Source organism: Manis pentadactyla, chromosome 13, assembly GCF_030020395.1.
Source record: "Manis pentadactyla isolate mManPen7 chromosome 13, mManPen7.hap1, whole genome shotgun sequence".
NCBI lineage: Eukaryota > Metazoa > Chordata > Mammalia > Pholidota > Manidae > Manis > Manis pentadactyla.
Window position 1 is genome coordinate 32,816,159 of NC_080031.1, and position 137,711 is coordinate 32,953,869.

General features: G+C 39.4%; 3 protein-coding genes and 1 long non-coding RNA gene across 5 annotated transcripts; 1 reads left to right on the forward strand and 3 right to left on the reverse strand.

Annotated features, from left to right (window-relative positions):
• Positions 1 to 1,162: 1,162 nt before the first annotated feature.
• KBTBD3 (kelch repeat and BTB domain containing 3) lies at positions 1,163 to 42,184 on the reverse strand. Of its 2 annotated transcripts, XM_036902734.2 has the most exons (4): positions 42,034 to 42,166; positions 33,735 to 33,808; positions 12,217 to 12,461; positions 1,163 to 8,901 (listed from the first exon to the last, which is right to left on the reverse strand). In XM_036902734.2, exons 3-4 carry the CDS (start codon positions 12,447 to 12,449, stop codon positions 7,299 to 7,301), a joined length of 1,836 nt encoding a protein of 611 aa, XP_036758629.1. In that variant the 5' UTR covers positions 12,450 to 12,461; positions 33,735 to 33,808; positions 42,034 to 42,166; the 3' UTR covers positions 1,163 to 7,298. The 2 variants fall into 2 exon arrangements, with proteins under 2 accessions (XP_036758629.1, XP_036758628.1); XM_036902733.2 differs by lacking the exon at positions 33,735 to 33,808 and having other exon boundaries at positions 42,034 to 42,184.
• A 102-nt stretch (positions 42,185 to 42,286) lies between these two features.
• Positions 42,287 to 69,997, forward strand: AASDHPPT (aminoadipate-semialdehyde dehydrogenase-phosphopantetheinyl transferase). The gene is made up of 6 exons (XM_036902735.2): positions 42,287 to 42,600; positions 44,227 to 44,452; positions 58,075 to 58,196; positions 58,824 to 58,985; positions 66,255 to 66,326; positions 68,071 to 69,997. Exons 1-6 carry the CDS (start codon positions 42,292 to 42,294, stop codon positions 68,233 to 68,235), a joined length of 1,056 nt encoding a protein of 351 aa, XP_036758630.2. The 5' UTR covers positions 42,287 to 42,291; the 3' UTR covers positions 68,236 to 69,997.
• Positions 69,998 to 78,928: 8,931 nt separating this feature from the next.
• On the reverse strand, positions 78,929 to 121,176 carry LOC130680174 (uncharacterized). The gene is made up of 5 exons (XM_057490437.1): positions 120,976 to 121,176; positions 120,552 to 120,794; positions 119,347 to 119,452; positions 115,411 to 115,615; positions 78,929 to 81,233 (listed from the first exon to the last, which is right to left on the reverse strand). Exons 1-4 carry the CDS (start codon positions 121,174 to 121,176, stop codon positions 115,476 to 115,478), a joined length of 690 nt encoding a protein of 229 aa, XP_057346420.1. The 3' UTR covers positions 78,929 to 81,233; positions 115,411 to 115,475.
• Positions 121,177 to 123,361: 2,185 nt separating this feature from the next.
• LOC130680418 (uncharacterized) lies at positions 123,362 to 135,116 on the reverse strand. Its single transcript, XR_008993418.1, has 3 exons — positions 133,613 to 135,116; positions 131,687 to 131,829; positions 123,362 to 123,593 (listed from the first exon to the last, which is right to left on the reverse strand). It is a non-coding gene; the product is annotated as an uncharacterized LOC130680418 (long non-coding RNA).
• Between the last annotated feature and the right edge of the window lie 2,595 nt (positions 135,117 to 137,711).

The following is a 137,711-nucleotide window of genomic DNA, read 5'->3' on the forward strand; positions in this document are numbered from 1 at the left end:
TAGGAGAGCCAGGGAGACTTTCATTGAGCAATACAGTGAGAGGACAGACAGAGCTCCTGGCTCACGCCAGGAAGGGACAAGAGAGCCCAGGGTGGTGTGTTGTCTAGGGGATTTATAGGCAGTTGAGGATTTGGGGGAACCTGATAAAAGGCTTAGGGGTGTGGACTTGTTAAGTGGTCCCTGAATACTAAAAATTAACACAGGAAATTTACTGCTCTGATTTCTCCCTGGGTTACTGACGTCTTAGTCTAGGAACATATCAAAAGGTTGCCTGCCCAGCCCCCAAGGTGGGCTGAGGTATTATCTGTTTGCTAAAGAGTAAGTTAAGATTCTTACTTCTAAAACTTCCTGGGTGTCCCCCTAAGGTGGTGGAATCCTTCCTCCTTTTATTATGTTGTTTACAGCTGGGTCTGCATGCTCAATTAGTTGCCCAGTTTGCAAACTCACCTCATCAGATCTGAAGGAGGAAAGACAGCACACAGGCCTGGGCCTTCAGCATGCTAAGGTGAATCTTACACAGGATTACAAATGATTAGTGTAATAAAAACATGTGCTACTTTTCTTTATCTGGGGAATATTAACTGATCTCACTGAAGAATGACTCTAGAGCTTAATGTTCAACACAATTTTGGTAGGGGGTTTCCTTGCATGTAGTTACATTGCTCTGACTGTAATTATCCTGCCTTGCTTTTTCCAGAGGCCCTCATCCTATTCTAAGCTTATGGTCCCTGACTCAGCTGGTCTTGTGTGCCTGGTGTCCAGTGAAGCTGGGTTGGCCACTGCCTTGCCCTGTACATTCAACTGGCTTCTGCTGCTGTCACTTGTGGCTCATGGACATTTGTTCTGTTCTTTCTTAGTCAGGGCCCAGTGGTCTCTTGCCACCTGTGACTCACCTGAAGTTTAGCTGGTATTCTATTCTTTCAGACCAGGGATCTCCACCTTGAAGTCTATATTATAGGACATGTCATCACAGCTACAAAAGCTTCTGACAGCCCCCCACTTTCACTATCACACTTGCAGAAATGCTGAGATTCATCAGAGCCACTCAGGGCATCTGGGGAATGGGGTGGCAAGAAAATGAGAGGCTTAGCATCCACATTTATCTACTTCCTTTACTTTTAATGACAATAAATACAAACAGAATATGTATTGTTTGCTGAGATACATTTTAATAAATTAATAATTTTATTGAAGTTTTACTACATGTTAATATAGTTAACATGAACCTGCAAAAATGCTGATTTTATTTTTCATAGCATATGGCAGAAGCCCACATTCCACTAATAAGGATATGAAGTAATTTGCTTGTATACGCAGTGTAAGTGGCTTTGAGCACTTTCCCCCCAAGTGGGGTGAAAGTCATGAAAGCTTTTATGCTCCTGTAGAAGTTGGAGGTTGCATATCTACTGATGAAAATTGCCGTTATTGTCTTATCTATTATTGCCTTTGAAAGGAAAAACAGAATTAATTAAAATTCACTGAGAAAAAATAATCCCTAAAGCATTAAAAAAATAGGTAGATAAATGACTTTGAATCTGTTATTTCACTTTTAAGAACCAGCTATACATATACTATACAACAATCAACTATACATGTTCTCCAAAGGTGGGCAGTGCACCATATAATACAATTCAAAAAAAATTGCTTCATTATTTTCTATATACTAAAAAGACTGAAGTTGTATAAACGACCTAACCAAAATTTTCTCAGTGACTTTGAACATGAAATGATACCAATTACAGAAAATTAATACATACATCAATAAACCTAAGAACAATGAGAGCATTCCAAAATGTAAAATCCTAACATAAATCAAAATTTCCTTTGTACATGAAAATAAGTTGCAAAATATACAGTTATATGGAACACATTCAGTAGCAATATAACTATAATAAATATATTTTGCTTCACATATTGGCTCAATAGAATATCAGTTTATTACATGCCTTATTATATGTAGGCACTGTGCTAATTGCTAGACCCAGAAATGATGAACATATGTCCCTATTCCTAAGAACTTCCAATTAAATGAGAAACCATGTAAAGAAATATTTACACCATTTACATCACAAATATTTGTCACACACAGAGGTCTGTACTCTTGAGTTATTCTATCCTCCTCCTTACCCTCCAAACCAAAAGCATAATTTGTTTAGCTAGTTAAGAGTTATGATTAGCAATGCTGTTAAATTTAATGAAATACATGAAGCTACCTGATTATAGTTATTTAGTAATGGCATTGTTTTATGGAAATAATCATGCCCTATCCAACTGGACTAATACGTGCAGATGAATCTCCACATTTAGATCTTGATTACCATAAGGCTGGTCTTTACTGATTTGTGAGATTACCCTCTCATTAAACACCAAGGATGGAACTGTTTTGGTTTCTATTTTTTGAATACTTCTTAGGGTCTTTTTAAGGAGTACTTCTAAAATTCTGAAAACCATATCCAAAGACAAATTATTGAAAGATTTACTAGAATTTGGCTTTAGAATTCCTCTCCCAGAAAATGTGTGTTTGGGGTTATGTTGATTGTGGGGGGTGGGACAGAAGGAGAGAAACACAGCAAGTCTCTAGCCCAAACTGCATTTCTAAGAGCTAGAGAACTGGTTAAGGGAATAAAATACCTGAATTTTCAAGATTCTCCAATACTGGTCTGGCTTAACTCACCAAAAGGCAAAAGAGCTAGGGACACATTTTCTGAGGCAACTGTACAAGAGAGGGAATATAACCCTGGCCATTGTGGCAGGTTTTAATGTGCTAATAAGCATTTGAACAAGAAGGAAGATTAGGCCTTGATTTTAGAGGAATGAAAGACTGTATCACTGTTTCAAATCCTGGTGGAGACAGCAACCTCAGACCAAGGACTGGACGTCACTATAGATGGAGGCAGAGCTGCTTTCAATATTAGGAAGAACTTTCTAATAGAACTGTTAAAAAATGGAGGTAGTATATTCTTTTCCCCTGTAAGAACTGAATTAGAAATTGAGAAGAATCATGGCAAGGTGTTCTAGAATTTAAAGGGGCTTTTTAGACTAGGTTAGAAGCTGTATTAGATTCTGAGGTTATTTTCAAGTTTGAATATAAGACTATGATTGAGAAGAGTTATCTTTTGATAACTGTGAGGTGGTATCCTGTGATTATATTCCCTATTTAGACATTAAATCTGATTAAGCATCACAGTGTCATCAAATATAATTTATTTATAAACACACCTAGATTTTTAAGATATATTCTTTTAAGTTACATAATCTATAGAATCACAACAGCTGGCTATATAGCTACATTTACAGTGAAATAAGAAAAATAACTCAGGAGAAAATTTTACGAACTGGTTTTTCAGTTTTTATTTATTATAAAACAATGTATGCCTGTGGTAGACAGAAGGAAAAATCCCTATTAGCAGCTCACTATAAATGTCAGCACCATTTACAGACTTTTTCCTGAGTAATAAGAAAGAAAGAGAGAGGGAAAGGGGGAGAGGAAGAAGGAAGGAAAAGGAAGGGAGGGAGGGAAAGAGCAAAGGGAAGAGGGAAGTGGAGGAAAAAGGAAAGCAAAGGAAGGAAAAGCAGGCAGGCAAAAAACAAATGCCTTTCAATAATGATGATCTTAAAATGATGTAGTTTTAAGACTCCACTCCTACTGAAATCTTGAGTATGCACAACCACTGAAATCAAGTTACTCAGGATGCCTAAAATGCTACATTGGATGAGGAAGCAATAAGTCATGTCAGAAAACTGTTAAGATCAAAGTGTGTAAGTCGAATGTAGAAATCTTTGGTTGTGCGCTCCTGTGTAGGAATCTATTGGGCTAATCATCCGCCACATGCACAGTCTTTGATAACTAGTCTTATCCTAAATATGGCTTTATGAAGTGGAGTAAAATTGTTTCTTATGTTGAAAGAAATCTACTTCCCTGCATATTCCTGCTTTTGTTTTTAGGTTGCCATCCAGAGTTGCCCTTTGTAAGATATTTTTGAGTGTGTACATTTTGAATGTGTGCACTCAGTTCTAAATGTAAGTTTCCAACCAGTGGACCCAGTTAAAATTGAGAATGATTTAAAAGTAACACTGTATGTTTAACAATGTATTTAATCACTGTATTTATTGCTCCCAAATCTCAAAATGTACAGGTGCTTCCCCTGTACTTGACTCTAATTTTCAAGTTGTTTAGTTTGAGCTAGGAACGCTGAACACATATTCAGTTGCTTTTCTTCCTATCTGGGAAAAATGAAGTCATGTTGCAGGATGTGGTCATTCTCAAATAACAACCTAGCTTTCAAGGACAGCATGTAATGGATACTGCTGTGATGAAGACCTCTTCCCCTCCCCAAACCAGAGCTGTTATAGGAATGTAGTTCATTTTGAATATGCAGACATTCTTCATACTACTCCATCTCACAGGCAATAGATGAAAAGGTACTCTACATTTTAAATCAAATTTGAAGATAGTTCTAGGAATGTCCATTAACTTTGAATTAATCTCATATAAATGTTGCATTTAACCTTTTTTATTTCAATAATGCCATATACCCACTTTCACTTTTAAAATACAGTATCAGAATCTTGTGTGCCTAATCGAAATGTAGTGGCACAAGACAAATGATAAGGGATTTAGAAATGTTAAACAGGATTTTTCCACAAGAATGAAAGCAATATGGATAATGAGCACAATTATTTTGTCTCACACTGTAGCACTGGCTGAAGGATGATAATGAAAGGAAAGCAGACGAATGGAGCAGGTTATAGATAAAAGGGATATTAGTTCCTCTCACCTAAGCTTACAAGCAGAAAAAACAGCTTCTTCTGGGGTTACTGGAAATAGACTTGAGAAATCACTGTCAGACATCCAGAATGGAGGGTGAAGCCAGGTGATATATATGGTTCTTTGACAGTGAAACCAGTGACTGGCAAGATCAGAACGAGAGAACCAGTTCAGTTATTGATCATGTGTGTACGTGTTTGGGCTCCTTGAGGATTTTAAACTTAGAGAACCATTTCTCAGTAGAGTAAATAGATCAAATGAAAGTGCTCTAAGATGCAAAATTAGAACATGAGTTATTAACAGAGTCAAGCTCAGCATAGATTGCTGTGCAAAGGAAAAATAACGGTGAACAGGAAGAATTTGGGGTTTTATGACTAGACAGTAATTTAGTGCAATTATAAGTGATGAAGAGCACTCGGGCAGATAAAAGGGGTGGCAATAAGTGAAAATGATTAAAGGCAGACTGTCTTATATATTAGAAAGTGTATTAAATCAAACACAGAGGGAGCCTCCTAGTCTTGATAGCAAGGGTATTTCTAGAGACATTACCATAAATCAGCTGCCAGTGAGAAGAATGGTGGGAGTCAAGATGATGTAATAGTGAAACAAGATCAAGAAGAGATTCTATTTTACTTTACTTCTTCTTTCTGGAAGAGATGAACAATTCCTAGAGTCAGTGATCAAAGCAATATTTATTTTAAACATTTTGATTAGTTATATAATGCTAAAATTAACAGTTCAGTAAATCCACATATAGGTCACTCACTATTAATGGTCTTTCTCAAATGTTTTCCAAGCCACACATACACACACAAAAGCCTTCATGAATTTTTTTTCTTACACACACACACACACACATACACAAATGCAAAGGCAAAGGACAATCAACTAAGATAGGTAGAAAGGAAGGCTACCAATTCTACAGAATACTTTTTATGCAACTGTCTAGGGGCAGTCCCTGATTTTGGAATTGCATGGTACTATCATCCAATATCCTATTCAGTTTTGAAAAATATACTCAAACCTTATGTTTACATAAATGTATATGGTAAAATAAAAGGACCTTTTATTTAGACATATTTCCACTTAAGAATGCATCTCTAAAGAATATGTACATTTATTACAGTATGTGGGAAACTACAGTTAATTTCAGAGAAATCCAATCTGTCCATTACCTGAGATATAAACCAAGGGTCTTAAAACCTAAAATGCTTGTATCTTAACTGATAAAAGAAACATGTCTTCTTGCCAGGCAGAATCATCCTAGCTGAGAACAAGGATGATGAAAATCCTTTCATTGTTTGGGCTAAAGATGATTAAACATCTAAACAGATGCAGATTCAAACTCCATTAATACCGAAAGCCCAGTCGTTTTTTAAATTTAGAATATAATTCACTATATAATTTACTGAAGTAGTAAACCAACACAGTGCTTTACAGTTGGTATATATCATCACAGAAAACTGATATGGTACTAATTTAAACACTGAAATTTCTTATTGTAACTCAAATTTGGACATCTAAAGGCTTAAGAACTGCACAGTAATGATTTACTTATCTGGAGGTCAGATTTTCTACATCCTCAATTATGCTGGAATCTGACAGTGACACAGAAAAAGTATGTTAAGGACTACCAACCCAGAATCCAAGAACTTCACCCAGTGGGTTACATGTTAAGATAAACTCAAGTCAAGTATAACTTAAAACCAGTAATTAAATCAAGAATGTTAATTTAGTGTGCTTGAGCCAGAAAACAAGAGGAGAGAAATGACACTGCTAGAAGTTGAAACCAGCCTACACTGAAAAGTAATAGAATCAGCAATTTTAAAAAGATTTCAGTAACTGCTGATAGCATTTTGACACTATAACATGGTACATTATGTTCTTAATGAAGACTTGAATCATAAAAAAAAAAGTTAAGCCATGTTTAGCATATAGTTTAGAAGGCCAAGGAAATACATTGCATTTTAGAAAAATTTTTGCCAAAAAAAAAAATGGAGAAAGAAAAGGGCTTGAAAGGAGCCAATCAATGATCAGAAAGGATAGGAATTCAACAACTCTTACACTTGTAATAACAAGGTGGGATTCTCATTTCTTTTTAAAAATGTGTTTTTCACTCCATATACTATGATGTGTAAATAATAATTCATTTTTACTATTTTGAGATTTTTCCCATCTAAATAGTACAAATCTGTGAATTTTGTTTTTACTAGTCTTTTGTGGATAAAGCACTTTAAAAATCAAAACATCAAAACTCATCACCATTTACATATGAAAATACTATGTATTTTGGATTCTCGAAGATTAACTTATACTTGATATAATTTTTGGTAAAATGTATTTTGTACTTTATGTTTCTGGCAATTGCTAATTCATATATAGTATACATTCAGAGTAATCTCTAACAGAAGGTACATTTTATTTTATTAAGATGAATAGACCTTTTTAACCAACTATTAAGGTTAACAAATTTACTGTAGATTTCTAGAACTGGAATAGCTTTAGAATGTCTAAGCACAGTCTATTACTTTTAGAAATGACTAGAAAACCATGGATCCCTGTATTTATTAAACTGAATCACTTGGCAGTAAAATTCAGTTAAGGCTTTTGGCATTGGTGAAACTTCTTCCCACTCAGACCTGCTGCTGTGGTAGACCTGCACTTCATCTGTGATTTCATCTGGGGCATAATCACCACCTAATATATAAATTTTATCCTCAATTCCAACCGCACCTGCATTAAAGCCTGCACATTCAAAAGATCCTTCACCCTTCCATACACAAGTATCTGGACAAAAACTATAAACCTTATAGGTGGAGAGGTCACATATATACAGTGTGCAATTTACTGGGACAGCTTTAATTAGTGTTGCATGAAAAAACTGCCCAAACTCTGCTACCAGTTCAGACCACTGGTCAGTTGTAGCATTGTACTTAAAAAAGCAATCAAGGGATGGATTAAAGGCATCCGTAATCTCTACCTCTGACCCAAGAACATAAATGACATTTTGACATGCACTTGCTTCAGGATAATATATGCCCCTGGGTAATGGACTAACAGAAAACCATTCTTTGGAAAGAGGGTTGTATGATTCAACATCTAAGAGACTTCTAATGTCCTGAGACCCTCTAGTCTTTCCACCTATAACAAATAATCTATTGAGAGCCATAATCGATGTATGCATGGTTCTTGGTGTTTTCATAGGTGATACCAGGAAAAAATCATTTTTGAATGGACAGTAGCACCAGGTTTGATCAGTGGCATCATGATATGACTCTGCAATATGCAGCCGAACTGTTCTACAACATGACCCTTTGCAGCCACCTGTCAAGAATATTTTCTCTCCATAACTAGATAGACTAGATCCTGGCAAATCAAGCAGGTGTGATTGTGGCAGTATTTTCCACGAATCAGTTTTAATATTATAGCAAAATGTATATTGATTTTCCCCATTTTCCTCAGTTTTGTGAACAAATATGTATTTTTCGGTTGTGGATGGTCGAGCATCAGGGAAAAGTCCACCAGAACCTTGCACACACGTAATTGCATCCACGATTATGTCAAAACAGTTTGTGTTTTTGAGTAAACACTCTTCATTGAGCAGACAGTCTTGAAGTGTCTCCTCAGGTAACTGATGTAATCTTACTTTTTTAATCAAATAAGGCAGATGTTTTTGCCTTGATTCTAAATTATGTTTAGTCCAACTAAGGACAACTTTCAGGACAGTTTCTTCTTCAGGAACATTTAATTCATCTGATTCCAGACATTTTTGCAGTACTCCAAAATTCATCTCTAAGAAATCACTGGACTTAAATAATAAAAAAAAGTGATGTTGTACAAAGTATAATGCATGATCAAACAAACGGGTAGAGCCATAGCTATCTGATATAGATAATAACTGTAAACAATTGACAAGATTAATACTTTTTATTAAAAAGTCACTGCAAGCTTTGGATAGGAAGGAAACTTGAAGAAATGATGACAACTGGAAGAACATTTCCACATTATCATCTGTTATCTTTGTTTTTCCAGTATAGGCATAATCAAGAAAGGCTTTTACTGCTTTGGAGGACAAATTAGTAATGGTGACACTTCCACCATCTCTTTCTTTCATGTTTACTTCAAACATAGCCCTGTAAAAATAAAGAACACAGAGGAACAAGTAAACAGGAATATTCTATTCCATGATAATTTTCAACATTACCTTAAAGAAGTTTCCTTTAACCTTAGGTTGATTTAAAATAAATTTCTAAAATATATTTTAAAAGCATTCTAATATGTTATTTTAATATCTAGAATACTTATATACCATATTATTTGTAAACGATATGTATTACATAATACACCATATTATAAAATATGTTATAGCTGAGTTATAGCAACTAATCCAAAGAAGGCTATAAAAAGATTCAAACTTTGTATACTGATTTGGTGTTCTGACATATTATTCATAAAATTAGTCTAAAACCTCCCTAATGGCTGAATTTCTTTTTTTATAGGTTATTTAGTATCAACTCTGCACGTCTTAACTCAAATTACCTAAAGTATGTAATGCTTTTGGGTATAGGATTTAAACGTCTCTTTCAAATTAATTTTCAATTTGGCAATAGTGAAGCATGTGAAAGGTGGAATACAGTGAGACATTAGATGTCTCCAGTAAATCTGTGTGGAGATACCCACCAACTAAGACAAACTTAAATACATATCTAAAAAGACACATTTGATACAGCACTTTAGGAAAAAGGGAATGTAATCTTATAAAACTAAACAATAACAGTGTACCATATCAAGCCAAGAAAAGTAAAAATAAGTTTTCATAGAATAGCAACTGAGAAATGGAGCTGGATTGCCAGACTTGAACAGTTAGACCAGTTTGAAAGTTCTTCATCATAAATTCTAATTTATTCCCACATGGTAAAGTTGATAGAATCTAAGGAACTGGGAATTTTTTTGGTTTAAGCAAAAATATCAATTATTTGGAAGTGTTTGGGCAGGACCCTAAGATGTATTTCACTATTGGTTTTGGTAAGAAAACTACTGCAGTCTATAACTTATATCCAGTTATTCATTTTTACACTTTAAACCCCTTATGGTGGTTGTCAGTGGAGCAGCAAATGGAGATTAAAGTGGAAAGAACTCTAACAAAGAACTAGGGACTACCAGCTGTTCATTACAACTGAGGATTTACTTGGTTTTGGTTCTGGTTTATTACTGGTTTGTATTTGTGCCAGTACTGTCCAGGATCTCTTTGCAAGAAGTGCCCCTAGGGGGCACTATTCTCGGGGAAAACCCATTTAATTATTAGAATCGACTCAAAAGGGTAACTCAGGTTACTAAAACAGCACTAACAACTGGCTTAAAAATACGAGGGGCCTTCCAGATACGGAATACTCTTTAGGAAAAGGTAGGATAACAAAGTGCCTTCCCAACAGGCCATTCAGTACTTCTAATAAGAAAACAAGTATAATTGCAAAAATAATATACGTTATATAGGCAAAATATTTCAACAATACATATCAACTTAGAAATACTAACCTGCAATAATTAGATCATTACGACATTGATAGTCACTTTTGGGTAATATTAAGAGCATGGCCTCTAGAACTGGGCTGCTTGGGTAGGTACCTAGCCTGTCACTTATTAGCTGTGTGACACTGGTGAGGTGACATAACGTCATTGTGCTGCAAATTCTTCATCTGAAAATGGGGATACTCATAGTACCTATTTCACTGAGTTATAAAAGGAATAAATGAGTTAATCAATGCAAAGTATTAGCTGTTATTAACATGACTGTAAGAAAATGTTTTGTATCAGATCCTAAGTATTTTTAACTGACCATAAGCTTCTACATTTTGAGAAGACAAGTGTAAGATTATGTTACTATATTTCATCCTACTCATCTTTGAAGTATGCAATTAACATCCATCTCAGATTTACCATGTTATTACAAAGTGGTTATACAAAATGTGTGATTCCTTTTCGATCTTGTCTCCAAAATCATTATAAAGGGCATTTATCACGCTATTTTACATATATTTTCCCTCCCAGTACTCCAGTGTTTTACTGTAACACAAATATTATGAATTGATGGACTTATCATACAAGAGTGTAAATTACAGAATTTCCATTCTATATTTGTACAATTTTTACATAAACTGTATAGTCATTTAGTAAAATACTATGTATAATGAAGGACCTAGGTCTTTATAAAACTCATTTTTGCACTTCAAAACAGGTAGAAAATATAAAAATATATTGTTTTAATAGTAATTAAAAAAACTTAAAGCAGATCTATAAAAAGCTAGGAGTAGGCAGAGCAAAGTAATATGGAAAAAAATTATGTGTTGATATATTTAATTAATAAATAACTTCAACATGAAGAATAGAGGACTATTAATTCAAATACTAACATGAGTATTTTATTTTGTTAATATAAAACCACTATAAGGAAATCAAGCTATTATGTTCACACCAGATATTTCCATTTTTTTGCTAGGTTTGGAAATAGCAGCAGCAGCTAACAGTAACTGCAGCTAACATTACATATACATAATTTAATTCTCATGATGACTCTGAATTAGATTTTATTTTTATTATCTTAATTTTTTACAAATAGGGAAACTGAGGCCTGAAGAAGTTAGAACTTGCCCAAGATCAGACGTCTTAATAATTGGTAGAGCTGGGATTTAGATTTAGGGCATTCTGATTAATGGTATTACCTTCATACATTTACCACAGTACTAAGGTCATAAGTCTGACCCTTAACCTTGCAGAATCAGAAATCTACTGTCCTCACAGTGGATTCTTACAGTGTCACGACTAGGATATTCCCTATAGGATGATCTATAGGGGGAACCAAATTATATTCAGAAGGCTTCCTAGAATCACAGCAAGTTTTGTGCCCCACAGAAATGCTTCTGGAAGTACTCTTCCCCATTATAGGAATATCTTTACAACAGAGAGGAGAAATCTTGAAATCCTCTGGGTTACAGTCCCTCTCCCATCTGTGGACATAAGACATGACTGAAATGTTAATCTTCTTCTCACACTCCTCACTTTCTTTGAATTTTGCTTCTATTTTTATCAATCTGTCCTTTCCTCTTTTTCTAAATGATACAGTGCAGGGATTCCCCCAAACAACACTGGTACCAGATCGAAACTATTTTTTTCCCCAGAATATTTCAGGGGGTTCATGGTCCACAAAACATTGGGAAGGTGTAAATGGCTTGGGAAGACATAGATGGCTGGGAAGACATGAGCTGTAAAAAAAGGTTGTCCTAAATTTTCATACTCAAAAATCATTAGTTAATTTGGTTCTAATTAGCTTTTTGTTAAGAATTAAAAATTACTGTTGTTTGCTCTTCTGGGGGAGAAACTGAGTATAGTTATAAAAATAACTTGATTATCCATCTCACAAAATCTGAGGCATAGATAGAAAAATAAAGTACCTGAAAAAGTCACTGCATGCTGCTAACACACAACGATGACATGGGATTATTTCATCTTTCATGATGATTTTGAAATCATAAAAGACATTTTGTTCTCTGAAATTCTGCAGTACACTTAAGATTTTCTGTCCATGATCTTCTGACACAAGGAAGTTATTTTTCTTCTCAGATGGAATTCCATTACATGAGCTTTGCTGGTTGAAATTATATGAGTTATCCATAGCCAATTCCATCTGTCCTTAAAACTAGAATGAAAAAAAAAACCACTGATGTAGTAGAGCCCTGGTGAAATTTTCAGATCCAAAATGTGCCCTAAAGGCACACAAAAATTCTAAGATCATAAGATAGTAAACCTTATTCTAAACATTTATTTTCATGATATTTAATAAACTTTTGAATTTTTGTAAATATTGAGCTCACTGGAATAGAAAGTACATTATTAAGGAATAAAGTTCAAGGCTTTATAAGTTGTATATATGCCTTATATAGAGCCTTACTAAATGACTTGACTTGTGTACATGTAGAGCTGTATTTACACAGCAGTTATCATTTGGATATGATACAGGTCCCTTTCCCCTCCCATGTATTTTCTTCTGGTAACAAAGCAGACATTACAATGTTGATCTCGAAGCATAAGTTTATGCCTTCTGGGGTTAGATTTTTAAAAGATGATTGAAAAACGCAAGGTGTTCAACTGTATTAATGAGTTATGGCCTTTAGTAATGAAGAGAATGGCAAACATTAATCCAAGCTGGCCTATTTGAAACTGGGAAGGAAAACAGTAGACAGCTTTATTTACAAAGGCCTTTTAAACATGAGGTCAGAAAACTAAGTCAATTCAAGGCCAGACAATTTGACTTTCCCCAAATGCAAATTCATTCTAAGCATAAAAGTTTAGACCACCAAAAGCAAGGAAGTGGGAAACAGAAATGAATAGAAGATGGGAATTAGGGGAGCCAGAGAAATAGGGGACCTTGATTCCTTAGGGCATTTCTAATCAGGTTTGCAAATCTATCTATCACTTTGCAAATCACCCCAAGTCAGTGGCTGAAGACAACAATCTAATCTCTCATGGTTCTGTGAGGTTAGCTGGAGCTTTCTGCTTGGGGTCCTTCATATGGTTGCAGTCAGACTGCAGCTCTGGCTGAAGTCATGTGAGGGCCTGGCTAGGTGAGAGGTCCACTGTGGTTTCTTCATTTCCATTTCTGATTCTTCAAATGGAATAGCTGAAGCAGATGGAGCTCCCTTCCCACTCTCTGTGTGCGATGTCTCTATGTAGTTAGTTTATACTTTCTCATAGCATGTCAGTCTCAGGTTAGCTGCCTTACATGGTGGCTTGGTTCTCCTAGAGGGGGTGTGTTAAGCCCTGGTGGAAACTAGACACTGTGAATGATCCTACAGCATCAATCAAAGCTTCTTCTAGGACTGAGTCAATCACTGCTGTGTTGTCCAATAGAGTAAACCATAAGACATGTATAGCTATTTAAACTTAAGTTACCTAAAATTAAATAAAGGCTGAGTAAGAAACTATCTTTCTCCTGCCTTACTCTTTGAGCTGGGACATTAGGCTTTAAGACTCGGACTGCAACTTTACTATCAGCTCTGCTGTGTCTCCAGCTTTGTCAACTGCAGACCTTGTGATTTCCATCTCCATAATCACAAAAGTCAACTCCTTAGAGTAAATCAATACCTCTCTCTTTCTCTAACTGGTACTGCTTCTCTGGAGAACCCCTACTAATACATGCAGCCAGTGGCTATTGCGTAGCAAAATAAAGAATATTTACATCATCACAGAGAGTTCCATTGGATATCTCATGTACTATAGAAGAGTAGTGTGCCTATATGAATGTGTGTTTGTGTGCATGCACATGTGGAGGGGAGTAATTTAATGCAATTGGCAGTATTATTGGAAAAATTAGTTACCAGCAGAAATTTTGTGAACAGTGCTCTAAATAGCTCCAAGTAGGGAGACATATTAAGAATGAGAGCAGGTATCATGGAGGGAGAGAGAGAAGAGAGGCTTGGAGACAGGTCTGAAGAAAAGGCAGAAAACAGTTGTATTAGAGTTCTCTAGAGAAACAGAACCAATGAACAGTAAGCTATATATACGGCTGTAAGACTACTGGTTTCATATATATACACCTATTGGTATATATGTCGTGTGTGTGTGTGTGTGTGTGTATAAAATAAGGAACTGGTTCACAAAATTATGGAGGTTCCAAGCTCTGTGGTTGGCAAGCTGGAAATCCAGGACCGACAATGGTGCAGTTCCAGTCCGAATCCAAACGCCTGAGAACTAAGACAGCTGGTGATGTAAATTCTAGTCCAAAAGTTGGCAGGCTGGAGACCTAGGTAAAACTTTTTTCAGTTTGATTCCAAAGGCAGGAAAGGATTAATGTCCTACCTCAGCAGTTAGGTAGGTGAAGTTTCTTCCTACCTAACCATTTTGTTCTTCAGGCCTTCACCTGATTGGATGAGGCCCACCCACAGTGGGAGGGCAATCTGCTTTACTCAGTCTCTGGATTCAAATGTTAATCTCTTCCAGAAACACCCTTACAGACACACCCTGAAAAATCTTTGAACAAATGTCTGGGTACCCTGTGGCCCAGTCAAGTTGATATGTTCAATCAATGATCATAGTACAAATTTTTATTTACTAGTGTTGATAACATCTGATCTAGGATGAAGAAAAATATCCCAAGTTAAAGTGGGGTATAAAGATAATTATGTATGGCTATTGTCACAAGAGTAATTCCTCACATCACAAGGCATTTTTCTTAGGTCACTTGTAAAACTCTGTTTTTTATTTGAATGTTTTTCCTCCTTTTCTAATAACTGTAACATCATATATCTTCTCAGGGTTACAATATAATGTGAAATAGAAGAAGGAGTGATGTTTTAGAATTATATAGATTTGAATTTCAATGCTCTTTCAGCAATTTACTTGTGACGTATTTGAGGTAAGTAACTTCTAATCTTTGATTCTCATTTTCTTTACCTGAAAAATAGGCATAAACTATAACTAGTTGTGTTGTTGAGATTAAAAATATATGCTAAATAATTGGAAGTTGGGGGGGCGGAAGATGGCGGCGTGAGTAGAGTAGCGGAAATCTCCTCCCAAAACCACATATATCTATGAAAATATAACAAAGACAACCCTTCCTAGAATAAAGACCAGAGGACACAGGACAATATCCAGACCACATCCGCACCTGAGAGAACCAGGCGTCTCGTGAAGGGGATAAGATACAAGCCCCAGCCATGCGGGGGCCGAGCGCCCATCCCCCCAGCTCCCAGCGGGAGAAGAAAAGGCAGAGCGGGAGGGAGATGGAGCCCAGGACTGCCGAACACCCAGCCCCAGCCATCCGGGCCAGAGCGCAGACACAATACGTGCCCAGGGGGCACTGGATGCTAGGGAAACAGGGCAGCAAGAACAGTGAGCGGGCACCGGACGCTGGGTGCCGGAAGACATAAGAAAAGCGTGCGACATTTTTTTTTTTTTTTTTTGCTGTTTTGTTCTGGCGAGCGCTTTTTGGAAGTCTTAAAGGGATAGGGCCCCCAATACTAGGGAAACAGGGCAGCAAGACCAGTGAGCAGATGCCTGAGGCTGGCGCCGGAGAATAAAGAAAAACGAGTGGCCACTTTTTTTTTTTTAATTTAAATTCTTCTTTTTTTTTTTTGTGGTCGTTGTTTTGTTTTGGCGGGTGCTTTTTGGAAGTCTTAAAGGGGCAGGGCGGGACACTTAATCAAGAGATAAGGAATCTGGGGATCTCTGGGCACCCTAACCCCTGGGCTGGAGGGAGCAGGGAGGCCCCTTACTGAGATAAATAACCTCCAGGCCGCTCCCCCTCCAATGACTCCACCACTTTGGAGCAGAGGCCTGAACCAGGCCACACCCACAGCAACAGCGGAGATAAACTCCATAGCAACTGGACAGGAAGCAGAAACCCTGTCTGCGCGCAGCTGCCCAGCACAAGCCACTAGAGGTCGCTGTTCTCCCAGGAGAGGAGGGCCACAAACCAACAAGAAGGGAAGTTCTTCCAGCCGTCACTCGTCCCAGCTCTGCAAACTATTCCTAGCACCATGAAAAGGCAAAGCTATAGGCAGAAAAAGATCACAGAGACAACACCAGAGAAGGAGACAGACCTAACCAATCTTCCTGACAAAGAATTCAAAATAAGAATCATAAACATGCTGACAGAGATGCAGAGAAATACGCAAGAGAAATGGGATGAAGTGCGGAGGGAGATCACAGACGCCAGAAAGGAGATTACAGAAATGAAACAAACTCTGGAAGGGTTTATAAGACGAATGGATACGATGCAAGAGGCCATTCATGGAATGGAAACCAGAGAACAGGAACGCATAGAAGTTGACATAGAGAGAGATAAAAGGATCTCCAGGAATGAAACAATATTAAGAGAACTGTGTGACCAATCCAAAAGGAACAATATCCGTATTATAGGGGTTCCAGAAGAAGAAGAGAGAGGAAAAGAGATGGAAAGTATCTTAGAAGAAATAATTGCTGAAAACTTCCACAAACTGCGGAAGGAAATAATCGAACAGACCACGGAAATACACATAACCCCCAACAGAAAGGATCCAAGGAGGACAACACCAAGACACATAATAATTAAAATGGCAAAGATCAAGGATAAGGAAAGAGTTTTAAAGGCAGCTAGAGAGAAACACGTCACCTATAAAGGGAACCCCATCAGGCTAACATCACACTTCTCGACAGAAACCCTACAGGCCAGAAGAGAATGGCATGATACATTTAATACAATGAAACAGAAGGGCCTTGAACCAAGGATACTGTATCCAGCACGACTATCATTCAAATATGACGGTGGGATTAAACAATTCCCAGACAAACAAAAGCTGAGGGAATTTGCTTCCCACAAACCACCTCTACAGAACATCTTACAGGGACTGCTCTAGATGGGAGCACTCCTAGAAAGAACACAGCACAAAACACCCAACATATGGAGAATCGAGGAGGAGAAATAAGAAGGGAGAGAAGAAAAGAATGTCCAGACAGTGTATATAACAGCCCAATAAGCGAGCTAAGGTAGGCAGTAAGATACTAAAGAGGCTAACCTTGTACCTTTGGTAACCACGAATTTAAAGCCTGCAATGGCAATAAGTACCTATCTTTCAATAGTCACCCTAAATGTTAATGGGCTGAATGCACCAATCAAAAGACATAGAGTAATAGAACGGATAAAAAAGCAAGACCCATCTATATGCTGCTTACAAGAAACTCACCTCAAACCCAAAGACATGTACAGACTAAAAGTCAAGGGATGGAAAAACATATTTCAAGCAAACAACAGCGAGAAGAAAGCAGGGGTTGCAGTACTAATATCAGACAAAATAGACTTCAAAACAAAGAAAGTAACAAGAGATAAAGCAGGACACTACATAATGATAAAGGGCTCAATCCAACAAGAGGATATAACCATTCTAAATATATATGCACCCAACACAGGAGCACCAGCATATTTGAAACAAATACTAACAGAACTAAAGGGGGAAATAGACTGCAATGCATTCATTCTAGGAGACTTCAACACACCACTCACTCCAAAGGATAGATCCACTGGGCAGAAAATAAGTAAGGACACGGAAACACTGAACAACACAGTAGAGCAGATGGACCTAATAGACATCTATAGAACTCTACATCCAAAAGCAACAGGATATACATTCTTCTCAAGTGCACATGGAACATTCTCCAGAATAGACCACATACTAGGCCACAAAAAGAGCCTCAGAAAATTCCAAAAGATTGAAATCCTACCAACCAACTTTTCAGACCACAAAGGCATAAAACTAGAAATAAACTGTACAAAGAAAGCAAAGAGGCTCACAAACACATGGAGGCTTAACAACATGCTCCTAAATAATCAATGGATCAATGACCAAATCAAAATGGAGATCCAGCAATATATGGAAACAAATGACAACAACAACACTAAGCCCCAACTTCTGTGGGACGCAGCAAAAGCAGTCTTAAGAGGAAAGTATATAGCAATCCAAGCATATTTAAAAAAGGAAGAACAATCCCAAATGAATGATCTAATGTCACAATGATCGAAATTGGAAAAAGAAGAACAAATGAGGCCTAAGGTTAGCATAAGGAGGGACATAATGAAGATCAGAGAAGAAATAAATAAAATTGAGAAGAATAAAACAAAAGCAAAAATCAATGAAACCAAGAGCCGGTTCTTCGAGAAAATAAACAAAATAGATAAGCCTCTAGCCAGACTTATTAAGAAGAAAAGAGAGTCAACACAATTCAACAGTATCAGAAACGAGAAAGGAAAAATCACGACGGACCCCACAGAAATACAAAGAATTATTAGAGAATACTATGAAAACCTATATGCTAACAAGCTGGGAAACCTAGGAGAAATGGACAACTTCCTAGAAAAATACAACCTTCCACGATTGACCCAAAAAGAAACAGAAAATCTAAACAGACCAATTACCAGCAACGAAATTGAAGCGGTAATCAAAAAACTACCAAAGAACAAAATCCCCGGGCCAAATGGATTTACCTCGGAATTTTCTCAGACATACAGGGAAGACATAATACCCATTCTCCTTAGAGTTTTCCAAAAAATAGAGGAGGAGGGGATACTCCCAAACTCATTCTATGAAGCTAACATCACCCTAATACCAAAACCAGGCAAAGACCCTACCAAAAAAGAAAACTACAGACCAATATCCCTGATGAACGTAGATGCAAAAATACTCAACAAAATATTAGCAAACCGAATTCAAAAATACATCAAAAGGATCATACACCATGACCAAGTGGGATTCATCCCAGGGATGCAAGGATGGCACAACATTCGAAAGTCCATCAACATCATCCACCACATCAACAAAAAGAAAGACAAAAACCACATGATCATCTCCATAGATGCTGAAAAAGCATTTGACAAAGTTCAACATCCATTCATGATAAAAACTCTCAGCAAAATGGGAATAGAGGGCAAGTACCTCAACATAATAAAGGCCATCTATGATAAACCCACAGCCAACATTATATTGAACAGCGAGAAGCTGAAAGCATTTCCTCAGAGATCGGGAACAAGACAGGGATGCCCACTCTCTCCACTCTTATTTAACATAGTACTGGAGGTCCTAGCCATGGCAATCAGACAAAACAAAGAAATACAAGGAATCCAGATTGGTAAAGAAGAAGTTAAACTGTCACTATTTGCAGATGACATAATACTGTACATAACAAACCCTAAAGACTCCACCCCAAAACTACTAGAACTGATATCGGAATACAGCAAAGTTGCAGGATACAAAATCAACACACAGAAATCTGTGGCTTTCCTATATACTAACAATGAACCAACAGAAAGAGAAATCAGGAAAACAACTCCATTCACAACTGCATCAAAAAAAATAAAATACCTAGGAATAAACCTAACCAAAGAAGTGAAAGACTTATACTCTGAAAACTACAAGTCACTCTTAAGAGAAATTAAAGGGGACACTAACAGATGGAAACTCATCCCATGATCGTGGCTAGGAAGAATTAATATCATCAAAATGGCCATCCTGCCCAAAGCAATATAGAGATTTGATGCAATCCCTATGAAACTACCAGCAACATTCTTCAATGAACTGGAACAAATAATTCAAAAATTCATATGGAACCACCAAAGACCCCGAATAGACAAAGCAATCCTGAGAAAGAAGAATAAAGTAGGGGGAATCTCACTCCCCACCTTCAAGCTCTACTATAAAGCCATAGTAATCAAGACAATTTGGTACTGGCACAAGAGCAGAGGCACAGACCAATGGAACAGACTAGACAATCCAGACCTTAACCCAGACATATATGGTCAATTAATATTTGATAAAGGAGCCATGGACATACAATGGCGAAATGACAGTCTCTTCAACAGATGGTGCTGGAAAAACTGGACAGCTGCATGTAGGAGAATGAAACTGGACCATTGTCTAACCCCATATACAAAAGTAAACTCAAAATGGATCAAAGACCTGAATGTAAGTCATGAAACCATTAAACTCTTGGAAGAAAACATAGGCTAAAACCTCTTAGACATAAACATGAGTGACCTCTTCTTGAACATATCTCCCCGGGCAAGGAAAACAACAGCAAAAATGAGTAAGTGGGACTATATTAAGCTGAAAAGCTTCTGTACAGCAAAAGACACCATCAATAGAACAAAAAGGATCCCTACAGTATGGGAGAATATATTTGAAAATGACACATCCGATAAAGGCTTGACGTCCAGAATATATAAAGAGCTCACACGCCTCAACAAACAAAAAACAAATAACCCAATTAAAAAATGGGCAGAGGAACTGAACAGACAGTTCTCCAAAACAGAAATACAGATGGCCAACAGACACATGAAAAGATGCTCCACATCGCTAATTATCAGAGAAATGCAAATTAAAACTACAATGAGGTATCACCTCACACCAGTAAGGATGGCTGCCATCCAAAAGACAAACAACAACAAATGTTGGCGAGGCTGTGGAGAAAGGGGAACCCTCCTACACTGCTGGTGGAAATGTAACTTAGTTCAACCATTGTGGAAAGCAGTATGGAGGTACATCAAAATGCTCAAAACAGACTTACCATTTGACCCAGGAATTGCACTCCTAGGAATTTACCCTAAGAATGCAGCAATCAAGTATGAGAAAGATCAGTGCACCCCTATGTTTATCGCAGCACTATTTACAATAGCCAAGAATTGGAAGCAACCTAAATGTCCATCGATAGATGAATGGATAAAGAAGATGTGGTACATATACACAATGGAATACTACTCAGCCATAAGAAAAGGGCAAATCCAATCATTTGCAGCAACATGGATGGAGCTGTAGGGTATTATGCTCAGTGAAACAAGCCAAGTGGAGAAAGAGAAATACCAAATGATTTCACTTACCTGTGGAATATAAGAACAAAGGAAAAACTGAAGGAACAAAACAGCACCAGAATCACAGAACTCAAGAATGGACTAACAAGTACCAAAGGGAAAGGGACTGGGGAGGATGGGGGGGTAGGGAGGGATAAGGGAGGGGGAGAAGTAGGGGGGTATTAAGATTAACATGCATGGGGGGGTAGGAGAAAAGGGAGGGCTGTACAACACAGAGAAGGCAAGTAGTGATTCTACAACATTTTGCTATGCTGATGGACAGTGACTGTAAAGGGGTTTATAGGGGAGACCTGGTATAGGGGAGAGCCTAGTAAACATAATATTCGTCATGTAAGTGTAGATTAGTGATACCAAAAAAAAAAAAAAAAAATGGCAGTTCCTGTGTGGTAACCTCCAATGAGTTCTACACTAGGGTATAAAGGGCATATAAAAGTGTAGGCACAGGGTCTGTTTGCGTCTATACAGAAGATCAAAGCCTAATTGGGCTACCCCGAAAATGAACTAAGATACGATATGAAAGAGAACTTCCAACATCGGCACTCTCTGGAAGACTCATGCCAGAAGATGATCATCAAAAAATCCCAACAAAGATCCACACACTGCTACAGCTGTAGATGCACTCATCCCACCAGTTCCTGGACTTGCCATGGGAATGAAGAAGGAGATATCTAAGCTGGCCTGTGCATACAGTAAAACAACAAATTTGACTGGATCTATACTGTTGGAACTCAATCAAGAATTAGGAGAAGTGCAAATTGTAGCGCTCCAAAATCTTACAACTACAGACTATTTACTGTTAAAAGAACATAAGGGATGTGAACATTCCCCAGGAATGGGTTGTTTTAATTTGTCTGATTTCTCTCAGACTGTTCAAGTTCAGTTGGACAATATCCACCATATCATAGATAAGTTTTCACAAATGCCTAAGGTGCCTAACTGGTTTTCTTGGTTTCACTGGAGATGGATGGTAATTACAGGTATGCTTTGGTTACGTAACTATAGTCCTATTATGTTACTGTGTGTGCACAATTTAAGTAGTAGCTTAAAACCTATACATGCTGAAGTTACTCTACAAGAAGATATGTCAAAGAAATAATCAATCTTCCCATGTTTTCTTCCGCCTGCTACTTCTATAGCTTTTCTTCTTCCTTCCTAATTACAACCCTTAAATAGAATTCGTGCCTCATATCAAATTTACCGAGTATCATAATTCTTCCAAGTGGTAAAGTTACCTCAAGACAAATGCTGGGCATTGAAGCTACAGGGCATAAATATGCAAAGAAATTAAAAGCTAACCATTTCAAACAATAAAGCTTCTCTCTCACTTACCAACTTTACATTTCCTTGTATGGCCCCGGAAGATGACTGGTTAGCCAGAGACGGGTAAGATTCCTCAAGGGAGGAACAACCTAAGACAGGCACAGTCACAGGGGGGTCATCAGGTGAGAAATTGCGGATCAACAGAGGTGAGGCTTCGAACCTCACCCCCCCATTCTGAGAGAAATCTTCTGCATATGTGGATGTTTTATTGCCCTTGTCTAGCTTGGATTAACACATAGTCTACAGGCACACACCTGATCATCTACATTTGCTCTCTTACAACACTAAACTATGTTTTCTACCTTTACCTTTTATCTACCTACCACCTCAGCATTTTATTAAAAATAATAATAATAAAGAGAGAAATGTGGTATTCACATATAAATCAAGTATCAAAATCAAATGAGTATTCATATTTGAACTGACTGTTTATAGTTCATAATGCATGAGCCAAACCGAAGGTTTCTGTGATGGCTGCCCTTGTACTGTTCACCATGTAAGAACTTATTCACTATGTAAGAATTTGTTCTCCATATAAGAACTTGTTTGTTATGCCTCAGAAGATTGCAGACTGATGAAAATTAGGCTTGGGGTGGATTAATGATTGTGCATTGAGCATTGACTCCCCTATACAGAATTTTATTGTTGTTAACAACCATTTGATCAATAAATATGAGAGATGCCCTCACAAAATAAAAAAAAATAAAATAAATAAAGTATATACTTCCAATGGTAAATAATAAGTAACTGGATGTAATGAATATAGTCAAGATATTGTAAGAGCTTGGTATGGTGATAGCTGGTACCTAGAATTGTCATGTATATAAATGTTGAATCACTATGTTGTACACCTGAAACTAATGTAATGTAATACTGTGTGTCAACTACCCTTCAATAAAAAAATAATTATCTATAAAAAATAATAATAATAATTGGAAGTTAGTACTTATTTTCTATAGAAAGAACATAAAAGCCAAGGAAATCACATATATGGCATTAATCAAGAGATTCACATTCACAAGGTGGGGGTGAGGGTGGGAGGGACAGGAGAAGCAGCTCTAGTAATTCCTAGGGTTTAAGAGAAAAGTTAAACATAAGAGTTATCACTATAAAATAGTTTTATTTGGAGTGTCAAGATCAATGGAAAGGAGACATAAAATTAGTGGAGACTTGAGCCAGTTTCTCTTACTGATTCCTTGATCATAGAAAGGGATATTTATTGCGACTAGCCAAGGAATATTTATACTACACAAAAGAGCACACAGATAGCCAAAGCAAACCTGAGACGGAAGAATAAAGTGGTGGGGATCTCGCTCCCCAACTTCAAGCTCTACTACAAAGCCACAGTAATCAAGATAATTTGGTACTGGCACAAGAACAGAGCCACAGACCAGTGGAACAGAATAGAAACTCCAGACATTAACCCAAACATATATGGTAAATTAATATACAATAAAGGAGCCATCAATATACGATATAGGGACATACAATGGGGAAATGACAGTCTCTTCAACAGATGGTGCTGGCAAAACTGAACAGCTACATGTAAGAGAATGAAACTGGATCACTGTCTAACCCCATACACAAAAGTAAACTCAAAATGGATCAAAGACCTGAATGCAAGTCATGAAACCATAAAGCTCTTAGGAAAAAACATAGGCAAAAATCTCTTGGACATAAACATGAGCAACTTCTTCAGAACATATCTCCCAGGCAAGGGAAACAAAAGCAAAAATGAACAAGTGGGACTATATCAAGCTGATAAGCTTCTGTACAGCAAAGGACACCATCAATAGAACAAAAAGCTATCCTACAGTATGGGAGAATATATTCATAAATGACAGATCCGATAAAGGCTTGACATCCAAAATATATAAAGAGCTCATGCACCTCAACAAACAAAAAGCAAATAAGCCAATTAAAAAAAGGGCAGAGGAGCTGAACAGACACTTCTCCAAAGAAGAAATTCAGATGGCCAACAGACACATGAAAAGATGCCCCACATCGCTAGTTATCAGAGAAATGCAAATTAAAACCACAATGAGATATCACCTCACACCAGTAAGGATTGCCACCATCCAAAAGACAAACAACAACAAATGTTGATGAGGTTGTGGAGAAAGGGGAACCCTCCTACACTGCTGGTGGGAATGTAAATTAGTTCAACCATTGTGGAAAGCAGTATGGAGGTTCCTCAAAAAGCTCAAAATAGAAATACCATTTGACCCAGGAATTCCACTGCTAGGAATTTACCCTAAGAATGCAGCAGCCCAGTTTGAAAAAGACAGATGCACCCCTATGTTTATCGCAGCACTATTTACAATAGCCAAGAAATGGAAGCAACCTAAGTCCATCAGCAGATGAATGGATAAAGAAGATGTGGTATATGTACACAATGGAATATTACTCAGCCATAAGAAGAAAACAAATCCTACCATTTGCAACAACATGGATGGAGCTAGAGGGTATTACGCTCAGTGAAATAAGCCAGGTGGAGAAAGACAAGTACCAAATAATTTCACTCATATGTGGAGTATAAGAACAAAGAAAAACTGAAGGAGAAAAACAGCAGCAGAATCACAGAACCCAAGAATGGACTAACAGTTACCAAAGGGAAAGGGACTGGGGAGGATGGGAGGGAAGGGAGGGATAAGGGTGGGGAAAATGAAAGGGGGCATTACGATTAGCATGTATAATGTGTGGGGGGGCATGGGGAGGGCTTTGCAACACAGAGAAGACAAGTAGTGATTCTACAGCATCTTACTATGCTGAAGGACAGTGACTGTAATGGGGTTTGTGGGGGGGGGACTTGGTGAAGGGGGGAGTCTAGTAAACATAATGTTCTTCATGTAATTGTAGATTAAATGATAACAAAATAAAAAATAAAATAAAAGTACACAGAACACGTAACCAGGCAAGATCTCTACTAGATAGACAGACAGGAGTGAATGCTGTGCAAAGGATCCAAGCATCTTCTCAATAACACAAGGAGACTGGAGTGTTACTCCTGGTCTGTTTTCCACTGAGTGATGTACTGCGGTATCAATACTGTGTGACAGCCATGTAGGGCCTCTCCATGGCCTCCTGCAGAGAACCACAGAACTGATGGGAGACTCAGTCCATTCACCTGGGCTCCCTTTGGAATTGCTCTAAAGTCTCATCCACTTAAAGATACACATTTAAATCCTTCTGCATATTAGAGGAAGATGCTGAGGAGTGAAAGATAAATTTATCTCCTATAACCTTAGATTCTTCTGGGTTTTTAGAAGTTCTCTCAAAGTTTAGGATTGTAGGTGTTGGCAAGGACATGACAATCTAAAGAATAAATTACTACCTTGACCTCCAAGCCAGCTAGTCAGGGAGACAGGGAGGAAAGGACATGAGTAGATACTCAATGTCTGTTTCACAGCACTTTCAGTCTGTATAATATGATTATGTATGTGTATGGAGACATACAATTTAATTTTAATTTTAAAATATACTTTTATTGGGCATTTAAGAATATCTCTGCTTTTCAATTCTTTAATGTGGCCATAATTACCCCTGGAAACTACCAAGGTTTAAGTAATATGCTGATTTGTGTCTCTTGTAACTCTACCATTTTTATTATTTCTCATCTAGATGAATGGCCTCTATATTTCCCAAGCCAGATACTTGGAGGTCACCCTTTACTAACCGTATCTATTTTATTTTATTTTATTTTTTTTTTGAGAGGGCATCTCATATTTATTGATCAAATGGTTGTTAACAGTTAACAACAATAAAATTCTGTACAGGGGACTCAAAGCACAATCATTAATCCACCCCAAGCCTAATTCTCATCAGTCTCCGATCTTCTGAAGCACAACGAACAAGTTCTTACATGGTGAACAAATTCTTACATAGTGATTAAGTTCTTACATGGTGAACAGTACAAGGGCAGTCATCACAGAAACTTTCGGTTTTGATCACGCATTATGAACTACAAACAATCAGGTCGGATATGAATATTCGTTTGATTTTTAAACTTGATTTATATGTGAATCCCACATTTCTCCCTTATTATTATTATTATTATTTTTTTTAATAAAATGCTGAAGTGGTAGGTAGATGCAAGATAAAGGTAGAAAACATAGTTTCGTGCTGTAAGAAAGCAAATGTAGATGATCAGGTGTGTGCCTATAGGCTAAGTATTAATCCAAGCTAGACAAGGGCAACAAAATATCCACAGATGCAGAAGATTTCTCTCAAAACAGGAAACCACATCTATTTTAAAGCCACTTCCTTCTCTCCATACTTACTGCCACTCCTTTAACTTAAACTGTCATTATTTTCCCTTGAATTGCTATAATAATCTCCACACTGAACTTACTTATTCTATATAGTTTTATTGAAAATATTCTGGGTTTCGAACTTGTGCATGCATTGGGAATACAAGTGGGCAAAGGATCCTTGCTATTACAGGCTTACAGGCTAGTGTGGAGAGAAATAAGTAAGACGTGTGCTAAGGGTAATAATAATAATAGAGTTATGAACAGTGCTATGGAAGAATACAGGAAGGACAAAACTCAGCCCTGCTTTCAGGGATGGGGAGGACAAAGCAGAAAGGGGAAGAGGATTGAGGAAGATATTCTGATGAAAATGGTTCTTGAGAACTTAAAGAAAAAATGAAAAATCGTTACCAAACATACAGATGCAGGAATTATCTCAGCCCCTTGAGAGAAATATAAAGTTGAAGACAGGATAGGGTAGATAAAGCTAAAGTGATAGGACTGGCTCATGAATGCACAGGGGCTTGCATTTCATTCTATAGGTAATGAGGATTAAAGAAGAATTTAAAGTATGAGAGGCATTATACCATTGAATTTACTTTCAAAAAGATCATTCTGCTGGGAATATACAGTGAGTAACAAAGGTGTGTCTCTTATTCTCATGGAGCCTACTGTCTAATGGGGCAGATATGCCTGTTCACTGCCATGGGTAATGAGAATACCAATTCTTTAAAAATTCAAACTTTTTTTTAATGAGAAACAAATCATTTTCTTGTTAAACCACTGAAAGGGATTTATTACACATAAGATCATCTTAATTAATGCATATTACCTTTAATCCAGCAACTCAATAAGCACATTTATTAATCTAAATATTTATCTGTTGATTCTTTAGTGTTTTCTCCATTAAAAATTACATCATTTGTAAAAAGTGCTTGTTTTCTTTCCTATTTTTTTTACAGATTTTCTTGAACTATAGTTGTAGCTAAGACCTTCTATACAGTGCTGAATGAAAGCAATAATGCTTTGCAAAACTTTTAAATTAATGTTACTGTATTTGTGCATGTATAATTTATACCTAATTATTATATTTAATACAGATATAAATAATTTGAAACTTGGATTAAGTCAATTATTGAGGTTTATAGTTCATGGATAAGAAGTGAACCTGATGATGTATATGTATACAGTAATTTTTATTTCTATGACTAGTAATATAAATAAAACTTTTTAAGACATTTTCAAGCATCAAACTAATAATAAATGTCAAACTAATATATGCACAGACATTCATTTTAGTAAAGTGGTTAAAAGTTAAATCCTTTCATGTTTGCTTTATATAGAATGGCCAAACAGAGAAGCTAAAATTTTCTACTTTCTTCGTTTGGTTTGAGTAAATTTCTATAAATACACTTCATTTAATCCTCACAAGTAAAAGTCAAAAAGGGTGCTGGAAAATGTATGAAAGGGAAATGAGGCTCAATCCACATGATGACTAAAGCATTGAAACTGATAAAAATCAATCAAGGAAAATAGGTAGAATTAGTAAAGAAGAGGGCCAAGGATGTAACACCAAGGATAACTAGCCTTACAGAACAGATAATTTAGGTGAAGTACATATATAGCACTTGGTATATACAAGGTGATTGTCTAGATGAACTGCAAATACAGTGGAAAATATTATGGAAGACACAGAATGAGGAAGTTTTATAGCTGAGGAAGAACAGGGAGAGAAATGGAGGAAAAATTGGAGAGGTGGTGAAACCACAGAAAATAATTTCAAGTAGGAAGTGTTACCTACACCATCAAAAGCCAAGGACAGGTTAGGTAAGGTAAGGACTGAAAAGAATTGACTGATGAGTTGTGGGTGGAGTGGAAGAGAGGCTAGATTACAACAGCTTTAAGAGGGAATAACAGACACAATCTGTATAAATTATTTTTCTAAAACATTCAGTGAAGTGAGGACTAGAGGACCTAGTAAATTCTAGGAAATTTTGTTTTAGATGGGAGAGATATGACATATTAATACACTAAAGAGAAAGGGGACACAGGGGAAAATTTGTTATTGGTTAAAACAACCTAAATCCCTTTCACCTACATCCACATCGCAGAGAATTTTTTTGGATCTTTAAACTAATACATGAGAGAACAATACTACATGGTAAAACTCCCATTTCTGTTAACAAGTAAACATTCATAGGCAAATAAATGGTTAGATACTCTTAACTTTTATAGTTATTAGTGAAATAACACACCTGAAGTACTAGAATTTATAATAAACAATCTGTATAGTTATTTCATTCAATGCTCACAATCCTTTAAGGCTGGTATTAATAATGATTTTTTCAAAATGGGAAATTGAAGTTCAGAGATTAAATATTGAGCCTAATAACACACAACTAGTAGAAATACACTTGTTTCCCTCAAAGCCCATGCTTTCAATACACTTCTGACTCTGAATTTTAATATCAATTGAGCCCAGAAAGTAATTTTAGTGCTCATAAGATCCAACCATGAATGTAAGGGTCAAAAGTTACCATGGCAATTTACTATTATTCTGAATAAAAAGACATATGATGATAATAATAATAATAGGTAACACTTACAGAGCCAGTACCATGTGTCAGGCACTGACCCAAAGGGATCACACAGTATTTAATTAAATTCCTGTAAGTATTACCCTTATGAAAATAGTAAGGCTTCTGCTTCCAGTAAGATGTAGTGGTCATAATTTTCCCTATTTCTCCTGCTCAGTACAACTAAATGCCCTGAAAAAATATAAAATATGTATCACAAATAGATGAAGAAAGCTGGTGAACTTAGGACTCAAGGGACCATACAGTGGTGAGCTCCTTGGGTTTTATTTTTGCCTAATATGTCTCAGATACTGACGAAGCTGACAACACTGAACACCAATGGACACACACATAAATAGTTCCAAAAAAACTAGTCTCATAAGCCAGAGGAACAGGAAAAGGAGCAACCTGGCAAGGCAGAAGAGTTCAGACACATACCACAAAAAACTGAGTCTCTACACCTGTCCATGTCAACAAAAGTGGAAAGGAGAGCCTAGAATTCCACCTCTGCTAGGCTGCGATGAGGTGCCTCCACTCTCCCCTTCCCATGCCCCACTGGACAGGTGTCAAGAGAAGGCTGAGTGGGAGCCAGGACGTTAATCTCTGCTAGAAGGTGACGAGTGTCCGCCACCTCCTGGCACACATCAGTGGAGATAACGTGGCTCATGGGGAGCCTGCACTTCTACCCCCAGCTGGCAATGACACTGCATCCCTCCCTCTCCTTGCCGGGGTGGATTGAGAGGCCTCTGTGAAGAGTTAGGAATTTCATCACCACTCAGTAGAGATAAGGTCGCCCCCACCTGTCAGCGGAGACCACACAAGGAGCAGCAACAAGGTGCCCGTCCTGCCCCAGTCAGAGTGGGATGAGAGAGTGCAGAGAGGGGAGCCTGAACTCCCAGCTCAGTCTACAGGGAAAAGGAGCCTCTCCTGCCCCAGGTGTCAGCACAGGTGAGGTGGGAGATCTGGACTTCCACCCTGACAGAGCTGTAATGAGGTGGTTACCTCCACAGAGCATGGTCAAAAACACCCACTCAAACACAAAATGTAAATAAGATTTAGAGTCTTATATATTGGATATATATCCAAGAGCCAGGAATATACCAAATTGAATGAGGAAAAACAACCAATAGACACCAACACTGAGATGATGCAGATGTCAGAATTATCTGCCAAGAACTTTAAAGCAACCATCATAGAAATGCTTCAATGAGCAGTAACACACATGCTTGAGGCAAATGAAAAAAACAGAAAGTTTCAGTAAAGGAGAGATATAAATAAGAAACAAATGGACATTTTATAACAAACACAATAACCAAATAAAATGGAGAAATAGGAAAGAATTAGCTTGAAGACACAACATTAGAAACTACACAATCTGAATATTGTGTAATACAATGAAAAAACAGGCTGAAAACAGAAGGAACAGACTTAGAAATAAATGAACAAGATCAGAAGAGATGTGAGATTGTGATGAAAAGCCTAATACTCTTGTCTGACAGCGGAGTAACAAAAGAAGAGGAAAAAGAGAGTCAGACTGTAAAACTACTTTAAGTACTAATTACTGAAAATGTCCCAAATTTGGCAAATGATATAAACCTATAGATTCAGGAAGCTGTGAAGCCCAAACAAGATAAATCTAAATAAATCTATGCCAATGCACACCATAGTCAAACTTCTGCAAACTAAAGACAAAATAAATTCTTGCAGGCAATGAGAAGCATCTTACCTTATAGGGGAAAACCAGTTTGAATGACAATGGCTTTATCATTAGGAATTATGGAGGACAGAAAGAATGACATAATATTTTTCAAGTGCTGAAGTACAAGAATTGTCAACCCAGAATTCTATGTTCATCAAAAATATCCATTCAGAATGAAGGAGAAATCAAGACATTATGAGGTGGAGGAAAAATAGATTTCTCCTGAGCAGACCTACTCTGAAAAGATGGATAAAGAAGTTCTCTAATCAAAAGGTTAATGATAAAAGAAAGAATCTTGGAATATCATGAAGGTGTCAAGACAGAATAGAGTAAAAGAAACAATATGGTTACATACAACAGACTTCTATCTCTTCTTGTTTTGTAAATTATGTTTGATTATTGAAGCAAAAATTTTAATACTGCATAATGTGTCTCTCAATGTATATAAAGGATTTAAATTTAAATAACTTGAAATTTAAGATATTTAAAACAACTATATAATGAGTATATGACAGAGGGTAAATGAAAGTAAAAGCATAAAGTTTCTATGTTTTACTCAAACTGGTAAAATATTTACACAAGTATTGTCATAAAATATATTTTTTCACACAATATGTAATATTGTAAAATACATACCTACTTAATATAAAATATACATGCTGTATTATAGTTAGCATATTTACTAAAGATATATATTATACATACTTATTATTTAATCTTACATATAGCTGAATCAAAATGGAATTCTAGAAAGGGTTCAAGTAAACCACAGAGAGACAAAAAACAGAGAACAATCAAAAAAGACTTAAGTATGAACACATCAATAATTGCACTAAATGTAAATGGTCTGTGTACACCAATTAGAAGACAGATACTAGCAGAGTAGATTTTTAAAAAAATTTAACCCAACTCTGCACTTCCTACAAGTAACTCACTTCAAATAGAATGATATAAGCAGGGTGAAAGTAAATGGATGGAGAAAGATATGCTATGCAAGCATTAATTACAAGTAATCAGGTGTGAATATTTTTATATTAGATAAAGTAGATTTCAGCAAAGAAAATTATAAGGGACAGTAAGGATTACATAATGTTATTCAACCAAGAAGCTATATCAAATGTAATTGTGTATGTATCAAACAATAGTGCTATAAAATATGTGAACCAAAAACTGAATGAACAGGGAAAATAACAGATGAATGTAGTATTATAACTGGCGATTTAAACAACCCTCTCTCTAAAATTAATAGGACAGGAAAACAGTAAGCCAGCAATGATATGTCAAAACTCAACATCATCAACAGAATCTTATCAATATTTATAGAGAACTCCACCTAACAACAGAATACACATTATTTTCAAGTGCCTATAGAACATGTACCATATCCTAACCCACAAAACATATTTCAAATGACTTAAAAGAATTGAAACCACACTGACTATGTTCTCTAACCACAATGTAATTAAACTAGAAATCAAAAAGAGAAAGATAACATGAAAATCTCCAGGCACTTGGAAAATAACATACTTCTAAATAATCCGTAATTCAGAGAAAGTCTCAAGAGAAATTTTTTTTAAAAAACCACTGAACTGAATAAAAACAGAATTACACTATATAGAAATATGTGATATTTTATTTGTAATACTGTATATCAAAATAATGCTGAGAAAAATTCATAGCAGTACATGCTTATGTTAGAAAAGAATAAAAGTCTCAAATCAATCATTTAAGCTCCTACTTCAAGAAACTAGAAAAAGGAAAGTGTAATAAACTCAATGTAGGCAGAAGAAAATAAATGATAAAGTGCAGAAATCTATATATATTCAATCTAGAATACAGAAAATTGTGGAGAAAATCAATGAAAAAGTTTATTTTTTGGCAAGTTCAATGAAATAGACAAACCTTGAACAACACTGACAAAAAATAAGAGAAGACAAATTACTAATATCAGGAATTAAACAGAGGAATCACTACAAACCTTGAAGACATCAAAAAGATATGAGAATACTATAAACTCCACATAACAATTTGATAGTGCAGATAAAATGGACCAATTCCTCAAAAAGTATGTATTACAATGCTCACCCAAGATGAAATATAAAATTTGAAAAGTCCTGTAACTACTAAGGAAATTAAATGTACCAAAATTTTAAAAAAAGAATTAACACCAAAATCTATACAGTTTCTTCCAGAATATAGAGAAGGATCCCAGATAATTTTACTAAGTCACTATTACTGTGGTACCCTAGATAACAAAAAAATTCCCAAAACTATAGCTTAATATCCCTCTTAAATACAGACACAAAAATTATTTTTAAAAATTAGCAAAAATTTCAGCTATGTATGAAAGGTATTATGCACTCTGACCAACTAGGCTGACCCAGGGATGTAAGGGTGGTTCAGTGTTTGAATATCAAGAATGTAATCCACCACTGAAGCACACTAAACAAGAAAAACCTTATCTAAACTGACACAGTGCAAGCATTCAAGGAGAAGTGCAACACCTATTCAGGAGAAAACCTCTCAGCAAACAGGGAATAGAGAAATTCCTCAATTTGACAAAAAACATCTACAAAAAAAATCTATAGCTAAAACTATACTAAGTAGTGAGAGAATGAATGTTTTCATTTTAAAATGAGGAAAATGGCAAGGATATACACTCTTACCCCACTATTCATCATAGTGCTAGAAGCTTATACAGCTAAGGCAATAAAATTCTACAAAAGGCACTTACATTGGAAAGGAAGAAACAAACTGCCTCTATTTTTACAGATGACAAGACTGTCTACATAGAAAATTCCATGTAACCTATAAAAACATTCATACAACTAATAACTGAACTAGCAATGTCACAGGATAAGATCAACATATGAAAATCAATTGTTTTTCTATAAACTAGCAGTGAACACATGGAAACCAAAATTTAAAATATAATACACCATATTAAGTAGCTCAAAAATAATAGAAATACTATTAAATTTTGGTATATTTTGGCATAAATCTACCAAAACATGCACAGGACTTGTGAACTGAAAATTACAAAATGCTGAAAAAAGAAACCAAAGAAAACTAATAAATGGAGAGATATGCCATGTCTATGAATTGGAAAAAAATCAGCATAGTAAAGTTGTCAATTCTCCCCATATTGATTATAGGTTTAACACAATTCCTATCAAATTGTAGCAAGATTTTTTTTTATTTAACAGATTTTATTTGAGTAATCTGATAGATAAGAATTTGTTAAGCATTATTCAATTATGCAAGATTTTTTTGTAGGTACAGGTAAGATTATTCTAAAACTTATATGGAAAAACAAGGAAACCAGAATAGCTAACAGAACTTTGAAACATAATAATAATAATGTGGGAACAATCAGTCTAGCTGATTTAAAGACATATTTTATAGTTTATAGTAGTCAAGATTATATGATATTAGTGAAAAGACTGACAGAAAGATCAGTAGAACAGAATATATCACTAAGAAATAGCCCCACTCAAGTAAAGCCAACTGGTTTTTAACTCAAGTTCAAACACAATTCAATGTGTAAAGATAATGTTTTAACAAATAGTGTTGAAGCAAATGGATATCCACAAGCAAAAAACTGAACCTCTATCTAAAAATCACACTTCAAACTCAAAATGGATCATAGATTTAAATATAAAATGTAAAAACTATCAAACTTTTAGTGGAAAATATAGAAGAAAATCTTTATGACCCAAGGTTAGTCAAACAGTTCTTAGATATGACATTAAAAGCACAATCCATGAAATACAGGAAAAAAGTGAATAGATAGATTTTTATCAAAATTAAAAACTTCTGTTAAAGACCCTGTGAGAAGATGAAGATAAGCTACAGGCTGAGAGAAAATACTTGCAAATGAAATCTGATAACAGATTTATATCTAGAATATGTAAAGAACACTTAAAACTCACCAGTAAAAAAAAAATCCAATTTAAAAATGGACAAAAGACATAAAGAAATTCTACAGCAAAGAGAACATATAGATGAACACATGAAAAGATGTTCAATATCATTAGCATTAAGGAAATACAAGATTAAGAACACAATGAAATATCACTACCCATCTATTAGGTTGGTTAATAAAAAAATAGTGATAACACCAAATGCTTGAGAGGGCACAAAAGCTTGTATCACTCACACATTGTTAGTGGAAATTATTTAGAAGTTTATTAAAAAACTAAATACAAGATGGTGACCCCATCTGGCTAGGAAACTTGGCACTTCTGCCTGATTCAATCCCCCAAACAGGAGCCTGTAGTCTGTTTTGCTGCACTGCCTGGGCAGGGAAGCTAATTTTTAACACTATTGCTCAGTGTAGCCCACCAGGAAAGCTGACCAGGACCAAAATAAGGTTGTACAGTTTCACCATTATTCAGTATAATAGTGGATGTTCTAGCCAGAGCAATCAGGAAAGACAAACAAAATGCATCAGAAACGGAAAGGAAAAAGTAAAACTGTCTTTGTTTAGATGACATTTTATTAAGAGAAAATCCTAAAATCTGCACTGAAGAAAATACCCAATTGTTATAAATTAATTCAGTAAAGTTGCAGGACACAAAATCAACATATAAAAATCAGTAGCATTTTTATACACTAACAACAAATTATCTAAATAAGAATAAAGAAAATCCCATTTTACAATAGCAGCAGAAACAATAAAATACTTAGGAATAAATTTAACCAAGATGAAAGATTTATACATTGGAAACTATAAGACACTGATGAAAGAAGACACAAAAAAATGGAAAGATGTCCTGTGTTCATGGATTGGAAGAATTAATATTACTAAATGTCTATACTATCTAAGCCAGCTTTAGAGTCAATGCAATCCCTACCAATATTCCTAAGTCATTTTTCACAGAAATAGAAAAAACAAAATTCATATGGAACTACTGTAGACTCCAATAGCCAAAGTCCTGAGACAGAACAAAGCTAGAAACTTCACACATCTTGGATTTAAACTATATCACAAAACTATAGTAATCAAAACAGTATGGTACTGGCATAAAAACAGACACATATACTAATGGGAAAGAATCAAGAGCCCAGAAGCAAACTTACACATATATGGTCAGCTAACATTTGACAAGGAAGCCATGAATACTCAATGGAAAAAGACAGTTTCTTCAATAAGTGGTGCTGGAAAAATTGAACATTCATATGTATAAGAATGAAACTAGATCCCAATCTCATACTACTCACAAAACCTAACTTGAAATCAATTAAATATTTTAATGAAAACCTGAAACTATAAAACTCATAGAGTTAAAATAGGAAATAAGCTCATTGACACTGGTAATACCAATAATTAATTTTTGTACATGATACCCAAAGCACAAGCAACAAAATAAAAAATAAGTGGGACTCCATCAATCTAAAAAGCTTCTGCACAGTAAAAGAAATGATCAACCAAATGAAAAGGCAATTCATGTATCTGATAAGGTGTTAGTATCTAAAATAGATCTAAGAAATTTACATAACTCAACTGCCAAGAAACTCCAAATAACCCAATTAAAGATGGGCAAAGCAACCTAAACAGATATCTTTCAAAAGATATTTGAATGACCAAGAGGTACATGACAAGGTACTCAATATCACTAATCATCAAATGAATGCTAATCAAAAACCCAATATATCAGCTCACAGTTGTCAGCATGGCTATTGTCAGAAAGACAGGCAATAGCAAATGCTGTTAGGGATAGAGAAAAGGGAACCCTTCTACACTTCCGTGTGACTGTAAATTGGCATAGTCAATGTAGAAAACAGTATAGAGGTTCCTCAAAATTTAAATACAGAACTACCATACCGTATGATCCAGCAATTCAACTTCTGGATATATACACAAAGGAAACTAAATCACTATCCCCAAGAGATCTCTGCACCTCCATGTACACTGCAGCATTATTTACAATAGCCAAGACCCTGAAACAACTTAAATGTCTATGGATGGATGAAGAAAATGTGATACACATGCACACAAATGTGTACACATAATGGAATATTAGTCATAAAAAAGGACTCTGGCCACTTGTGACAACATGGATGGACCTCAAGGGCATTATGCTAAGTGAAATAAGTCAGATAAAGATAAATACTATGTCACTTTTAGGTAGAATCTTAAAAAAACAAAACATAACTATGAAATTCATAGAAACAGAACAAATTGTTGTTTGCCGGGGATAGGGGACTGAATGAAGGTGGTCAAAATGTACAGATTTCCAGTTATATAATATAAATATAAAGATGTACAGAATGATGACTATATGTAACAATATTGCAATTGTATATTTGAAAGTTGCAGAGTAAATAAGTTCTCATGAGAAAAAATATTATAATTATGTGAGGGGATGAATGTTAACTAAAGTTTTTGTGGTTATCATTTCACAATATATATATATATATATATATATATATATATACACTAAATCATTATGTTGTATACCTACACACCTAAAAGTAACATAATGCTGTATGTCAATTATATCTCAATAAAACTGTTGGGGAGAGGAAGCTAAACACACACCACATTACCTGATAATCACAGACCTGAGCATTTATCCCAGAGAAATAAAAACCTGTGTGTGCACTAAAACATTTACATGATTTTTTCATAGCTTTATTTGTGTAGTCAAAAACTGTGAACAACCAAAATGTTGTTCAACAGATGACTGTACAAACTGTAGTGCATCCATATCATGAAATACTACTCACTATTAAAAAGCAACAAACTGGAAAACAATTCCATTCACAATAGCATCAAAAAAAAAATAAAATACCTAGGAATAAACCTAACCAAGGAAGTGAAAGACCTATACCCTGAAAACTATAAGACACTCTTAAGAGAAATTAAAGAGGACACTAACAAATGGAAACTCATCCCATGCTCCTGGCTAGGAAGAATTAATATCGTGAAAAAGGCCATCTTGCCCAAAGCAATATACAGATCCGATGCAATGCCTATCAAATTATCAACAGCATTCTTCAATGAACTGGAACAAATAGTTCAAAAATTCATATGGAAACACCAAAGACCCCAAATAGCCAAAGCAATCCTGAGAAGAAAGAATAAAGTTGGGGGGATCGCACTCCCCAACTTCAAGCTCTACTACAAATCCACAGTAATCAAGACAATTTGGTAGTGGCACAAGAACAGAGCCACAGACCAGTGGAACAGAATAGAGACTCCAGACATTAACCCAAACATATATGGTAAATTAATATACAATAAAGGAGCCATCAATATACGATATAGGGACATACAATGGGGAAATGACAGTCTCTTCAACAGATGGTGCTGGCAAAACTGAAAAGCTACATGTAAGAGAATGAAACTGGATCACTGTCTAACCCCATATACAAAAGTAAATTCAAAATGGATCAAAGACCTGAATGCAAGTCATGAAACAATAAAACTCTTAGAAAAAATCATAGGCAAAAATATCTTAGCCATAAACATGAGTGACTTCTTCATGAACATATCTCACCAGGCAAGGGAAACAAAAGCAAAAATGAACAAATGGGACTATATCAAGCTGAAAAGCTTCTGTACAGCAAACACCACCATCGATAGAACAAAAAGGTATCCTACAGTATGGGAGAATATATTCATAAATGACAGATCCGATAAAGGGCTGACATCCAAAATATATAAAGAGCTCATGTACTTCAACAAACAAAAAGCAAATAATCCAATTAAAAAATGGGCAGAGGAGCTGAACAGATACTTCTCCAAAGAAGAAATTCAGATGGCCAACAGACACATGAAAAGATACTCCACATCACTAGTTATCAGAGAAATGCAAATTAAAACCACAATGAGATATCACCTCACACCAGTAAGGATTGCCACCATCCAAAAGACAAACAACAAATGTTGATGAGGTTGTGGAGAAAGGGGAACCCTCCTACACTGCTGGTGGGAATGTAAATTAGTTCAACCATTGTGGAAAGCAGTATGGAGGTTCCTCAAAAAGCTCAAAATAGAAATACCATTTGACCCAGGAATTCCACTGCTAGGAATTTACCCTAAGAATGCAGCACTCCAGTTTGAAAAAGACAGATGCACCCCTATGTTTATCACAGCACTATTTACAATAGCCAAGAAATGGAAGCAACCTAAGTGTCCATCAGTTGATGAATGGATAAAGAACATGTGGTACATATACACAATGGAATATTATTCAGCCATAAGAAAACAAATCCTACCATTTGCAACAACATGGATGGAGCTAGAGGGTATTATGCTCAGTGAAATAAGCCAGGCGGAGAGAGAAAAGTACCAAATGATTTTACTCATATGTGGAGTATAAGAACAAAGAAAAACAGCAGCAGAATCACAGAACCCAAGAATGGACTAACAGTTACCAAAGGGAAAGGGACTGGGGAGGATGGGAGGGAAGGGAGGCATAAGGGTGGGGGAAAAAAAAAAGGGGGTATTACGATTAGCATGTATAATGTGGGGGGGCATGGGGAAGGCTGTGCAACACAGAGAAGACAAGTAATGATTCTACAACATCTTACTATGCTGATGGACAGTGACTGTAATGGGGTTTGTGGGGGGGGACTTCGTGAAGGGGGGACCCTAGTTAACATAATGTTCTTCATGCAATTGTAGATTAATGATAAAATAAAAAATAATAAAAAAAAGTAATTAAAAATAATTAAATAAATGACTGAACCTTAGAGATAATCTCACTTGATACCTTTCCTTTGAAATTGATACCTAGGAGAGGTTTTGTCATTTACTGGCAGAAGAACATGTCTTTCATAATCCTACGAAGAAGCCACAGAACAGGATCTGGCAAGGTGACTATTACTCGCAAATTTGTTATTCCTCTATCATTCTAGTCTTCTTTTCCCCCCTAACCAATGCAATAAAAAGTATCATAATGAAAGTTTGGGGTTTACTGATAGGCAAGTTATTTACTGCACACCTTATATTTGCTTAAGAAAAAAATGAGGGGAGTAAAGGTAGAATATAAGTAAGTATCAATATTAGCTTGTAAAAAGAGTAAAACCTATTCTAAAAGCTCATCAAAAACCTTTACTGATGTATACTATTTGGAAAAGGTAAGGTATACCTGAAATTCTCTCTTAAGTAGTTTACATCCTAATTTGCAAGATACCACACATAAATAATTCAGGACAAAAAGAGAGGTGTCATAAGGCAGTACTACAATAATTGCCTATATACACAATTTTAAAAAAGGTACTCTGGGTTAGTCCTTTAGAAAAGGTAAGGTTTGAGCTAAGATTTGAATGACAGTAAGAATTTAAAGGTAGGTAGGGAAGGCATTTCACTAAATCTATAAAGAGTGTCCAAGAGGAGGGTACTAGGCTAGGTCAGGGCCGGATAGGGTGTGGGGAGAACGAGCTTTTTAGATTTGTTGTGCAGAGACGTTTTCTTTTGGTATGACATTTGAGCCGAGACTTGAATGATACAGAGGAATGAAGAAAGTGATCATGCGGGAAGAGAATATGCTAGGAAGAGAGGACAAGTACAAATAACCATTACATTTCCCTGCCTGTATATTAGGTTATATCGATTGAATACACAGAGCTTTGTTCAATGAATGGTAAAAGAAAGAACTATGAATTTCTAAACCTTAATTTAAATAATTCCACAAATTCTTTCTGATCTCAGTTCTCCACCAGTAATAATAATTACTGCACAGAAGAAAATATCAGATAATGTAAGCATAAGTGTTTTAGAAACAAAATATATTGAAATTATAAAAATCAGTTCAACTAGACAACAGTGGAAAAGTTATGATGCTTAGATACATAAAAAGTAGAGAACTGAGTCATGACCATTGCTGATACGGGCGTTAGTAAGTACATCACATTTTTACATATCTTTTCATTTTCCTTATTGTAGCTTTTTGTACGTGCTTTATCCACCTTGCCAGATTGTAAGCTCTCTGCAAATGGTAAGCAGATCTTAAATACAGCACCTGATAGAGGCTTTTGGTAGTAAGTTGATACACCAAGACAGTAATTCATTTTATAGCCCTATGAGGATTTGTGTACCTGTGTGTTCAAAATCTCATCTACCTGCAAAGGATTAATAGTGATTCATGATATTACAAAATGCTAATGCAAGCAAACATAGATACCAACAGAATTAAACTCATCTTAAAGAAGATGGAAATAATCCTCAGGTAACTGTTAATTACTACTGCTGACCTTGGTGGACGTTCCCTGGCATCCAAAGATGGGGATTGGCTAAAATATCCACAGTATGGCATTTAATCTACCACCAAGTTTGGCGTTTACATTTATCTGCAGAGAACAACTTTTCGCTGGGTCAAAACCCGCAAGGGACTGTGATCATGAGATGTATCATGTCAGAGTCACCTACAGTCTACACGCAACTGCTGTGGGAACAAGCACATGAATATCACTTCATAAAGTCTTAATAACTGAGCAAAGGCACAGGGTAACTTTGAAAAGCTGCTTAAGTTATTTAACTTGGTTATCATGCATTTGAGGAAGAACCTCTGCTATGGTGGAACCACTGGTACATCAACAGAGTCTTTTCTCCCTAACGCCCTAGCCCAGGCTTCGCAGTCGCAAAACAGCACCGGGGTCACTGGACGGCCGCAATGAAGGCTCAGCAGCTCGCGGGCAGCCATGGATTCCGGCAGCGCCGGAGCCCCGCACTGGGGGTAGTCTTAGTCCGGCCTTCGAAGGCGGGTTTCAGGGTGGGCGGCTGTTAGCGGCAGGGAGCGTCCTGTGCTAGGCGGGGGCTTCGGCGGAACGGTGGGGCGGAAGGCAACTTCCTCCTCGAGGACGGCAACACATTGCCTCGAGGCAAAACTCCAGGGGCCACCCTGCAGTCCCCCCAACCCCACGCCGCGGAAACCTCTCCCGCCCCCAAACACGAAGGAGAGGCAGAAACAGCGGAAGCCACGGGAATCCTGTCCTCTGTGGGTCGTAGGGGACCAAACTCAGGGCCCAAGGAACAAGGCACCGACGTCCCACTCCTCCCTCAGACCCCAAAGCTCACCCACCTGCAATTGCAGTCTCCGAAGTCTCCACCCTAGTCTCGCTGCCTCCAGAGGACTGACTGCGATTGGCTTGCACCGCTGTCCCGCTAGCTCTCCTCCAAGTGTGAGTGGCGCGACTACCCAGCTCAAGGCCTCGGGTCCCTCCCCCGAAGCGTCGCTCCGCGTGACGTCACAGGCTGCCGCAGAGCGCAGAGGCGGGCCTCCGTCTCCGCCCCGCCGCTTCCTCCCGGTGTGGCCGGGAGGGGGAAGGGAGGGCTCCCGATGAGCGGGGCGTCCGTGGCGTGCGCGACGCCCCGCCCCCCGCGCAGGCGCCTGGAAGGAGGGGGTGGGGCACGCCAGTGTCCGCGCCATCAGACCCGAGGTGGCCGCGAGGCCCCTTCCTGGTGTATGGTTTTACCTGCCAAGCGGTTCTGCTCGGTGCCATCAATGGAGGGCGTGCGTTGGGCCTTTTCTTGCGGCACCTGGCTGCCGAGCCGAGCAGAGTGGCTGCTGGCGGTGCGGTCGATCCAGCCCGAGGAGAAGGAGCGCATTGGCCAGTTCGTCTTTGCCCGGGACGCTAAGGCAGCCATGGTACTGCAGGTCTTTGGTAGAGCCCAGGAGCCGAGGATGAGGCGGGGGGCTGGGCTGCGGGGAGTCTCCTTGCCGCTCTGTCTCCGAGCGAGCCTCGCGTTGCCGCGCCCTCGCGGCCGGCCAGGGCGAGTGGTGGGCGTGCTGGGGCTCCGGCGCGCACGGCCTGCGCTCAGCGGTCTTTGTAGTCGCCTCGGCAGCAGCCTCGATCCCTGTACAAATTAGTTAACCCCCGCACCCCCGTTGTAATTGAAAATAGAGACCCTGCTAAACCGTAAAATAGGTGTATGAAGTAGTTGTGTTTATTAGCAGTAGTGGATGTTTTTATATTTTAATCAAATTTGATTTTTTCTTTGCGTGGGCTCATACATAGCACATGCTTAGTCTGCCTATTAAATATCCCATCCCTAAAGGCGTCCTGCACAATGCAGTGGGCAGTAGGCCCTAGAAAATATTGACTGTGATTAGTTTATCCTTGCACACGCCGAAGCTGTGGTAGGAGCGTAGACCAGCCTCTTAGCAGTGAAACAGGCTCAGGGAGGATGCAGTCCCAGGCGTACGACTAGACACCTTGGAAAACAGTATTTTAAATAGAATTATTTACTTTAGTTAGGTATTTTTAGGCAACACACTGGAAGTTGGATCTCAGTATTACCTCTGCGAATAGTGCAGTTTGAAACAACCTCTATCATTACTTCAAAGAGTCATTTCTTGAAAGTGTCCCTATATTGAAAATCCTTTTCGTTTGGAATGTGAAGTAATTGAGTTGTTGGGAAGTATATTGGTGAATATATTTTACACTTTTATATAATGTGTAAGTAACTGAAATTCAAAGTCTTGCAGTTTTTAAAAATCAGTGTTAGAACTGAAGGGGAAAAAACTTGAAAGATATTTTACAAAATATACTTAGCCCCCTTATACTCTTGGGTATTTTTGTGTGGTTTTAGTTTTATTTCTTTTTTAATAATGCAAGTACGAGAGAGTGGATGGGGGTATAAGTGAAACAAGGTAGGCCCTGCATTGCTAATTGTTGAAGCCAAGTGATGAGTATGTAAAGTCTAGAAATACTGGCATGTATGCACAAATATGTAGGTATAGCAGGTTATTCACTGGGGGAGTTTTTTTATAGCAGCTAAACTAGAGCCAGCCTAAAGGGTCCAATAATAGAGGAGAAGTCAATCAAACTGTGGTGCCTTGACACCATGAAATACTATGCTGCAGTTAAAAGTGTACAGATCAGAACTACATGTACAGACATGAAATAATCCCTGACACAAGTTAAAAAGCTTACGTGTGGTAGAATGTAGAAATTGTAGGATTTCAAGTATGTAGACAGATAGCAAAAGCATAAGCAAATGAACACGAAATATTTAAGTACTTAGAGAAAAGACTAGAAGGATGTCTATTTGTTAACACTGACTACCTGTTGAGGGAGTTGCTAAAGAGGGACTTTAACTGTTTTTCTGTATTAAGAATTGCTTAAATCATAATGTATTTAATACTTAGGTACTTTTAAAAACTTTTGAAAATTAGTATTTTAGAAACCACAAAAATGGACTTTGTATATTATAGGCAATGTACCTAAGTCTTTAGTAGACATAAGTACCACATATTTTATTTACTTAACAGGCTGGTCGTCTGATGATAAGGAAGTTAGTTGCAGAGAAATTGAATATCCCTTGGAATAATATTCGTTTGCAAAGAACTGCAAAGGGAAAGCCAGTTCTTGCAAAAGACTCACTGAATCCTTACCCCAATTTCAACTTTAACATCTCTCATCAAGGGGACTATGCTGTACTTGCTGCTGAACCCGAGCTACAAGTTGGAATTGATGTAATGAAGACTAGTTTTCCAGGTAATGTTGCATTTTTGTAGTATCTTCCAAGAGTTAAGTGTCTTTTTTGTCTCAGTTCTTATCTATTGAGTAATCTCAGTAAACTTAAATATCTGTAATATCCTATGTGTAATATATGTATTATATTTAGGTTTAGGAAAACTGTTTATTACTCAAAGGTAGTGTATATGAGAGAGCATATATCAGGAAAGGGCGTATGTCCTTGAATAGTAGCAGATTTCTGCATAAAGGATAGAGTCTCCATTACTGGGGATTCATACAGTGCTTTCCATAGAGGCAAGTAAAAATACAGAGATTCCCTCTTTAAATTATACCTCGACGAGTTAAGTAAAACTAAGAAAGTATTTTCAAAGATTGTAAGGACAGTTTTCCAAAAGCTTAGTTTATATTTAATAGATGTTAATCTAGTTGAACTCAGTGAAGAGAGTGAAGAGTCAATTTTGAGTAGCATTCTATTCAAAAAACATAGTAATTAAATTATGAGAACTTTTTTTAAATTTATTTCCTGAAATTCATCAGTAAGTTGTTGGTTTGTTTAAAAAAAAAAATAGTCTCATTGGTAAAGTATACTATAATCCTTTGGTAGTATTTTTGCTACATCTAAGTATAGTTCATTTATGTAAGTGAAAATGAAGAATAAGCAATTATTAAAATACAGTTGACCCTTGAACAATGTGGGGACTGTGGTGCCAACGGCATGCACAGTTGAAAATTTGCGTATAACTTGACTTCCCAAAAACTTAACTACTAATACCCTACTGTTGCCCAGAAGCCTCACTGATAACATAGACAGATGATTAACACATATTTTGTATGTTTTATGTATTATATACTGTACTCTTAAATTTATAGTAGGCTAAAGAAAATGTTTTTTCAAATTGTCACAAATCACTGAAAAAAAGTCTGCATTTAAGTGGACCTGTGAAATTCAAACCCAAATTGTTCAAGAGTCAGCTGCATTTAAGTTGCTAATGTTTTGCCTTAGAAATCTGTCACTGGCGGCTGAAGGAGCTGTTAACATGTATTGCAGGGTTGACTATACCCAGGCAATTTTATTAGAACATAGGTTCTCTTAAGTATATCATTTTCATCATCACTAACATTTAGTGAGCACTTGGTATGTGCCAAAGTATTTTATTCAGTGCTTTATATATATCTTCTGATACAATTTTCTCAACCACCCTACAATGAATAGACTATTCTTTTCTTCAGAAGATAAGTAGCAGGTTCAGAAGAAAGTTGTTAATAAGAGAACTGACGTCTTCCAAATTTATAGTGGAATTTCCTAATCTGTACCCTGCCTCCACCATAGGACCTTGCTATGTCTCTCTTGGTCTGGATGATTTTTATTAACTTTATCCACACACCCATTTCTGCAGAGATAACTAACTTCCTAGTGAGATTAAACCTCAGTCTTTTAAGGAAGCTTGTGAACCTTCACTCTAAGCTAGGTTCTTTTATTATAGTCTTTCATAAACTGTACTTTCTTCATTCCAATAATATATCTCAGTTTGTAATTATTTATCAGGATAGTTAATTGTCTTTCCTGTGGTCTTGATAAGCTGCGTGAGAGCAGGAGCTATGTTAGCTACATCTGAGTTTAGTTACTGTCATATATCTTGGCACCCTACCTAGTTCATCATAGTGCCCAGCAAATATTTGTCAAATGAATAAACCACTTTCTTGCTGTAGTACAGCTTCAGAGTATGTCTCACTATCTCTCATCTCTCACTTTCTCTTTCAGAGTCTTTACCTTGCATTTCCCACCACTTTTTTTTCTGACCTGCTTATAAACCTTTCTATTACAACGCTTTTCTTAACTGTTCAGAAGGAAGCGCCACTATTAATGGCAGGGGTTCTTGAAGTCCCTGAATAAACATCAAGGCATTTTTAAAATTGTTTACTACATTTTGTGTGAATGTGCACATCTGCATTTTTCTCGAGAGAATCTAGTTTTCAGCGGGGTTGTAGAAGACTTAAACGGAAAGAACCACTGTTATAAAAGATTCTGAATGAGCATGGGAACAAGCCCATATGCTTTCAATACTTCCTGCCGTCCTTATGCGGACTTTTGCTAAAATCAAATTATTGGAGAGGCATTGCTCCTTAGAGTGCAGGCAGCACAACTGCACAGTGATGGTTGGCCCATAAGGTTGAATCTGCCTGGGGTTATGCCTGTTAGACACAGATTTATTACCAGTTGGTTTGAGGGACCCTGTTGGTCCATCCTGGATAAACAAGTAGTTACTAATTGAAACATAGTAAATGATAAGAAGGAATTGAGAAAAATTGAAGATTTAGTTTCCTGTTATATTTTATTAGACTTTTTCCCCCACATATTTGATTGATCTTATTTGACTGATCACAATATCTATGACTTTTCCTTTTCTTTGACTGTTTCATTGCCAAAAAGCCAATGATAAAGCCAGTCACACATGTGGCAAGAGGTCTTTTCAGTTGTCACTAGTATTGCTATTGTGTCAGTAATTTCTGAAGTGCAGTTGGACACAGCATCAGTTATCAGTGAGAGTGGGAAGTGGACACTGGCTGACATCACTGTAGAGTCATTTGAATAGCTCTGCTTATCAGAATAAGTTAGGAAATTGATCAAGCGAAGCCCCAAAGAGTTGCTAAATGACGGAAGGTAAAACTCAGGACAGCAGCAAAGGAAGTATTGTACTTTGTAAGACATTGTTATTAGATTGTCAACTCTCAAAATGAGTCAGCCTTTGGGGGCATTATTAGTATATTGAAAGACTTAGTTCTGTTACCCCCATTTTGTCTTCAGGTAAACATCATATAGGAAGTTGTGGGATGTTTCCTTCTTGTCACCTTAGCCACTTTCTAGTATGTACAGATCATTTATTTCCCTCTCCCAGTTCTCCCATTGCTGTGTGGCAGGGCATGAGGAAATAATTGATAGATCTAGGGAGGGTTTGGGTTTATTCCTGCTAGCCAGATGCCCACAATTAAGGAGATTATTGTAACCACTTCTTTATTCTCTGCTTAACAGAGAGAGAAACGTTATACGAAGTAACTGGTTCATACTTGGCCCTCAGTAAATATTTGTTTAATGAATGACCAGAGAAGAGGGTCATGATGCTAGGGACCCTAGTATAGGTAAACTATCAGTTCTGTACATTCCTAACCTTGGGGGAAAGGGTTTTGTAGGTTATCAATATAATTTGCTACATCCAAATGGGAAATTCTGATTGATTTTTCCTACATTTTCTATTTTTATCTACTGTGAAAGCCTTTATAGTTTAAAATATAAAAGGGTAGTTTTTTGAATTGTTCAGTGTGTTCCATATTTAGAAAATAAAGTAGGATAAAATACAGTATATAAATTATTATATAAATTTGGGAAAAGACCAAAATAATTTTTTCCCAGGGTTTTATATTTTCAGGTTTATATTTTTATTATAAACTTCCCTGGATATTAATTGGCAGGACAAAATAACTCAATATTTTGAGATTTAAATACTAATTTAATAGCTTTGAAACAACAGTGACATAAAACTGCTCTTGGGAAAAAGCTGTTCCATGAATTAAGTACAGTAAGTTTAAAATAAGTGGTGGTATATGACAACTAAGAACGTGGTAGAGCCTATTTCTTGTCTCCTTACCATACCATTTCTTGCACTATTTTAGTAGCCTCCTAATTGGTTTCTTCTTTTCTCTTTTATCCTCACCCAGTTAGTACATTCTCTGTGCAAAGCAGAGTGGTCTTTAAAAATACCTAGAGGAGTTTCCTTACAACTCTTAGACTGGTTCTTAATTAAGCCCAATTCCTTTAACATGACCCATCTTGTTTCATCTACCTCACCATTTGCATTTCTAGCTGCTCTCTTAGCTCACTGTTTTCTGTCCATACTCATCTTTTATTACTTTGACTGTAGCAGACTTAACTGTTGAAGGTCATTGCAAAAAACTGATCCCTTGGCCTATTCTCCCCACTCTTTTCTTGAGTACCGGAGATCTGAAGAGTGAGAAGAAGCCAGTACCACCTCAGAGAAGACTTCCCTGCTCTTTTCCTTGGGGGCCTTTCTCATTTGTATTTATAACTTAATTGATTATTCTCCCTCATTAGTTAATAGCAAGAACCAGGCTTGGTTTTGCTACAGCATACCTAGTACTTAAGAGTATTAAGCACATAGCAGATGCTCAATAAATATTTATTCAATGTACAAACTAGTTCTCATTTTGCTTGAAATATGCCTTAAATTTGTTGAAGAACGAAAAATGGGCACACAACCACAGTGAAAAATGGTATATCAGATTCACGTTCCAGTATATAACAACTATTCTCATCAGTGATTTATGATTAAAAGTAGTTCTTCCTTTGAGTCTTCTTCCTTACTGTCCATCCGTATACCTTGACAACTTCCATTTCCGTCCCTCTGAGATTTCAGTTTTCAACTTTGTTGCTGCTAATAGGCTGTTCTATTATCGTGTCTATCTAGACTGATTTATAATCTTCTGAATCTGCATTTTGCAGAATATGCTTAAAGCATTTTTGTTTTTTTTAAGCTTAGATTTAGAGCCCACAAGTAGCTTAAATAAGTCACACTTACCTTTGTACTCTGAATTTCTTGCTGTTAAACCAGTTTTACTGACTTGGAGTTTTCCCCCTTCCCAGTTATGGATGGGTTTTTTCTCACTGTGCAAAGGATTGGACTGGGGTCATAACGCAGTACTATGTGTACAACACTGTGTTAAAGCCTTCTGTGCATCATGTGTCTCATTTTCTTAAGCCTGAGATGTAAGTACTGTTGTTACTGTTTCACAGACTGGATGAAGACATTTGCCCAAGGTGACTTCGCTAAAAAGTAGACCATGGATTTGAATGCACACTATAAAGCTCATTTATTAGGCACCGGATGATATAGAGCTTCTCAATACTAGATTTTATTGATATCTGTTTAAGAATTTGCACATATAAAATCTGTTAAAAATTCTGTGGAACTGGATTAAGTGAATTTAAAGATTTTATGGAGGAACTGAGGTCTAAGAAGAATAGAAAAATATAGGGAGAGGGAACTTGCCTTACCATTTTTAAAAGCTTAGGTTAGGCCTTGTAAACAAGAAAGTATGGTGTTAGTACAAGAATAGACAACTAGAAGAGCAAAGAATTACAGCTAGTATTTATACATTTATTTCTGTTTAGTGGGTAAAGATTATTTATTAATGGTGCATTACTCTAATTACTGGGGGATTACTGACTCGCTATGTTTAGATTTGTTCTTTTATAGACTGCCTATTAATAGTGTCTAGTCAGTGTATACAAGTTCTTTATACTTTGACACTTTATTGAGCAAGTCTGATACAAATATTTTTCCCATTCTATGTATTTATCTTTTGAGTGGTTATGTTTTTTTGCCGTCTGAATTTTATCTTTTAATTAATTAAATATCTCTTTTCCTTGATAAATTCTGAATTCCCTCTTGTTTGAAAAAAAATAATTGGTAAAAGATTATTCCAACCATAGGTTATAGAGTCTTCTGGATTTTGTTCTAAAATGGTAATTTTTTTCCTCTATATTTAATTCCTAGAATTTGTATGTATAGTGTGTTTTACTTCTTGATGGCTAAAATATACCACCACCAACAGAATTGGATGACAGATAAACATGTAAAGTGCCTGGAATTATTAAATACTTAATAAAGGTTAGCTCTAGGGTGGTTGTAGTAGTTTTTATTGTTATATGTATAGAATGGCATTTCTGAAGTGGTGGTCAGGTTATTAAAGTCAGCCAGGATGTTTGTTAAAAATGCAGATTCCTTAAAGCTACCCCACACCTACTGAACCAGAATTTCTGAGAATATACCAAGGATTCTGTATTTAAATAATTTCCTAAGTGATTGTTAGACATGTTAATGTTTGAAAAACACTGTATTAGATGTAATTTACAGAGCCAATGAGAGATTGTAACCCATCCACTTTTTCATGAGAGAAATCATCAGAAAGTCATTAGATCCTTGTCTCACACTATACCACAAAATGAATTAGAGTTAGGTTTTAATAACAATTACTAGAGTGCAATACAACTGTATATTTGGTTAGACTTTTGAAAAATTGATGCCTCTGAAGCTTAGAAGGATGAGAAGAAGCCAGAAAGTCAGCAGATGATTGATTTCATATTAATCCTCTCTCACACGTCAGGGAATATATTTGTGGCAAATAAGGCAGACAAAGGTTAATGCTGTTAATATATCCAAAGCTTGCAAGTATTGATAGTAAAATCGCTTAAAAATTTCCTTGACAAATGGACAAAAGACTTGATAAAACAATTCACTGAAGAGGATATACATGTAACAATAACAACTACCACAGCAACCTTAGAACTAACAGTAAGTACATAATAGTTCTAGGTACTCTACATGTTCAATCCTTAATCTGCTAAGCTCTCTGTCCCTATTTTGTAGTTTAAGAAAGGCTATAGAGATGTTAAGTAGCAGTTAAGAAGTGATGGAGCCAGTATTTGAACGTTGGACTCCAGACGCATAGCACTAAAGTTCTTCAGAGTGTGTGAATGTGTCTACATATAGAAGTTAAATTGTATGCATGTGTGTATTAGTTTCCTAGGGCTCCTACCAAAGTACCACAAACTGGTGTCTTAAAACAGCAGGAATTTATTCTCTCACAGTTCTGAAGGCTAGAAGTCATCTAAGATTTTGATAGTACCACTCTCTCTGAAGGTTCCAGGGAAGAATCCTTTGCCTCTTTCTCATTTCCTGGCACTCCTTGGCATACTTTGGCTTGTAGCTACATCACTTCAGTTTCTACCTTCATCCTCACATGGTCCATTATCCCTATATTCTCTGTGTACCTGAATGTCTCTGTATAAGAACAGTGGCCCTTGGATATAGAGCCCACCCTAATCCTATATGACCTCATCTTAAGTTCATTACATCTGCAAAGACTATTTCCAAATAAAGTCACATTGAGATACTGTGTGGGCATGAATTTTGGGAGACAGTATTCAACCAAGTACAGTCCATCCTCTGCCCCCCACCCCTTCTTCTTTATAAACATCCCTCATACAAAATTAATTAACCCTATCCCAGTATGCCCAAGTTTTAACCTATTCCAGCATTAACTCTTAAGCCAAAATCTTGTCTAAATATCAACTGTGGAAGTTCCAAATCTCATCATCTGAATCATCTAAATCAAGTATGGGTAATATTCTGGATATGATCCATGGTGTGGGACAAAATTCCTATTCCATCAGTGAACCTGTGGAACTAGGAAACAGACTGCTTTTAAAATACTTTGATGGGAAAGGCATAAGGTAAACATTCCCAAAAGAATCCACTGCAAAACTACTAGGTCTAATATCTGAATTCAGCAAAGTCACAGGATACAAAATTAATACACAGAAATCTATTGCATTCCTATACACTAATGATGAACTAGCAGAAAGAAATCAGGAAAGCAATTACATTCACAATTGCATCAAAAAGAATAAAATACCTAGGAACAAACCTAATGAAGGAAGTGAAAGACCTATACTCTGAAAACTACAAGACACTTATGAGAGAAATTAAAGAAGATACCAATAAAAGGAAACACATCCCATGCTCATGGTTAGGAAGAATTAATATTGTGAAAATGGCCATCTTGCCTAAAGCAATCCACAGATTCAATGCAATTCCTATCAAAATACCAACAGCATTCTTCAATGAACTAGAGCAAATTTATATGGAACCACAAAAGACCCCGAATAGCCAAAGCAATCCTGAGAAGGAAGAATAAAGCAGGGGGCATTATGCTTCCTGACTTCAAGCTCTACTACAAAGCCACAGTAATCAAGACAATTTGGTACTGGCACAAGAACAGACCCATAGACCAATGGAACAGACTAGAGAGCCCAGATATAAACCTAAATAAGCATATACGGTCAATTAATATATGATAAAGGAGCCATGGACATACAATGGTGAAATGACAGCCTCTTCCAACAACTGGTGTTAGCAAAACTGGACAACTACATGCAAGAATGAAACTGGATTATTGTCTAACTCCATACACAAAAGTAAACTCAAAATGGATCAAAGACCTGAATGTAAATCATGAAACCATAAAACTCTTAGAAGAAAACATAGGCAAAACTCTCTTGATTATAAACATAAACAATTTTTTCCTGAACGTGTCTCCCTGGGCAAGGGAAACAAAAAATGAACAAATGGGACTACATCATGCTAAAAATCTGTACAGCAAAGAACACCATCAGCAGAACAAAAAGGCATCCTACAGTATGGAAGAATATATTTGTAAATGACATATCCAACAAGGGGTTAACATCCAAAATATATAAAAAACTCACATGCCTCAACACCCAAAAAGCAAATAACCTGATTAAAAAATGGTTGGAGGATATGAACAGACACTTCTCCAAAGAAGAAATTTAGTTGGCCAACAGGCACATGAAAAGATGCTCCACATCACTAATTATCAGGGAAATGCAAATTAAAATTACAATGAGATACCACCTCATACCAGTTAGGACAGCCAACACAGAAAAAACTAGGAACAGCAAATGCTGGCGAGGATGTGGATAAAGGGGAACCCTCCTACACTGCTGGTGGAATGTAAACTAGTTCAACCACTGTGGAGAGCAGTATGGAGGTTCCTCAAAAAATTCAAAATAGAAATACCACTTGACCCAGGAATTCCACTCCCAGGAATTTGCCCTAAGAATGTAGGATCCCAGTTTCCTTGCACCCCTTGTTTATCGCAGCACTATTTACAATAGCCAAGATATGGAAGCAACCTAAGTGTCCATCATTAGATAAATGGATAAAGAAGATGTGGTACATATATGCAGTGGAGTATTATTCAGCTATAAGAAGAAAACATATCCTACCATTTGTAACAACATGGATGGAGCTAGAGAGTATTATGCTCAGTGAAATAAGCCAGGCGGAGAAAGAAAAGTACCAAATGATTTCACTCATCTGTGGAGCATAACAACAAAGCAAAAACTGAAGGAACAAAACAGCAGCAGAATCACAGGACCCAAGAATGGACTAACAGTTACCAAAGGCAAAGGGACTGGGGAGGGTGGGTGGGAAGGGAGGGAGGGAGAAGGAATAAGGGGCATTACGATTAGCACACACAATGTAGGCAGGGGCACGGGGAAGGCAGTGTAACAGAGAAGACAAGTAGTGAGTGACTCTATAGCATCTTACTATGCTGATGGACAGTGTCTATAATGGGGTATGTGGTGGGGACTTGATAATGGGGGGAATCTAGTAACCACAATGTTGCCCATGTGATTTTATATCAATGATAAAATAAATAAATAAATAAACCAGTAGTAGGTCAGATTTGTCCATGAACTACATTTTGCTAAGACCCATTTTAAGCACTGGATAATTGTTCAAAGTCTCTGTGGTTATGTGTTATCTATTCTTGGAATTGTGTATTTATCACTTCCCTAGAAAGCTTTGATCAGAACCAGTAGTAGATGCACATGTCTCTTTATACTTACCCTGTAGCACTTTTCATGGTTAACTCAAATGCTGACAGGTAATTTACTACCTATATCCAAGCTCTCCAATACTGTTTTGTGCTTTTATTGTATTGTCACAGCCTATACAGTTAGCAACTTTGAAAATGATCCTAAACTATAAATAAAAGTGCCCACTATTAGAAAAAAAGATGGACATTAGCATTTCAAAAGGGATAATTTGAAAGAAAAATATGTCATGGGTCCTAATAAGCAAGTTTGAAACCCAGCAGGGCAAGTTACACTAGGTTTCAAGGCCTGAGAATAATCGTCTGTGGCTCCAGTTTTCTGTCCTCTGTCCTCTAAGGGCCGCCCCACCCTCTTGCCACCCTGTCTTTGGCGTCGTTCCTTTTTCTTGAAGGATAACACTTTGCAGCCCAGTAGCCCTAGCTCTCTAGTCTCTTTTCTTGTCGGTGTGTGTTGATACATGTATGTCTTGATAAATGTATGTTTAAATAAACACACTAAGAATGGTTGAAGTTCAGGACTGTGTAAGTGGAGAGTTTCCATACCTACGTTACATTTCAGTTTAGTGCTTTTTCACTTTACGCCACTTGTATTGAGGCCTAAAAGAGCCCCTTTGTCAATAACTACTAGAGACTTTGTACGTGTAGTTTGTGAAATCTATATTAGCAGTTCAGACATTTTTGTTTTACTCTGGGTTTGTCTCTGGATAGATTCCCAGAGAAGTGAGCCGATAAATCAAGCATTATCATGTGCATATTAATTCAGAGTTAGAACTGTCTTCTTCCACTGAAGCAATAGTATTTGTAATCCAGTACTTAGAAAATGAAACTAGTAGAATTTCTAATATATCTTATTATCCAAAGTGAAATTTTGTTATTTTAGAGCTGGACCCTTTAAGAATGGTGAACTTTAATTGAGATGCTATTATATATATATATGTACACACACACACACACACACACACCAGTGACCTTGTGCGCACACACACACACACACACACCAGTGACCTTGATTTGGAGAGAAATTGATGGAGGTGTGCTTTGAGGTTCTAGAACTAGTAGGATTTTTTTTTTTTGTAGGCTTGAAATAGCAGCTAGGCATATTATATATTATTTTGTAGGTAACTACTGTACATTTAATAAATTTTATAGTTGTTCTCTGGTGTTGATCAGTTGGTCATTACACATTAACACTTAGTTAATATCTAATACTGCTTTCCATAAAGATAAAGCTTAAAAATGGGGAATCTAGTTTTCCTAAACTTGGTTGGTGGTTCTGTATAAATTTTTCAGTCATTTTATCTTTCTTACATATAAACTTAAATGTGCAATGTAATGATTAAGTCTGTGATTGTATAGACATGAGTGTGTAATGGTATTATTAGGAGGACTTTCCAATTTATATCTCTGATAATTGTGATGTCCTCAGATAGTTTGAGGGACAAATGTACTTTTCTGCTATTTCCTACTGATTTTTACAAGAAAATGTCAATTTCCTAGGTAAACTACTGGAGTACTCACCCACTGTGTATTCCCACCATAATGCCACAGTGTGGCGATGTTGTGCTTTGAAAGGCTATTTACTAAACCATCTTTTCCTGGTGCCATCAAATCTCTTATTTTGTGGAATAGATAAGATGGTCTCAAAAGTATTTGAAAACATACTCTATCAGATACTTTTTTAGCTGTACATAATCAGTTATGTGATTGCTTTCCAGTGATTGTCCTAGATTGCTTATGTTAATCAGTTCATTTTTTATTAGCATGCATATTTTAAGTTTTTTTCCTTGATTGCCCTATCATATTTAAAAATCAAAGGGCTTCTTGAAGGTTGTGAAGAAACTGAACAAAATGACAGTATAGATGACAACAGGGACTTTTTAAATTATAGGCTTTTTAGGTAATACTCTATTAAAACTTTTTAGATAATACTCAAAATATACAATGCTGTCTTCCAAATCCAAGGTAGTTATTCTTCCCATTATTGTTATACACAGTGTGCCACAATCTATTTGAGAAAACAGTTTATGACTTACGTAAGTATAGTGCTCCCAGTTTTTTAAATCTCCAGATACGCTTTTGTCACTTTTGCAAGCTAGCTTTCTTTACTCTCTTTAGTGTATTATTTGTCAAGCCTCTATGTTCTAGTATTGCTTCATTTTATTAAGGGGCTTAAGGAAGGTGTTGGGAGAACAAGCATCAGACTGTCAGAGGAGTCCATGACCCAAAAAGGGTAATCCCTTGCCTTGGGACTCCTACAAACAAAGTTTAGTATTTCAATACTGTTGCATGAAAGTGACTTTATAACTTTGCGCCTACATTTAGGAAATAATAGTCTTTGTCAATAAGAACAGATACAAATAATAGACATTAATTGAATTCAATGAATGGATTGAAATTAAGTTATTTTTCTTGAGAAGAATAGAGGGCTAAGGAGTAAATAGTTGAATTAACTGAGTCTGATGAACTTGAAAATAAATGAGAGCTTTGTCTTGAGGTCTAAAGCACCCTATACACATACATCATTCATTGTAGGATCTTCAGAAGTATTTCCTGGTTAAACAAGAGGTAACTATTTCAACTGTTTCAAAGTGGAGATGGTCGGGGAATAAAACAGTTCTATGAGAGAGCTGACTTTTAATGTTTTTAACCCTTGAGGTAACTGTGGGAATGGCACTTGGTTACTATAGGAGAAACTGTCAACTCCTCATGAATGTCAGGACTTTGTCTGTTTTGCTCATCATGATATTCCCAGCATCTAGCACTTGAGTGAATGATCTGAAGAGGAGTTCTTAGGGGGATTTGACATTTTTTCCCCCCCAAACATACTTTGCTGCATAAGAAGTATCTGTAGAGGGTATAATGGCAGCTGTCATTTTAACTTGTAGTCAACCATTTGGGAGTGTCAGATTTTGGAGGTCAGTATTTTAGAAATGGGAAATGGAGTTACAGTAGGCAAGCTGTGTTAACAGAATCTGCCGAGGGACTACAAGAGGTTTTTTTTGGGAAAATAATGTAATGAACTAAGGATGTAGAGCAACAGAGCATTTAGTTAGTAGCTTATCAATTAATAGTTAGCATTCATTTATTTATATTGTCAACATTTGTTTACCTATTTTGGGCTAGACTGTCTGACAAGCCAATTAGGCTAGAAGTATGTGAGGGCAGGAATCAAGACTGATGTGTTTTTAACTGTCAGTTCAATAACATATTTGTATATTTATACATGTTCTGCATATTTACAGAATAAATAAGTGAATGATGATAGAAAGTTCCTACCTAGTAGTAAAGGTAGACAAACACATAGTTATAATATATTGGAAAAATATTGAAAGGCATACTGTGCATTTTTTATTTGTCTTAGCCCTTAAATCTGAGAAATCAGATGCTTTGAGTTCTTTAATTTGTCATTTATTTTTAGAATGCTGTGTAATATTTTGTTGACTGTAACAGTAGAGCTAGGGATGTATTTCAGACTTTTTAAAAATGAGTTTATTTCACAGCAGCATCCCAAAAGAATAGAAATTAAAATCTATTTTTATTTGGAGTAGTCAAATTAGAAAATATGTTGAAAAACAGTTATTGTGAAGACAATCAGTGTATGTTAGTTTTCCAATGACAGTTGATTATTTAGGATAAAAGAACAATCCTCAGCTTTCTACCAGTTCTCAAAAAATAATAATAAAAAAATTATTCCCTTTTTTCTTGTTATATAGCAGAGTAAAATTTTAAACCCCAAAAGAGTTTAGCTCTATTTGAAGAGTGTTTGTTGTGGATTTCTGATATTCTATCATATACAGAACATTTCCTACTAGTTTAGAATTTATAACAGGTGTGGCTGCTAAATTTTATCAGGTTTTTGGGAGGCATCTTGATACAACCATATGGTTTTTCTCCTTAATAATTATTGGATAATTCACAGAATTTCACTATTTCTATTGAACTATCCTGTTTATGAGCTAACTCCTGCTTGTCATTGTGTGTGTTATTCCTTTAATTTCCAACTTTGATTTGTTGATATTTTCTTTGGGATTATTGTGACTGTATTCAGAAGTAAGGTTGGCATGTAGTTTTCTGTTTTGTGCTCTTTGACAGGTTTGGTAATAGAACAGCTATTTTTAATTCTGTACTTCCTCAATTGACAGGTCGTGGTTCAATTCCAGAATTCTTTCATATTATGAAAAGAAAGTTTACCAACAAAGAATGGGAAACAATCAGAAGCTTTAAAGACGAATGGACTCAACTGGATATGTTTTATAGGAATTGGGTATAACTTCTTTCTAATTTTGAGAGTTAAAATCTATAATGATTCCACTGTCTTTGCAAAAATAGGAGAAGTCCTTTGTTTACTCAGTAGTTCATGCAGTAAATAATTGCTTATTATTGGGGATCTTCATGATTTTTGTATACATGAATAATGCATATATTATTACAATAGCATTTAACAAAATTGAATGTATATTTAATGCTCAGAAGGTACTTACTTTTAAAAGTAAAACAAGACATATTGGTCACCATTTATAAATAATGTTTAGTGTTTTCTGTCTCAAGGGCACTCATATATGTGAGGTCTTATTTAACAAACATGGTACTTACTGTCTGCCAGAAGAGTTTACTTTGAGCCCCTCATAAGTTAGTTAATTCTCACAGTAGCTCTATGAGGAAGGCACTGTCATTCTTATGTTATACTTGACAGAAGGGAGATGCAGGGAGCTTAAATCATTTGCCTTAAGATCACTCAGCTGGTTTGTCCCCATGCTGTTATAAAGGGTTAAAAAGTAGCTTACAGCCTTTGGTAATATAGAGTTAAAAATTTATGTGTGCTGGCTCTATAGATTTTCTGAAAATTTTTACCTACTTTAATGCCTTAAGAGAAAATGTCTCTGTATCTTAGGCATTGAAAGAAAGCTTCATAAAAGCCATTGGTGTTGGACTAGGATTTGAATTGCAGCGTCTTGAATTTGATATATCCCCATTAAACCTGGATATAGGCCAAGTTTATAAAGAAACACGTTTGTTCCTGGATGGGGAAGAAGAAAAAGAATGGGCATTTGAGGTAAGAAATTTATCAAAATTGCTAAAAACTGTGAGAATTTCCTTATTTTGTGCATAAATGTGAGATTGATTTGGGGAAGCCAGTCATTGAAACTAGATACAACTAAAATCCAGTCTTGGTGGTTGAAGGTGAAAATAGGTACACTATGAGAGCATATAACATTTAACCTGATACTTTGAAAGGTAAGTAATAGAGTGAGGTAAGTAAAATGAGCAGGAATAAAGGCTGTGAAATAGAGCTTTGCACGTATAAAAAAAGTCAAAGGAAGATACTTTGTACCATGTCGAGGGATTTAAGAGGGATTCCAGGTTAGGCTAGTAAGATCACGTGGGCATTATTGGTTGAGTTAAAGACTTTGGTCTTTTTCTGTATTTGGTTTCTGTCACTAGCAATTCTTCGTTGCTAGTGAGTGAAAAATCAATACAAATTCATTTGAGCCAGACTGCTGGAGGAATTCATAACCAGGCAGCAGAATTTGCTAGAATTGGGGACTGGAAAACTCAAAGCTCTTACTATCTGTACAACCTGACTTCAGTTTTCTTCCACCCTTGTTTCTTATTCTATATAAAAGCTTTCTTAACTTCTCTGTTCTGTGTGGCAGGAAACATGGCTGCCTACTACTTTTGCATGTGACAATTTGCAGTTCAAAAACTCATGGAGATCGGTGAAGTCCAATCCTTAAGAGTCCTGGAGAAGAGCCTGGCCTAGCTTGGGTTAGGTGCTTATCTACTGGCTAATCATTGTAGCCATGGTAGCTACTCTTGAGTGGTCCAGTTTACGTTAAGCATCCAGAGCCCAGCAGATAGGTTGTAGTATAATGTGGTAGTTCTGCTGTGATCACCTGAATAGTGCAGAGAAGGTTGGTACCCAGAATAAGGAGTTAGTGTTGAGTGCATAAAATAGAAGGTATTCACTAATTTTCTTAAGAGAATTTAACAAGTATTAAGTTGGAAGTGATACGTCAGATTGGTGTTCTAAGAACAAGTACTATTTGTGATGATCTGTGGAAGTTAAGGAAATGAGATGTCAAAAATGTTATGAGCAATTCTCTGATTTGTAGGACCATCTGTTGGAATACTGAATACTAGAGAACAAGTGATATGTTAAGTTTGAAACACCTAAGTGAAGGTGTCAGGTCACTGAATAGAACAGAAGGCTGGACCAGTGGAAAAAAAATCATTATTAACATGTGGCTATTAGTTGAAGCCATGGTATTTAAAGTTGCAGCTGTAAGATTACCTGAATTAAAAGAAGAAAAGGCCTAGGACTGAGTCCTGCAATATCAATATTTAAAGGTCGTGTGGAGGAAACAAAGAATGATCAAATGGACCAAAGTAAAATAAGAGTAGTATTGGGCAGAAAGTATTTTGAGAAACAATGCTGTATCACTGCTAAGAGAATGGATACGGTAGGGATCCTATCAATTAAAGTGTAAATTATATTTAGGATACTTTGTTTTAAAACAAAGTGCAGTTTTTAAAATTTGTAACCAGAATTATTAAAAAGTAGTTTCATATTTAAAGGGGCAAGCCTCAGCCATTTCACTCATGTGGAGTAAACTGAAGTAAAAGTTAACTTATTCTTAATGAAGCCAGATAAAAAGTTCTTACTATGCATTTTTAGCATTCACTTTTCGTACCTGGATTCAATAGAAAATAAGTTTTATAACTGGAAAAAAATCAGATGTCACCTAATGAGAAAACTGAAGCAAGCTGTGATTAGCCTTTTACTGCAGTCATACTCGTGATGCTTAATGATTTGTATCAACATGGAATGGAAAAGGCTGCTTATGTTATATATGTTATTATGGGCATAATGTTTAACTGATGACTAGTGAAACAAATCATCAAGACAAATTTATACATAAAAAGGCTTGTTGGAAATAATGATGTACAGTAGGCAATGGTAAAAGGTAGCTATGTTGTTGAGTTGGAGGGTTAAAATTTTAACATCAACTTTTTTTTCTAACTTTTTTAAATTGAAATGTAGTTTGTATACAATATTATATTGGTTTCAGATAAACAACTTAGATTCATTAATTAAATATATTATTAAATGCTCACCATGATAAATGTAGTTACCATCTGTTACCGTACAAAGATTTATATTATGAGCTATGTTTCCTATGCCACACACACACATGCTATGCTATGCTATGCTATGCTATACTATGCTATGCAATATAGTCCTTATGTGACTAAATTACTTTATAATTTAACACCAACTTTTTGACTTAGGCTGATATTGATATTGCTTTCCTGAATATAGCTTTTAATTTTATTTTTTAAAGCATATATTTCTGTTACATGAAGTAATTGCAGTTTTGTTAGTAAATTGAATATAATTTATTTTAGGATAGATTTGATCTAATTTGTTTTAAAAATTTACTTCTAGGTAGATAACATTTTTTCTTCCAATAAGTACTTTTGATATTCTTTATAACTTGTTAGAAAATGAAGATTTCTTTTTTGTAAAATATATTTCATATTTTAAAGTAATTTATTTATATTTTTCCAGGTTAATGACTGAAACTTTTGTTATTTTTGTTTAAAAGTTAACTGAATTAGCGTTAGGTGGAAATCTTTCTGGTTTTCCATGTTTAGTTCAAAGTGTTTAAGGTCTTTTAGGAAGACAATAACCATTACCCAGGTAACTACTTACATTGTATTTTTAAGAAGTGTCTCATGTATTACAAAATGTTTTTCAAAAGGAAATGTAAAGGGTGTTAAGTAGAATTTCTCCCTTTGGCATAAAAAGAAATGGCAGACAAATCCATGCAGTACTTCCTAGGATGGCAAAACTGGCCCTCTGAATGCTCCTCAAGCCAGTCTGTGCAAGTGTGTCCAAGGCTATGATCCTGGCTGGGTGAGGAGGAAAGAGTCAGCCACTGGGCCAGCTGGGCTTTACTTTTGTCTGAGTTCCTGTGGACCAAATAGATGCTGTGGAATGGGGCTTAAAGTATCTTTTGACAGGACCCTACCTAAACGAACTCCAAAAGAAAGGTAGTGGCAGGAGTTATAAGAAGTCAGCTCTTAATGTACTGCTAGCTCCAGGGAACTGTCCAGGGCTGAAAAACTGCAAGTGGTTCTCTGAAGATGGCGCAGATGACCCCCCCTCCACATCAGGTGGCCAGTATTTGGATACTTGGTGTGACCCAGGCTTTCAAAAACTGGATCACAATGGTGTTGGTCATTACTTTGCCCTTTTCTTCCAATCCCCTTCTGCTTTGCTACCTACCTTAAAGACTCCAGAGTGCAGGAAAAAGGGAAGAGTAGGATGAAGCCTAGGGGGAGAATGTACATTTGTTGTAGGATTAAATTGGGTTTGTTTTTAGCTGAAAGTGACTGAAGAGCAATAGGTTTGCTTAAGGGCTTGTCCAAGAGTGGGAAAGGGAGATCCATCAGAGAGTATTTGAAGGCAGCTATGGAAAAATAAATTCTTTACTGAATGTATCTGAGTGTTTTCCCCATTCAGTGTACCAGTAAGGAAGATAATGAAAAAAATTATGTTAGGTTCATATATTTAAGTGTGGATTGTTTATTACACAATAAACAGGCCTAGAAGGGGAGAATGAATGTAACAGAATGAGTCTGGTGGTGTGGACAGCCAGAAACACGGGTTGAGGGGAAGTGATGAGCCTAGTGCCAAGGGAAGTGTACCTCGAGTCAAATGCAGACAGAAGGGTCCTGTCACGGCATCTCCAAAATACCTTTAGGCGTGAGGAAGGGCTGCGATTTAAAGCTCTTCACTGCCTTTCCTTCACCCCTTTCCATTCTCACTGATGCTCACTGAATTTACCCATACTAGAACTGGAGGCAGCATAGTGAATGGGGAGGATCTGGGGTTAGGAAGAGAGGTGAAATCAGTCCTTTTCCCTGGTGGAAGCTTCCTACCCTGCATAAGGTTCGAGCCAAGGGTAAGAGGTAGAAGAAGCTCTGCAGGTGATGAGAATAAAATTTACTTTGGATCAAACAGGACAAAGTATCATGATTCAGAGAAAATTTGATACTTGAAAATGACCAGAAATGTTGTGTATGAGATTTGTTCAAGATTTCATCCAGGGAAAGAGAAAAAGGAGTTGTCAGAACTTCTTACTTAAAGGGAAATGGAGAGAGAGAAGTTGCTTTCTCTTACCGTGCTCTGGAGTCTGGTTCCTTCAGTAAACTGAAAACAAGGTACAAGGGTTCAGCCCTCCCCGGTTTTTTACACCTAACTCCAAAAGAAAGAGCTGCTCAGAACAACTTAGCAGCAATCTACTCCCCTCTCCTTTCCCTACTGTGTAGATACTACTTCCTGAAACATCTGGAGTCGCAGCCACACAACATCAGCCTTGTGTGTAGGGTTTTTTCCCATATGTATTTGGTGGCTGGCTGTTCTAGAAATTGTTCCCTGAGTTGGAGACAGAACACACCCCTAGTAAGAAATACATGTGGGAGACTACAGTTTTCATTAACTAATGTGTGTAGCCAACTACTTCAAACTCAGCATTCTCTTCACAGTGTGAGGACTCTAGCTAAGCTGAAGAAAAGTCCCATTCCTGAAGGCAGCATTAGGAGAATACCTGCAGGACACCAGAGTCAGGGTCAAGGCTGTATAAAACAATCCTGGCTCCAGGTGTGGATCTGGAAGTTTTCTAGTGGCACCCATGTAAACGGTGTGGAAGTCTAAGAACAGTGGCCTCATTCAAGCAGAGCTAAAGGAAGGACAGTGCCGCATAGGACATGGTGTAAAATTCTGTATCCCAGGAGAGAATGGAGCATTTACCTTGAAGGTGCAAAAGAAGTGTTATTAACTGAAAATCGAAAAAGAAGATGGAGATTTTTAAAAATACCTGCTTGGTACCTTTAATAACATGTAAGAAGAGTATGTATGTCTGGAATGGAAGTGGAGAGCCTTAAGGTGAGAATAGGTTTGTCATTAAAAGAAACCTCTTAGTAGAAGGGAGTCTGTGCAGCGTGTGGGAAAGAGGACAAAGACTAAGCTCGGAAGCTCATATATTTAAAAAGTGCACTTCATCGCCACTTTCTAAATGTAAGGCATTTTCCCAAGCATCTGCCCCTTTCCTCTCACGAATCCACTCATGACCAGCAGCAGCCTCAAGCAGTCCAGCTTCACATTCCTCTATTTCTTGCTGAAGACTGTGAAGAAGACTATGCACCTCAAATCTGCAAATAAGTCAGAATCATAATTGCCCTTCAAGTTACTTTTGCTTTCTAAGTTGGCTTTTTTGATTGTGCCATCATCTAGTCATCCCAGATAGAAAGACCTGTTTTTGGTTCCTCCTCCTCTGTCATGCCAGTCAGTCCAGTTCACAGTGACATCCTCCCCTCTGAGAACTCTTCTGGCTCCTGCCACCCACCTAGCGTGGGCCCCCTTTGCATCTGAGTTGGACTAGTGCAGTAGCCTCCCAACTGGGTTCGTATTCCGTATTTTGCTTCAGGCTTCATCATTTCCCCCTATATACTGCACTTTGCAGCCAAATTACAATCTACTATCTGCTATTGAATATCCACAACCCTCTTCTATTTACATTTATTGTTCTTGTTCTTCCATGACCCGCCCCACTCCAGTCTCCTTCCTGCCTTCTTTAATAATTTAAGCCCAACTTAGGTGCCCTCTCCTTCTTGCTTGTAAGACTATGCTTTTTTCTTTCTTATGGCATGCCACATTTTGCCTCATAATCTCCATATTTATCTACTTGTTTCACTTCTCCAGTGCTCCATGAGGGCAGGAGCATTATCTTTATTATTCTGTGTGTTTCAGAGCTGAAAATTCTAGCTTGAGCATAATCGAGAATCCATTATTTATTGCAACAAATCTAAAGGATTTTCCACTTGCCTGAATACTGTATCTTACACCTGGAAAAATAATACTGTTGAAAAATATATGAACTCTTATACCAAGAGGAATCATATTGTCATAGACTTTCAATTTTTATAACTAGGCTCTGTTACAAAAGTTATGACCAAAGGACTTCCAATAATGAGATTAAATAAAAGAGAAATTCTTTGCTTTGCATTGAAAGGAAAATGCTTAAAAAATAGAAATGTTAACATGTATGACAGATACTTTTTCATACCTTACCTTTGGGGGGAAAATTGTAGAATTTGAATGTTTTAAGTTAAAGCTTAAACCTTTTTTTCTTTGTTTATAAGAAAATGACTTGTAGTTTCACTGAAGCAGAGTAATCTTTGCAATCTAATGCTAAACTATCTCCTGTAAAAAAATACTCTTGCTGCCTTTGGGTTTCTTGAAGATAATGGGAAAATTATGCTGTTCACAATTTTATGGGTAAAAAATTATAAACTTAGAATCTTGCAAATTTAGAAGGTTTTGAAAATTAAATTAAAAGTTCACTAGCATTGTGTGAACTAGCTTAGCTAGCTGGCTTGATTGCTGGTTTTACTTCTTTTTCCAACTGATGCTTATTATATGTATTGTCCTAGGGAGAAAGGATTTAGGGCAAAGTTCCTCACCTAATGGAACTTCCATTTTGGGGGGACATTGAATATTAATGTTTTGATAACTGAGTCATTGTAAAATACCTTCAGTTTTCCTGTGTCAATTTTCATATTTACATGCTGCTAATAACGTCTGAGTAGGTATGATGAAGCTTTTTATTTTGAGTGGATAAATAGAGCAGGGCATCTTGGCATTTTAATGGACAGACTAAATGAAAACTCATTTCCCAGTTACCTCTGATTCTGGCCTTACATTCAGACGCTACAATACTGATGAGCTAAGTGGTTTTCCAAAACTAATTATAGCCAAAACATCTCTGTATGTTATAATGTTCATATTATTAATATATTCAGTATAAAGAATAAGGGGAAGGCCATGTAACAAATATTGTGAGCTTGTTTTTAGTTAAAGGGAAAATAACTTTGACCTTAGCTTTACTTAGCTAGCTATAATTTTTCCTTCTTTAAGCATATTTTCTTAAAATTTCTTAAAATACTGAATTTTGTTTTTTCCTAATTTGGGTATCTTAAGGTGTGAAGATGGAAAGAAGAGGGTAAAGGATGAAAAGTCCTTGAGTAATACTATTTCTGACTGTAATTGCCTAATTCAACTGATGTCTTATGGGAAAATGCCTTAGTAAAGTGCCTTTTCAGTAAAAATTTTAATATTTAAGAGTAAAGGGCCAAAAATGTATGTGACTTGAATGGTTCAAAGGAGGTAGGGGAGTGTGTGTGTGTAGAGATTTAAGTTTTTAAAAATATAAATAAAAGTATGTCTAAATTTGCACTATTTATTTTTATTTTTCAGGAAAGTAAAATAGATGAGCACCATTTTGTTGCAGTAGCTCTTAGGAAACCCGATGGATCTAGACATCAGGGTGTAAGATTTTAAGATTTCTCTGATTTTTTTATAAAAAGCATGAATCAATATTGAGTTTATTCTTTATTAATGGAAACAATTATTTGGTTTATATCCGGTTAGAGGTTTTTTTTATGATTATAGATTTAGAAGTTTTTTCATTATCAAATCCTTAAGATCATCTGGAATTTCATAGAAATTTTTTAAAAGTATGTTACTTGTTTCCTCACATTCAAATACACTTAAATATTACAAAGAAAAAATTTTGGTAGTGCTGTCTTACTTATATTTTCAATTGAAATTCAGGATAATACTATGATAGTCTTCCTAACAGTAGTTTATATCCCAGGGAATTGGGGCTGTGTTGAATATAAGGTATCATGTTGAAGGGTGGCGAGTAATGGAATTATCTGGCAAATTAAACCCCTTCCCCCTTTTGTAGTAATCTAAATTATTCCTAAAGTTTCAGTGTCAAACATGTGAGAGACCTTACGTCATATTGAAGCATATCACTGGTCTCAATACTTCAATCACAATGTTTTTACTTTCTTGTATTATTGGTAAGTGATGAAGAAATTTAAAAAAAAAATTTAAGGACAAGGACTCTTAGCCTACATATGGTTATCATTCTGCTGAAATATTTATGAAATACTTACATAATGTATAATTATAACAATGTTATAATCAAAACTATATGTATATCATTATTTTTCAGGGAATCCATATGAAAGAACATAGCATAGTTATTATATATGCATTGTTACCTCTAGAAAAATAGCTCAGTGTATAGATCATGCCTTTCATAGATTAACAAAGGATTAAAAATCTTAGATTATCCTTAAAACAGATGGCATGTTGATATTAACCCCTGCTATTTAAAGATGTTCTGACCCAGGTTGCCTGTCTTTGTCTGCTTAACTCTCAGCTTTACGTTCTCTAAAATACCTTGTTTCCATAGACCTATATATTTTTTGCAACATTTACACATGAAGTACTTCCTTTTTATTTCACTGGAGAGAGCCTGTTTATATAAGGCAGCACTGACATAGTGGAAAAAGAACAAGAGTACTGTTCAGAAGACCTGGGTTCCAGGCCCAGGCCTGCTGTTTAACCTGTGCTGTAAACTCATGCACATTGGTTGGTGTTTCCTTAGCCTTAGTTTCCCCAGCTATAAAATTGAGATAACAAACATCAGCATAATTGCGAGACATAAATCATAAAATATGTGCTTGACCTTGTTAAAGCACTATATAAAGACCTAAATATTATGACTACTAGAATGTATAGAATGTTTAAGTCTATAATGCATTGAGTTGTGAACAAAGGCTCTATTTTAAAGTGTAAGGTAAAGTTTACATTTGAAGTTGAGTGAATCATTTCCTCAAGAAGTGTTGCATCTCTGAGGTTATGGCAAATTTTTTCAACTCCAGCCTCTAGAGTATTTCTCAAAAGTTTGCATAGTGGTCCCACCTCTATTAGAATAGCCCACCTGCTTGCTAAAAGTTAATATTTTGGGACCCCATTTTAACTGATCTGCTGATTCAGAATTTTTAGTTGTGGTATAGTAAAGCCATGCCACAATTACTGTATGTACAAGAAATTAGAAAGGTTGTTTTTGTTTTTTATAGTCAACACTAACATAAGAAGTAAAGAATTATCTAGAAATCCTACTGTGTTGTGATTTAATATTACTGAAATGTAATTTGGTGTTATTTCATTAACATGCAGTATTAATAATGAGTATAACAACCAATTTCCATTTTAGGTTTCATCTCAAGATGATTCTAAACCAACCCAGAGGCAGTTTACTATTCTCACCTTCAATGATTTAATATCCTCTGCTGTTCCTATGACCCCTGAAGATCCTTCATTTTGGGACTGTTTTTGCTTCACAGAGGAAATTTCAATTCGAAATGGTACAAAGTCATGATATGGTTCCTTAAGTAATAAAGGGAAATGTATTCATTAAAAAATAAATGCTGATAGTATCAACTTTTATTTCAAAAATCAGTTTTTAAAAACAACTTCCCTATTAAAAAAGCAGACTCCTAGTTCCAGATAGCTCACTAGAATACATAGTTACCTCTTTCTCCCCAAAATCACATTGGATTGACAGAAGGAATTCCCTGAAAAATAAGTGACAACATGCTCATTGCAGGAAAAAAAACAATTGCATAAAGAGATATTTAAATTCCTATCTTTCAGAGATAATTATTCCTAAAACCCAAAATAATCTTTCCAGACCTTTTTCTAGCAAATGAATCCATAGTAATACACTGTTTTGTTCTCTTAATTGCACATCTAGTGTTCTTAAATATACTTCAGTGGCATAACTTTTAGTGATGCTAATGTATTCTATTGTATGGCTGATATCAGTTAGGATGCTTTTAACCAGAGGTAACAATGTCCAAACATAGATTTAAATAACCAAGGACATTTATTTACTTACCATACAAAGGTGTCATTAAGGACGCTTTCTTTTGCCTTGGCCTCAATTTATTGGTTTTGCTTTAGGCTTGTGTCCCTCATGGTCTTAAGAGATGTTATTGTAACTTCCAGCTTCACAACTTCTTAAAATTGTGTTTAAAAGGCAGGAAAGTCCATGTCTCCTCTCATCGCCATTTTATCATTGAAAAAGACTTCTCCCAAAAGCCCCCAGAAGCTTCCCTTTCAGTGTCCACTGAGACAGACGATTTCCCTGAGTGAGCTGATCTGTGGCCTTATCATCCTGTGGGAGGTAGACTCTGGGTAAGGAGGATGGGAAGGCGGGCGTGGGGACACGGTGTTCAGGGGAAGCCCACTCCCTGCCAGAAAGACAGTGTGCTACCGTTTACTCACTTTTTCCTCTGTGCTAGACATTTTTGATTGCCTGCAATTTTTACTATAAGCAGTGGTGCATTGAATGTCCTTGTAACCACATTTTTGAGGTAAGTGCTTAATTATGCTTAGAAGGTTTCTAGAAGTGGAATGACTGGTTCAAAGGGCTTAAACATTTTTAGAGCTTGGTAAGTACTGCCAAATTGCTCTCCAAAAAGTCTATAATTTACACTTCCAGTTAGTGTTATATATGACCACCTCTTTACCCTTCACCTGCATACAGCCTAGTCAACTGTAGATTATCCCTTCTTTACAAATTTAATCTTTGCCAATACAAATGAAAAAGTCTTTTTTTTTAATTTGTTTTTTTCATTGCAGTGAGGTTGATATTATTGTTGTTATTGGCTATTTATATTCCTTTTTTTATGAACTGCCTGTTAATTGTCTTTGCCTCTTTTTATTTTGGTAAATAGGACTTAATTTACAGTGAGAACATAATATGTAAGATACCATGACCATCATATTGATGACAAAACCTGTTACATGGTCGTGTCGCATGTCTCGGAGATTTAAAGTTCTTGTTATTGTTAATATGAAGAAGTGAAACTAAATTGTTTCTGTTACTAAAACTACAAATCTGTGTGTAAATTTATAACAGTAGATACTTTGCTTAGTAAAAAATACTGGAATGTTTTAAATTTTTTTACTTTATTAAGCATGCCCAAATATTCTAAGAATAGTAAATAACGTGTTTGTAAAAGATCAGGTAGCATTTATAATAGAGGAAACATTGTTTTCCCTAGCATGAATGTAATAGTGATATGAGAAACTGTCATCTTTCTTGTCATAATAATAATAATAAATGATTAACATTATTGAACTTTTGAGTCAGATACTGCTAATTTTGTTTTTGTTTTTTAAAGTTAAACCTACACATAAAGAGTCAAATATATCTACATTTTCTAAATGAAAAATACCACTACCTTGACTTCCTTGTCCCATTTCCTGATTCCAGAGCAAGCTCTTTCAACCCTTTAGCTGATTTTTTATTACTATATATCTAAATAGTATGATTATATTGCTTTTACTTGATTTTCAAATTTTAGACATTAATTCCTAATAGAGCAATTAGGTTTCCCAACCATTACTGCCTTCCTGCTCCCCCTTTTCCAGCATAATTATATTGTAAATTCAGTGTTACATTACTGACTTTGATTAAGATTATTGCATTACAAAGATTGTTAATGCATGACTGAGTGGTGTTATTCTTAACCTGCTTTATTTACTTGAGTTAATAATTGACTTCCTTTGCATAGGTTTCTGTGTACTTAGTGCTAATTCAACCCAAAACTCAACTGGTTGTGTGAACAGTCTCTCCAAATGTTCAGACATCACATCTCTATCAGTTTCATCCATCTTGAAGGAATCACTGCAGAAGCAGTCTGTTCTGCCCAGTCTGGGTGTTTTGCCTTCTGTGGCTGGTGCATAACTGTCATCCCGCAATCTCCTTTCACCAGCGTCCTGAGGATTGCTTGCCTCTCCCGTGTGTTGGATTCCCTGATTTTCTTTTTCCCATATATATATCTCATGTGTTCCTTATCTTAGATTTACTCTTTCATTTGTGTGGGTTATATTAAGTGGCTTCCTGAGAAAAAAGGGGCATTTGAGAGGAAATTTTGAGACTTTATATGAGGAAGGGGCAGTCTCGTGCAGAGCAGTATAGTTGGTCTAGCTGCTGCTTACTGAGATTACTCTGTTCCCCTCTATCATCAAAGCCCAATGTTTGGTACTGGCAATTTGAGTCCTGTGCTGGGCTGGACCACAGTACTGCTTTATATTCATGTTTGGCTGGGTCCAAAACTGTTCTTTGCATTGTGCCAGCCTGCCCAGTGTATAGCCTTATTGGTTTTTATAAGGAGTTTCCTGCATGGGGACTCTGATGGATTGATTTTAAAAATGGATCTATGTATGTGTGCATGTATGCCTATTCATGTATGCTATCTATATAAACTCAGGAATCAAATAGATTTGAATAAACTTTCAACTAAATTTTTCATTATCTTTACTACTTAGTATCTGAAACTCAGAAACCAATTAGATTTGGGTAATTCAACAACCACTATTGCCATCTGAACTTGAAAAAATGAATTTATACATATGTGTGTATATGCATCTTTGATCAAAAATATGCCTGAACATTCTGTCTACTAGTAGTCAAAAGGAATGTGAAAAGAGCTATTGATAATTTTAATTTATGGGGAGAATAAATACGCCATCATAGTGTGTGTGCATTTGGGATTAGCAAAGGTATTTGGACCCATCTCCAGTTAGTATCAGGACTTCTTTGTCTAGGGTATTTATGTTAAGAATAGCTCTTCCTTTTTAAGGGTTTCACGTGTATCAAACTATTCAATCCTCATAACATAACCTTATAAGTAGGTTTATTATCTTCATTTTACTGTTGGGGAAAATTAAGTACTGAGATGTTACCAACTTTCTGAAGATCATACCTCCATTGAATAGTGGACTTGGTATTTAACCCATGCAGCCTAGATCCAGAGCCTGAACTCCATTTTTAGAGTGGTATATTGGTAAATGTTTAACAACAAGCAATCCTGGGACAGGGATAATGGGTTCTGGTAGTTTGTGTTTCTTTTGTTGATTTCATGAAGTAATGTCATGGTGTAACCAACACCTAGGCTTAATACATAATGCTGTTTTGTCATACTTGATTCAGACTTATTCCCCACAGAAGCAACTGAAGACTTCCCACCCTGTCACCCTTCCTCTCTCCCTGGTGATAATCTCCATCATTTGTACTTGTATTCATTAAATACACAAGCATGTGTATCATTGATGGTTGATGCATAGTGTTATGTATTTATATCCTATATTTGCCCATTACGATTGAAACACCTTCAATAGAGTGCCCATGTGCTAGGCCACTCTCCTACTGGCTTAGACTGGAAGCCCAGATCTTTGGTAGTTCTGACAGTACCCTACTTTTCCTGTTACCCTTCCTGTGCTCTTTCATGTACTGAATGAGTGGGAAGCCTGCTAAAATGGCCTTCCCCCTCTAAATCCACTCCACCCTTTGCCCTGCTCAATATCCCCAGGAAATTGACTTCTGTGCACTATGTTAACCAGAACCCCTTTCTCCTGGTTGGCTTTTGCAAATGGGAGAGACCGTTAGGAGAAGACTGGGTGGAAAGGAAAAGAGGTCCAGGGTGTTTTCTCATTTTTCCCTGGCATGCTGGGGTATGGAAATACAGTAGTCCTCTCTTATCCACAGTCTTTCACTTTCTGCAGTTGCAGTTAGTCAACCTGATCTGAAAGCAGTTGAGCCTCTTGACGAATTCAGATGGTCAGCAGTAGCCTGCTGTTATCTCACAGTAACTCCATCACTCACCTGAGTCCATCACATCATGCAGGTGTTTTATCATCTGTCATCACAGAAAGGTGAGTCAAGGTAATCTGTGGGAGAAAGGTCTTTCTCGAAACTTAATATTATACTTGTTCTGTTATTGTTGCTAATCTCTTATTAATTTTTTTTTGGTATCATTAATCTACAATTACATGAAGAACATTATGTTTACTAGGCTCCCCCCTTCACCAAGTCTCCCCTACATACCCCTTCACAGTCACTGTCCATCTGTGCAGTAAGATGCTGTAAAATCACTACTTCTCTGTGTTGCACAGCCCTTCCCATGCCCCCCACACACTATACATGCTAATCGCAATGCCCTCATCTCCAGAAAACATTGCCAGTCTCAATGTCAAGGAGCTTCTACCCTGTTTTCTTCAGGGAATTTTGTAGTTTCATGTCCTAAATTTTGAGTTAAATTTTGTGAGTGGTATAAAGTAGTAGCTCAGTTTCATTCTACATGTGATTATGGTGTAGTCTTCCCAGTTTTCCCAGCACCATTTATTAAAGTGACTATCCTTTTCCCATTGAGTATTCTTGGCTTCCTAGTCAAATGTTAGTTTACATGCGTGGGTTTATTTCTGGGCTCTCTTCTGTTCCATTGGTCTATGTGCCTGTATTCCAGTTACATACTGTTTTGATTGCTATAGTTGTAAACATAGTTTGAAATCAGGAAATGTGATCACTTCAGCTTTGTTCTTCTTTCTTAGTATTGCTTTGGCTATTGCGGTCTTCATGGTTCCATAGCAATTTTAGGACTGTTTTTTCTGTTCCTGTGAAAATGCCATTGGAATCTTGATAGAGATTTCACTGATCTATAGATGGCTTTGGGTAATACAGACATTAAAAAATATTAATTCTTTAATTCCATGATCACAGGATATCCTTCTATTTGTTTTCATCTTCTATTTCTTTCATCAGAATTGTGTAATATTCCATGTACATCCCACTGTCTCTAGAAATGTGGGTGCTGCAAGGCCCTGTAGAGTATGTAGGTCCTCCAAACACCCATACATTCCTGTAGTGGAGCCTGCAGCCCATAGGCAGGGGATGAGGCAAAGTCCTCTGATGTCTGGTATACAGAGGGGCAACCTGCCCACTTGTACTGTCCTCACTATTCAGCCCAACACTGAAACCATTTGCATAGAAACAGGAACAAATTGCAGAGGCCAGTGGGTTGAATTCAGAGCAGTTTGGTTGATGATCACTTACGAGCCCTGGCTGATCACCCTGTGTACTGACCGTTGGGCTGGTCTGAAGGGATTAACCCTGTTGCTTGGACAATGGGAAGCCAAGGTGTGGATGCTCATAAATAAGCCCTTGTCAGGGTCAGGATATGTGCAAAGACATTTGGGTTCACTTACAGGAACCTGAAGAATTCCTCACTGTTTTCCATGTCCTGATTTGTAAGGTGATGACACCCCTGGCATTGGGGAGTCTTATGTCTTAGCCCAAGAATGAGCCCAGAGACTGATCCTTTAATAGATATAGCAGATTGGGTGCATAGGAAAAATGGTTATCATAGGTGGAATGACATATTGCCAAGGATGCTAGATTTGCCCTTGAAATACAGTGATTTAGTTAATGTAGTAACAGCAAGTCCTATATGTTCTGAAAAATGTCCAGACAACAACCAAAGGAGCCTGGGACCATCTACCTGAGTTCCCAAACAGTGAGATTGGCAAATTAGTTATACTGGCCTCCTTACTCAGTGAGGGCTCTAAATATGCCTTGATTTGTGTAGACACAGCATTTGGCTTAATGTAAGTTTTTCCCTGTTGCCACACATAGGGAAACCAGACTGCCACTGTTAGGGGATCAGAGAAGCTGAGTATCATACATGGATATACTTGATGAATAGACAGTGCTCTGCTTAGGGGTCACATTTCTAAGGTCATGATATACAAAACTGGGCAGAGAACATTACATTGAATGGAGGTTCCATCTCCCTATAACCTATGAGCAGCAAGATTTGTAGAAAGGAACAATGGAATATTAAAGCAAAGGATTAAATCACTAACAAGTAAAACCACCTTTGCTGGATGTATTCAAGAACTGTCAGAAGCTTTAATACATTTGAATAACCTGTAGGGCCTGTTGCACCTTATGCAAGACTGGGGACCCCTGGCAAGACATCCAACTTTGTTCAGACATGGAGGTCCTGGGATATAGCCATTGTCCAAACACTGACCGTAGATCTACATGCTGTATTGTTGAGTACACCGAGTCCCATCATGCCTGGGAAAGGTGTCATCCACTGGGATTTGCGACAGGATGTCTCACAAGGATGGTGAGTCACCTTGCGCCCCTAAGTGAGGGGAAGTTATTCAGTCTCCGCAGGGATCCCGTTATCCTGCTGCCAGCCAGACCTGTTGAAATGCAGTGATACTTAGAATGGAACACGACCCACTGAAAGAGAGGGAAGGGTGGGGATCTGGCCTGGTCCATTCACAGTGCTGCCTTCCCTGGCTTGCATGTATGGTATATACAACCAGGTCAAGTTCCTAAAGCTGCCAATCTCTCTCTCCTTAAGGCCCGCTGGGTGCATTTTGTTTTCTGCTAGTACAAACATTTGGCTGCCTGTTTGTTTATTCCAGTGGCCTAGAGGAAATTATAGCACACAGAGAAGCCCTTACTAAATTCACCCAGTAAGCCCTAAATGATAGTCAACAAAGACTGTCTTTACTGAACACTGAAATGTCTCTGATGAGGACAGCCGTCCTTCAAAATGGATGGCCTTGGACATTATTACTGCCTTGCAAGTAGACACCTGTGCCATTATCCAAACAGAATGTTGTGTGTGCATACATGATGAGTGTGCTAATGCATTGTCTTTATTAAATCATTTAGGACACAAATGAATTCACTGAGTGTTTGACTCTCAACCTGGGAGACTTAATAAATCAATGGTTCAGATCATGTGACTCTTAGTGGGAAAAAAATATTACTAATTTTGGGAATCATTGTCTTAACCTGTGTTTTCTCCTGCATATGGCTATACTGTTGCTGTAGCATCTGCCTCCAGAGCAGCCAGATAAGGAAACCCCTTGCTGACCACTCAGGGCACACGGCAGATGAGGGGGGCATGTGAGATTTTAAGAGCAGTCATGGGGGCTGAAATGTTGGAGGAGTTCATCAAGAGCACATGGCCATTGGTTGATCTGGAAGCTGGCTAACTGGACACCTCATCCCATCCCTTGTCCTTGGAATACATGTTCCACCCGCCAGTTCCACACTAGGAACTGTTCCAAGGATGCAGCCTTGAGGGAGTAAGGTGGTGAGGAGACCGTCTGGATGGTACACATGACTAAATCCAGTTAAGACCTTCATATACTCTTAAGATTTTGGTAGGTGGGTGTGGAGATCTGCTTGTCTTACGACTGTCCAAAACAAATATCAGATGTAAATGAGTTCCCTCACTTACTCAAACTGTCACCTACCAGTCTGGAGTGCTCAGCTCTTTACTTTGGTCTCTCCTTGACCTCTGTGTACAGGGACCAGTTTGCAAACCAACAAAATTTATTCCTAAGTATTATATTGTTTTTGATGTTATTATGAATGATTGTTTTATTTTGTATTCTGTAGTTCACTGTTAATCTATACAAAAGCAACTTATTTTTGTATGTTGATTTTATATCCTGCAACTAGTGAATCCATTGGTTAGTTCTAACAGTTTTTGGGTGGAATCTTCTGGGTTTTCTACATATAAAATCATGTTATCTGCAAACAGACAATTTTACTTCTGATTTGGATGTCTTCTATGTCTTTTTCTTGCCTGATTGCTCTGGTAGGACTTCCAGTACCTGTTGTATAGAATGGTGAGAGCAGGCACATTTGTAATGTTCCTGATCTTAAGGGAAAAGCTCTCAGCTTTTACTGTTATGTTAGCTGTGGGCTTGTCATATATGGCTTTTGTTACGTTGAAGTACATTCCTTCTATTATCAATTTATTGAGGGTTTTCGTCATGAAAGGATGTTGAAATCTGCTGAAAACTTATTGCATCTATTGAGATTATCATGATTTTTATCTTTATTATTGTGATGAATCATATTTATTGATTTCTGTATATGATTTATTCTTGCATCCTAGAGATAAATCCCCACTTGATCATGGTGTATGTAGTATTTGGTGCTGTTGAATTTGGTTTGCTAGTATTTTATTCAGGATTTTTGCGCCTATGTTCATTGGGGTTTTAATCCTGTAATTTTCTCTTCTTGTCCTGGCTGTCTCTGACTTTTGTATAAGGATAATGTTGGCCTTGTAGAATGATTTTGGGAGTGTTCTCTTCAACTTTTCTTGGAAGACTTTGAGGAGGATTGCTATTAATTCTTCTTTAGATATTTATAGAATGTTTCTGGGAATTTATCCTCTCTAGTTTGTCCAGTTGGCCTCACTCTTAAAAGTGTGTGGTACTTGTTCAGGCTGATAGGAGGGAGAAGACAGTGTGAAGCAGCAGCAAAGTACAGAGAAGGGAAATAGCTTGGAACATTGGCTATCTGTGTTGGGCGCAGGTGAATTAGGTGGAAGAACCTTTAGCTTCTAAAGTTTACCAGTTGGTTGCAAGGTTGCGATGTGAATGGTAGGGAGAGTGGTTGTCCTCAATAATTTATTAGGCTAAGGGATTTGAATTTTATTCTATAGATTACTGGAAGCCATTGGAAGGATTTTAAGCAATAAATTACTTAGATGGTTAATTAGAAAGGGTATGATTGCATAAAAGTCTTCCCTCAGGCTTTGTCTGAATCTCCCATGAGTCAAAAAGGGGGATTTAATGGAACTGTTAAATCAGATGCTTCATCTTTCTGATGTACTTGTCATCCACAGTTAGGTAAACTAAAAAATAGCTGATGTATTAAAAAAAAGGTGAGTTTATTCATTGATAGATAAATCCTCTCATTGCCAGGCTAGACAGAAGTGACAAGTTGTCTATCATCTTCCCCAAACCTGGGATTGAATGTTCCATAGGGCATCTCTGTAGCTCAATAAAAACCTTTGTAAGAATTTACAAAGCTCATCTTAATGAGGCTGACTTCAGAGGTGAGAAAAATCCAAAAAAATATATGAAAATAAAAAGCCATCTGCCTGCCCAAAGATTAATTCTAATCCAGATAATAGCTTGGCTTTATGCATTCTTTACTCATAGCCACAAAGAATATAGAAAGACATTGATTATACATTAGTTCTCAAACTTCAGGACTTTTTATTTTTATTTATTTTGTGAACATTGAAAAACCCAGTATGAACCATAAAGACCCCATAAAATTAGATGTAGCTAAGTGTGTTGTTGTTTCATCTGATTTGTATTATACTCACATAGTTTTATTTTTATACAACGTTTTTGTGAACTTAGCGTAGAATTTATCATCTCTACATGCAGAAACTCTATGAGAAACAATTTAAAAGGCATTTCTCCTGTGCTAGATTCTCTGCTTGCAGTGCCAAGCATAGCTGGAACTACTTAACAAAAGGTACACTTCAAAAAGAAATTCTGGGTATGCAATGGAGAGCTTGAGAATATAAAGATGCAGATAAACATGAGCATTCTAAGTGATGGTTACCGGACTAAGTCCTATGCAAGGAAGATACAGTGTTCCTGGAGCTGAGCCTTTAGGCCCTTCATGGCTGGGAGGGGAGGAGTTGAGAAGTAAAAGTATAGTTCTGGTTTTAGGGTGATAAGAAGAGTAACAGACAAAGCTTTTATTGAATGAAGTATTTACTTGATAATCTGAACGGGCAGGACTAGCGATTCTCATGGCTGGTGGCAATGCTAACATATCTAATAAAGAACTTTGCTCAGATATTTGACTAATAACTAAATAAGTAAACAGTCCGAAATGGAAGAACAAGTGTAAATTAACCTCCTGTAGTGTTCAGGTTTATTAGCTTAATGACAGCTGACACTTCAGGTGAGATACCAGCAATGTCTGGAGAGAGGGAAAGCTCAAAATCCAAACTACACACTCTAATAAACTATAAAGCTGGCCATTAAAAATTATGTTTTTGAGTAAATATCTGTGTTTCCTTAAAGAATATATTTGAGGAATATGCTTTTAAGTTCTTGATGCTTTGTTCCATTAAATAAAATACATTGCATGTATTTGACAGATGATTAATAAGCTATATGTTTTGCATTAAAGTTTGAGTTGTTGTGCAGAGACTCTTCTGCACTTCCCTAATATTCACTAGAGGAGAATTCAACCAGTTGGCAGATATGTTAATTTTAAAATGCTTTCAGTTCCAAGTGTTAGAAACCCAACTCCAGTTTATGCAGAGAAAAATTAGCTCATTGTCGGGTCCCTTCCCTGTCTCTGACCCGCAGATGAGGGAAGAGACACGATTGGTCATCGAAGATCTGAAGAACCAGCCAGGGGACTCAAGGCGTGACAGCGCAAGAGTGGTGCCAAGAAGGCATCTCTCATATTTATTGATGAAATGGTTGTTAACAACAATAAGATTCTGTATTGGGGTTTCCATGCACAATCATTAATCAAGTCCAACTCTCAACAGTTTCCAACCTTCTGAAACATAACAAACAAGTTCTCATGATGAACAATACAAGAGCACTCGTGTCACAGAAACTGTTTCTGTCTTGGCTACTGTTTCTGTCTTGGCTACTGTTTCTGTCTTGACTACAAATCATGAACTATAAACAAACCATCAAGGCAAATGTGCTTATACATATGATTTTTATACTTTATATATAAATTCCATATAAATTCCCACATTTCCCCTTTTTATTAAAGAACTTTGAAATAATGATTGTTGTAACTCAAGCGAAAGATCCGTTTTTAATTTTTTAAGTATTAACCTAGCTGGACAAGAGCAGCAAAGAATGCCTCATATAAATGGGGGGACGAGGTTCTAAGCCTCGCCTCAGTTGGCCCCCACCTCCTCGCCTGTTGACCCTTTATGACTGTGCCTGTCTTAGGTTGTTCCTCCCATGAGGAATCTTACCCGTCTCTGGCTAACCAGCCATCTCCTGGGACCACACAGGGGGAGAACATACAGAAAAAGGAGGCATTAGGAATTGACTGATGTTCGCTGATGTTTGTTTTCATACTCTCACTTTTATGTCCAGCCTTAATCGTAGAAATCACAAAATACAAAGATTTAGTGCATGGACTTTCATGAGTAACAATACAAAGAACAATCATTTCTTAGACATCACTTCAGGAAAGTAGCATAAGCATGCAATGGTTTCAATAAACTGGTGACTATATGATGCATCCAGGCTATCAAGATAGGAAGGCAAATAACACAAAAGAAGCAGGCCTACAATTACTGGCCATATCCAGTGAAACCAAGAAAACCAGTTAGGTAACTCAGGCATTTGAGAAAACTTATCAATAATATGATGAATATTATCTATTTGACTGTGAATAGTTTGAGAAAAGTCAGACAGATTAAAACAACACATACCTGGAAACTGTTCACATCCCATATGTTCTTTTAACAATAGATAGTCTATAGTAGCGCCATCTTGAAGTACTGCAACTCGTACTTCTCCCAGTTCTTGGTTGAGTTCAGGTAATACAGAAGCAGTCAGATTTGTTGTTTTACTGTATGCACAGGCCATCTTGGATATTTCGTTCTGCATTCCTACGAGTCCTGGAACTGGTAGGATGAATGCAGCAGCGACAGCTACAGCAACAGGATCCAACAACTTCAAGTTGTCGTCACAATCAGGTGGCAGGGCTCGAGAAACCTGTCTGTGCTTATATCCAGGATGGTCTATAAGAGCAGGAAGAATACATCCCACACCACAAACACCTTGATAATGTGAAGAAAAGGCTTGATATGTTTTTTTATTGCATAAAAACACCCAGCCATTTGGAAGTCTATATCCAAAAGGACATTTTACACAAATAGTAGAATTACACTGGGAAGGAATATGAGTGCAATTAATACATACACACTCAGAAACTATAGTAGTACTGACAGGTAAGTTCAATTGAATTTCACAAGTAAGAACTTCAGGAGAATGAGTAATGTTTATTCCTGAAATATTAGTGAAAACAGAAAAAGGGAGTCCTATAGCTATCAAATTTTTCTTTAATAATCCACTAATAGAGGAATCTCCTGCTACACAAAAAGATGACTTGTTCAATCCTCAACTTGCAAGTTGTAACCACATGTTAGGTGAAGAAAATTCCCTCTCTGGAGAGAGTGATATGTCTAAGTAGACATAACTACTTTTATATAATATATCAGGAGCTCCTTTTTAATATTTCTCACAATAATAATTGCCAATATCATTTCTGGTCAAAACTGTTTTATAAATGTCATAGCGAGTATTATCTCTTTTAGACTGATCAGTTGCATTATTCCATCCAAGTTTTCCTCCATACTTTTGTCTATATATCTCTTCGCCATCTTTTTTCCATACCAGAGGACCTACAGGAGTAGAACAGGTAGATACACACTGAAGGACTACTCCTCAGCCTAAATATGGAGGACTGCTCACACTAGCTGTAATAGTGCAAGCTTGTGCAGTGTGTACACGTATGAATGCTATCACCAAAAATAGAAATAGAAACTTCACTATCTAGGAAGCTTCATTCCAGTGGTGAAGTTTGTTCGTGGCCATCCTCTGGAGCAGCTCTTCCAGAGGATATTGGTATTGGGAGTTCTTCTTCATATTGTATCTTAATGCTTTTTCTGGGCAGCCAAATCAAACGTTGATCCTCTGTAATGACACAAACAAACCCTTTGCCCCACACTTTGATATGACCTTTATACCACTGTGAAGAACCTGTTGGAGACCACCACACAGGAACTGCTGTTGTTTCAGGAAAAGAAATATTGTCAGAAGAAAAATGTATTTCCATAGCTGATCGTACATTACCCTTTAAGAGATCAAAATTAAGAACATGTAAAGCATGCATTAAGCGTTGATTTGCAGTTAATTTTATCATATCGGGGAGTAATCCCCCTTTTTGTTTTAACAAATAATGCTTAAGAGTAAGATGACGACGTTCAATTAGAGCTTGACCTGTAGAAATGTAAGGAATGCCTGTTTTATGAGTAATATTATACAGCTGAAAAATTTCTTTAGCATAGAGAAAAGGTAAACTGGAGCGTTGTCAGTTTTTATGGTGGCAGGAACGCCTAGTACTGCAAATGCTTGTAAAAGATGAGTGATAACATGATGAGATCGTTCTGGTAAAGCTGTCGCCCATGAAGCAGAAGAGTAAGTATCAATAGAAACATGAACATGTTTAAGAGTTCCAAATTCAGGAACAATAGTAACATCCATTTGCCACAGGGCATTAGGGCGCGTTCCCCTGGGAACAGTTCCTGCTTGCAAATGAGGAGAATTAATTTGAGAACAGGTTGGGCAAGAATTCAAGATATTGTGAGCTCCAGATGCAGAGAGAGAAAGACGCTTCTGTAAGGTGAAAGAACGAGCATGAGTCAGGTCGTGATATCACTGAGCTGGTGAATAATTAACCAAGGAAACAAGCTTGTCTACTTTATCGTTACAGTATGATAAAGGACCTGGTAAATGAGAATGTGATCATATATGAGTGATGAAAAGGATATAGACGTTGACGGATACACACCTGTAATTGAGAAAATAGTGTTAATAGGATATTGTACGGTGCCCAATGTTGCAGTTTCTAATAGAGGAACAGAAAAAGCAGCATAAGCAGTCAGTAACAATACTGAGAGGACTTGGAAATCTTGCAGAGCTTGCAATACAGCATATAACTCATTTTGTTGTGTAGAAGTAAAAGACGTTTGAAAAGTTACTGACAAACCAGAAAAGTTGTATAGGCTGCTTTAAAAGATTTTGTACCATCTGTAAAACAGGTAACAGTATTTATTAATGGATTAGGAGAAGTTTTTTGAGGAAGGATCCATTGATGGTGCTGAAAAAAGGAAAATAATTTATTCTTAGGGTAATGACAGTCAATATTTCCTAAATAATCTGAAAATGCTATTTGCCAATGAGTATTTTCTTCAAATACTTGCGTAATATTTTGTTTAGATAAGGGAAGAATAATAGAGTGAGGGTCTTGACCAATCATCTGTCTTAATCTGTCATCCTTTCAGGATAATGGAGGCTACTTTGTCAGTGTAAGGTTGTAAGGAGGGTTTAGTTTGATACTGCAGAAATATCCATTCTAACCAACCATCACATTGGCAGAGCAATCCTGTGGGAGACTGAAGAGTAAAGTAAATTAATAAAAGTAAGGGTTTGTGTAAGTCAATTCTTGATAATTGAGCTTTTTGAATGTGTTCTATCCACTTGAGTTCTTCCTCAGCTTTTGAGGTTAAGTCTCTAGGACTATTAAGATCTGAGGGTCCTTTTAAAGTATTAAAAAGATGTTGTAATTTAAAAGTTGGAATTCCTAATAATGATCGGATCCAATTAATATCTCCTAAGAGCTTTTGAAAATCATTTAAAGTTTTAAGATGATCTCTCCTAATCTGAATTTTCTGAGGGATTATTGAATTTTCTTGAATTTTATTTCCCAAATAATTCATTGGGTATTGTATTTGTATTTTATCTGGCGCTATTTGTAATCCCCATTGTTTTAATTCAGTTTCAGTCTCATTGAGAATATTGGTAAGAGATAGATGTTTAGGTAGGGCTATGAGAATATCATCCATATAATGAATGACATAAGCTGAAGGCCATTTTTCACATATAGGCTGAAGAGCTCTATGCACATAATTTTGACAAATTGTAGGGCTGTTTAACATTCCTTGAGGCAGTACTTTCCATTGGAGTCTTTCTGAAGGTGCCTGCAAATTTAAAGAAGGGATGGTAAAAGCAAACTTTTCCCTGTCTATTATAGCTAAAGGAATTGTAAAAAAACAATCTTTAAGATCAATTATAGCCATGTTCCAGTCTTTTGGAACCATAGCCAGAGAAGGGAGGCCTTGTTGTAAAGGTCCCATAGGTTTAAGAACTGCATTAATTTGTCTCAAGTCTTGTAAAAGTCTCCAATATCCTAATTTCTTTTTTACAACAAATACAGGGGGATTCCACGGGCTTGTGGAAAATTCTTTTAGTGTCCAACTACTACGTGTCATCATACCCAGCTTGTCTTTCTATCTGCAGCCAGTCTCCTTGTCCTGCTAGTTGTTCAGCAGTTATAAGAATTGGAGGATTGTCATGCTGATTTCTCAAAGCTTGTGCTTTTGCTTCCTCACACCACCAGGTTTTAAATTGTAAAAACTCAGAGGAGTCTCAACAAGTACGAGCCAATAAATCCCAATCGTGAGGAATCATCCTTTCCTGTTCTGCCAACCCCCTCAAGAGACCCACAACATATGGAGAATTAGTACCATATGAAGAAATAGCCTGTTTAAAATCTTTTAATGTCTTGTAAGGAATAGGTGTATAAAGTGCTTTGACCCCTCCTTGTGGAAAGTCAGGATCCTCACCTGGCCCAAAAGGAGTTAAATTGACTGGTGCTACTAAGGGTGTCAGGTAAGCATCTATATCACCCTCCCTCTGGGCTTTACGTATTCCTGCCTGCGAAAGCAGACGTAGCAGGAACAGAGAAGGGATTTTTATGATGAGAGGAACGAACAGAACTCTCATCATCAGTCTCTGAAGAAGAGGAAGAGGACGACGAAGAGGAGTCAGGTGGATGTGGGGATGAAGACTGCTTACTTGATTTTTCCACATCATCTAAAAGTTTTCTCTCCCACTCTTGTGTCTGACTTGGTTTCAGACAGTGGGGGAGTTTGCAAAGGCTGCAAGGCAAGAGTGATCAAATTACATAAAGACCAAACAGGCACAGGGATGACGTTTCCCTGTCTGTGGGCTTTTAAAAAATCTCTTAATACATTCTCCCAATCAGCCTGTTTAAGTGTCCCTTGTGGTGGCAACCAATAACAATATTTTTAAATATATTTATAGAGTTGAGCAGAATCCTTTTTAGAAGTTTTCACTCCTGATGTTTTTAGGAGGGCACGGAGTAACTTTAAATAATCCTCCGGTTTAGCTGCTTTAGTTTCAGTTTGGCCCATTATAGTGTCCCTGACGGCTCGATCCTGTTCCCTACGCGCACTTTCCCGGGAATCTTACCGGATCAACGATCTTCGGTGCATTCCCCACCTGTGAATTGCAAGTGCCGCCGAGCGGAGGTTCTTCACCCTAAGTTTGGACCGTCTATCAGGTCCCTGTTCGGGTGCCACTTGTCGGGCCCCTTCCCTGTCTCTGATCCGCAGATGAGGTAAGAGACGCGATTAGTCGTCAAAGACCTAAGGTCCAGCCAGGGGACTCAAGGCATGACAGGACAAGAGTGGTACTGAGAAGGCAGCTCTCATATTTATTGATGAAATGGTTAACAACAATAACATTCTGTATTGGGGTCTCCAAGCACAATCACTAATCAAGTCCAACTCTCAACAGTTTGCAACCTTCTGAAAGATAACAAATAAATCCTCATGGTGAACAAACAAATTCTTTCTGTCTTGGCTACTGTTTCTGTCTTAACTACGAATCATGAACTATAAACAAACAATCAAGGCGAATGTGACTATACTCACAGAAGAGTAGACAGAGAAGTTCACTAAGATGCCACTGGAATTCGGAGAAGGCTTTGGTTTCCTTGATTCACAGGAGTCAAGTTCAGGACCCAGAAGGACCAGCAGCGTGGGCCTTTATGGATGCCCTCCTGTCCCTGGATGCTGGCCTCCAGCATGGGCTCCTCCTTTGAGACTCTGTCCAGGCATTAAAATCTGCCCTACCTTTCCTGGGTAGCCCCTTGCCCTGGCTCTGGACTCCCTTTCCTCAGATATTGTTATGACTTCCCTTGCTGCCATTTGAGGGCAGGGAAGACAACAAGATGAGACTGTGACTGCAGCCCAAGCCCTGTGCAGGGCCTGTCCGTGACTGTGCTGCAGGGATGAGATGGAGGCCACTAGTGCGAGGGGAGTGGGGCACCTCCAGATGGGTGACAGGCTGTGGAGGCAGCCACTTCCAAGGACCTCTTGTTATAGAAAGAGAATGATAATGCTCACAGCCTCTAAATGCCCACCTGCCCAGCCGCCGAGAGTTGGGGTTCCCTGAATGTGGCCATGTAGCCCTCAGATAGATGTTGGCAGAGTAATGGCCTCTGGGTCCCCTGGCCTGCTCAGTGAAAGGAGTCTACACATGAGGAATCTCAGACATGCCTCCCGGGTGAGCCAGGACCACTGCTATCCTTGGCCCCAGGAAGCCACCATAAGCGATGAGTGCGGCCCCGAAAGGGGGGTAGGGCAGTGAGAAGGGAGGAGCCAGGCCTCGAGGTTCCAGTCCAGCTCTGCCACCTCCAGGCCTTGTGACCTAGGGCAAGGCGTTTGTTCTGTCTGTCAGAGCTGTCTTGGTAAACCAGGGACGGTATTAGTACCTATATGTGCAGTTACTTGGAGGATTAAAACTTGGAAATATGTACATTTCTAAGGCATCTGTCCCATGAGGGAGAACTCAGTAAAAACTGTCACTGTTAACTGAATTCCCAGGCGACAATTGTATATTTGGGATTCCCCCCATTGCACAGGCAATGATATGAGAATATTTACTACCTGGAAAAACCAGTCATTGTCATCCAGGCAGTACTGAGGTGGCTTGGCCATGCTCCCGCCCACTCCTGAGTCCTGAGTCTCAGCGGGTGGGGTGGGGGGATCAAGCATAGCCCCAGGGTAGGGGGCTCAGAGGAGAGGGATGATACCTGAGAGGCAAGGCCTGGCTGGCCTGCCTCCCTGTAGCCCTTTTTAGCTCAGTTTTGAAGAGCTGGCTAATGCTCTAGATAATGAAGTTTCCTGACACCCATGAGTCCACAGTGCAAGGGACTACATGGTTGCCATGCCCAGGGCCAGCTGGGGAGCTCATGAGCACCATGCCTCCATGTCTTGGGCATCTTCCTTGGAAGATGCCTGGACAGGACTCTCTGACCGTCAGTCCCTCAGTGAAATGGACAGGGGCAAAAAGCAAAGCCCCTAGTGCAGGGGGAGCATCCCTATGCCCGGCTTAGCATGTTTCTGCGCTGACAGCACATCAGTGGGCCCTGCGTGCAGCTGTGGGCGAAGTCACCCAAGGTGTCCTGTTTGCCCTGAAAAGCAGACGTGGCTGTCAGGAAGCCTGCAGCTTGGTTGCTGCCTCCAGAGGAGGGGAGAGAGTCCCATCTGGCTCTTTGCTAGACCCACTGGGTGCGGCCCTAGCTCTTCCTTGGGGGCGGGATTCTTTTAGACCCCTCCACACACCCCATCAACCCTCCTCTCAGTGGGCCTTAGGGGCCCTGCAGCTGGCTCTGGCCCTGTCTGCTGAAGGGCCTTCTGCAAGGGCTTCTGCCCAGGCCGTGCCTTCTGGGCGCATGTCTGGGGGGCATGAGGTGGCTGCCCCCCGTCCTCACTCAGCCCCGCCCAGTACCTCAGCTTCTCCCTAGGGCCCTTCTTACCTCTATAGCTCTTACCCTGTCTGGGCACCCACAACATGACACAATCACCGTGGGGCATATCCGGTCACCCAACTGTGGGTCCTAGGAGGACAAAACAGTGTCTGCTTCCTGGCAGGGCAGCTCCTGGGGCAGTGATACAGTATTTGTTGCCCTGCAGCAGCATGTACTGGCCACTCAGCAAATGCTTGCTGGGAGAACTCAAAGGACAAAGGAGTAGTGCCCTGTACCTTAGGGGAGAGTCCTCCAGGGGAAAAACCAGCAAGCTCCTTTTAGTTTGCAATATGGCTCTTCCCCAAAAGGACAAGAAACTCTACCATGTCCCTTTTATTCCCTGAGGCAGCGCTCATTAGAGAAACCTGGTCCTGGGGCTCTGTAACTTGAAGCAGGGCTGTCAGGGATGTGAGCATTTGCAAGCACAGGGCTGTGTTCACTTGACACTGGCAAATTGGTCTCCCCAGGCTGCACTGCACCCATGCAGGGTATAGCCCTGGGCAGGGAGGCCTGCTTCCCACTAATCCAGACACTCGTTCCCTGCCTCGGGATGCTGTGCCCCAGCTATGGGCCCTGGTTGGGGCCCCATGGCAGGTGAGCTATGCCTGCTTTGCTGGTCCATGGGCTCTGTGCTCACCTGGGCTCGGCCTCCCTCACAGCCTAGTGCCAAGTAAGATGTCCTCCACCCTCCCCAGCCCTGCTGTCCCTAATGGTCAGCCCTAGCCTAGCCCCTGTCTCAGCTGGGATTCAGGGAAGAACACCTGTGAAATGGAGCCCAACATTCATCAGAGCCCAGAGTGGGGACCAGGTCCTGAAACCTGATGAGCTTTTTTCCAAAAACTCACCTGAGACCTGCAGAAGAGCCTTCTACAACAGTCCTTTGGGGACTGATCAAAAGCCCCTTTGTTTCGGGGGCATCATACCAGGGCTGAAACAGGCCCCCAAATTGCTTATTCCGTGACAGAGAAAACCCTTAGGCTTTGATGGGAGCACGATAAGGGCGTCATCTGGGTGACATTGTGTGACTCCCACCTCCTCTAGGGGGCCCACCCTGCCCCTCTGTCACCCTCTTCTGTCAGCTCTCTCTGCCCAGGTGCTGAGAGCTGGAGGGTGGGAAGAAATATCCCTAGGCTGCAGGAGGCCTCTGGGAAGGCCAGTGTGCCCATCAGGATCTGACACCATGACAACCAAACAGGACTTTGTCTGGTTTCGGTGGTGGCTTTTGGAAAATAGAAGGATAAAGAGATAAACAGTCAGGAAGGGGTGTGGAGGGCTCTGACTTAGCCATGCAGAACGGGGGGGACCCTACGTTGCAGCAGAGGGCCCAAACAGGGCTTTGAATGTCAGTCAGAGTGCCCGCCGCCTGTGGGCCTGTGCGCAGTTTGCTCTACCTGCCTGAGCAGAGTCCATACCTTCCTGGGGGTCCGCGGGGAGACAGCCAGGCTCGGGCGGCTGCTCCCGGTAGAGACGTCCCACTCAGGGTGTTCATCGACAGCCCTCACGTCCTATGAACCCAGGAGTCGCTCCCCCTTCCCTTCCTGCTCTCCCCTCTACTCGCCAGCTCATGAGCCCCCATCCCCAGTGCCCCGCCCTCGGGGAAGGCCACACCACAGCCTGGCTTGCTGCCCTCGCGGCCCCCTTCACCCGCCTGGGACCTGCTGGCTTCTTGCTGGAGCCGCCCTCTCGCACCTCTTCCAGGTCCTCCCTCTCCCAGAGCCCCGCACGCATCCCTGCGGGGCCGGCTGGCCAGCACCTTCTGCACCCGCCCCGCCCCAGGCCAGCCTCTGGCCTTTGCTGTTGCTCTGTTTAGGCACCCCAGGGACCAACAGCAGTGCAGACATGACCTGGAGCTGCTGTGGCAGGAATGCAGCTGCTCTATTTCTGTCCCGTGCGCAGCACAGGTCCCTGCACAACCTGGCCCAGAGTACTGACTGGGAAGGAATGACAAGTCTCTAGGGATGGACAGAGGCCACATCAGGTTTGAAAGGCACAGCTGCCCCAGAGGACAGGAATCCTGGGGCACCTGCTTCTCCCTTTGCAGCCATTTTTGCCCCTTCAGGATCCCTTTTCCCCTCCACAGTAGAGATCTCTCCCCAGACTTTGTCCACCTGAGTCCCGCAGAGCACTGGCTCTTGTGAGGCAACCCCGTCTCAGAGCCTGGGTCACTTCTCCCCAGTGGCCATGATATCTCATAGGCCACTTCCCTGAGGCAAGCCTGAGGTGCAGAGCCCCTCAGCATCCGGCTGTGTGAGCCCAGGGATGGGGGGAGCAGCATCTGTACCTAAGCATTTGGTCAGGTGATGACCTTAGAACAGGGTACTAGGGCAGGCAGGTGCCAGGGTACCTGAGAGGGTGCTGGAGACTTGGGCACAGGGCTGTGTGGGTAGGGCTCCCTCACCTTCTTGGAGCACCAGATGCATAAGATCGGCAACAGTAACACAAAGAGTGTTGGGACAAGGCACAATATCAGGTAAGGGCTGACAGGTGTTGGGGCAGCCTCAGGCACTTTTGGCTCCGTGGGCTCCTCTTGAGGGGATGACAGGCTCTACAGGCTCCTCCAAAGAGGATGACAGACTCTGTGCGCTCCTCCTGAGAGGACTACAGAATTCGTGGGCTCCTCCTGAGGGGATGACAGGACCAGTGGGCTGCACCTGAGTGGTGACAGTCTCCGTTGCCTCCTCCTGAGGGATGACAGGCTCCGAGGGCTCCTCCTGAGGGGATGACAGCCTCCGTGGGCGCCTCCTGAGAGGATGACAGACTCCGTGAGCTCCTCCTGAGGGGATGACAGGATCAGTGGCCTGCACCTGAGTGGTGACAGGCTCCGTTGCCTCATCCTGAGGGATGACAGGATCCGTGGGCTCCTCCTGAGGGGATGACAGGCTCTGTGAGCACCTCCTGAGGGGATGACAGGTTCCATGGGCTCCTCCTGAGGGAGTGACAGGCTCCGTGGGCTCCTCCTGAGAGGAAGACAGACTCCGTGGGCTCCTACTGAGGGGATGACAGGCTCCGTGGGCACCTCCTGATGGGATGACAGACTCTGATGGCTCCTCCTGAGGGATGATAGGCTCCGTGGGCGCCTTCTGAGAGGATGACAGGCTCCGTGGGCTGCACCTGAGAGGTGACAGGCTCCGTTGCCTCCTCCTGAGGGATGACAGGCTCCGTGGGCTCCTCAGGGGATGACAGGCTCTGCTGGCTCCTCCTGAGGGGATGACAGGCTCTGCTGGCTCCTCCTGAGAGGATGACAGACTCCGTGCGCTCCTCCTAAGAGGATGACACACTCCGTGGGCTCCTCCTGAGAGGATGACAAAATCCATGGGCTCCTCCTTAGGGGATGACAGGATCGGTGGGCTGCACCTGAGGGGTGACAGGCTCGGTTGCCTCCTCCTGAGGGATGACAGGCTCCATGGGCTCCTCCTGAGGGGATGAAAGACTCCGTGGGATCTTCCTGAGTGGTGACAGGCTCCGTGGGCTCCTCCTGAGGGAGTGACAGGCTCCGTGGGCTCCTCCTGAGGGATGATAGGCTCCACAGGCTCCTAATGAGGGGATGACAGACTCCGTGGACTCCTCCTGAGGCAATGACAGGTTCCGTGGGCTCCTCCTGAGGGGATGATGGGCTCCCCGGGCTCCTCCTGAGGGGATGACAGGCTCCGAGGGCTCCTCCTGAGAGGATGACAGACTCCGTGGGCGCCTTCTGATGGGATGACAGGCTCTGTGGGCTGCACCTGAGTGGTGATAGGCCCCGGGGGCTCCTCCTGAGGGGGTGAAAGGCTCTGTGGACTGCACCTGAGTGGTGACAGGCTCCATGCGCACCCCTAAGGGGTGACAGGCTCTGTGGGCTCCTCCTCTGGAGGCTTATCCTGCAAAAGCGTATCAGGCAGAGACCTGAGGAGGTTTGGGTGGCCTCTTCCATATCTGTCCAAGCACCATGTCCTCAGGGGGCTCCATATTGAGATGCCACACCTGGATGAGGAGGCTGGGGTTGGTACCCAGAGAGGCCCTGTGAAGTCCTGCGCCACAGACTCTGCTCATAGGCTCTGCCCGAGAGCCCTGTCAGGGAGTCCAGAATCGTCTGTGCTGGGCCACAGGCAGGCCCACTGCACACCTGGGCTGACAGTGCAGGGGCCTGGTGGGGAGCACAGAAGTTAAGGCACACAGGTGGCTGTAGAAGGGGCTACTGGGGGACAGAGTGAATGGGGGTGGCAGGAACAGCAGGGCCACTGGTCCATATTCCTATAGCACCACCAAACCCTCACCATTCCACAAAGGTCATTGGGCTCATTCCCTCTGCACCTCAAGTTCCACATCTGTAGGAGCTAATGAACAGGTCCCTGTGACATTTACAGTGTTCATAGCAAGTCCTTAGGGAATGGGGCGACTGTCTTGATTCTCATAGCAAACAACAACTGCCCTGCCCCTGTGCACCCAGCTGCTGCAAGCTGTGCCCCCTGACACCAAGTAAAATGCTTCAGACGTGCGAGAGGGACACGAGGGGAGAGATTCAGTGCCCTGGAAACAGGGCAGTTGAAAGGAGAGGCCAGGACAGGGTTGAGGGAGAAGAAACTGCACTGGGCCTGCAGCCACAGGCAGCTCCTAAGTTCTACTCTGAATGTGCCTGTAGAAGGGCAGCTGCCACCAGTTGGGACACCTGGTGGGCAAATGGGTCAGTTCAGTTTCAGTCTGCTGATCCGTGAGTGGACAACCAGGGACAAGTATAAACAGACACGCACAGCAGCATCAGCACTGTTGATAATCTCAGAAGCTGGTACTGGCCACAACGGTGGTGGTGGTAGACCCAGGTGTCCCTCCTCCCTGGCACACCTCTATCCCCATAAATATCCCAATGGTGTTTTTTTTAACAAAACTAGAAAAAAAATCCTAAGATTCATATGGAACCACAAAAGACCCAGAATAGCTAAACAATCAAGAGAGAACATGGTAGGAGGCATCACACTTCCTGATTTCTAACTAGACTAGAAAGCTACAGTAATTAAATCAGCATGGTACTGGCATGACAGACATACACCACAATAAAAGAGTGAGCACAGAAATAAACATACATGATCATCTGATTAAGGAGCCAAGGATAACAAAAGGAAAAGGAGAGTCTCTTCAACAAACCGTATTGTGAAAACTGGATAACCACATGCGAAAGAATGACATTGGAGCCCCATCTCACACCATACACAAAAATAAACTCCAGTGGATTAAAGTCTCAATGTTAAGACATGAAACTATGAAACTCCAAGACGAAAGTAATAGGAGGAAACCTTCTTGACGTTAGTCTTGGCAATGAATTCTTGATACCCTTTTAATGAGGGCTCGGAGAGGCAGACCATTAAAGAGCTCCCATGCTCGCTCTCTTTCTCACAACACACACACACACACACGGTCATTACATATCAAAGATCCTTTGCTATATCTGGAAGTACAAAACCCTATATTTTCATACACCCCCGTTTTAAGTGGAGCTGTTTTTGGCAGAAAGGTAGAAGACAAAAAAAACCTAACAGGATCTGGAAACCTCAAGCTGGTCAGTGGAGCTGGAAGCTGAGGTAACCTCAGGGCTGTGCAGTCCTGACAGGTGAAGTTAAGAGAACTGTGCCTGTGCCTGTCCCTGTAACCAGCAGCCCCAGCCCAGCCCAGCTGTGGCTGCAAGGGCAGTCATAAGAGGCCTTCCAGCAGCCGAGGAGAGGGTGAGCAGCCTAGATAAAGTTCATCTCTCCCTCCGAGCATCGGGGAGAGCCCTAAGACAAGCAATAACTACACAGCAGTAGGGGTGGACCAAGTCATCACCCAATTCAGGGAGAGGGAGAAGTGAATTTGTTTTGTTAATAAGCTCTAGGGTTTACCAGAGGTATTTTGTAAAACACCAAGAAAACTACAAGAGCATCTTCTTTATTTCTTTTAAAGCCTCTACAAACCTCTTATCAGAGAGGTCACGTGATAAAGCCCAGAGGTAACCTGGCTGCTGTGGGCATAGGCAAAGCTGGTCACTGCCCGAGCACCCTTTGCAGGAATCACACTGGACTCCTCTGGGCTCTGGTCTTGCCCCTGCTGTTCCTCTTCAATGTGACCCACCTTCGTGCCTCAGATGAGGGGCCACCTCACCCTGCACCAGGCCCCTGCTACCACCAGCTCCTTCTGCCTCACCTCCTGCATCTTAGCTCAGGTGCAGGATGGAGCTAAACAGCTACTGTGCTGTTGTATTGGTGAGGACGAGTCCAGGGAAGCAAGAATTCAGGGAAGAAGGCAGTAAAGGAGGAAGAAAGAAAAGTAATAGGGAGGGCATTTTATTGCAGTCCACTCCCTGGTCTGCAAACACGGATTCCTTAACAGCAAAACGATCATGCTGTTACACCCGTACATCTCATATAGCATTTATACAACAGAACAATAGTACCATGCAAATAGGCCTGGCATTTGGAAAGGCCAGTGTGTGCTGGGCACAGTTACAGTGGTAACTCATCTGACCTATAAAGTCATTACAAACACTTGTATATTGGTTCAGTTTGTCAACAGATCTTATCACCCATGTTTCTCCCAGTGATAAAACTCCAGTTTACAGGCTGCCATGCAACCTTGCCCAGTTGCAAAAGCAGAGATGGTCTTGTCTAACACATAGTTTCGCTCTCTTGGACAGCTGGTATGCTTTGGCTAAGAACTGTGCCTGGGAGGTATGTTATTCTCTTGGTCCGAGCCTCTCTCAAGGTAATAATAAAATGTGGATTTCTCTCGGTGCACAAGCCACTTATCTATCCCTTTTATCCTAAGCTATAGTTTATCCCTCTCTCCATTTGTCATGTATCTTTATCCCGACTTTTCCACCTGCGAAGGGGACATAAGCATGGCTACTGTGCTGGTCCAGATACTGGCACAATACCAGTCTCACAAGTGCCTCCCCTCAGTCCACTCACACTCACGGAAGGTAGGGTTACCCAGGTGCAGATCCAGCTGGCTGTCCTGGCCTCTAGGCAGCACGGCTCCGCTGTCAGCCCTGACCTGGACACATGGGGTGAGGGCACAGTCCACCCCATCAGGCCCTTAAGAATTGTGGCATAAATATTTAGGGTGTGGTTACACTTTCTTGCTTTTATAAATATTCCCTGCTTCTGGCACCCAGAGAGGAAGCCCTGGACCTGGAACCACTGCATCAGGTAGGAAAAAAGGAAGTGGCAGTGACGTGGGGAAGAACTGTATGGTGGCACTAACATCCTCCCCCACCACAGCTTCCCCAGGACCCCTGGAAAAGCAGAGGAATCTACCATGTCTTAGTACCCCTCATGTTCAGTGTGAGCAGCACACTTCTGAAGGTGTGTAAGCCAACCCCCTCATGCCTTTAACTCTCCTCGTTTTAGACAGCCAATGTTTAAACTGCCCATTCCAATTTCCTATTAAAGCACTGCTCTGCAGATGGCATGCTAAGTGGTACATCCATCTTATGGTATGTCTTTTCGCCCACCATGGGACACCATGGGCTGTAAAGTGTGTCCCTTGGTCTGAGATGTAACTTGGTGGTTCAAAGTGGTGCAGAATCTTCTGTTCCAATCCTTTAATGGTATCTTGCGCATGTGCATCTACCACTGGGTGTCTCTTCTGCTCAGGACCCACGTATAGCCTCCAGGAGCTACTAGCATTGCTCCAAAGTAATCCACTGGCCAGCTACAAGCAGGGCATGCCCCCTGGGGAATTTTCCCCACACACAACAGCCTCCTCAGTAGACAGACAGAATAGTTCTTGTTGGCATTCTGTGCCTCACAGAGTGCAAAAGGAGAATGTGTAGGTTCATCCCGTGTCTGCACTGCTGCAGCTCCCCCATGTCCACTCATTTCATGGGCCCAGGCAGCCACCTCTAAGGACAGCACCTGACAGGTCCATCTGGTGGATCCCGTCACCTTCCGCTCCTGGAAGGGGCGTCTTCTGATGGGAATCTACATCTCCTACTTTAGTGAGCGCCTTAAATTCCCAGAGTGATTTCCATACGGCTGCAGCTCACAAGGGCATTCCTTTCATAATCGTTTTCCATTGCTCATCTACCTGACCATACAGCCAGGCCACTGGCTACAGCCCATGAATCCGTAAAAATCCCAACATTATGGGCTTTCTTCACTGTTCAATTCTTCCATCGCTGCAAGGAAAACAGCTTGCATTAGCAGACTAAGCTGATTTGCTCCTCCTTCCTCACAACCAGTCTTGCCACCTGCGGTCTTAAGGCAGCCGCTTTCCAAACAGGGTATTGTCCATTCCACCTGGAACTACCACCTGCAAACCAAGCAGCTCTTTGTCATTCAGCCGAGAGCTGTTCCTACAGCACAGCCCATGCAGCAGTGGGTTCTGGCACCTCATCGGGGAGCTCCAGTGTCCGTCTGAGAGGAAACGCGACCTGCTCACGGGTATCATGTGGGCCTCTAGCATTCCCCGCACAGCCTGCTCCTGCACAAAGCATTTCTGCTTGGTTACAGAACTCTTCTGGGTGCTGCCTTCCCTATTACCATGTTTCTCTGACATCACCCATGACATTATGGGTTATCTCAGGCTTCAAAAATATTTCATGTCCTCTGTCATGGAGACAGCCTCAATTAAGGCCCAAGACCATGCTAATAATTGTCTTTCAAATGGTGTATACCAGGCAGCAGCAACTGGGGATTTTCTGATCCAAAATCCAGTCACAGCTGGGAGGCACTCATGGGCTTTAGCCACAAGCTCCAGTGTGCAGGGCTGTGGGGGTCAGACACTTCCAAAGTCATGTCTGAGTGGGGGTCATAAGGGTCCAAAGGAGTCAAGAGCGTAACTGCCATTTCTAATACGGAAATGGCCTGCTTTTGTTCAGGAGCCACTCACATATGGCTTTCTTCCATGCAGTCCCATAGACAGGAGCTAGCAATAGTCCCAGGAGCGGAATATGAGTCCTCCAAAACGCAAGTCAACCAACCACATGCTGGGCTTCTTGTTTGGACCTAGGGGTGGGGAGGACAGTTTATTCTTAGTCACACTTGTGGAATATTCCAGGTGGCTCCTACCCAAGTTATTCCTCAGAATTTCACTGTTTGAGCAAGACCTTGGATCCTTGCTGGATTTATTAACCAGCCCCATTTGGCCATGTATATGTCACTACTGCATTCCATTCAGTCCTAGCCTGCTCCTCTCTTTCTGATATTATCATGATGTCATTACATAGGGTATTATTCCACTCAAGCCCTACACCAAGTCCAAATGCCTCCTAACCAAGAGGTAGCAATAGCTGGTGAGTTTAGATAACCCTGTGGCAGCATGGCAGAAGTAAACGGATCCTTCCCACGTGACGGCAAACTGTGGTTGACTCTTCAGAGATCAACATGGAGAAGAAAGCATTCGCAAGGTCCATCACTGAGTACCAGCCTCCTTCAGCCTGCTGTACTTTCTGTATGGCTGAGACCACGTCTGGAACTCCAGAGGCTATGTGCGTTACAACTTAATTTAAACCTCGATAGTCTACTGTAGTCTGCATGAGCTATCCACCTTTTTCACAGGCCACCCAGAAGCACTGTACAGTGAATTCATGGGCACCAGCACCCAACTTCCAGCATGTCACTCAAAGTGGTGATCTTTTTGTCCACCAGGTATTCTATACTGCTTCAAGTTAACCACCTGTATGGCTTGGGCAGTTCTAGTGGTTCCCATTTAGCATGCCCAATTAAAGCTGGCAAAAGGGTGGGCTTACATGCCTTCCGTTTTACTGTACTAGACAGGGGAAGCAATCCCCAGTCAGATATAATATCCACTCCCAAATAATACATTCAGGTACAGGGGATACAACCACCTCACCAAACATCTGCTCAAATACCCAATATTCATCCAAACTTCATCTCAATCCCATCAACCACTGCATTTCCATATCCTCCCAATCTAAGCTTAGACCCCATAGAATTCACCAATAGGTTTTGGAATCAGTGCATGGGGTCCCTGCATCAAGAAGTGCCAGGGAAGATTCCCTCCTCCCCCTGGCTGCTTTACCCATACACACGCAAAAGGCGTCAGGTCCCAGGCTGGGGGTGCAGCCAGAGGACCCTGGCCCATTTGTTAATCTTTAACTTGTTAACCTGCCTGACCACCACACCAGCGATTCCTGGTCAGGTTTCTCCCTGTAATATTGGCCTTCAGGCTTTTCAAATTCCTCCAAACTGGGGTACACAGAGCAGAGTTTTGGGGCTGATGTAATGTTGGTGGAACAGGGGTTCCCACTGGCCCACCCACTTTCTGGAAGTGCTACATTAACAACTTTGTTGCCACCCCATCGGTGTCTGCTGGATTCACCCAATTTTTCCATAACCATCTGAAAACTTCCACTCAACTGGGTCGAGTCCCCTGCCTCTCTCTTTTGTCCCTCCCTATTTTCTTAACTATGGTAATGTTTTTAGTATTATAAGACCCAAAGGGAAGCTGAGAAAACAAATCTCGTAAGGCTCCTCAAACTGTTGTTTGACATTATAGCAGTAACGTTACATGGGGTGCCCATATAACAGGGGCCCCTTCATCACAGCATTCAACATAACGTGTAACAGGAATATTCAGTGGGGGAGTATCTCGGTCATCCTAAAGTCAGTCCCACGTGGCCTGCATATGAAGCCTATCAGCTGTTTCTTCTGGGGTGTTCCATCTGGCATTTACAGGGGCAGTTGGGCAGCCCCCTTCTCAGGATAACCACACCTCACAGGGGCTCTTATCCAGTCCACCAGGTTGCCTGTCCCCTAGGGAAGAACCTCCTGTGTGTCTGCATCACGTAACAGCCCTCTGGGATTGTCCAAGAATGAGTGGAGGGTCCTGCATCAGCCCCAACACGCCCTTCCACTCCAAAGCATTCAAAACCAGACACAGCCCCAAACTGGTGGCTCTTCCAACACACTTTACTAAAGATTCTTCAGGAAGCTGGTGATGCCGATCTACACAATGACCGGTTCCTTTACACTGTATCCCCTCATTCCACACATTTCTTGGTTTTCTCCGCCCCCTACATTTGCTATCCCCTTAGTGACTAGAGGTCTTAAGAGGTACTTGCTGTTGCTCTAACATAATTTTCCCTTTCTGGGCAGCTTTGAGGCTAATGGCTGAAGCTCAGATTGAACCAAATCTCAGCCTGGTTCAGCATCAAGCCCTGACCCACCACTTTCTTTTGTTTTCTTTTTGGCTGTTCCAGCTAAAAACAACCATAGAATGGAATAGTTAGCCTGCTTCTTACCAGTCTGCATTTCCTTACCTACCCAAGAAGCCAACTCCACAGGAGCTGGGGCCACTGTCATTTCTAAATTCCACTGGTAACTTGTACCTTCAGTGACTGATAGCAGTGCAGCTGCGCCTTCCTGTGAAGGGTGTGTGCACACCCATCCAGGCATCAAAGGCTCCTCATCCCCTGCCTTTCATTCTTTCTCTTCAAGACCCACATATTTCTGAGAGCCTGGGCCATTCTCACAAATCCCAGTACCTACCCTAAAACCAAATCCGTTTTCTCATACACATCATAGTACAAACTCCATTTGAGTTTGCAGGCATGATTCCAACAAGGCGCGTGTGCACATGTGTGTGTGTGTGTGTGTGTGTGTATGAGAGAGAGAGAGTTGGGGGGGGAGGTCGCCTCACACACACCAAGCAATTCTTAAAACACCAGCAGCATGTCTGAGAACTCAACAATTTTGATGCTATCTGCCCAGAGACAGAGACAGCACTAGATTCCCCAGGTTAAGGGCTCCATCCCACAAGACTCTCCACCACTCCTAGCTCCAGAAGCCTGTCCCAGGCCCCAGGCAGTTCCCTGTGCTGCTGAAGAACCAGCTACAGATTTGAGGGTCCAATGAACTCCCGCTTAGATTCAATTAGTTTGCTAGAGCAGCTCACAGAATTTCTAACACATTTGCCAGTTTAATAAAGGGTACTATAAAGGATACAAGTTAACAGACAAATAAAGAGGTACATAGGGCAAGCTCCCAAATAAAGGAGCTTCTATCCTTGTGGAGCTTGGAACTTGAGGACTGGCTCTGTGGGGCATGGAATTCTTTGGTTCCACAGTGTGGAAGCTCTCTGACAGAGAAGCTGGATCCAAGGGAGAGAAATGTGCCCTTCTCATGGGTTTTGCTGAGGGCTTCATTGTCTGTATCACTGGTCATTGGCTGATGCAACCTCCAGCCCCCACCATTGGGTCGGGTCCAAAAGTCTCTCATTAACATGAGAAGACACCCATTCGACCTTTAAGGCTCTGCAGTGATTTCAGGAAGTGTGGACGAGGATCAAATATACCTGGGAAATATATATTTGGGTCACTGAATGCCCAAGTATATATTTCATACAACTCATGCATCACAATACTCAAAACAATGTTCATTACTTGCACTATGCTCACTGCTGTGCTAGGCCCTGGGGATAGAATCATGCAAGCAAGACCAGTCTTCAGCATGGAGAGACCACCAATGATAAGTAAGCAAACAAGACAGACGCTCGTTGTAACCAGTTACAGTAAGTCACTAAATAGGGAACTGAGATAGCAAGTCATGAAGGGAGGGAGGACAGGCTAAGGAAGCCATTTCCAGAAGGTCGCACACAGCCCAAGACCAGACGGGGGACTTCAACAACACAATAAAAGGGTCATGTGTCATGATCAAGTGGGATTTACTCTGGGGATGCAAGGTTAGTTCAACATCCACAAATTAATCCATTTGACATGTCACAGTAACAAAATGAAAGATCAAAATCATGATAATCTCAACAAATGCAGAAACCTTATTTGACAAAATTCAACATCCACTCATAAAAATTCTAAACAAAGTCTGTAGCGAGAGAACACACCTAAACATAAAAACAGCCTATATGACACACCCACACCTATCAGACTCCACAGTGTAAAGCTGAAAGCTTTTCCTCAAAGAATAGGAACAAGACGAGGATGCCCATACTTGCCACTTTGCTTCAGCATTATACTCAAAGTCCCAGTGTTAGCAATTAGGAAAGAAAAATAAAATATATCCAAATTGGAGAGGAAGTAGTAAAACTGTCACTATCTGCAGACGACTTGATACTATATATAAAGAAAACTATAAAGCCTTCACCACAAATGTAATAGAATAAATGAATTCAGTTGAGGTGAAGGATACGAAAGCAATATTCAAGTCCATTGCATTTTTATACACTAATAATGAATTACAAGAAAGAGAAATTATGAAATCATTCCTACTTACAACTGCACCAAAAAGAACAAAATACCTAGGAATCAATTGAACCACCGAAGTCAAAGGACTAAATGCTCAAAACCACAAAATATAGATGAAAGAAACTGAAAACTAAATAAGTAAATGGAAAGAAACTACCCTTACGGACTGGAAGAATAGTTATAATGTCAACACTACAAAAAGCAACCTAGAGATTCAATGCAATCTCTATCAAAGTACTAACAGCATACAAAGCTACTATAAGGTTAAAAGCTACATTACCTATGCTATAATTCCATTCCTTTGACTGAATAACTTTATAATTTGATGTTAATACCACATCATCCCATTTACCAAGAAAGAATAAGGTTTAGAACCCTGAAAAAAACCTACCAATCACATTTTTCACAGAACTAAAACAAACCATTACCAAATTTGTGTGGAACGACAAAGGACCCCAAACAGCCAGAGCAATACTAAGAAACAAGTATTATGGAAGTATTAGGCTCCCAGATATCTAGGTATACTACAAAGTATAGTAATCAAAACAATATGGTAGGACTGAAGCAAAGATGGCGGCGTAAGTAGAGCAGCGGAAATCTCCTCCCAAAACCACATATACCTATTAAAATATAACAAAGACAACTCTTCCTAGAATAAAGACCAGAAGACACACGACACCATCCAGACCATATCCACACGTGCGAGAACCCAGTGCCTCGTAAAGGGGGTAAGATACAAGCCCCGGCCCTGTGGGACCCGAGCGCCCCTCCCCCCAGCTCCCGGCTGGAGAGGAGTAGGCAGAGCGGAAGGGAGACGGAGCCCAGGACTGCTGAACACCCAGCCCGAGCCATACAGGCCAGAGCGCAGACACAGTGCGTGTGGAGGGCCCTGGATACTAGGGAAACAGGGCAGCAAGAACAGTGAGCAGGCACCGGAGGCCTGGTGCCGGAGGACATAAGAAAAGCAAGCGGCCATTTTTTTTTTTTTTTTGCTGTTTTGTTTTGGTGAGCGCTTTTTGGAAGTCTTAAAGGGACCCCAATACTAGGGAAACAGGGCAGCAAGACCGGTGAGCAGATGCCTGAGGCTGGCGCCGGAGAATAAATAAAAACGAGTTGCCATTTTTTATTTTTATTTTTCATTTTTTTAATTTTACAATTTTTATTTTTTTTTTGTGGTTGTTGTTTTGTTTTGGCAGGTGCTTTTTGGAAGTCTTAAAGGGGCAGGGCGGGACACTTAATCCAGAGGTAGAGAATCAGGGGATCTCTGGGGACCCTCATCCCCTGGGCTGCAGGGAGCTCAGAGGCCCATTACGGAGATAAATAGCCTCCAGGCCGCTCCCTCTCCAACGGGAATCCACCATTTTGGAGCAATAGCCCAAGCCAGGCCACGCCCACAGCAACAGCAGAGATAAACTCCATAGCAGCTGGGCAGGAAGCAGAAGCCCTGCCTGCGCGCAGCTACCAAGCACAAGCCACTAGAGGTCGCTGTTCTCCCAGGAGAGGAGGGCCACAAACCAACAAGAAGGGAAGTTCTTCCAGCCGTCACTCGTCCCAGCTCTGCAAACTATTCCTAGCACCATGAAAAGGGAAAACTACAGGCAGACAAAGATCACAGAGACAACACCAGAGAAGGAGACAGACCTAACCAGTCTTCCTGACAAAGAATTCAAAATAAGAATCATAAACATGCTGACAGAGACGCAGAGAAATACGCAAGAGATATGAGATGAAGTCCGGAGGAAGATTACAAATGCCAGAAAGAAGATTACAGAAATGAAACAAACTCTGGAAGGGTTTATAAGCAGAATGGATAGGATGCAAGAGGCCATTGATGGAATTGAAACCAGAGAACAGGAACGCATAGAAGCTGACATAGAGAGAGATAAAAGGATCTACAGGAATGAAACAATGTTAAGAGAACTGTGTGACCAATCCAAAAGGAACTATATCTGTATTACAGGGGTACCAGAAGAAGAAAAGAGAGGAAAAGGGATGGAAAGTATCTTGGAAGAAATAATTGCTGGAAACTTCCCCAAACTGCGGGAGGAAATAATCGAACAGACCACGGAAATACACAGAACCCCCAACAGAAAGGATCCAAGGAGGACAACACCAAGAGACATAATAATTAAAATGGCAAAGATCAAAGACAAGGAAAGAGTTTTAAAGGCAGCTAGAGAGAAAAAGGTCACCTATAAAGGAAAACCCATCAGGCTACCATCAGACTTCTCGACAGAAACCTTACAGGCCAGAAGAGAATGGCATGATATATTAAATGCAATGAAACAGAAGGGCCTTGAACCAAGGATACTGTATCCAGCACGACTATCATTCAAATATGACAGTGGGATTAAACAATTCCCAGACAAACAGAAGCTGAGGGAATTTGCTTCCCACAAACCACCTCTACAGGACATCTTACAGGGACTGCTCTAGATGGGAGCACTCCTAGAAAGAGCACAGAACAAAACACCCAACATATGAAGAATCGAGGAGGAGGAATAAGAAGGGAGAGAAGAAAAGAATCTCCAGACAGTGTATATAACAGCTCAATAAGCGAGCTAAGTTAGGCAGCAAGATACTAAAGAGGCTAACCTTGAACCTTTGGTAACCACGAATTTAAAGCCTGCAATGGCAATAAGTACATATCTTTCAATAGTCACCCTAAATGTTAATGGGTTGAATGCACCAATCAAAAGACACAGAGTAACAGAATGGATAGAAAAGCAAGACCCATCTATATGCTGCTTACAAGAAACTCACCTCAAACCCAAAGACATGTACAGACTAAAACTCAAGGGATGGAAAAACATATTTCAGGAAAAAAAAACAGCAAGAAGAAAGCAGGAGTTGCAGTACTAATATCAGACAAAATAGACTTCAAAACAAAGAAAGTAACAAGAGATAAAGAATGACACTACATAATGATAAAGGGCTCAGTCCAACAAGAGGATATGACCATTCTAAATATATATGCACCCAACACAGGAGCACCAGCATATGTGAAACAAATACTAACAGAACTAAAGGGGGAAATAGACTGCAATGCATTCATTCTAGGAGACTTCAACACACCACTCACCCCAAAGGATAGATCCACGGGCAGAAAATAAGTAAGGAAGCAGAAGCACTAAACAACACAGTAGAGCAGATGGACCTAATAGACATCTATAGAACTCTACATCCAAAAGCAACAGGATATACATTCTTCTCAAGTGCACATGGAACATTCTCCAGAATAGACCACATACTAGGACACAAAAAGACCCTCAGAAAATTCCAAAAGATTGAAATCCTACCAACCAACTTTTCAGACCACAAAGGCATAAAACTAGAAATAAACTGTACAAAGAAAGCAAAGAGGTTCACAAACACATGGAGGCTTAACAACACGCTCCTAAATAATCAATGGATCAATGACCAAATCAAAATGGAGATCCAGCAATATATGGAAACAAATGACAACAACAACACTAAGCCCCAACTTCTGTGGGACACAGCAAAAGCACTCAAGAGGAAAGTATATAGCAATCCAAGCATATTTAAAAAAGGAAGAGCAATCCCAAATGAATGGTCTAATGTCACAATTATCGAAATTGGAAAAAGAAGAACAGATGAGGCCTAAGGTCAGCAAAAGGAGGGACATAATAAAGATCAGAGAAGAAATAAATAAAATTGAGAAGAATAAAACAATAGCAAAAATCAATGAAACCAAGAGCTGGTTCTTCGAGAAAATAAACAAAAACAATAAGCCTTTAGCCAGACTTATTAAGAAGAAAAGAGAGTCAACACAAATCAACAATATCAGAAACGAGAAAGGAAAAATCACGACGGACCCCACGGAAATGCAAAGAATTATTGGAGAATACTATGAAAACCTATATGCTAACGAGCTGGGAAACCTAGGAGAAATGGACAACTTCCTAGAAAAATACAACCTTCCAAGATTGACCCAGGAAGAAACAGAAAATCTAAACAGACCAATTACCAGCAACGAAATTGAAGCGGTAATCAAAAAACTACCAAAGAACAAAACCTCCGGGCCAGATGAATTTAACCTCAGAATTTTATCAGACATACAGCGAAGACATAATACCCATTCTCCTTACAGTTTTCCAAAAAATAGAGGAGGAGGGGATACTCCCAAACTCATTCTATGAAGCTAACATCACCCTAATAACAAAACCAGGCAAAGACCCCACCAAAAAAGAAAACTACAGACCAATATCCCTGATGAACGTAGATGCAAAAATACTCAACAAAATATTAGCAAACCGAATTCAAAAATACATCAAAAGTTTTGTACACCATGACCAAGTGGGATTCATCCCAGGGATGCAAGGATGGTACAACATTCGAAAGTCCATCAACATCATTCACCACATAAACAAAAAGAAAGACAAAAACCACATGATCATCTCCATAGATGCTGAAAAAGCATTTGACAAAGTTCAACATCCATTCATGATAAAAACTCTCAGCAAAATGGGAATAGAGGGCAAGTACCTCAACATAAAAAAGGCCATCTATGATAAACCCACAGCCAACATTATATTGAACAGTGAGAAGCTGAAAGCATTTCCTCTGAGATAGGGAACTAGACAGGGATGCCCACTCTCCCCACTGTTATTTAACATAGTACTGGAGGTCCTAGCCACGGCAATCAGAAAAAACAAAAAAATACAAGGAATCCAGATTGGTAAAGAAGAAGTTAAACTGTCACTATTTGCAGATGACATGATACTGTACATAAAAAACCCTAAAGACTCCACCCCAAAACTACTAGAACTGATATCAGAATACAGCAAAGTTGCAGGATACAAAATCAACACACAGAAATCTGTGGCTTTCCTATACACTAGCAATGAACCAACAGAAAGAGAAATCAGGAAAATGACTCCATTCACAATTGCATCAAAAAAAAATAAAATACCTAGGAATAAACCTAACCAAACAAGTGAAAGACTTATACTCTGAAAACTACAAGTCACTCTTAAGAGAAATTAAAGGGGACACTAACAGATGGAAACTCATCCCATGCTCGTGGCTAGGAAGAATTAATATCGTCAAAATGGCCATCCTGCCCAAAGCAATATACAGATTTGATGCAATCCCTATGAAACTACCAGCAACATTCTTCAATGAACTGGAACAAATAATTCAAAAATTCATATGGAACCACCAAAGACCCCGAATAGCCAAAGCAATCCTGAGAAAGAAGAATAAAGTAGGGGGGATGTCACTCCCCAACTTCAAGCTCTATTATAAAGCCATAGTAATCAAGACAATTTGGTACTGGCACAAGGACAGAGCCACAGACCAATGGAACAGACTAGACAATCCAGACATTAACCCAGACATATATGGTCAATTCATATTTGATAAAGGAGCCATGGACATACAATGGCGAAATGACAGTCTCTTCAACAGATGGTGCTGGAAAAACTGGACAGCTACATGTAGGAGAATGAAACTGGACCATCGTCTAACCCCATATACAAAAGTAAACTCAAAATGGATCAAAGACCTGAATGTAAGTCATGAAACCATTAAACTCTTGGAAGAAAACATAGGCAAAAACCTCTTAGACATAAGTATGAGTGACCTCTTCTTGAACATATCTCCCCAGGCAAGGAAAACAACAGCAAAAATGAACAAGTGGGACTATATTAAGCTGAAAAGCTTCTGTACAGCAAAAGACACCATCAATAGAACAAAAAGGAACCCTACAGTATGGGAGAATATATTTGAAAATGACAGATCCAATAAAGGCTTAACGTCCAGAATATATAAAGAGCTCACACACCTCAACAAACAAAAAACAAATAACCCAATTAAAAAATGGGCAGAGGAACTGAACAGACAGTTCTCCAAAACAGAAATACAGATGGCCAACAGACACATGAAAAGATGCTCCACATCGCTAATTATCAGAGAAATGCAAATTAAAACCACAATGAGGTATCACCTCACACCAGTAAGGATGGCTGCCATCCAAAAGACAAACAACAACAAATGCTGGCGAGGCTGTGGAGAAAGGGGAACCCTCCTACACTACTGGTGGGAATGTAAGTTAGTTCAACCATTGTGGAAAGCAGTATGGAGGTACATCAAAATGCTCAAAACAGACTTACCATTTGACCCAGGAATTGCACTCCTAGGAATTTATCCTAAGAATGCAGCAATCAAGTATGAGAAAGACCAATGCACCCCTATGTTTATCGCAGCACTATTTACAATAGCCAAGAATTGGAAGCAACCTAAATGTCCATCGATAGATGAATGGATAAAGAAGATGTGGTACAGATACACAATGGAATACTACTCAGCCATAAGAAAAGGGCAAATCCTGCCATTTGCAACAACATGGATGGAGCTGGAGGGTATTATGCTCAGTGAAACAAGCCAAGCGGAAAAAGAGAAATACCAAATGATTTCACTCATCTGTGGAATATAAGAACAAAGGAAAAACTGAAGGAACAAAACAGCAGCAGAATCACAGAACTCAAGAATGGACTAACAGGTACCAAAGGGAAAGGGACTGGGGAGGATGGGTGGGTAGGGAGGAATAAGGGAGGGGAGAATAAGGGGGGTATTAAGATTAGCATGCATGGGGGGATGGGAGAAAGGGGAAGGCTGTACAACACAGAGAAGGCAAGTAGTGATTCTACAACATTTGCTATGCTGATGGACAGTGACTGTAAAGGGGTTTATAGGAAGGACCTGGTATAGGGGGGAGCCTAGTAGACATAGTATTCGTCTTGTAAGTGTAGATTAATGACACCAAAAAAAAAAAAAAATAGGCAGTTCCTGTGTGGAGACCTCCAATGAGTTCTACACTAGGGTATAAAGGGCATATAAAAGTGTAGGCAAAGGGTCTGTTTGTGTTTATACAGAGGATCAAAGCCTAATTGGGCTACCCCGAAAATGAACTAAGATACGATATGAAAAAGAACTTCCAACATCAGCACTCTCTGGAAGACTCATGCCAGAAGATGATCATCAAAAATCCCCAACAAAGATCTACGCACTGCTACAGCTGTAGATGCACTCATCCCACCACCTCCTGGACTTGCCATGGGAATGAAGAAGGAGGTATCTAAGCTGGCCTGTGCATACAGTAAAACAACAAATTTGACTGGATCTATACTGTTGGAACTCAATCAAGAATTTGGAGAAGTGCAAATTGTAGCGCTCCAAAATCTTACAACTACAGACTATTTACTGTTAAAAGAACATATGGGATGTGAACAGTCACCAGGAATGGGTTGTTTTAATTTGTCTGATTTCTCTCAGACTGTTCAAGTTCAGTTGGACAATATCCACCACATCATAGATAAGTTTTCACAAATGCCTAAGGTGCCTAACTGGTTTTCTTGGTTTCACTGGAGATGGCTGGTAATTACAGGTATGCTTTGGTTATGTAACTATACTCCTATTATGTTAATGTGTGTGCGCAATTTAATTAGTAGTTTAAAACCTATACATGCTGAAGTTACTCTACAAGAAGATATGTCAAAGAAATAATCAATCTTCCCATGTTTTCTTCCGCCTGCTACTTCTATAGCTTTTCTTCTTCCTTCCTAATTACAACCCTTAAATAGAATTCGTGCCTCATATCAAATTTACCGAGTATCATAATTCTTCCAAGTGGTAAAGATACCTCAAGACAAATGCTGGGCATAGAAGCCACAGGGCATAAATATGCAAAGAAGTAAAAAGCTAACTTTTTCAAACAATAAGGCTTCTCTCTCACTTACCAACTTTACATTTCCCTGTATGTCCCCGGAAGATGACTGGTTAGCCAGAGATGTTTAAGATTCCTCAAGGGAGGAACAACCTAAGACAGGCACAGTCGCAGGGGGTTCATCAGGTGAGAAATTGGGGATCAACAGAGGTGAGGCTTCGAACCTCACCCCCCTGTTCTGAGAGAAATCTTCTGCATACGTGGATGTTTTATGGCCCTTGTCTAGCTTGGATTAACAGATAGTCTACAGGCACACACCTGATCATCTACATTTGCTCTCTTATAACACTAAACTATGTTTTCTACCTTTATCTTGTATCTACCTACCACTTCAGCATTTTATTAAAAATAATAATAATAAAGAGAGAAATGTGGTATCCACATATAAATCAAGTATCAAAATCAAATGAGTATTCATATTTGAACTGACTGTTTATAGTTCATAATGCATGAGCAAAACCAAAAGTTTCTGTGATGACTGCCCTTGTACTGCTCACCATGTAACTTATTCACTATGTAAGAATTTGTTCTCCATGTAAGAACTTGTTCATTATGCTTCAGAAGTTTGGAGACAGACGAAAATTAGGCTTGGGGTGGATTAATGATTGTGCATTGAGCATTGACTCCCCTATACAGAAATTTATTGTTGTTAAAAACCATTTGATCAATAAATATGAGAGATGCCCTCACCAAGAAAAAAAAAAAAAAGTACACACTTCCAATTGTAAAATAAATAAATAACCGGGATGTAATGTATAGCATAAGGAATATAGTCAAAATATGGTAACAACTTGGTATGGTGATAGCTGGTACCTAGAATTATCATGTATATAAATGTTGAATCACTGTGTTGTACACCTGAAACTAATGTAATGTAATACTGTGTGTCAACTACCCTTCAATAAAAAATAATTATCTACAAAAAAAAAAAAAATATGGTACTGGCACAAAAACAGATCCTTACATCAATGGAACAAAATATAGAGAGCCCAGAATTAAACCCACAATGAGAAAAGTCTCTTCAGTAAACCGTGTTGGTTATACAGGACAGCTACATGCAAAACATGGACCACTTCCCTAAAGAATATATACAAACAAACTCAAAGTGAATTAAAATCTTAAATGCAGGACTTGAAACATAAAATTTCCAGAAGAAAACACAGGCAACAAGCTCTCTGACTCTGGCCTTAGCAATTTTTTTTTTCATCTCTCTCCTCAGTCAAGGACAACAAAGGCTAAAACAAACACATGGCACCTACATCAAACTAAAATGTTCTGTACAGTAAAGGAAACCATCAACCATACAGAAGAATAACCTACTGAATGGTAGATGTTCGAACACGACATATTCAATATGGGGTTAACATCCAAAACATGCAAAGTACTCATACAACTCACTATCAAAAAGACAATCCAATTAAAAAAATGGACAGAGGACCTGAATAGACATTTTTCCAAAAAGGACATATAGATGGCCAACAGACACATGCAAAGATTCTCAGTATCACTAACCATCAGGAACATGCAAATCAAAACCACAATGAGATTTCAATTCAAATGTTAGAATGGCAAGTTCAAATTGAAGACAAAAAATAACAACGGTTGGCAAGGATGTGGAGAGAAGGAAACCCACATATACTATTGCTGGGTACGTGAACTGGTGTATCCACTATGGAAAACAGTACATGGGTTCCTTCAACAGTTAAAAATAATACCATATAATCCAGCAATTCTGCTTTACGAATTTACCCAAGGAAAATGAAAATAATAAGCTGAAAAGACATATGTGATCTCTATGTTCATTGCAGCATCACTTACAATAGCCAAGATACAACCTAAAGCAGCTTGCATGTCCATAGATACATGAATGGATAAAGATGTGTAACACACATACACACACCGCAGCATGTTACTCAGCCATAAGAAAGAAAACAAAGCCTGCCATTTGGGCCATCAACAATCTAAGCCTTGGTGGCACATGCCATTGACAGGAGGTACTGTGAACATTACTTGCCCTCTGTGGCCTTCTTCCCCCAGAAAACACAACTCCAAATAATCACAAGAGAAACATCAGGTTAAATCCAACTGGAGAGAAATTCAAAATTGGTGACAAAGAATCATGAAAATGGTAAAGATCATCCAAAACAAAGAATGTCTCAGAAACTCTAACAGTGTCTTAGAAAGACGAGATCACTAAATGTAATGAGGTATCCTGAGTGGGATCTTAGGGGAGCAAGGGAACAACTAAGGAAATCTGAGAAAAAGAAAGGATGGTGGATGGTTACAAGGCAGCAAGACTGCTTCATTAATTATAACAAGGAACTGTAACGATGTGGGATGGTAGTAAGAGGGGAAGTGGTGGGAGCAAACGGTGAAATCCTGCACTACCTTTGCAAATTTTCTGTGAACCTGAAACTGTCTTAAAAGTAAAGTGTATTAAAATCCATCAACATCATCCACCACATCAACAAAAAGGACAAAAACCACATGATCATCTCCATAGATGCTGAAAAAGCATTCGGCAAAATTCCACATCCATTCATGATAAAAACTCTCAACAAAATGGGTATAGAGGGCAAGTATCTCAACATAATAAAGGACATATATGACAAAACCACAGCCAACATTTACTTAAGAGCGTGAAGCTGAAAGCTTTTCCTTTAGGATCGGGAACAAGACAAAGATGCCCACTCTCCCCACTTCTATTCAACACAGTACTGGAGGTCCTAGCCATGGCAATCAGACAACACAAAGAAATAAAAGGCATCCAGATTGGCAAGGTACAAATCAAACTGTCCCTGTTTGCAGATGACATGATATTGTATACAAAAAACCCTAAAGAATCCACTCCAAACTACTAGATCTACTATCTGAATTCAGTAAAGTTGCAGGACACAAAATTAATACGCAGAAATCCATGGCATTCCTATACATTAACAATGAACTAGCAGAGAGAGAAATCAGGAAAACAATTCCATTCACGGTTGCATCAAAAAGAGTAAAATACCTAGGAATAAACCTAACTAAGGAAATGAAAGACCTATACCAAAAACTACAAGACACTCATGAGAGAAATTAAAGATACCAATGAGTGGAAACACATCCCGTGCTCATGGATAGGAAGAATTAATATTGTCAAAATGGCCATCCTGCCTAAAGCAATCTACAGATTCAATGCAATCCCAATCAAAATACCAACAGCATTCTTCAGTGAACTAGAGCAAATCATTCTAAAATTCATATGGAACCACAAAAGACCCTGAATAGCCAAAACAATACTGAGAAGGAAGAATAAAGCATGGGGGATTACACTCCCCAACTTCAAGCTCTACTACAAAGCCACAGTAATCAAAACAATTTTGTACTGGCACAATAACAGACCCATGAACCAATGGAACAAACTAGAGAGTCCTGATATAAACCCAACCATATATGGTCAATTAATACACGATAAAGGAGCCATGAACATACAATGGGGAAATGACAGCCTCTTCAACAACTGGTGTTGGCAAAACTGGACAGCTAATTGCAAGAGAATGAAACTGGATTATTGTTTAACCACATACAGAAAAGTAAACTCCAAATGGATCAAAGACCTGAATGTAAGTCATGAACCATAAAACTCTTAGAAGGCAACATAGGCAAAAGTCTCCTGAATATAAGCATAAGCAACTTCTTCCTCAACGCATCTCCTTGAGCAAGGGAAACAAAAGCAAAAATAAACACATGGGACTACATCAAACTAAAAAGTTTCTGTACGGCAGAGGACACCATCAACAGAACAAGAAGGCATCCTCCTACAGTATGGGAGAATATATTTGTAAATGACATATCCAACAAGGGGTCAATATCCCAAAATACATAAAGAACTCACATGCCTCAACACCGAAAAAGGAAATAACCCAATTTAAAAATGGGCAGAGGATATGAAGAGACAATTCTCCAAATAAGAAATTCAGATGGCCAACAGACACATGAAAAGATGCTCCACATCACTAACCATCAGGGAAATTCCAATTAAAACCACAATGAAGTAGTATCACCTCACACCAGGAAGGATGGCCAACATCCAAAAGACAATCAACAACAAATGCTAGCAAGGATGCGGAGAAAGGGAAACCCTCCTACACTGCTGGCAGGAACATAAGCTAGTTCAACAATTGTGGAAAGCAGTATGGAGGTTCCTCAAAAAACTCAAAATAGGAATACCACTTGAACCAGGAATTCCACTCCTAGGAATTTACCCTAAGAATGCAGGAGCCCAGTTTGGAAAAAACATATGCACCCGTATGTTTATCTCAGCACTACTTACAACAGCCAAGAAATGGAAGCAACCTAAATGTCCATCAGTAGATGAATGGATAAAGTAGATGTGGTACATATACACAATGGAATACTACTCAGATATAAGAAAAACAAATCCTAGCATTTGCGACAACATGGATGGAACTGGAGGATATTATACTCAGTGAAATAAGCCAGGCAGAGAAAGACAAGTACCAAATGATTTCCCTCATCTGTGGAGTATAACAACGAAGCAAAACTGAAGGAACAGAAACAGCAGCATACTCAGACTACAAGAAGAGACTAGTGGTTACCAAAGGGGAGGGGAGTGGGAGGGCCGGAGGGGAGGGATGGAGAAAGGGATTGAGGAGTATTATGTTTAGTACACATGGTGTGGGGGGTCATGGGGAAAACAGTGTAGCACAGAGAAGGTAAACAGTGATTCTGTGGCATCTTACTACACTGATGGACAGTGACTGCATTGGGGTATGGGTGGCAGCTTGATAATATGGGTAAATGTAGTAACCACATTGTTTTTTCATGTGAAACCTTCATAAGAGTGTATATCAATAATACCTTAATAAAAATTGAAAAAACAAAAACAAAAAATGTATTAAGTAACTTCTCATATTTTAATACATAGTATTTCTAAACTACTAGAAATTACTATTAATTTTGATTCTCACCTAGTTCTACTGTTTTGTTTCTTAAAGGTAGTATTTATTACACTGAGAAATAAATAACCCAGGAAGATACATAATTTCCAAACAACTATGTTACAGTTTTCATTTTGAGTGGATAATGCATGTGCATCATAAATGTATATAGATTCAGATACTATGGTGTCTATTTCACTTCATGGTTGAACACATTTAAGAGACTGCTGTAGAAACAAAATAGAAAATGCCTCAGTGTGATTGGCTCACATGTATTCCAAGAATACTTGTATATTTCAGCAGTAATGGAACAAAATAAAAATCTCTAACTCAAATATACAGATTACAACTATGAGAACAGAAGGTATGACAATGAAGAGATTGAATGTTTTGTCATGATATTATTTTTCTGAGCAGAAAATGTCTAAAAAGTATTCAAACATCATTTCCCAGGTGATAGCAATGACAAAATCAAAGAATTAAAAGTGGCCGACTATACTGTAAGTGATGGTAGATGTTGCTATGTTGTGGGCCAGAAGTGATACTAAGAGATCACACAGAACTATTCAAAGCTAAAATGCTGTTAAGCTCCCCAATTTAGTGCAACTTACATTTCATAGAATTCCTTTATAGCTAATGATGTAGGTAAACATAAAAATTGATCTGTTCCCCTGTGCTTACAATTCAAAAGGAATATACAATGCACCTAAGAAATCAGGTTAGACCCAAAATACAACTGAGAATATAATATAAAGAGCTAATACTTTTCATACTCTTCTGATTGCACAAGAGAAATAGACCAGCATGAATACGTCAGAGGACAAGGTATGTTCACGTAAGAACACTGTCATCACCACAGAAGCTGTACTAACTGCACTGAAAGGAAAGAAACAGGGACAGGGTGTACCTGCAGTAATTATTAGTAAATAGTAAAAGGTTAATGCTGACAGAAAATACTCATGGTCACACTTATTATACATGAGGAACTATGCAGTTTGCACTAAAAGTCAGAAGCCATTATTCCTCTACTGTATATGTCATCATGCCCAATTTGTACCTTTTTCAGCTGATCATCTGAAGACACAAACTATGATAAGCTTAAAAATAGTACACAATGGATAAACAGGTTTTGTGAATCGAATCACCAGATGGGATATTTTCAGCTCTGTCCTAGAAAGTACTTTAAGTATACTTACAAACACCCAATGGTCATCAAGATCAAATGCATCAGCCATCACCCAATGCAAAATATACACTGACCAGATACTATGTGTACATATATGTAAGCATATGTGAATCGAGAGCACACGTTTTTAAATTCAAATATTGTAAGTTGAAAATAATATGGAATCAAAAACCAAATTGGAAAATACACAATACCGACATCAGAAGGACCTCAGTGCACAGGGATAGCACCCTTTTAGGGAGTTGTCATAAAGGGATGATACTGCGAACCAAGTGGAGAGTGTTAATGAGGTTCTCCAACAAAGCATCCTGACTTTACGTAAAGACGCCTACTTTTAGAAGGCCTCCTATCTTGCTTACAACTCAAGTGAGGAAGTAATTTTATATTGGAGGAACACAAAACTTTTAACAGGACACAGGATTATACTTGGATTTAGAAATCAACGGAAAGTACAGAAGTGACAAATGAAAAACCTCCCACTAAACACATCAATTCTCAATAAAAAGAGGATCATAACCAACAGCAAGGAGATTACAGATACCACCATGTTATCACTTGAATGGAAACATACAAAATTCAACTAAATGCCACCAAGTTTGCATTATTAATAGGAAAAAATTGCATGTGCAACGAATCTATCTCATTGAGAAAAAGCAATCACGGTCTTGGTGCTTCACTATTCTGAATGTTTACGTTTTCAGGTATTCCATCCTTAGTGGTTTGCAGCAGTAGACAATGGTTGGTATTTTAAGAATAACCATTGGGTTTTGATCATCTCAATCTAACTGTGGGTATTATCTTATTACACTCAAAAAAATTGGATAGCAGCCGGGGTTGATTAGTTTTTAACAATACTAATCACACTGGACTCCAGGAAGAAATGTTCAGTGAGCCAGTAGTACTTTGCACTATTTCATATTGTCACCACAGTAATGGAAAGATAAGAATATTTTAAAGACATTACAGATCACTTATTTTCTTTGAAAGCCAGAAAAGTGAAATTATAATAAATTGTGCATTTCAGAAACTTAGGATATTGGAGCTTAAAATAATGTATTTTACGACACTCCTCTTTGTCCATAGTTTTTCAAACACTTTCACATTATAGCAAATATCAACTATTAAAAATTAATCAATCCGTGTACAGACTACTCAAATTTGCCTTTTCACTGCGGGTTCTGTATGTCCACACCAGGGACGCCCCATGCCCGCACCCTAAACATCTGTAAGGTCCCAGTATCTTGTGCATCCACTACACAACTGTCCTTCTGTTTCCCTCTCTATGAATCTCTGCAGGGATTTCTCCCACAAACCACCCTCAGTCCCTAATGAACACAACAACATCCTGGGAGTGTGACCCACTGAGCCCCTTCCCTACAGAACCTGCCAGAAAACAGAAAAACTTCACCTGCAGTGAAAGTCTCCTTACCTGAAGATGTAGAGTCAGCCACAGGGGATGTCACAGAAGGGAAGCCTCTGGTCTGCAGCTGAAGGTCAAAGGCCTGGAGAAGCGGAGGCCCAGCCTCCTCCTCTGCATTCAGGGCACAAAGGGGGTGTGCTCCTCACGGGGACCCTGCCGTACACTGTCCCGTCCTGGAGCCAAGGCCCTGCAGGCGCCTCCACGCTGGGTCCTTCTGGAACGAAGAGAAAGCCCTGAAGGAAGGCCCATGCGCTCTACCTGCCTCACAAAGACTGGGTTTTCACTACCCCTACTGCCCACGGGGGAAAAGCACAGGACTCAAGACATCATTCTGGTTGTCCATGGGCGCCCCCTGCCGGCAGTCAAGGTCAGCGCAGGATTACAGGAGGAAAAAACAGAACCACCTCTGTAGGTGACAGCCTTTGTCTTCTCACATGTCTGAAGGCAGAATGGAAAAGCACCTTCCCTCAAGTCTGAACACAGCACGGGAAAGCACCAGCTTGAAAACTGATGCAGTCCTTGGTAGTTATCTGCCCACAAAAACATATCTTGTCCTCGAAGACGAGCCAGGAAGCCTCACAATGAAAGCAGGGAGACCTTGAAGACATGTGAAAACACGGCCCCTGCTTACTATGCAGCTTCTAAGAAAAGCAACAAGATGTTCTGGACTGTCCCCCCTGAGAAGGGAAAGATGAGTATAGTACTTGCGTGAGGTCCGAGAAAGGCAGTATAAAAATAAAGCTGCTGCTCCACATTGGGGCTGCAACCATTGTCTGTCTGTCTCTGTTTGTGTTTTTTGTTCTCTCATTTCACTCAAAGAAAATGTGTGGCACGCTACAATCTCTCCTAAAACATCCTTTCTGCAACTAGCAAAATGTGTAGTCAACACATAAAGTGTGAGTTCCATGAACCCTCATCAACATCAAGGCAGGAAGTTTTTTAGAATCCAAAACAGTGTATGTAATGAAAATACTGATGCCTAAAAATGATGACAGTGTGGATCAAAATGCATCCAGACTGTTAAGAAGTCAAACTGTCACATTTTGCAGATGACATGATATTGTACATAAAAAACCCTAAAGAATCCACTCCAAAACTACTAGATCTACTACCTGAATTCAGCAAAGTTGTGAGATACAAAATTAACACACAGAAATCTGTGGCTTTCCTATACACTAATGATGAACTAATAGAGAAATCAGGAAAACAATTCCATTAACAATTGCATCAAAAAGAATAAAATACTTAGGAATAAACCTAACCAAGTAAGTGAAAGACCTATACCCTGAAAACTATAAGACACTCTTAAGAGAAATTAAAGAGGATACTAACAAATGGAAACTCAACCCATGCTCCTGGCTAGGAAGAATTAATATCGTCAAAATGGCCATCCTGCCCAAAGCAATATACAGATTCTATGCAATTCCTATCAAATTACCAGCAACATTCTTCAACGAACTGGAACAAATAGTTCAAAAATTCATCTGGAAACACCAAAGACCCCAAATAGCCAAAGCAATCCTGAGAAGGAAGAATAAAGTGGGGGGGATCTCGCTCTCCAACTTCAAGCTCTACTACAAAGGCACAGAAATCAAGACAGTTTGGTACTGGCTTAAAGCAGAGCCACAGACCAGTGGAACAGAATAGACACTCCAGACATTAACCCAAACATATATGGTCAATTAATATATGATAAAGGAGCCATGGACATACAATGGGGAAATGACAGTCTCTTCAACAGATGGTGATGGCAAAACTGTACAGCTACATGTAAGAGAATGAAACTGGATCACTGTCTAACCCCATACACAAAATTAAATTTGAAATGGATCAAAGACCTGAATGTAAGTCATGAAACCATAAAACTCTTAGAAGAAAATATAGGCAAAAATCTCTCGGACATAAACATGAGCAACTTCTTCATGAACAACATATCTCCCCGGGCAAGGGAAACAAAAGTAAAAATGAACAAGTGAGACTGTATCAAACTTAAAAGCTTCTGTACAGCAAAGGATACTATCAGTACAACAAAAAGACATCCTACAGTATGGGAGAATATATTCATAAATGACATATCCAATAAGGGGTTGACATCCATACTATATAAAGAGCTCACACACCTTCACAAACAAAAATCATATAATTGTATTAAAAAATGGGCAGAGGAGCTGAACACTTTTCCAAAGAAGAAATTCAGATGGCCAACAAGCACATGAAAAGATGCTCCACATCCCTTATCAAAGAAATGCAAATTAAAACCACAAAGAGGTATCACCTCACACCAGTTAGGATGGCCAACATCCAAACGACAAACAACAACAAATGTTGGTGAGAATGTCGAGAAAGGGGAACCCTCCTACACTGCTGGTGGGAATGTAAATTAGTTCAACCACTGTGAAAAGCAGTATGGAGGTTCCTCAAAAAACTCAAAATAGGAATACCATTTGACTATGGAATTCCACTCCTAGGAATTTACCCTAAGAATGCAGGAGCCCAATTTGAAAAAGACATATGCACCCCTATGTTTATTGCAGCACTATTTACAATAGCCAAGAAATGGAAGCAACCTAAGTGTCCATCAGTAGATGAATGGATAAAGAAGAGGTGGTACATATACACAATAGAATATTATTCAGCCATAAGAAGAAAACAAATCCTACCATTTGCAACAACATGGATGCAGCTAGAGGGTGTTATGCTCAGTGAAATAAGCCAGGTGGAGAAAGACAAGTATCAAATGACTTCACTCATCTATGGAGTATAAGAAAAAAGAAAAAAACTGAAAGAGCAACACAGTAGCACTCAGAGAACCCAAGAATGGACTAACAGTTACCAAAGGGAAAGGAACTGGGAACGATGGGTAGGAATGGAGAGATAAGGGGGGAAAGGGGGCATTATGATTAGCACACATAATGTAGTGGGGAGGGACACGGGAGAGGCAGTATACACAGAGAAGACAAGTAATGATTCTATAGCATCTTACTACACTGATGGACAGTGACTGTAATGGGGTATGTGGTGGGGACTTGATAACAGGGGGAGTCTAGTAACCATCATGTTGTTCAAGTAATTGTACATGAACGATACAAAAAAACCCACTATGTTCATCTTGAAACATGCAGAAAAAAGCATTTGGCAAAATTCAACATCAATTCATGATAAATATCTCTAAAAACAAAGCGGGTTGAGAGGGAACATGACTCAATATTTTAAGGAAATACAGGACTAACCCACAGCCAAAATAACAATGGGAAAAGCAGAAAATGTTTCCTATAAAATCAGGAACAAGACAAGGATGTCTGCTCTCAACACTTCTTCAACACAGTACTACAAGTCCCTGCCACAGCAATCAGAAAGAAAAAGAAATCAAAGAAAAAGAAAGCTCCCCAAAGTAGTGGTTAGTAAAATTGCCATTATTTGCAGATGGCATGACACTCTATCTAGAAAACTCTAACAAGTCCAACAAAAATTACTAAAACTAAGCAATGAATTCAGTAAAACTGCAGGATACAAAATGAATATACAAAAATATATAAAAAAACAAATTTGCAGAAAGAGAATGTAATAAAACAATCCCACTTGCAATTCTAGCCAAAGTAGTAAGAGATCTGGAGGATATTTAACCAAGGAGGTGAAAGAGCTGTAATCTGAAGATGCTAAGATTACTGATGCAAGAAACTGAAGGTGACGCAAGTTAATGCAAAGCATCTCATGCTCATGGAATGCAAGAAATAAAAAGGTTGGTATTCACACTAAAATAAAAGTTAGTACTACTGTTAAAACTACCTGCAGCTCTGGGAGGAAATTGTAAGCTGGTGCAGCCACCATGGAAAGCAGGATGGAGGTTTCTCAGAGAACAGCTGTGCTCTCTGTAATATTATGGGATGAGCACTGGGAAGGACACTGAATGGTGACTTGCCAAGGATGCTAAAAGGAATTACCTACCTGCCTCATGTGACCCTGGAGGTAGAGAGCAGCAGATATATGCAGACATGGACCAAGTAGAACTTTCATGAGTTGACTTTAAGACGAAGTTGTTCCCTGTGGAGACCTTGTAGGGAAAACAAAAATGTCATTAAGGGGGTGAACCTGACCCTCTGGGCTTCTCCACTAAAGAAGGGACAGTCCACTAGCAGATGGCTTCTTTTTGGAGGCAGGGAGGGTGGGTCACAGGGGAAGCCGTGATTTGCAGGCAACCTGCCTCGTGCAAGGGGGTGGGAAGGATGCTCTCACCTGTGACTATTCAGCCTCCCTGCTGAGGTCAATCTCCCCAGCAGCCCGCCCTAAAGTCTCCCACCTGACTCCTCCTAGGCGGTTGTGGCGAGCCAGCTGCCTTCCTCAAGCTCTCCCGTGCACAGGCACGCAGACACACACTGTCCCAGGCCGCACAGTGCTCTAACACACACACACAACACGACACGTGCAAGAGCTAACACACACACACACACACACACGGAGAGGAGCCGACACCACAGCGACGCACGCACCAGGGCGCCAGGCAGCGCAATGCAGCCCCAGGGACCTTGACACACACCCGGCCTTCCACGCTGACCCGTATGGGAGCACAGGAGGCCCCCCATCCCCGTGGATGCACCCTCACAGCGCCTATGCCTGCGTGCCCACCGACCAGACACCCGACGTGGAGGGCCGTGCTGGGCGTCCCTTGCGGGCGGACTCCGTTACCTTACGACGTTGCCCCCACCCCCAACAGACACGAAACGACACCGCCAGCCATCGCCAACTGACGCTCACCAGCAGTTACCACCCCCAACCAACGCCATCACCAGCCTTGGATGCTGCCCTGCCCTCCCACTCTCAAAGCCGCCGCCTTGCCCTCGCCCTCTGGGTGCGCACCTGCCGAAGGCAGCACTGGAGGTCCGCCCTGCGCACGGACACCCGCCTCCCGCCGCTGCGGACGCGGCAGCCCACCACAGATGCAGCCCGTCCATGCTGCGGCACACCGCAGACCCCGCTCCCCGCCTTCCGCCGCCGCCTCTCAGGGCGCACCTGCAGATGGCGGGCTGGGCTCCGCCCCCGGGCACAGCCCCCGCTGCGAGGCGCCCCAGCCTGCCGCCTCCCGCAGAGAACGCCTTCCCCGCCCGATCCCTCCCCGACCCGTCGCTGCCCGCCCCCTGGGGATGGCCACTTACCGTGAGCTGCCGCTGCGACGACAGGCCTGCGTGAGGAAGAGGCCGCCCGCTCCCTGGCGAGGGAGACACCTGGAGCCGGCGGGAGGACGCTGCGGGCAGTCGCTCTCGGAAGACGCCTGCAGGCGGCAAAGGTCTTTGGCGAGGGAGGTCAGCGTCACGGGGAGAGCCTTGACAGAGGGTGAGCGGGAGGCACCGGAGGGCAGGCGCAGGCTGGAAGCTTCTTCTGCCGTAGCTGACTGAGCACTGTTAGAAGATGGCGGGCACGGGAAGTGGGCGGTTTCGGCCGTTGGACGAACATGCGCAATAGGCTGCGCTCAGACCCCGCCCCCTTAGAGAGGTGCCCTTCCCCCCAAAGAGGCAGGCAGTGGAAACCCGAGAGGTAGCTGGCGGGAAGGGCATGCGCGGCTCGGCTGTGCTCCGTAACCGCCCCCGTAAGGCGCAGGCCCTCCCCCTCAAAGAGGCGGGCACAAGCAAGGACCACATCACACAGGGGCACGGGGGAGGGGGGCAAGCGAGACAAGCATGCGAGGCGACGTGTACGCGCGGACCCCGCCCGAGAAGTCGATGCCCCTCCCCTCATACTGCGGGCACTCGAAACGGAGGCGGTGTCAGACGGGACGAGCATGCGCGGCGTCGTCTACGCGCAGACCCCGCCCCCTGAGAGCGATGCCCCTCACCGCAAAGAGGCGGATAGTGGAAACGGGGGAGGCGGCATGGGAGAAGAGCATGCGCGGCTATGCTGCGCGCGGACCCTGCCCCCTTAGAGCCCTGCACCTCCCCCCAGAGAGGCGGGCACAGCAAGCTGCGGCACTGGGAGACGGGAGGAGCACAAGACTTCAAGGAACATAAACATTCAAGGGTAACGTGACACCACCAAACATCATAATCATCCTGCAGTAACTGAACCCAAAGACTTGGTAACCTATAATTTATCCAATAAAGAATAATGACTGTTTTAAGGAAACTCAATGAGCTGGAACAAATTTTAAAAATAACACAAAATAAGAAAAACAATACAGACAGAAAATGAGAAGTTTCACAAAGATGTAGATATAATAAAACAGAACCAAACATGAATTCTGGAGCTAAAGAATACAATGGGTGAAACTAAAAATTCAAAAGAGATCATAATAGCAGAATGGTTCAAGCAGAAGAAAAAGTCTGTGAGCTAGAGGAAAGAAGGTTTGAAATTACCCAATCAGAAGAGAAAAAGAACAAAGTATGAAAAAGAACAAGAAAACCTACATCATCAACAGTAAACCATGAAAAGAAATAGTTGGCAAGTTGTTGGAGTTTTGGAAGAAGGAGAAGGAACCAGAAAACCTACTAAAAGAAATAATGGCTGGTAATCTCCCAAGACTCCCAAGTCCACTCACATTGGGGAAGGGATTCTGCTTTATTTAGCGTATCAATTCAAATGTTAATGTCATCCAGCAACATCTCACGCCTAGAAAGGGTTAGCCAAATATATGGGCATCCCATGGCCTAAAAGGTGACACATAAAAACCAACCATCCCACGAAGAAACTCTTAATGTTCCATTTGAAGCCCATATTTTCCCAGAGATAATAGAGCTGCTGGCAAATCCAGAGAACCACTAAGAATTAAGCAAACCCCTGCTCAACACTCCCACCATGTTGCCTTGATGTGTTTTCAAGAACAGCACAAACTTGGCCTGTCAAATCAATGGTGTTACCCTGAAACTAAAGAGCCATCCAGAAACTGAGTACGACTCCTTAAAGGACCACGTTCACTTACGACAGGAGAGAGTTACTCCCCGGTTAGACTTTTTAAGCTATTTGACCCCAGAAAAGCAGAAAAGAAACAACTATCCAGTGCAGTGGAGCAAGTACTTATTTTCATTATTTTGCCCAACTTGCATAAAATAGAAAAGTAGAAGAGAATACAACCGGCGTCAGCATTTAAGTATCAGGGAAACTAAAAGTGGGGCCACAGAAAATTTAGAGGGTGTGGGAGAAATATATGTAAGAATACTTTTTTAAAAGTGTGTATTTCTCAATTTGTCAAAATTATGTGCACAGGGCTCTCTTCTCCCCTCCAGGTGTGAGCCAGGAGCTGTCTGTCCTCTCACTGTATCTCTAAATAAAAGCCTCCCCTTAGCTCTCCTAAAAAAATAAATAAATAAAAGTGTGTATTTCTAGGGCTGCCATATCAAATTAACACAAACTTGGTGACTTAAATACAGAAATTTATTCTTAATGTTCTAAAGGCCAAAACTCTGCAATTAAGGTGACAGCAGGACCACACTGCCTGCAGAGGCTCTAGGGGAGAATCCTTCCTTGCCTCTTCCAGCTCTGGTGGCTCCTGGAGTTCCATGGCTTGTGATTATATAACCCAAGCCCTATCTCTGCCATCACACGGTCTCCTTCCATAGGTCTGTCTGTGTCCTTTACTGTCTCCTATAAGGACACTGTCATCGGATTCAGGGTCCACTCTAATTCAGTATGATTTCATCTTTATCCTTATTTTAGTTGTATCTTCAAATATCCTATTTCCAAATAAATTCCCACTCTGAGGTTCCAGATGGACATGGATTTTGGGGGAAAACTATTAAACCACCTAAAAAGGACTATGAAGAGCAGATACAAGTAAACTATTGGATAAATTGATTTTTCTTTTCAGCATGGCTACTTCTCTGCTTCAGGTTCATAAAATAAGAAATTAAGTGTTGGCCAACCTGAACACTTACCTGAAGTTGTGGGGGAGAACTCATTTTCATGTTAATTAAGGTGGTTGGCAGAATTCAGCTACTGAGAATTCCCATTTTCTTGCTGGTTGTTTTCTGGGGGTCATTCTTACCTTCTAGTCCTGGTCTTCTTCCTCAGTCTCCAAAGTTAGCAATGTCAGGCTGAGCACTTCTAATGTCTTGAATGTCTCTTCTGGCTTCCCCTTCTGTCTTATCTATCCAAGTCTGCTGTCCATCACATGTCCTTGACTCCTTCTTTCATTGCATCTTTCTTGCAAACTCCAGCCAGAAAAAGTTCTCTGCTTTCAAGGGCTCATATAATTAGATTGGGTTCACCTAGACAATTTAGGATAACCACCCTATTTTATTTATTTATTATTTTTTTTTATTTTGGTATCATTAATGTACAATTTCATGAGCAATATTATAGTTACTAGACTCCCCCCATTATCAAGTCCTCACCACATACTCCATTACAGTCACTGTCCATCAGCCTAGTAAGATGCTATAGAATCACTACTTGTCTTCTCTGTGTTTCACTGCCTTCCCCATGCCCAACCACACACATCATGTGTGCTAATCATAATGCCTCATTTTCCATTTATCCCTCCCTTCCCTTCCCACCCATCCTCCCCAGCCCCTTTCCCTTTGGTAATTGTTAGTCCATTCTTGGGTTCTGTGAGTCTGCTGCTGTTTTGTTCCTTCAGTTTTTTCTTTGTTCTTAAACTCCACAAATGAGTAAAATCATTTGATACTTGTCTTTCTCTACCTGGCTTATTTCACTGAGCACAATACCCTGTAGCTCCATCCATGTTGTTGCAAATTGTAGGATTTGTTTTCTTCTTATGGCTGAATAATAATCCATTGTGTATATGTACCACCTCTTCTTTATCCATTCATCTACTGATGGACACTTAGGTTGCTTCTATTTCTTGGCTATTGTAAATAGTGCTGCGATAAACATAGGGGTGCATATGTCTTTTTCAAACTGGGCTGTTGCATTCTTAGGGTAACTTCCTAGAAGTGGAATTCCTGGGTCAAATGGTATTTCTATTTTGAGCTTTTTGAGGAACCTTCACACTGTTTTCCACAATGGTTAAACTAATTTACATTCCCACCAGCAGTGTAGGAGGGTTTCCCTTTCTCCACATCCTCGCCAATATTTGTTGTTTGTCTTTTGGATGGTGGCCATCCTAACTGGTGTGAGGTGATATCTCATTGTGGTTTTAATTAGCATTTCTCTGATGGATAATCACCCTGTTTTAGGGTCTCTAATGTTGATTACAATTGCAAAATCCCTTTTGCAGTATAATATAATCTATTCAAAGGTTCCAGAGATTAGGATATGAACATCGTTTGGGGTTGGGGGCATTATTGGTTTACCATATCCTGTTAAAATATTTTATGGTTTTTTGTCACCACCCTTCACTATACATATTTCTAAGCTTCAAAAGTATGACTAGGTTTCTGCCCAAACAACCCCTTCTCTTCCTCACACTAAAAACACTTTAAGGATATTCTTGAAATTTTTGGTTTTCATTTCATTATGTTTTTCCTTTCCTTTACAACTGTAGATCCTATTTGGATATTTGTGAGTGAGAGCCTAAAGAAGAATATTAGTAACCCTCACTCTCCTCACAGGGGCGCTTTCAAGATTAATGTTCCATAAAAATTCTAAATTAAAATTTTAATTAATTAAAGTGCATATGTGAGTTAATGAGATTGGGGATCAGATTCCCAATTTAGGTAACCCACTAGATTTTTTTTTTCTCAAGACTCTAGGAGCAGTCGTTTTTTTTTCTGAGAAAATCCCACAGTACACAAATATGATGCAGTCCATTCTTTTTCTTTGTATTGAGCAATTTGATTGAAAATACTAAAAAATATTATCTTGAATTATTGAAAGAATTACCTTCATTTTACTTATCTTAAGGTGTAAACCAAAAGAATAAATTAAAACATATACACCATAGATTTGTGCTTTTCTTTCCTTATTTTGAATGGCTCTGTCTGCGATTTTGATGGGACAACACTGACATTGAATCATTAGATTTGATTTGGTTTACCTGCAAGTGGTGAGAGGCACAGACACACCTGCTTAACAGTGCAGGTCTTACTTTAATTTCAGTTTTTTATATCTACTTCCAAAATTTATTTAATGTAAGTTTATACAATTCAACTGATTATAAGACCATACTCTTAAAAAACAGTTGGATCCAAATATAGCAAGAATCATTATTACTGTATTTTTAAAGTCACATTTTCTATCTGAATATATTTTCAGGCTAGGTTTAAAATAATAGATATAAAATTAAGAGCTAAAACATTGCGGTGATTTAATCCTATTTTTATCTTCCTTCTAAAGTTTTGGTAAATTCTACTAAATCCAAGGAAATTGAGGAATGGATGACTTTCCTCAAGGGAGGAAACTGGAATTTAGGGAAAACCTTCACTTCCCTTGTTTTGTGTCTCCAGGAAGAAGTATTTCAGCTGGAATAACACTCTTGGGCTTTCCCCATGGGAGGGACAGTGATTTACCTCATTGGCAAGATTGGGAGAAGAAATGAATTTAGTCTTGATGCTCTTCTCTTTCTCCTTGTCCTTCTCCTTTCTCTTCTTTTTCTCTTTCAAAACAATCTCACTGCTCCTTCATGTAATAAACTCACGGGGGAGAGTGGGAAGGATGGTGGTTTGTCACGTGTAAAAATGATCAGATGGACTGACCCTTGCAATTCTGTGGGGGGACGATTGATAAATGCAAATAGATCTAAAGACATCTTGTCCAATCAACTTTATTAGTAATGTAACTGCCATCTGTCTCTCTAGCTATTGAGTTTCATTATCTGTTCTAAGCAAGGAAGGAAAGATTGAGTCTGTTCATTAGTTTTAAAAGTTCCCAAGAATAAGCATCAGATGCATCAAAGAAGAAATCAAGAGCTCAGAGGTTGAGGTGACTCTGAGATTATGAAACACCCAAGAATTCTGAGAAACTGTCAGGGAGGATTTTGGGCTTTCAAAGACATAGAAGTGAGTATTTGAGGCAGATCTTATTCAGACCTTAGTCAAATTGCTTAAACTTTTGGCAATTCAGTTTATCTATAAAACAGGGATAACAGTAACAACCACAAAAATTATGTATATGAGATCAAAGCCTAATTGGGATACCCCTAAAATGAACTAAGATACGATATGAAAGAGAACTTCCAACATCAGCACTCTCGGGAAGACTCATGCCAGAAGATGATCATCAAAAAACCCAACAAAGATCCACGCACTGCTACAGCTGTAGATGCACTCATCCCACCACCTCCTGGACTTGCCATGGGAATGAAGGAGATATCTAAGCTGGCCTGTGCATACAGTAAAACAACAAATTTGACTGGATCTATACTGTTGGAACTCAACCAAGAATTAGGAGAAGTGCAAATTGTAGCGCTCCAAAATCCTACAACTACAGACTATTTACTGTTAAAAGAACATAAGGGATGTGAACAGTCCCCAGGAATGGGTTGTTTTAATTTGTCTGATTTCTCTCAGACTGTTCAAGTTCAGTTGGACAATATCCACCATATCATAGATAAGCTTTCACAAATGCCTAAGGTGCCTAACTGGTTTTCTTGGTTTCACTGGAGATGGCTTGTAATTACAGATATGCTTTGGTTATGTAACTATACTCCTATTATGTTAATGTGTGTGCGCAATTTAAGTAGTAGCTTAAAACCTATACATGCTGAAGTTACTCTACAAGAAGATATGTCAAAGAAAGAATCAATCTTCCCATGTTTTCTTCCGCCTGCTACTTCTATAGCTTTTCTTCTTCCTTCCTAATTACAACCCTTAAATAGAATTCGTGCCTCATATCAAATTTACCAAGTATCATAATTCTTCCAAGTGGTAAAGATACCTCAAGACAAATGCTGGGCATAGAAGCTACAGGGCATAAATATGCAAAGAAATAAAAAGCTAACCATTTCAAACAGTAAGGCTTCTCTCTCACTTACCAACTTTACATTTCCCTGTATGGCCCCGGAAGATGACTGGTTAGCCAGAGACAGGTAAGATTCCTCAAGGGAGGAACAACCTAAGACAGGCACAGACGCAGGGGGGTCATCAGGTGAGAAATTGGGGATCAACAGAGGTGAGGCTTAGAACCTCAGCCCCCGTTCTGAGAGAAATCTTCTGCATATGTGGATGTTTTATTGCCCTTGTCTAGCTTGGATTAACAGATAGTCTACAGGCACACACCTGATCATCTACATCTGCTCTCTTACAACACTAAACTATGTTTTGTACCTTTATCTTGTATCTTCCTACCACTTCAGTATTTTATTAAAAATAATAATAATAAAGAGAGAAATGTGGTATCCACATATAAATCAAGTATAAAAACCAAATGAGTATTCATATTTGAACTGTTTATAGTTCATAATGCATGAGCAAAACCGAAAGCTTCTGTGATGACTGCCCTTGTAATGTTCACCATGTAACTTATTCACTATGTAAGAATTTGTACTCCATGTAAGAACTTGTTTGTTATGCCTCAGAAGATTGGAGACTGACGAAAATTAGGCTTGGGATGGATTAATGATTGTGCATTGAGCATTGACTCCCCTATGCAGAATTTTATTGTCATTAACAACCATTTGATCAGTAAATATGAGAGATGCCCTCACAAAAAAAAAAAAAAATGACAGATTTCCAATGGTAAAATAAATAAGTAACCGGGATGTAATGTATAGCATAAGGAATATAGTCAAGATATTGTAACAGCTTGGTAGGGTGATAGCTGGAACCTAGAATTATGTATATAAATGTTTTATCACTGTGTTGTACACTTGAAACTAATGTAATACTGTGCGTCAACTACCCTTCAATAAAATATAATTATCAAAAAAAAAAAAAGAAAAAAAGAAAAAATACTGAAAAAAAAAATTATGTATATGTATATGTGGCATATATATAATTTTATTTACATATGTGGTTTATATATATTTGCACATACATGCACAATTTAGGATAGCAAGTGATACTTAGAGGTTCATAATGGTGGTTATTTATTATGATTATGAGTATTATGATTTATTATTCCTGGATCATTGACAACTAAATTGCACAGAAAATTTAAAAGTAGAGAAATTAATAGTACTAGGCATTTAATGTTCGTTGCTGTAGGTGAGCCCTGAATGCGGCTCTGAGCTTGCTTGAAAAATGGCAAGCTGGTTGACTGGGTTGTATAGCTAGCACCAAAGAAAGAAATAAACAGTACATGTTTTCCAGAGATAAAGTTTAGTTTCTTTGGCATAAAAGGCACATTCTCTATCTGGCTACAAAGCTTGGTCAGACTATATTTGGTGAGAGGCTTAGGGAGTTGTGGCTGATCTCAGGGATCTGGCAGAACTGGGAATTGAGTTGTTTTGAAGGATACTTTTGAATACTTCAGCTAATGAAAGGCATAGTTACTAAAAAAAATCATTGTTACTAAAAAAAAAAATTGTGTGTCAAGATAAAAGAGGAGATTATAAAAAGTAATAGGGCAGTAAAATAGGTAGCTAAGGAATTTGGGGAAGTAGAGCAAGGTGTAGATCATATGAGTTTGGACTATCCAGGAACAAAATCTAAACGCTAGGCTTGAGGCAGGATGCTATCTTTATGCAGAACTTAAAGTACTTGCCAGAATGGGAACAAATCATTGAAGAAACAACATGGGCTTTCTCAAGAACTAAACAGCCTTTTTCTAGGTTCTTTCTCCGTTATTTTATTAAGTAAATCATTCGTGCATCTCCCACTGCATATCACTCTTAGGGGGATATTGGTGAAGCAAGATACACAGACATTAACCTTCAAGAGGTTTCTAGATTACATTATGGAAATAGTATTAGCTCAATTCTACATTTTGTGCATGTCAGAACACTGACTGTGTCCTGTGAGAAACACAAACATGAAAACCTGCTCCTAATCTCCTTGAGGAGAACAGCTGCTAAAAATCAAGACAATTATTAATTTGGCTATGTTGGAGGTAAAATCACCTTGTTTTTGTAATATTCAAAAAAGAAAGAGCACTGACTTTTCAAAAAATTAAAAATAACTATTTATCACTATATCCTATACCCAGTGCAAATGTCACGGGAAGGATGTTCCCAGAGTTTCTTTACCACATACTACGGTGGTTCTACGCTGTTTCTACCATCTTTGGATCAAGGTCTTAAGACTCACCGTAGTCTACAATACAGACTTAAAATAGTCTATAGAAGCTATGAGGCTTTTAATACATTGAAAAGTATTATGGGTGATCTCTACTTTTGTTGCTCATTTTCATGAAAGATTTCTACTTCTCAGGTATGACCAGTGCCTTTGCCTCTCATTTGTTCCTGTGCTTGGGAAGAAAAGACTGGCACCCCATAGATCATGCAGACCAAGAGGCAGGACCATTCTATTGGACAGGGAGCAGTATGGGCCATGGCTCCTGCTTTATATCATGGGATGGCATGTGTTTTCTTGCTTCCTCCTCCTTGAGATAGCTGATGAACTAGGCCTCATTTCTGGTAGGTCGGCTCTGATCTGAGTTTTCACACTTACCATAGGGTGGAGATTTCTGTGTCATGTGCATTTCAAATCTAGGTTTTTGGAGGGGAGTAGGAGATCCCATTGTACTTTTCAATTTAGCTTTGCTAATAATAACTATCTGTAAGTGTATTTTTACCCTCATCTGGTTCCTTGGGTTTATCTTCTCCTGGTTATAATGTAGATGAGAAGAGCGACTGATGGATTAATAAATGTCCCTTAAACCTCCAAAAAACACATATATATAATGGGATTTAACTTTGATTCCGTCCATGCTTGCTGTGAGATAGAAACTGGACAAGTTCCTGGACTTCTTTAAGTCATATTTATTTACTATAAAAAAATGTCATAATGCTGGTGAAAACACTCAACCCAGTTAGCAACTCTTAATTATGTGTTCATAAAGGTTGGCCTCCCTTTAGCTTTTACTCTTCAGCTCTTTTCTTGTGGGTTCACTCATCTAGACTTCTGCTAAGGAGGGTCTTTTACTCAGCTTTCCTATTCCGTTTAAGAATGAGCAGCGAGAAAAAGTGAACTACTTCAGGCCTGTTTGCAGTGCTGTGTACATGAGAGGAAAAATAACCCAAGAAACCAGTAATAGCCCCTGACTTCTTAAAATAGTTTGAACCCAATTCCAAGTTTTTGACATCTGAAAACATTTTATTATTTTTATCCCCAGGCTTCCTAAGGTAATTCAGTACTTAAATTCTCACAATAGATTAATGTAATGATATGTTGGTAAAAATCTTACCTCAGCTGGAAGTAGGAAGTTTCTAAAAGTTGATATAATAACTGATTTGTGGTAAACATAGAATCTTTTTGCTCTTTATCTAAAACTGAATAGCTTAAAAGTTATTTCTTTACAAAGAAATATTATTTCCTTTGCAACCACAATTAAATTATTTTTATAACTTCAAAATTGAAAGCATTCAATTTAAAATCAGTTTAATCTCATGGAGGGAGGGCTAGGATTAAGTTTCGTTTAAGGATTAAAAATTTCATAGAGGGAGGCTAGGATTCCATTTTCCAGTATGCTGCCAACATACTTGGAGGCGTACTGGAATAGGAAAACATCACAGTGCTCTCAGAGTCCGTGAATCTATTTGGGTATGGATTTCACTGGGTAAGTCCTCTTTGCCTGAAAGATTCCATCTTCAACTATCAATGTATCCAAAACCTACACAATTTTCCTGTCTCAACTAAGGAGGACTCACTTCTTTCATGGGAATTTTTACTGATGATTCCAGGCCACCTGATCGTTATATAGCTGAATTCCTTTTAAACCTATAGTCAGCTGCACCAGAATGGTCCAGCAGATAACAGATTTTTAAAATCAGATCAGTGTTCAGAGCTTGACCTTAATTTACTAGCTGTGGACCTTTGGGAACGTTAAATTTTCTAAAATGAGTTCCTCAAAATAGGGATGAAAGAGATAATAATAACTCTTTTGCTGTAAGAATTAAACAGTATGTAATATATTTCAAGTAGCTAAAAGAGTTACTGATCAAAAATGATAGACCCATTTCACTTATTTATTAGGTTATTTATTCTATGAATATTTATCAAGTAACTACTATATTCTAGGCACTATACTATTAGTTAGTAATATAAAGTTGAAAGAAAGTCATTTCCTTGAGAAGATAACCATTTAGTAGAAGACAAATTGGTAAACAAGTAAACTGAAAAATGTTAGATCTGTGATTTATGATCAACCATAGATCTCTATTCTATAATCTACATATTTGATAGTTTTATGATGGATGGGCATGAAGGAAGCTGGGAGGCACATTGGAGGAGCACCTAAGCTGGTATGGGAAGGAGTCAAGAAGAAGTGTGGGTAAAACTGCAATATTTCCAGAATCTCTCACCTGGCTTTAATGTATGTGTGTATCAATAGGTGTTTCAAAAGGGTAGAGAGAATTAGTTCATCTACATATCAATCGCTGATTACAGGGGCATGCGATGTTTTATCTGGACCGCCGAGATTTGGTGGGGTGCTCTTCTGCTGCAGCTGGGGCAAGAGAGAGACAGGATGACTGCTTGTAAGAAATAAACAGGCTTCTTAACTTTATTTCTCTCTTTGACTGATTTTGGTGTTAGAGGTATTTTGCCGCAGGATTTCCCCCCCAGAATTATAGCAAGAAAAGAAGAGGAGTCATTATGTGTAAAGGAAACAGCTTGCATAGGGGCATTTATGAGAGAAAGCCTGTCCTATTCAGAGAAAAGTGCCATCAATTTAACCTGGCTAGAAAATGAGGAAATTGTCAGTAAATGAGATTGGAGAGGTAGGCAGGGGGCAGTTCCTAAAGAAGCTTAAAAATCATATTATGGATTTTGAATTTTATACTAAGGAAAAAATATTGATGCATTTCAAACTGGAGATACTATGTGATTTCACATGCACTTTTAGAAAGATGAGTGTTCAATTTGTGGAGACTATATTAAAATGGAAAAAAGGGGTGGTAAAGAGAATTAAGGATTTCTTATATTCTAGGTTTGAATGACGAGGACCTGATTTAAGACACTAATATGGGATGGGCAGAAGATGGAAGGGTCAAGAAAGGGTAAGGTATCAATAGAACACAAGGAAGAAGAATGAATGAAGGATAATTGTCATATTAATGGTGTCAAATTATGTAAATCAGACTATAGGGGGTCAGCATTATTAAACCCCCAAATCCCATAAAAATTCTCCTTGCTTTGATTCCAGATGCAGCTTCTATTAATTCTGATTTACTTGTAGCATTCCTAAAAGGAGACGATGGGCTGGAGAGGGTGATTCAAATAGCCATTGTACTTGGTGGTTAGTTTTCACTGTAATTTAATAAATCTTTATTTTGGCTTAGTAACCTGGTCTAAAGTGTCATTGCCCAAAAGGAACTTAGCCATTCTTGGTATGCTGTAAATATCAGATCTTGAGCTACTGAGACTGACTCTGGACTAAGGTGAATCCACCAAAGTGATACTATTTTATAAAGTGAAATGAGGAAGTCTCTGGAAGATAATCCCAACATCATCATTTACCTAGTGAGATGCTGTAAACATTTCAACAAGAAAGAATCCAATTTTACACATGCTGCGTTTGATTTACCAGACAGCTAGTAAGAGGTGGAGCTGGCATTTGGATCCCAAAGTTGGATTTCCAAATTGTTTTCTAGTACTTAGGCAACATAAGCCCAGTTTAAACTCCTATTTTAGTACTAAAAAGAATAACATCCAAGGTTATTCAGACAGCATAAAGTACTGAAAAGAAAAAGGAAAGAGAGAGAGGCAATGGGGAGAGTGACTATGAGCCTCACGATTGAAATTTCCCCTGGCCACCCCTGCTGGAGTTGGGGGGGCTTTAGCAAGGCAGTGACAATGCCCCCCAGTTCTTCCATGCCTTAAGTACAGCCTTATGCTCTGAGGCTTCCCACTCTGGGGCTGCTTTTTAAAAACTGGTAGGTGGAGGATCTGGTAAACTCAGATTCAATAGGATGTTAATGACTGATAAAGCTTAATATACTAGGTTCCTAGGGGTAATAGTTCTGTGGGAAATGCAGAAAGCCACAGCTTAAAGGAATAAATCTCTCTGAATTTTTAGACACCATTGAGCAGTTGGAGATATAATTTTATGAGGGTCAGAGATGCCTTCTTCTTGACCCTGAAATTGCATCACAAAAACAGCCGCTAAGACTCCCTGCTGTTGACTGAGCCGGAACTTAAAAGACTAGTCAAGGTAAGACTGAGATGTGGAATTACACAATCTTCGGGAAATATTTGATGTGAGAACAACATGGGGGCACACCTCTTACCAAAATAGCTTAAAATCTGTGTCATGCAGTTACAGTGAACACCCCAAAGCCTCATGCATAAACCACAACAACCTCTGAAAGACAGAGGGAAGGGAAAAAGAAATGGGGGTTGTGGCCTTAGAAAAGACAGGATATGAAAAGAGGAGCTGTCCAGGGGGGAGAGGTCCCCACCACCAGCATGGCAGCATTCTGGTGGATCCGCATGTCTCTTAACTTCATTGATTCCTGAAATTTGCCTATTCAATGTATCAGGTTTGAGGGAGTGGATGAGGTTGGAAAAATTATGCCATCCCAACTCATAAAGGACTGTCTTACAACCAGACACAATTTTTCATTTTTCAGAGAACTGTGGTTGGCAAGAAGACTGGAACATTAATGTCAGTTGGTTAATTCATTCTCTCCCTGGAAGGAAGTTCCTTGTAGACGTCAAAATAATGTAACTTGCCATTTGAGATTTTGCACATAGCATTCGAGAGCCAGAGAATCCTGGCTTTGCAAACTGCTGGCTGAAAGACCTGGGCTATATCACTATCCTTTATGAACTATAGCCTCTTCATCTATAAAATGAACTTTTAGGTAAGATGGGTAAGAGAAGAAAATGGATTTGTGTATATAAAGGACTCACCACACGACTGCCAACTACCTAGCTATTTTAATGTGTATTCTGTAACCTACAGAATCATACCTTTAAAAGGAAGCTGTTTATCTTATCTCATCACCATCTCCTGTAAGATGCCAAAGACACACTGACTTGTTCCTACTCATTGACTTCTTTCTTTCTAGACCACAACCAATTCTTAAATGCAATGGATTAGATTGTGCTCTTTGTTGCATGCCAGTTCTAAACATGTAACAGAGCCACACTGAAAAATTTAACTTTTCAGCCTTGAAGGATTATACAAGGAGATTAAAATTGATGTTGAGTGAGCTAATCAGCTGTATTAGTATATGTGTAAAGAAGTGTTTAAGGTCCTACAGAGAATATAGAAGTGGAAGTTCTTAGAACATGAACTCACTCCATCCAGTGCTCCATGGCTCCCCCAAATCCTGGGGTGGGCAGGACTTAGTTCCCATGCCATGCAGAGTCAAGTGGACACTGGGCACCAGGTGACCCTGGCTTCAGGAGCTGGCCAGGGATCTGCCCTATGCTGAGCAGGGGTTCAGAGAGCTTCCCTCCCCTCCCTCTGCTCTCCCGTGCTCTCTGCTGCCTGTGGGTGCTGCCGCCATTCGCTTCTACTCTTGCTTTAATGAATTCCTTCCTTACCCACACTCTTCCAACCTGGTTGAGAATTCTTCCTCTATCAGGGTCAAGAATCCTTCCCTGGCTTGGTTGAGGTTTTACCTAAAGCACAGGGAGGGACCTTCGCATATGCAGCTGCCTGACAACAGTACTGTGATAAAGTTACGATGGAAAAATATGCTCTATGAGCAGCTAGGAAGAAAACCTTCCCAGATACATGAGAAATCAATTCTATCACATAAAGACCCCTATTAGATTATAACTTTTTAATGATAGAATCTGGCTTATTCATCTTTATATTCTCAATGTAATCAATTGACTTAATGTAATTAAAAACCACAACAGCTTATGAGATGAAGTGCTTTTTTACCTCATTTTATAGGCTGATGAAACTGAGGTTTGGAGAGTATAGATAATTGTCTGATATTATCAGTGATCTAATAAGCACCTCTAAAAACTGGAGCACTCTGATCCCAAAGTCAGTGTTTTTAACTTGGAAGGTGAATATCACTAGTTTTTCTTATTCTGAATGAAAACTCTTATCATAAATATAAACAGTGTTCAGTGATGTGCAGCTTATGTGATGCTTTTCTACATGGCAAGTGTTTTTAATTCTCACAGTATCTGGAAAAAGAATTCCTACTTCCCCTATACAGATCCTAATTAGAATGGGTAGAGTTATGCCTTCACTGGAGGTATTCTGACTCTACATCCAAACCGGGCACACTTCCTCCCACAATGTGAAGTAAAAACCTGTGGCTATAATCTTGTCCATGTGGTTCCCTGGGACCAGGGGCCACCGCAGCTGGTAGTTGTTTCTTTGTTACCGTAACTGTGTACATTGAACTCCAGTTTTAAAAAAATGTCTTGCTTCCCTAAAATGACTTATCTTTTTCATCCAGAGAAGACCCATCTGTAGTCTTTCCAGTGTAAAGAAAACAGTTACTTTTAAAGAAAATCTAATCTAAATTCCCCCTACTACAATTGAAGCCCCTTTTTTATTGTTCATTTCTCATTGAAAATACAGAAAAACCAGTCACTGCCATTAAATCTAATCCTCCTGTGTGTTCTTGAAGATAACTACCAGTTAAACAGAGCTCTTTCTCAGAATGATTTTTGAAATAAAATTACTATTGTCTCAGTACTTTTGAGAAATGTTTCATGCATGCTCCATCTTAAAAGAAGTATGACAGACTATTCTACTTAGACTAATTTAGTTTTAAGGAATTGAGACTAACGCAAATTTTCTCAAACATCAAGGAATTTGCTGTACAAGAATATAGGCATGGCAAAGGAACTGAACAGACGGTTCTCCAAAAAAGAAATACAGATGGCCAACAGACACATGAAAAGATGCTCCACATCGCTAATTATCAGAGAAATGCAAATTAAAACTACAATGAGGTATCACCTCACACCAGTAAGGATGGCTGCCATCCAAAAGACAAACAACAACAAATGTTGGCGAGGCTGTGGAGAAAGGGGAACCCTCCTACACTGCTGGTGGGAATGTAAACTTGTTCAACCACTGTGGAAAGCAGTATGGAGGTACATCAAAATGCTCAAAACAGACTTACCATTTGACCCAGGAATTGCACTCCTAGGAATTTACCCTAAGAATGCAGCAATCAAGTATGAGAAAGATCAGTGCACCCCTATGTTTATCGCAGCACTATTTACAATAGCCAAGAATTGGAAGCAACCTAAATGTCCATCGATAGATGAATGGATAAAGAAGATGTGGTACATATACACAATGGAATACTACTCAGCCATAAGAAAAGGGCAAATCCAACCATTTGCAGCAACATGGATGGAGCTGGAGGGTATTTTGCTCAGTGAAACAAGCCAAGCAGAGAAAGAGAAATACCAAATGATTTCACTCATCTGTGGAATATAAGAACAAAGGAAAAACTGAAGGAACAAAACAGCAGCAGAATCACAGAACTCAAGAATGGACTAACAGGTACCAAAGGGAAAGGGACTGGGGAGGATGGGTGGGTAGGGAGGGATAAGGGGGGGAGAAGTAGGGGGGTATTAAGATTAGCATCCATAGCGGGGTGGGAGAAAGGGGAGGGCTGTACAACACAGAGAAGACAAGTAGTGATTCTACAACAGGTTGCTACGCTGATGGACAGTGACTGTAAAGGAGTATATAGGGGGGACCTGGTATAGGGGAGAGCCTAGTAAACAAAGTATTCGTCATGTAAGTGTAGATTAATGATTAAAAAAAAAAAATGCAGTTCCTATGTGGTGACCTCTAATGAGTTCTACACAATGATATAAAGGACATATAAAAGTGTAGGCAAAGGGTCTGTTTGTGTTTATACAGAGGATCAAAGCCTAATTTGGCTACCCCGAAAATGAACTAAGATACGATATGAAAGAGAACTTCCAACATCAGCACTCTCGGGAAGACTCATGCCAGAAGATGATCATCAAAAAACCCCAACAAAGATCCATGCACTGCTACAGCTGTAGATGCACTCATCCCACCAGCTCCTGGACTTGCCATGGGAATGAAGGAGATATCTAAGCTGGCCTGTGCATACAGTAAAACAACAAATTTGACTGGATCTATACTGTTGGAACTCAACCAAGAATTAGGAGAAGTGCAAATTGTAGCGCTCCAAAATCTTACAACTTCAGACTATTTACTGTTAAAAGAACATATGGGATGTGAACAGTGCCCAGGAATGGGTTGTTTTAATTTGTCTGATTTTTCTCAAACTATTCAAATTCAGTTAGATAATAACCATCATATCATTGATAAGTTTTCACAAATGCCTAGGGTGCCTAACTGGTTTTCTTGGTTTCACTGGAGATGGCTGGTAATTACAGGTATGCTTTGGTTATGTA

Excerpts from the sequence above, each read along its gene's own strand:
- KBTBD3 (XM_036902733.2), bottom strand. The coding sequence starts at position 12,449 with ATGGAATTGGCTATGGATAACTCATATAATTTCAACCAGCAAAGCTCA. Across the intron at positions 8,902-12,216 it reads GCATGCAGTGACTTTTTCAG|GGCTATGTTTGAAGTAAACA; the intron begins GTACTTTATTTT and ends TTATTTTTACAG.
- LOC130680174 (XM_057490437.1), bottom strand. The coding sequence starts at position 121,176 with ATGCTCGTCCCGTCTGACACCGCCTCCGTTTCGAGTGCCCGCAGTATG. Across the intron at positions 120,795-120,975 it reads GCCTGCGCCTTACGGGGGCG|TGCTCAGTCAGCTACGGCAG; the intron begins GTTACGGAGCAC and ends ATCTTCTAACAG. Across the intron at positions 115,616-119,346 it reads TCCAGGGTCACATGAGGCAG|AAGGACCCAGCGTGGAGGCG; the intron begins GTAGGTAATTCC and ends TCTTCGTTCCAG.
- AASDHPPT (XM_036902735.2), top strand. The coding sequence starts at position 42,292 with ATGAGCGGGGCGTCCGTGGCGTGCGCGACGCCCCGCCCCCCGCGCAGG. Across the intron at positions 58,986-66,254 it reads AAAAAGAATGGGCATTTGAG|GAAAGTAAAATAGATGAGCA; the intron begins GTAAGAAATTTA and ends TTTATTTTTCAG. Across the intron at positions 66,327-68,070 it reads ATGGATCTAGACATCAGGGT|GTTTCATCTCAAGATGATTC; the intron begins GTAAGATTTTAA and ends TTTCCATTTTAG.